The 144179-nt window shown below is 45.6% G+C and overlaps 4 protein-coding genes and 1 long non-coding RNA gene across 8 annotated transcripts in view; 4 read left to right on the top strand and 1 right to left on the bottom strand.

Annotated features, from left to right (window-relative positions):
• Positions 1-11311: 11311 nt before the first annotated feature.
• Positions 11312-68728, top strand: cicb (capicua transcriptional repressor b). Of its 2 annotated transcripts, none has more exons than XM_071396829.1 (21): positions 11312-11508; positions 20656-24607; positions 51588-51737; positions 51907-52078; positions 55941-56052; positions 56198-56380; positions 56495-56633; positions 56817-56995; positions 57158-57296; positions 57640-57737; positions 57895-58846; positions 58966-59105; positions 59319-59479; positions 59903-60093; positions 61263-61769; positions 61861-62195; positions 62380-62537; positions 62692-62843; positions 63008-63142; positions 64714-64878; positions 66421-68728. In XM_071396829.1, the coding sequence occupies exons 2-21, from the start codon at positions 20845-20847 to the stop codon at positions 66687-66689; spliced, it is 8100 nt and encodes a 2699-aa protein (XP_071252930.1). In that variant the 5' UTR covers positions 11312-11508; positions 20656-20844; the 3' UTR covers positions 66690-68728. The 2 variants fall into 2 exon arrangements, with proteins under 2 accessions (XP_071252930.1, XP_071252931.1); XM_071396830.1 differs by having other exon boundaries at positions 61864-62195.
• A 1254-nt stretch (positions 68729-69982) lies between these two features.
• On the bottom strand, positions 69983-77310 carry znf526 (zinc finger protein 526). The gene is made up of 8 exons (XM_071396743.1): positions 77174-77310; positions 74448-75032; positions 74116-74282; positions 73881-73976; positions 73001-73791; positions 72676-72811; positions 70943-72496; positions 69983-70822 (listed from the first exon to the last, which is right to left on the bottom strand). The coding sequence occupies exons 2-8, from the start codon at positions 74746-74748 to the stop codon at positions 70649-70651; spliced, it is 3219 nt and encodes a 1072-aa protein (XP_071252844.1). The 5' UTR covers positions 74749-75032; positions 77174-77310; the 3' UTR covers positions 69983-70648.
• On the top strand, positions 77184-102873 carry gsk3ab (glycogen synthase kinase 3 alpha b). The gene is made up of 11 exons (XM_071396744.1): positions 77184-77283; positions 78466-78651; positions 85528-85715; positions 91603-91686; positions 91826-91936; positions 96311-96441; positions 96678-96882; positions 99400-99495; positions 99651-99837; positions 100046-100123; positions 100336-102873. Exons 2-11 carry the CDS (start codon positions 78477-78479, stop codon positions 100398-100400), a joined length of 1320 nt encoding a protein of 439 aa, XP_071252845.1. The 5' UTR covers positions 77184-77283; positions 78466-78476; the 3' UTR covers positions 100401-102873.
• Positions 102874-105542: 2669 nt separating this feature from the next.
• On the top strand, positions 105543-132905 carry znf574 (zinc finger protein 574). 3 transcript variants are annotated; one of them, XM_071396747.1, is made up of 10 exons: positions 105543-105670; positions 107383-107540; positions 110607-112356; positions 112559-112797; positions 113046-113225; positions 113645-113742; positions 116554-116648; positions 120130-120278; positions 130206-130493; positions 131760-132905. In XM_071396747.1, exons 2-10 carry the CDS (start codon positions 107385-107387, stop codon positions 132354-132356), a joined length of 3552 nt encoding a protein of 1183 aa, XP_071252848.1. In that variant the 5' UTR covers positions 105543-105670; positions 107383-107384; the 3' UTR covers positions 132357-132905. The 3 variants fall into 3 exon arrangements, with proteins under 3 accessions (XP_071252848.1, XP_071252847.1, XP_071252846.1); XM_071396746.1 differs by having other exon boundaries at positions 105552-105670; positions 107359-107540; XM_071396745.1 differs by having other exon boundaries at positions 105576-105670; positions 107338-107540.
• Positions 132906-143417: 10512 nt separating this feature from the next.
• LOC139573377 (uncharacterized) overlaps positions 143418-144179 on the top strand; it is a 54555-nt gene continuing 53793 nt past the window's right edge. Inside the window, exon 1 of the long non-coding RNA XR_011674582.1 lies at positions 143418-143812. This is a non-coding gene — a long non-coding RNA (uncharacterized lncRNA). The remainder of the gene's footprint in view (positions 143813-144179) is intronic.

Genomic DNA, 144179 nt, shown 5'->3' on the forward strand with positions numbered 1-144179 from the left:
AAAAAATCTGAGTTTACATTGGCGTGTTACGTTCACTAGTTCCAAAAACATCCATTCAACAGAAATACTCATCATAAATGTAGATGATAATACAAGTTATACACATGGAATTATATACCTTTCCTTAATGCAACCGCTGTGTCCGATTTCAAAAAAACTTTACGGAAAAAGCAAACCATGCAATAATCTGAGAGGGCGCTCAGAACTATAGTCAAATTAGCCGCCATGTTGTAGTCAACAGAAACCAGAAATTACATGATAAATATTCCCTTACCTTTGATGATCTTCATCAGAATGCACTCCCAGGAATCCCAGGTCCACAATAAATGCTTGATTTGTTTGATAATGTCCGTTATTTATGTCCGATTAGCTACTTTGGTTAGCGCGTTTAGTAAACAATTCCAAAGTCACAAAGCGCGTTCACTAAAACGTGACGAAATGTGCAAAAGTTCCGTAACAGTCAGTAGAAACATGTCAAACGATGTATTGAATCAATCTTTAGAATGTTGTTAACATACATCTTGAATAACGTTCCAACCGGAGAATTACATTGACTTCAGATGAGTGGTGGAACGGAGGTCCTCCTCATGTGAACGCGCATGGTGAAAGCATGGTCACCTCATGGCAGTGGTGACTAATTCTCTCATCCGGCCCCCCTTCACAGTAGAGTCCTCAGACAAAGTTCTACTGACTGTTGACATCTAGTGGAAGCCGTAGGAAGTGAAAACTCATCCATATCTCGCTGGGATTTCAATGGGAGCTTGGTTGAAAATCCACCAGCCTCAGAATTTCCACTTCCTGTTTGGATTTTTTCTCAGGTTTTTGCCTACCATATTAGTTATGTTATACTCACAAACATAATTCAAACAGTTTTAGAAACTTCAGAGTGTTTTCTATCCAATACTAATAATAATATGCATATATTAGCAACTATGACTGAGGAGCAGGCCGTTTACTCTGGGCACCTCTGTGCACCTTTCATCCAAGCTACTCAATACTGCCCCGGCAGCCATAAGAAGTTAACACACAAAAATACCAGAATATTTAACATTTAGAGCTACTGACCAGGACGTAATAGCTGTGCTGTAGCCAGTCTACTGTAAGTCCTGGTTTGTGCCCTACAATTTTAACCTCAGTCTCCTGTAAGTCCTGGTGTAGTGGCTTCCTTTCCTTTTTACCATAGCCACTGCCCTAGCCTGAAGCGGGGTTGTTTCGTACGCATACAGTCCACACTCAAGGTTTCCAAACGGCCAAACATTCAATGAGATCCAGGGATATGGTGCAACAAAAATGTTTATTCTTCTTATATCTAACAAAAAATTATTCTCCAATGAACTTAAAGCAGAGATTACTTGATATGGCAAATACATAATATGACCTGTCTGTATGTATGTCTGTATTTTCAAAAAACTATACCGCTCCCACGTCTAGCAAGGACTCCTCCCCCCGAAGGCCCAACTTCCTGCCTTTATACTAACACATTTAACACAGTACAATGAATGGGCAAGAGGGGTGGGCCAAAAACTGAGTTACACTAACAACAAATGAATATATCTCAATCAGGTAAATATAAATCATAAAGGTACGTACCTAATATTTCATCATATACATTAATATTTAATATATTTACACAAATGTACATGGAGCTCAGTATGTTCAGTCTTTTATACAAATATGTCCAAATCGGCTCTAACACCTGGTTTGGGCCCTACAACTTTAACCTCAGTCTACTGTAAGTCCTGGTTTGGGCCCTACAACTTTAACCTCAGTCAGGTCAGTGTTTCAGTCACCCAGATGGGGAACCCAGGTGTGACAGGTGCATTGATTTCCTGGGTTCTAGGTGCTTAGCACACACACACACACACAGATGTTCACTTCGCGTGGAGGAGGAGAGAAGAGGGGAGACCACAGGAACCACGTCGCTCTCGCACTTGCACCACTTTGCCCGCTTGCTCATATCCAGCGCATGCTTTCGCGGAAACCTGCATGCCCCTACACACACTCCAACACACACACTCAGACACTCACATACTATGCATGCATTCATGCAACCACACACATACCATATGCAGTATGCATATACACACATTCCCAATCCTGTATGTTTACACACATACTCACACACACATACAATGTGCAGACATACAGTCGTGGCCAAAAGTTTTGAGAATGACACAAATATTAATTTTCACAAAGTCTGCTGCTTCAGTGTCTTTAGATATTTTTGTCAGATGTTACTATGGAATACTGAAGTATAATTACAAGCATTTCATAAGTGTCAAAGGCTTTTATTGACATGAAGTTAATGCAAAGAGTCAATATTTGCAGTGTTGACCCTTCTTTTTCAAGACCTCTGCAATCTGCCCTGGCATGCTGTCAATTAACTTCTGGGCCAAATCCTGACTGATGGCAGCCTATTCTTGCATAATCAATGCTTGGAGTTTTTGTTTGTCCACCCGCCTCTTGAGGATTGACCACAAGTTTCCAATGGGATTAAGGTCTGGGGAGTTTCCTGGACATGGACCCAAAATATCAATGTTTTGTTCCCCGAGCCACTTAGTTATCACTTTTGCCTTATGGCAAGGTGCTCCATCATGCTGGAAAAGGCATTGTTCGTCACCAAACTGTTCGTCACCAAACTGTTCATGGATGGATGGTTGCTCTCTGAGGATGTGTTGGTACCATTCTTTATTCATGGCTGTGTTCTTAGGCAAAATTGTGAGTGAGCCCACTCCCTTGGCTGAGAAGCAACCCCACACATGAATGTCCTCAGGATGCTTTACTGTTGGCATGACACAGGACTGATGGTATCACTCACCTTGTCTTCTCCGGACAAGCTTTTTTCCGGATGCCCCAAACAATCGGAAAGGGGATTCATCAGAGAAAATGACTTTACCCCAGTCCTCAGCAGTCCAATCCCTGTACCTTTTGCAGAATATCAGTCTGTCCCTGATGTTTTTCCTGGAGAGAAGTGGCTTCTTTGCTGCCCTTCTTGCTGCCCTTCTTGACATCAGGCCATCCTCCAAAAGTCTTCGCCTCACACCTGCCTGCTGCCATTCCTGAACAAGCTCTGTACTGGTGGTGCCCCGATCCCGCAGCTGAATCAACTTTAGGAGACTGGTGCTTGCTGGACTTTCTTGGGCGCCCTGAAGCCTTCTTCACAACAATTTAACCGCTCCCCTTGAAGTTCTTGATGATCTGATAAATGGTTGATTTAGGTGCAATCTTACTGGCAGCAATATCCTTTCCTGTGAAGCCCTTTTTTGCAAAGCAATGATGAAGGCACGTGTTTCCTTGCAGGTAACCATGATAGACAGAGGAAGAACAATGATTCCAAGCACCACCCTCCTTTTGAAGCTTCCAGTCTGTTATTCGAACTCAATCAGCATGACCGAGTGATCTCTAGCCTTGTCCTCGTCAACACTCACACCTGTGTTAACGAGGGAATCACTGACATGATGTCAGCTGGTCCTTTTGTGGCAGGGCTGAAATGCAGTGGAAATGTTTTTGGGGGATTCAGTTCATTTGCATGGCAAAGAGGGACTTTGCAATTAATTGCAATTCATCTGATCACTCTTCATAACATTCTGGAGTATATGCAAATTGTCATCATACAAACTGAGGCAGCAGACTTTGTGAACATTTATATTTGTGTCATTCTCAAAACTTTTGGCCACGACTGTACAATATACTGCCTGCACACACTCCGACATAGTGAGCAGCACAGTGTGCCTGGCTCCACCCCAGCCACATCCTCTCCTGTACAGAGAAGAGCTGCTCCACTGAACCACAACACAGACAGACACAACGGAGAAAATTACAGTTTCTCACACCTCCTCTGCTGCTAGGTAGGTTAATCTACATTCACTACAGGATCCAGTTCCAGATCATCTGGCTGTTTCAGTTCCAGTTCCAGTTGATGAACTTGACGCCAACTTGTTCATGTTTTATTTTATTGCATTACTTAATTTATGTGAATGCGTTAGTTATACTGTACAACATCTAAAACTGATGGAAGACATGAGAACTTGTACACTGTTAGAATAGGTACGTATCCGTTTTTGATGTAATCGGTGTCATTATCAGAAGCATATCCCCCTCTGCTGTATAAAATTAGTACTGCAGGCAAACACAAACTCAGTCAAACTGCCCCAAAATGTACCCATAATTATGCTAAAATGTCTTGACTAATACATTTTTGGATTCAAACTGTACTAGAGTTTTTTAGCCTACTGTACTTTGATAGCAGGTTATGGTTACAGACATACAGTACCAAGGCCCTGCCACTACTTCAATTAACCCCTTCAGTAGCAATAAGCCTATGTCATCAAATAGCAGATCAACAGATTCATTCAAAGCAGTAACCTCAGCCATCCACACATCTTCACCCATATCCCTAGCCTGGGTACCAGTCTTTTTAGCTGCCATTCCACTCCTTGCCACTCCAGTCAAAGAAATGTATTTGGCAAATGAAAGGAGTGGCAAAGAGTGGAATGTAATAGCTGAACAGAGACTGCATCCAGGCTACCATAGGCCTACTGGTTACCTCAAATTGTCCCTCACTCATAAAGTGTGGAATGTGTCGACAAGGGCCTCTTACATAGGACCAGAGTCTCAGTGTTGACTCGTATATGACATGTATCCCTGCAACAGCTGAACGGTGTCCTGTTACTGTGTCAGTAATGCAGCCGACACACAGGGCCTACTGTACTGTATGTTATGGATCGGATAGCAGTTGGCCTCTTTTACCACCTCTGTTAGCGTTTAACGATGCTATTATGTTCCGCTCGCAGTGTGCTGTCGTTTTTGTAGCCTTTCATCAATGTCATGTAGTGGTAGCAAATCACGGACAAACACTCTCCAGTCCAGTCCACCTTATAGGTTTAGTTTAGTAGGGAATAAAACATGTTAATTTTTGACTATTTCTGAGTGAATAGAAAATTGTGTTTTTTGAAATGCGGCTGCTGTTCATGAAATGGTTTCTGTCACGGGATCTCTTACCAATTAGTTACAGCACTCTGTCTGTGAGAGGCTGTCACACACACACACACACACACACACACCTGTCTTCATCATAAGGGAGGTTTCTGAGTCAAAGGTGAACAAGGTGATTAGCTCACAAAAGAACTCTAAAGCCAAAGATGTGTTTGGGCTGGACTCTACCTTTCTTAAAAACTACAAAGAGTCACTCATTGGCCCCATTACTAAGGTCACCAACACATCTATTGGTCTTGGGGTGTTTCCAAGGGTATGGAAGTCGGCCATAATAACGGTCATCTTTAAATCGGGCGACCCTGCTGACGTGAGTAACTACAGGCCCATTAGTATACTACCTGTGGTGTCAAAGGTTGTTGAAAAGTGTGTAGCAGAACAACTGATTGCCCACCTCAACAACAGCCCCTTCACATTACACTCCATGCAGTTTGGCTTCAGAGCGAAACACTCCACAGAAACGGCCAACTGCTTTCTTCTGGAAAATGTGAAGTCCAAGATGGACAAAGGGGGCATTGTTGGGGCTGTGTTTCTGGACCTAAGGAAGGCTTTTGATACTGTTAACCATGAGATTCTAATCACAAAATTGTCCAAGTTCAACTTTTCCCCCAATGCCTTGAGATGGATGAAATCATACCTTGAAGGCAGAACTCAGTGTGTCAGAGTGAGCAATGAGCTGTCGCCCACTCTTAGCTATGATGTGGGCGTGCCCCAAGGGTCAATACTGGGGCCCCTCCTGTTCAGCCTGTACATTAATGATCTGCCTTCTGTCTGTACTGGGTCTGAAGTTCAAATGTATGCAGATGATACAGTGATATATGTGCATGCAAAGAGCAAACAACAAGCTGCACAAGAACTCACTACTGTAATGGTCCAGGTTACAAAGTGGCTCAGTGACTCGTGTTTGCATCTCAATGTGAAAAAAACTGTTTGCATGTTCTTCACAAAGAGGGCAACAGATGCTACTGAGCCAGATGTCTATGTGTCAGGGGAGAAGCTCCAGGTGGTATCTGATTTTAAGTACCTTGGCATCAGACTTGATTCCAACCTCTCTTTTAAAAAGCATGTGAAAAAGGTAATTCAAATAACCAAATTCAGCATAGCTAATTTTCGATTTATACGAAATTGTTTGACTACAGAGGTAACAAAACTGTACTTCAAATCTATGATACTCCCCCACTTAACATACTGCTTGACTAGTTGGGCCCAAGCTTGCTGTACAACATTAAAACCTATTCAGTCTGTCTAAAAACAGGCTCTCAGAGTGCTTGATAGGAAGCCCAATAGCCATCATCACTGTTACATCCTCAGAAAGCATGAGCTCCTGAGTTGGGAAAATCTTGTGCAATACACCGACGCATGTCTTGTATTCAAGATCCTAAATGGCCTGGCTCCCCCTCCACTCAGTATTTTTGTTAAACAGAAAACCCAAACATATAGCAGCAGATCCACAAGGTCTGCTATGAGACGTGACTGTATAGTTCCCTTAAGGAAAAGCACCTTTAGTAAATCCGCTTTCTCTGTGAGAGCTTCCCATGTCTGGAGTACACTGCCATCAGACACACATAACTGCACCACATATCACACCTTCACAAAATGCATGAAGACATGGCTAAAGGTCAATCAGATTTGTGAACATAATCCCTAGCTGTGTATTGCCGCTTTCCATGTTGTCTGTTGTCTGTAACTTGTGAGGTGTGGAAACACTTTGTTGCTTTTATGAATTTTGTCTTGCTGCTTTTTGTTCTTTGTTGCTCTGTCTGTATGTTACGTCTTGCTTGTTCTATGTTGCTCTGTCTGTATGCTACGTCTTGCTTGTTCAATGTTGCTCTGTCTGTATGCTACGTCTTGCTTGTCCTATGTTGTCTGTCTGTATGCTATGTCTTGCTTGTCCTATGTTGCTCTGCGTGTGCTCACTGCTCAATGATTGTCTATATTGTAATTGTTTTTAATAACCTGCCCAGGGACTACGGTTGAAAATTAGCCGGCTGGCTAAAACCGGCACTTTTACTGAAACGTTGATTAATGTGCACAGTCCCTGTAAAAATAAACTCAATTCAACTCAACTCAACTCAACACACACACACACACACACACACACACACACACACACACACACACACACACACACACACACACACACACACACACACACACACACACACACACACACACACACACACACACACACACACACACACACACACACACACACACACACTCTCTTTCTCTCTAGACCATTGGATTAGTCTCTTTATCCATACATACTGTAGCCTTTCCTCATATCAACTGTAACTACAGTATCAGATTAGACAGGACAGATCAACCAACCAGGAGTGTGTTCCCTGTCTTTCTCAAACCCTTTACAGTTTAACAGGGTTTTTACAGGGTTATTGATCAGACTAATGAGCCCTAATGGCCCTGGCTGTGTGGGGAGTGTTGTGTTGGGAGGGGTATGGTTGGTTTGAGCGGAGAGAAGCTGTGGAGATTGCTGTGTCTCCAGGAACAGGCTCAGTCTCTACTGACATGCAATATACACTATGAGCCTGACAGGAATGCTGTCCCTCTGTTAGGCTAAAGGTGCAAAGTGTAGAAATAGAGCATATAGATCCAAAAGAGCACACATACAGTTAAAGATGTGGGCTGTTTAAGGTATCTGTGTGATGTAGGCTCTATGTGTTGCATTTCTGTGGTAACTGGAGCCTCTTTGGCCCTGAGAATCCTCTTGCTCTTGTGCAGGCAAGCAGCATAGAAATTGGGTGTTATAGAATGGATAAGTGAAGCGTGATTGTGTTCCAGCCAAACTGCTTATGCAATACAATGTTCTGTTTCTAAAGTAACCAGGGACCTGTAGCCCCAGGTATCCTCTCACATCAGGGAAGTTGGTTACCCAGGTGTGATTGGAGGCAGGAAATAGGTCACAGGAAACAGGTAACAGCCAAAAGCCTTCCCTCAGTCCACCCTATAGAGAATGATAGAGGCCTCTAGTGGCCAAAAGGCTGTATTAGCATTGGCAGCTCAGTTGAGGGCTTCCACCATTTGAATGTTGTCAACTGGGTGAGACTTCCAACTTCATTGGCTGATCCCTACTGATGACCCGGTTGGAATCATGTCCAACCGGGTCATTAGGAGGGTTTAGCCAATCGTGAAGAAGAAAATGGACTTTAGCCTCAGTGGCGCTGCCCATGCTGTCACAGACACTGTAATGGCACAGATACAAAGATGAGTCCACCCACACCTCAATTCCTGTGGCTCAAAAGATGTTTCCTTTCTTGGGAAATGTACCGTTAATCCTCTTCCTTGTATCTCTCCCTAGGCCTGAAAACAATGTTTTTTTTAAAGTTTTTTTTTAACCTGGAAACCTTGTTAATGGCTGTGATGGCATAGAGCCCTAAGTCATTGGTGTTGGGTCCGGGGCCAGGAATTAGAGGTTAGAGGTCAGGGGTTATGCTACTGTGAGTGTCTGCAGTATTATAAGAGCCAGAGCTGTCAGACATTCCATCGGTCTGCCCGTGTAGTGTGGGTTACTGCTAGGTGTGAGGAGGTGGTGTGTTGGTTGGGGGTAACCTTAGCTTTTAAGTGTATTACTGTATTATGTTCTAATGTTATATGAACTCTGTGGGAGCATACAAACAGTGAAATACACTAATTACATACAGAGAGATTAATTTACCAATACCGTTATCCATCACTGCATAGTCATAGTGCATTTTCATACTTTGGTCCTACTTTGTTCTTGAACTCTCCATTGGTGAGACCATTGATGATGTGTTCTGTCTGTACACAATGGAATATCTCATGTCAGCTAGCCTGTGGTAAATACCAACTTTCAGTACAAATAATGGTAGTCCTCTAGTGTAGTGAATGTATGTAGCCACCTCCACATTCATTTCAGTTTACACTGAATGGCTGAATAGGGATTTGTCCTTCTCTCTCTATGTGCTTCATACCACAGTATTATTATTATCTCTCTCACACTCCCCCCCTACCCCAGGACCCAATGCTCAGCAGGGGGGGCGAGTTTCTGACATCTGATTGACAGGTCAGTGATGGGGGTATAGAGAGGGGCCATTGCTGGGGTGAGGGGTCAAGGTCAAAGGTCAGAATCCTGCTGAGAGAGGGAGAGACTTGCTAACGAGGGAAACATTTACAGCCATGTCGTCATCCACACAGCTCAGGTCTCTCTCTCTCTCTTTCAGTCAACAAACTGCTGACACGCAGCAGGGGAAGAGCAAACTTATATTTGATTACTAACAAGAGTGAATTAATCTATTGATTGGAATTAATTTGAAAATGGTCGATGTACCATGCTAATTACCATGTAAATACACAGTGGGACCACATTTATATTCAACTTTTTTACTGAAACAGTTTGGGTCCTCAATGGTTTAAATACATTACAAACTGAAACATATCTGAAACAGTCTCAATTGCTTTTTGTAATAATATAACTCCATTCAAACTATACATTACTGCATATTTTCATATAATCTACCTGGTATTTCTAGAAACTAAGAAGAAAGCTAGAGAATGCTATGTCTGCGGTGGAGTTCGTATAGCCAAATACTGCTCCTCTGACAGCAGCACTAGAAGTTAACTCATTCTCCAGAGATGTAAAGTAACTAATCAGCAACAGACAGAGACACAGACAGACAGACGTAAACGTTTTTAGAGATTGCGGCATTATATCACATTGCAGTGTTGTCTATTTACCGCTAGGTGTCTCCCTTCCTGCTCCCTTCCACCTTCTCTCACACACTGACACACACGCGCGTGCTAACACAATCTGCCTCTTTATCTGGTGGTCTTTCAGATTTTGTGTTGTCTTTTTTAATCAACATGTATTATTTTGTATAAACAGAGATTCTACTATTTTCATTTTTTTTTTTTATCGTTTCCATATGGCATGTGAGGGAACACTAACAGGGGGACACCGACAGCGAGGACGCTGTGAGAGGCTTCTGCCCAAGCTGTCTGTCTCTGCGTGAGTCTGTTTGTCTGTCTACTACAAGAGAAATAAGGATGATGTAATGTTTACTACGTAACTGTCTTTGTTGGCTTGCACAGCCTGGAAAAAAAGAGAAGACTACTCTATATCTCTGTCACTTAATCAGAAGCAAAGGTAAAGACCTCAAACCAAATTTATCTTTCAAAGGTATTGCAGAAAAACATCCAGAACAAAAATGTTATATTTTTTCATAAAATCTGCCAGTGTGCTATTGAGAATAGGCTAGAAGTCCGTTGTAGTCGTAGTCCTACTGTGTATGACTGCCATAGTACTACAGAGGTTCGGCACGCCACTCTTCCATGCAGCCTGGCTCTCTCTCGTACTACCGTACTTGCAGTAAACACTGGTGAGCAGAGTTTACGACAGACCACACCCCCTTGGTCCAGCTGGTGGCAACATACGTGATGACATCACCACTGCGTTCGGCCATTGGCTGGGAGACATCTCCGGCCTGGCCAATCAGGCGTTGGCAAGGTGACGTCAGCAAAGATCCCCTTGTCATTTTCTATGGGAGAGGCGGGGCAGTGTAATCGTCGACGTCAGACAGAGCTGAACTCAGCGCCGTGATTGGCTGTTCGGTGCGAGGTGAGGGTCTGTTGCTGAGAGAAAAGAAAGGAGGAGTGTAATCAGCGAAAGGAGAGATACAAAGGAGTGAAAGCGGTGTAATGGCACAACATTTTACACTATAACAATTATAAAGAAAACGAAGATCTCAAGGCTCGAGAGCAGTAAAACTTTTTAGAACCCCTTCAGCCTCCCCTTCTTTCTGAATCACTCCATCCCACTTTCTCCATTCCTTCAGGTCTGCAGAGGGAGTTGACATACTTGTAGAAATCACGGAGTTAGTTTCTGTAAGTGCTCACACTATTAATGACCTATCTTTTCCTTGATGTTTCCGTGATAAGGAAAGTCCCACAGTAGACTGTCTAGCCAGGGATGGCCCTTGCTCTGTCAGTGGTGGTAAACGTGACACGTTATTTTGGAGGGGGGTGGACACCTATGCTATTCTATTGGCTAAACTCTGATTCGGTCCCTCCCTTGAGCCCACCCACACACTGTTCCTATGGTTCCCAATGCCCTTATTGGATACTGTATAGTTTCGGACTAGGCACCGGCTTGGTCTAATATCCCATAGACATTCGCCAGATACACGTGTCAATCATGTGGAAATTGACAGCTGTCCACACCCTTTTCTTTGTACGGTTAACGCTGGTAGGCTACTGTACCTGTCAGAGAACTGTGATTGGTCAGCGAGGCCAGCTGTTAGTGGTTCATTCACCATTTTGAGACTGTAGTGGAAAAGGGAACCAGATATTTTTTTATTTTTTTATCCCTGTTTGAGTTGCTCTGGGAAAAATACATGTTTTACGGAGGGAAATTAAAGTGCGAGCCCGGACCACACAGTAGCAACGGCCAGCCGAAGGATGTTAACCGCGAGCGTGCAAGCTTCCTCATCTGCAAAATAGGATCGTACATGTTTCTATTGCCAACTGAATTTTTCTGTTTGGGTGAGTTACAACTAACCGACTTGTATGTTCTTCTCCAACAAGCTAACAACAGTTACTATCAACGGTTAACGGTCGGTCGGTTGCCCTGTTTTTCGTACTGATCGCGTGTAAAGAAGAGTGACACAGCTTTCTCGCTAAGTATCAAGGAAGGGACGAGAGAAAAGAGGAGAGGGGGGTGAGGGTGCACAGTCACTAAACTTTGTCAACGGATTAACTGCATAACCTGCAAGCAAGCTACAAGTAACTTTGCACTACTATTCTCCACCTCAACGTTGCAGTAAACTTGACTTTGTGCATAGCAGTAAATAGGTAATCGACCCATCTTGCACACCCCAGTGCAGCAAATACATGACACCCCAGCATCAGCCCCAGTATGTACTATTGCTGTCCTGACTGTTCGTAAATAGTAAACGAATGGACACTACGTCCTATATTACTTAAAACAGTCCCGAGCAGTTGTAATGACGTTGTTGTTACTACTACTACTACTACTACTACTACTACTGAGCAGTAGTTGCCAGATTAGCTAGCGATTTGTGTGACCCGCTTAAAATGAATGCTGTTTGGCTCGCTGAATTAAACTTTTGCGTCATGAACCGTCCCTGAAGTAACTGCACATCAATTTGCAATATATTTTAGTGTTGGAGAAATATGTGCAAAGCTGCGTTGTGTAGAAAATGTCGTTGGGCTAAGCATTCGACACATGCTGCTGTGTTTGTTTGCTTTAGGTAAGACAGCCTCAACTCCTTTGACATTGTGCAGCGGCTCTAGTACTAGCTAGGCTACTCTTGCTCGGATCAGCGCAGAACCTAGGCCGGGGAGAAACAGCTCGTATGCTGTCTGGCACTATGTAACGGATCCTCTCAGGCCGTGCTCCCACTTTTCTGCCCAGCTAAACACCTATCATAGCACTCCAGAGGCGTCTTGGCTGCATTGAGCTGCAGTTTCCTTATAGACTTTTCTACATTTGACATGTAGAATATTTTCAGAGAGTTAAACAACATTTGCAATTGGGGTGTACAGACTTGTACCTCGGTGCTATCACAACTGACAGCATTTGCAATGTATTGCAGATTATGCATTTAGAAAACCGTTGATTTTGTATCATCATCATTGCTTTCATCACTTAATTTGTGCATGCATATGGAAATCTCTCCTAGATTGAAATGTATCCTGTAGTTTAGCAGAGCAGTTTGCCATTGATTTGGCATTGGCAGTCCTGCCATTGGGTCCCAGTCAACACTGGACACCTCTGGTCCATGCTAAAGCTGTAGATCAATAACTGACTGGAGTCCTTAACGGTTGTTTCAACCTTCAATATTTCTGTTTCATCAATAATATGGACAGTGACAGCATAATTATGCCAGCAAGCAACTGACAGTATTTTAACTACGTCACAACTGAACTGAGGTTCTCCACCGTAGCGCCCTCACACACTCACACACTCACTCACACACTCGTTCATATTCTCCCTCTCACTACACCAACAATACCCTGACAATATGTGTTCCTTTATGTCGCATTGTGCAATCACTCCACCCCCTCGTCGTACAGTGAGTACGTACACAAGAGCTACTCAAATGTGTGTGTGTGTGATGTGTGTTATTTAATTTTTTGCTGTTTCATGTGTGTTGGTTCCCTGGTGACCCAGTTTAAGGGTAGGATGGCCCTGTCACCACGGTAAACCACGGGGGAGAATACAGTACACTCCCCTTGTACTACACCTTTTAATCCTTAGTGGTGTAGTGTATCTTAGTGCTCCCCTCTCCATCCCGTTCCCTCCACTGCAGCCCTGCGCCCTCTCAGACGCCCATAAAATACATTTCAGAGAGGGATGAACTGCAGTGTGCCATACCACACGCACACAGTATGAAGAGGTGCAGCACCAAACAAGCTAGAGACAACGTGAAGTCCCACACTCAACATATGGTGTTTTGTACACACACTCTTGTGTGGCACATCTCCTGCACACGGGCAGTCGGGCACACACACACCCTCTGCCACAGTGTACTGGGGCACTGCACTATATTCCTCACGAGTGGTTCACAAAAATTGCATTGTGGCAGTAGTTTATAACCGTGGGATAGTACAGTAATAAAGTTTAGTGGGACTAGGAGCATGCTTTTATTCTGCATATGTGCCCATGTCTTTACACTCTCTGTAGAGATTAGATGTCTATATTAATTACTCCTCACTGTGTATGTGTGTGTGTGTGTGATCTTAGGCCAATGGAGAATTGAACAGTGTATCTTTTCTGTAAATTCCTGGTTCAGTGTTAGTGTGTGGGACTGCTCGCCGTATATTTGTGTGTGTGTGTAGTCAATGCTGCTCGTATTCCAGGGTGATCGTGTTTAGACTGAGTTCTGAGTACTAGGCCTTCACTGTCTGTGGGGCTAAATGTTTATCAATCAACCCCTTTAAGGCCAGTTCTGCCAGAGGCTCTCACAATACAGAATGGAATAATTTATACATTTAGATGGATCTAGTTATTGGCCTTGTATTTTAGTTGGGACACTGTAGTCTACATTAGATGGTACTTTAATCACATGATAAAATGTACATTGTACAATATTTGTATTGTACTGTAATAAACAGGCTAATCTCCTGTTATTGCCTTTTTTGTGATTGAGCCAGAATCAACTGATCTTAATCAAGGCCAGTAAATTATCATTGTCTTTTCCCAGAAGAAGACGCTTAAAATTTCTCCCAGTAATTTTTCTGGAATCCGAAACATGGTATAAAGAAAAAAAAATTATAAAGTGTTTTGGGCACATACAGACAGCTACTTTTACTTTATTACGTTTATTTTTGCACCCCGGGCGCCGATAACGTCGGTTGAATGCATTCAGTTGTGCAACTGAGTAGGTATTCCCTTTCCCTAATGTACAGTCTCGGTTTTAGCCAGCCGGCTAATTTTCGACCGCAATCCCAGGGCAGGTTATTAAAAACACTTAAAATGACAAGAATGACAATAAGCACATACAGAGCGGCATATGAGAAGTAACACTTAGCACGCAGATAGACGGCACAAAATACACAAAAAACAACCAGTTCTTTGGAATTGTGGTCTTAAATGAAAATCAACATTTAGGATTGATGAAAAAAATACACATTTTAGCCTTGGATGGTTGCTGACCTCTCTGGGCTGTAATTCAACTAAAACCATGCCCATGATCAACACACTGACCTTGGCCTGATACTTCACACTCAATCTTGTACTGATACTTCACACTCAATCTTGGCCTGATACTTCACACTCAATCTATTACTGATACTTCACACTCAATCTTGGCCTGATACTTCACACTCAATCTTGTACTGATACTTCACACTCAATCTTGTACTGATACTTCACACTCAATCTTGTACTGATACTTCACACTCAATCTTGTACTGATACTTCACACTCAATCTTAGCCTGATACTTCACACTCAATCTTGTACTGATACTTCACACTCAATCTTGTACTGATACTTCACACTCAATCTTGTACTGATACTTCACACTCAATCTTGTACCACACACTACTTCCAGGCAGTGTTTCCCCTATATTAATTTAGCAGTGGCAATCCGCCGCTGCTAAATTGCTGCCCCCACTCCAAGAAATATGATGTAATATATATACAGTACCAGTCAGAAGTTTGGACATGCCTACTCATTCCAGGGGTTTTCTTTATTTTTACTATTTTCTACATTGTAGAATAATAGTGAAGACATCAAAACTATGAAATAACACATTTGGAATCATGTAGTAACCAAAAAAGTGGTTCTGGTTGAGATAATGCCAAGAGTGTACAAAGATGTCATCAAGGCAAAGGGTGGCTACTTTGAAGAATCTAAAATCTAAAATATATTTTGATTTGGGTAACACTTCTTTGGTTACTACATGATTCCATATGTGTTATATCATAGTTTTGATATCTTTACTATTATTCTACAATGAAGAAAATAGTACAAATAAAGAAAAACCCTTGAATGAGTAGGTGTGTTTAAACTTTTTACTGGTACTGTATATACAGTGGGGAGAACAAGTATTTGATACACTGCCGATTTTGCAGGTTTTCCTACTTACAAAGCATGTAGAGGTCTGTAATTTTTTATCATAGGTACACTTCAACTGTGAGAGACGGAATCTAAAACAAAAATCCAGAAAATCACATTGTATGATTTTTAAGTAATTAATTTGCATTTTATGTGATTAATTGATTCCGTGATTCCGTCTCTCACAGTTGAAGTGTACCTATGATAAAAATTACAGACCTCTACATGCTTTGTAAGTAGAAAAACCTGCAAAATCGGCAGTGTATCAAATACTTGTTCTCCCCACTGTATTCTCCCCACTGTATATATATATATTTAAAGCTCTGATATAAAGTATGTAGAAACGATAGAGGAGCTATGTCTTATAAATAAGATAATCTTTGAGAAATAACAATCACCAATAAAAACTAGACAGTTCGAGAGAATCAAAAATTCAAAAAATGTCAAGGCATGGGGCTACCATTGATTTTGTTGTAATGTTTGAGTCACTCAGATAGCATTAGAACATGGCATAAGCTATGGCAAAAAAAAAGATTTGCAGGAAATTAGCTTTAAAACTGTCTGCAAATGTTCTCTCAGCCCCATGGCAAAATGGGTAGAATTGCAGGAAATTAGCTTTAGAACACCACACGTTAGAACACTGCATCCAGGACTAGATGAATGGTCACTAAACTTGAATTCCTAGTGTGTGGAGGAATAAAACGGAATAAAATACAAATAAAATGTAGCCTACAGTACGGCACAGTATAAACACGCTAAGGGCTCTACAGTGCAAACATTTTACTCGCATATGTGCCTAAATATTTTGCTGCGTGACCTGGAATTAAAATTTAGAACCACCGGTGCGCCTCGAAAAATAATCACCCAGATGATGATTGTTGCAAAGATAACTTCACTGTACAGCAGCCCCTGAGTGGAGAATACACTGAGCACAGATTCATGACCGTCATGCTTGCACCATTACTACAAAGAAAACGTCTTGTTACCGCAAATATTTTCTCTACATTCCTTTGTGTGCTCCAACATTTTTCACCTTAGGCACACAGGTGCTCCTTGTAGAAAAGGTCAGTTTAGAGCCCTGCCGCTTTCTTATCAGCCGAAGCCAAGAGCATTTTAAAGACCATGACCATGACCAAACACATTTTTAAAGACCATGACCACGACCATGACCAAACACATTTTTAAAGACCATGACCATGACCATGACCAAACACATTTTAACGACCATGACCAAACACATTTTTAAAGACCATGACCATGACCATGACCAAACACATTTTTAAAGACCATGACCAAACACATTTTTAAAGACCATGACCAAACACATTTTTAAAGACCATGACCATGACCAAACACATTTTTAAAGACCATGACCATGACCAAACACATTTTTAAAGACCATGACCATGACCAAACACATTTTTAAAGACCATGACCATGACCAAACACATTTTTAAAGACCATGACCATGACCAAACACATTTTTGGGGCTTGAGATCAGATCCCTGACTAGCTCCCTCCCCTGACTCCTCCAACACGTATCTCACCACATTCCTACACTCACCACCTCCCTACACTCACCACATCCCTACACTCACCACCTCCCTACACTCACCACCTCCCTACACTCACCACGTCCCTACACTCACCACGTCCCTACACTCACCACGTCCCTACACTCACCACGTCCCTACACTCACCACCTCCCTACACTCACCACCTCCCTACACTCACCACCTCCCTACACTCACCACCTCCCTACACTCACCACCTCCCTACACTCACCACCTCCCTACACTCACCACCTCCCTACACTCACCAACTCCCTACACTCACCACGTCCCTACACTCACCACGTCCCTACACTCACCACCTCCCTACACTCACCACGTCCCTACACTCATCACCTCCCTACACTCACCACCTCCCTACACTCACCACGTCCCTACACTCACCACCTCCCTACACTCACCACGTCCCTACACTCACCACCTCCCTACACTCACCACCTCCCTACACTCACCACCTCCCTACACTCACCACGTCCCTACACTCACCACCTCCCTACACTCACCCTCTCCCTACACTCACCACCTCCCTACACTCACCACCTCCCTACACTCACCACGTCCCTACACTCACCACCTCCCTACACTCACCACGTCCCTACACTCACCACCTCCCTACACTCACCACCTCCCTACACTCACCACCTCCCTACACTCACCACGTCCCTACACTCACCACCTCCCTACACTCACCACCTCCCTACACTCACCACCTCCCTACACTCACCACGTCCCTACACTCACCACCTCCCTACACTCACCACGTCCCTACACTCACCACGTCCCTACACTCACCACCTCCCTACACTCACCACCTCCCTACACTCACCACCTCCCTACACTCACCACGTCCCTACACTCACCACCTCCCTACACTCACCACCTCCCTACACTCACCACCTCCCTACACTCACCACCTCCCTACACTCACCATCTCCCTACACTCACCACGTCCCTACACTCACCACCTCCCTACACTCACCACGTCCCTACACTCACCACCTCCCTACACTCACCACGTCCCTACACTCATCACCTCCCTACACTCACCACCTCCCTACACTCACCACCTCCCTACACTTACCACCTCCCTACACTCACCACCTCCCTACACTCACCACGTCCCTACACTCACCACCTCCCTACACTCACCACCTCCCTACACTCACCACCTCCCTACACTCACCACGTCCCTACACTCACCACCTCCCTACACTCACCACGTCCCTACACTCATCACCTCCCTACACTCACCACGTCCCTACACTCACCACCTCCCTACACTCACCACCTCCCTACACTCACCACCTCCCTACACTCACCACCTCCCTACACTCACCACCTCCCTACACTCACCACCCCCCTACACTCACCACCTCCCTACACTCACCACCTCCCTACACTCACCACGTCCCTACACTCACCACAACTAGGGACAGGAGGTTTACCGCACCACGTCCCTACACTCACCACAACTAGGGGCCAGGAGGTTTTCCTCACAACGTCCCTACACTCACCACAACTAGGGACAGGAGGTTTTCCTCACAACGTCCCTACACTCACCACAACTAGGGACAGGAGGTTTACCGCACCACGTCCCTACACTCACCACAACTAGGGGACAGGAGGTTTTCCTCTCAACGTCCCTACACTCACCACAACTAGGGGCCAGGAGGTTTACCGCACCACGTCCCTACACTCACCACAACTAGGGGCCAGGAGGTTTACCGCACCACGTAACCGTAATTGCTCTACTTTCAGGCCATGTGTCATTCTAATGAATGAATCAGGCCATTCGGTTATTTTAGCCGAAGGGAGAGAAAGGGCCAAAAGCCGTAATGGGACGGCCAGGGGCCTGAGAGTGTGAGACAGGCTGAGGGAGTTTGTAACAGCCATGTTAAACTAAATACTGAAGAGGTTATGGTGTTGTGTACGTGTGTGAGTCGTTTTTAGCATGGGTAAACAAACAGTTAAAACACGGTGTCTTAAAATGACTCTGTTGAAGAATTCTCCCATTAGCCTAACCCTCACTTCGTCTCTGAGAAATGTGTGCGTGTTTACATCCATGTGTGTGTTTGCCTCTGTGTGTGTGTGTGTGTATGTGTGTGTGTGTGTATGTGTGTGTGTGTGTGTGTGTGTGACTGTTTTTGTCCATTTTGTTTTGCGCATCACTGAAGAGTGTGCCTGACCGTGTGCCAGGGTTAACATTTTCCCAATATGAGCACATTAAACCATGCCAGATTATTCAAAATGTGTAGCTTTTTCCTGTGTCTGTGTTTGCCAGTACGAAAAAGAGACAAAGAGACACAAAAGAGAGAGAGAGAAAGAGAAAGGGAAAGAGAGAGTAGGGCTGGGTGTGCTAGAACGAGGAAAATCCCTATGACTCTATATGGGAAAGGCAGACCTATTGCACAGCTGGCTTACTCTTTTTTTCTCTCTCTCTCTCTCTTGCTCTCTGTTCCTTCTCTCTCTCTCTCTCTCTCTCTCTCTCTCTCTCTCTCTCTCTCTCTCTCTCTCTCTCTCTCTCTCTCTCTCTCTCTCTCTCTCTCTCTCTCTCTCTCTCTGTCTCTCTCTGCCGTGTGTAGCCGTCTCTGTGTGTAATCAGCCCTCGGCCTCTCTGTGTGTTCGGCCTCTCTGTGTGTAATCAGCCCTCGGCCTCTATGTGTGTGAGTGACCTCACCCTGCCCACCATAGACCACCACTGTCTGATGGGAGTTAAAAAAAGACCTGTTTATGACCCATGTATTGGTGTGTGTTTTACCTGATGTGTAAATGTGAGCCCAGGCACACACACACACACACACACACACACACACACACACACACACACACACACACACACACACACACACACACACACACGCACACGCACACGCACACACACACACGCACACACGCACACACACATCGCATAGAACAGCATAACCTGGGAACGTGTGTGTGTGTGTGTGTGTGTGTGTGTGTGTGTGTGTGTGTGTGTGTGTGTGTGTGTGTGTATGTGTGTGTGTGTGTGTGTGTGTGTGGAGAAATTAGTTTGTAATACTAGAGCAGTGCTCAGATGTAAATCCATGTGTCATAGTGACCAAGCTAATGTATGAAATAATATGCATTCCATTTCTAGTTTAATCATGTAACCTGATGATGCATCTGTAAAAGCTCTGTTTAGTTAGTGGAGTGTTAGTGGAGGCTCATCCACAAATGTTAGGAACTGTGGCCTTTGAAACATCGTCATTAGCTGGAGTGGGAATCATCAACACTGTTTACTTCCTCAAATTCACTCAACATTAATGTATATGTGTGCACATACACACACTTGTGCACATACACACACTTTAGTGGATTAACATGGAGGTGAATGGTGGCGTTATGAGCCGGTTGGTGGGTTGGTGGGAAGTCATTCAGTGCAGTACACTTCCAGGTATGACATCATTTTCTAATCTCAGCCATTTTTGATGATGACGATAATAAATGACCACCTGTCTTCTCTCTCTCTCTCTCTCTCTCTCGCTCTCTCTCTCTCTCTCTCTCTGTTTTTAGTCTGATTTTCAAAAGAACAAGGAAGGAAAAAGGGCAGTGAAAAAGAGAGCAGAAGACCAGGGGGCACCGGAAAAAGAAAGAAAAGGAAGAAACAGGGTAAAAATAAGACGAGCCAAAGAAAGGATAGAGCAACCGTCAGCACTCACCCCACAGAGTATAAAGGCAGAAAGGAAAAGACAAGGTGAAGAGATGAAGCCACTAAAGAAACAGAGGGGGCGCTCTCCCCCCTCCACACGGGCCAAAGGGGGGAAGAAGAGAGGGGCGACAGAGACCCCCCCAGAGAGGGACAACAGGAACAAACTCAGGAAGGAGAACCAAGACGGACAGCCTCAAACCACGCCCCCCGCCCACTTGCCACGGAAACAATCCACAACCTCCTCTGACAGCTCTCAGCGGGAGCCAATCAGAGGCAGTGAGACCCCAAAGAAGGAGGGACCTACAGAGCAGGTGCTGCAAAGGCAACCTGAAGATAAAGAGAAGACCGAGGACAGCAGAGGGGGGGTTGGGGGGAAATCAGGGGGGCCTAACAGCACCCCCACCTCCTCCCATAACAACACCCTCACCATCCCCACCCCCACTACCAGTCCCAGCCCTACCTCCATGTCCAGTAGGAAAACAGCCACCTTCAAGGCCAGAGTCCCCAAGAAGAAGTACATCGCTGAACACTATGCTGGTAGCAACGCCCCCGGCCTCACCTTCACCCCTGCCCCCATGCACAACAGCCACAGTAACTACAGTAGTACTAGCAGTAGTACTAACAGTAATAACAGTAGTAATACCATTAGTAACAGTAGTAGGACTAACACTACTATTAATGGTAGTAACAGCCATAGTAACAGCATTAGTAACAGCCATAGTAGCAGCTCAGTCAGCCACTCGTTAGCCCCCAGTGTGTCCAATGAGGAGTGGAAGGTAGCCGCTAGCAGCCACAGACATGACCCAGGGGAACGGGGGTTGACAGGGGCCTCCATAGGGCCCAACAATGGTAGTGTGGCCCCCCAGGACAGAGAGAGAGACCCCCAGGGTGGGGAGACAGAGGCAGAGTGGGCCCCTAACTCAGTACGCTCCGTATCCACGGATACAGCCAGCGAGCACGATCTGGAGGTGAACTCCCAGCCCAGTACCAGCCCTGCTAGAGCCCCCTACCATGGCAGCCTGCCCCCTTACTCTGCTACTACCTCCCAGCCCGGCCCCAACCCTAGCCACAGAAAGGGCAGTCTGTCCGGGGCGGATGCCCTGGCCAAAGGCCTGAAGAACCAGAGAGTTCTAGCCCGCTGTCGATGGAGAGACAGACTTAACGGAGAGCAAGGTGGGAGGGAGAGAGAGAGGGATGGACCCCTGTCTCCTATGTTCAGGGCTGGGGTGGTGCGGCGGGTGAGTGGGGGCAGCGCTGATATCCAGCTGCAGGGGGAGGAGGGGATACTCTGTTACCCCTTTCAGGGGGGGACCGCACACCCGGAGGGGGAGGAGACAAGCGTGGAGTTCATCCTGGACGCCCCCCCACCCGGCACGGCGTCGGTGGCCATCGGGACACGCGTATGTGTGCCTTTCGGAGGGGGGCGAGATGGGGGTGAACAGGGGACACCTCAGCTATACAGAGAAGGGGTGCTGTCCCAGGTAGACCCCCACCCTGCCGTGTCGTTCCCATACAGGGTGCTACTGTGTGAGGATCGAGAGGCGCTGGAGAATGGAGGGAGGGAGGAGGAGGGAGGGATGGAGGAGGAGAGAAGGAGGGCGCAGGCCCAGGCTGTATGGGTGTCCAGACAGAGCCTGAGGCTGCTGACTCCCCCCTGGGAACTGCCTCACCCAGAGGGGGGGAGGGAGAGGGAGAGGGAGAGAGAGAGGGAGGAGAGGGAGAGAAGGGAGGAGATGGAGGTGGAGAGGGAGGTGTGCCAGCTGAGTATTGGGATGGCGCTGGGTGGGCCGATGGGAGGGGGAGCGAGGTTGGTGCACAGCTTCTCTCCAGCTGGGGTGGTGGGGGGGCATCACTATGGAAACATCCCCCCCCACCCCTCCTCGTTGGTAACGACCAGCGTTGTCGCCAGCACTGGAGAGGGTTACCCTGACAGAGAGATAGAACAAGAGAGGGAACAAGAGAGACAGAAACAGCCCCAAACACCAGAGGAGGACATGGAGATGTCTAGGTTCAGTATGGGTACCCAGCCTCGCCACATCCTCTCCAAGCCCCTCCTCGGGGGGCACAGCTACCCCTCCTCCCAACACCTGGTCCAGGGCCTGGGCACGCCACTGGGCTCTCACCTGTCCTCCCTCACCTTGCCTGGCCCTGAGGCCCTGGGCATGACCCCCACACCACACCTACCCCCTTCCAAGAGTGCCCTGGTCCCCCTGGACAAGACCCCCTCCCAGATCCCCACCCCTACCCCTGGAGGGGGGTCTACCTCCTCCTCAGCCTCCTCCTCGCGCTCCCGCACCCCCCTGTCGGCCGCCCTGCAGAAGTACAAGAAGGGGGACGTGGTGTGCACCCCTAACGGTATCCGCAAGAAGTTCAACGGCAAGCAGTGGAGACGCCTCTGTTCCAGAGAGGGCTGTATGAAGGAGTCCCAGAGACGAGGATACTGCTCACGCCACCTCTCCATGAGAACTAAAGAGATGGAGGGAGCGGGAGGAGGGGGAGAGAGGGACAGGGGGAGAGGAGGAGGAGGGGGGAGCAGTTCGGGGACGGTCACCCCCTCGGACCTGCGTGGGTTTGACTGGGATGAGACGTCCAGAGACAGCAGCGAGGCCAGCAGTAGAGGAGACTCTCGCCCTCGGCTGGTGCTGCCCTCCCTCCTCCCCCATGATTTCTCCAGGTTTGATTTTGACGAGTGTGAGGCAGCCACCATGCTGGTGTCTCTGGGCAGCTCTCACTCTGGGACCCCCTCCTTCTCCCCCACCTCCAACCAGTCCCCTTTCTCCCCCGCCCCCTCGCCCTCACCCTCCCCCCTCTTCGGATTCCGTCCCGCCAACTTCTCCCCCATCACCGCCTCCTCCGTCCTCCCCCCTCCTCGTAGACACAGACACCCCAGTGCCACGGGGGGCAAGCTGAGCACCCCTGGGGGGGCAGAGAGGGAGAGGCATACCTCAGGGGTCCAGCCGTCCTTCCACACTAACCTGACCTTCACTGTCCCCATGAGCCCCAGCAAACGCAAAACAGACGTTCCTCCTCCCTCCTCCCACCCCCACCACGACTACCCCCTCAAACCTGAGCTGGAGCAGGGGGACCTGAACCCTGCCTCGTTCCCTGTCCTCTCCCCCCAGACCCCAGCACACACCCACGCTTACACACCCACCTTCTCCTGTCCCCGAGGGGTGAGCACACCAACCAGCCGGCCCCCCTCCTCCTCCACCACTTCCCCCCCTCCCCTCCTGGTGTCCCCAACTCCCCCCTCCCCTCCAGACTCAGGCCCCCGCCGTTTCCACCCCACATCCCAGCAGGCCTTGCGGGACTCTCCAGTGATCGTGCGGAACCCGGAGGTTCCTCTGGCCAAGTTCACAGAGCGTCCGTTAGGCCGTGGGGGGGGGGGAGTAGGTGATCCTAAGAGTCTTAACAGCGTTACTCCCCAGCCTGTCTCCACTCTCCAAGTCCCTGTACCCATCAACGCTGCTGCTGCCGCGGCAACCAACGGCACCGTCCTCCTCCAGAGCCCCACCCCAACCTTGGTGCTGGTGTCATCCGCCCCGCCCTCCCTGACCTCCGTCACCCCCGGTTACCCCGCTTTGGCCTGCCTCTCCATCTCCACCACGCCCCCCTCTTCGGGACCCCCCCTCACCAACCCAGCTAGCCCAGGGGAAGGGCGGGGTAGGACGGAGAGGACAGGCTCGTTTGGGGGGGAGGTTCAGCAGCCAGTGGCCTGTCACCCCTCTCCTACAGCCCTGCTGCCCCTCATACTGCCTGCAGAGAACCTGCACCCCACACCATGCAAAGACATCATCATGGGACGCCCCGGGACAGGTGAGACACACTGGGAGACAGCCTGGACATGAAGGGATGAGATGGGGTAGAGGTACAGGGGGGAGGGATGAGGTGGGGTAGAGGTAAATGGAGAGGGATGAGGTGGGGTAGAGGTAAACGGGGAGGGATGAGTTGGGGTAGAGGTAAACGGGGAGGGATGAGGTGGGGTAGAGGTAAACGGGGAGGGATGAGATGGGGTAGAGGTAAACGGGGAGGGATGAGGTGGGGTAGAGGTAAACGGGGAGGGATGAGATGGGGTAGAGGTACAGGGGGAGGGATGAGATGGGGTAGAGGTACAGGGGGAGGGATGAGATGGGGTAGAGGTAAAGGGGGAGGGATGAGATGGGGTAGAGGTACACGGGGGAGGGATGAGATGGGGTAGAGGTAAACGGGGAGGGATGAGATGGGGTAGAGGAACTGGGAGGGATGAGATTTGGGTAGAGGAACTGGGAGGGGTGAGATTTGGGTAGAGGAACAGGGAGAGTGATGAGATTTGGGTAGAGGAACTGGGAGGAATGAGATTTGGATAGAGGAACTGGGAGGGATGAGATTTGGGTAGAGGAACGGGGAGGGATGAGATTTGGGTAGAGGAACGGGGAGGGCTGAGATTTGGGTAGAGGAACGGGGAGAGGGATGAGATTTGGGTAGAGGAACGGGGAGGGATGAGATTTGGGTAGAGGAACAGGGAGAGGGATGCAGGGGGGTGAGAGATGCTATGATTATAATATTATGATTATTTATTGTGACTACTATGCTTTGATTATTGTGTTTAACTCCAGGCCAGGCCTAGGTTGGCATCATGAAATGGAAGAGCTTTTGAAACGTGAATGCACAGTTTGTTGTAGCAGCAACAGCAGCATGAAAAATGGTTACCTAGTTTCATTTTCCACCAAATTCACATTTACGGAACAGGGATTGACTTCTGGGCAGGTCATTTCTCTCGTTAAACAGAATGAGTTTAGTGACATTTAGTGAAGGGAGGGTACTGGGATGTCTCGTCTGTTCAGCAGGCCTTACGGTCCGTGCTATCCTTGCTCCTTGGGACCTCCCTACCCCATTGAAGTTGGCATTTTAAAATACTTTAGGTTAGGGTAACAGTAGGGATTAAGGTTAGGTTTAGTTTAGGGACATCCCAAGGATCTTGGATAGCACTGACCCAGGGCTTACAGTAACAAGGAAGGGCTGGTCGGTGACTGTTGGGTCAGAGTAGGGAAATCAGTTCAGTTTAAATGGGTATAAAATCCAGGATATACTGTATGTAATGTAGGCCACATACGGACCGTTTCCACCATCTCTCGCTGGGTGTGTGTGTGTCATCATTGTTTGATACTGGGTTTAGATAGAGAGTGGGGAAGGCCTCTGAAAGAGAGGATGAATGACATTTGGGGTTTTGTCTTTGAGAGAATGCTACTGACATGAATCCTCTCAGTCCCATCTCTGCAGTGCCGTCTGACTGTAAGAAGGGGTACAGTCCCAGTTAGGATACGGTATGTAGGCTACCACTGCACCAGTACGGTCAATTCTACCATTCTGGTGTGTGTGTGTGTGTGTTCTGGTGTGTGTGTCAGTTTCTGTAATGAACAATAGGACATTATTGACAGGAGGTAATCCTACAGGAGAACCAGAGGTGTGTGTGTGTGTGTGTGTGTGTGTGTGTGTGTGTGTGTGTGTGTGTGTGTGTGTGTGTGTGTGTGTGTGTGTGTGTGTGTGTGTGTGTGTGTGTGTGTGTGTGTGTGTGTGTGTGTGTGTGTGTGTGTGTCTAAAGAGACGGAGGGATGGTTTGGTTAGCTGCCTTTCCCCAAAGGCTATTATCTACGCCACTTATCAATGACGCGTTGTGTGTGAGCGTTTGAGCGTGTGTCTCTGTGTCATGTTGTATAGTATGAAGGGGTAAAATAAGGTCTGTGAGTTATTTTTGAGTGAGTTGGTTTGGGCTCGTCCATTTTAGAGTTGTGTGTGTTTGCATGCTCACGTTACAGTGCCAGAGTGCATGTGGGTGTGTAAAGAATCCTCTGTGCTTCAAGCTCCTGTGTGGGCTCTCTTTCTCTCTGTGTGTCTCTGTGTGTGTCTCTCTGTGTGTGTGTCTCTTTGTGTCTCTGTCTCTCTCTCTGTGTGTGTGTGTGTGTGTGTGTGTGTGTGTGTGTGTGTGTGTGTGTGTGTGTGTGTGTGTGTGTGTGTGTGTGTGTGTGTGTGTGTGTGTGTGTGTGTGTGTGTGTGTGTGTGTGTGTGATCAATAAACAGTGAATCAACATTTCTCCATCTGCGCTGGAGCAGTGGTATGACATTTAGATGGCCTGTTGTTGTATTCAGTGTGATTGTATGTGTTGTAGGTCTAGCTATTTGTCTGTCTTTGCGAGACAAGTGTATGTGGGTGTTTTCTCTCTCTTGAGAGAAAGAGGGTGTGAGTTCTTGTTTGTGCATGTGGTTGTCAGAGAGAAACTAGGGAGGTGTGTACTTACTGCGTAGTTACGATGAGCTTTGAGTGTAAATTACACATACGAACAGGCCTCTACAATACTGCTACACACACACAACGAATAGCCTATCATATTGCAGATAAAAGTGACTTTATATACACTTAACAGAAATATAAACGCAACATGGAACAACTTCAAAGATTTTACTGAGTTACAGTTCATATAAGGAAATCAGTCAATTGAAATAAATAAATTAGGCCCTAATCTATTGATTTCACATGACTGGCCAGGGGTCCAGCCATGGGGGAGCCAGGCCCAGCCAATCAGAATGAGTTTTTCCCACAAAAGGGCTGTATTAGAGACAGAAATACTCCTCAGTATCATCAGCTGTCCGGGTGGCTGGTCTCAGACGATCCCCCAGGTAAAGAAGCTGGATGTGGAGTTCCTGGGCTGGCATGGTTATACGTGGTCTGCAGTTGTGAGGCCGGTTGGACGTTCTGCTAAATTCTCTAAAACGAGGCGGCTTATGGTAGAAAAATTGACATTAAATTCTCTGGTGGCCATTCCTGCAGTCAGCATGCCAATTGACAAAACTGCACATTTTAGAAGTGGCCTTTTATTGTCCCCAGGTCAAGGTGCAACTGTGTAATGATCAGCTTCTTGATATGCCACACCTGTCAGGTGGATGGATTATCTTGGCAAAGCAGAAATGCTCACTAACAGGGATGTAAACAAATTTGGACACCAAATTTGAGAGAAAAAAAAAAAAAATGCGCGTACGGAACATTTCTGGAATCTTTTATTTCAGCTCATGAAACATGGGACTATCACTTTACATGTTGCGTTTATATACACTGCTCAAAAAAATAAAGGGAACACTTAAACAACACATTGTAACTCCAAGTCAATCACACTTCTGTGAAATCAAACTGTCCACTTAGGAAGCAACACTGATTGACAATAAATTTCACATGCTGTTGTGCAAATGGAATAGACAACAGGTGGAAATTATAGGCAATTAGCAAGACACCCCCAATAAAGGAGTGGTTCTGCAGGTGGTGACCACAGACCACTTCTCAGTTCCTATGCTTCCTGGCTGATGTTTTGGTCACTTTTGAATGCTGGCGGTGCTTTCACTCTAGTGGTAGCATGAGATGGAGTCTACAACCCACACAAGTGGCTCAGGTAGTGCAGCTCATCCAGGATGGCACATCAATGCGAGCTGTGGCAAGAAGGTTTGCTGTGTCTGTCAGCGTAGTGTCCAGAGCATGGCGGCGCTACCAGGAGACAGGCCAGTACATCAGGAGACGTGGAGGAGGCCGTAGGAGGGCAACAACCCAGCAGCAGGACCGCTACCTCCGCCTTTGTGCAAGGAGGAGCAGGAGGAGCACTGCCAGAGCCCTGCAAAATGACCTCCAGCAGGCCACAAATGTGCATGTGTCTGCTCAAACGGTCAGAAACAGACTCCATGAGGGTGGTATGAGGGCCCGACGTCCACAGGTGGGGGTTGTGCTTACAGCCCAACACCGTGCAGGACGTTTGGCATTTGCCAGAGAACACCAAGATTGGCAAATTCGCCACTGGTGCCCTGTGCTCTTCACAGATGAAAGCAGGTTCACACTGAGCACATGTGACAGACGTGACAGAGTCTGGAGACGCCGTGGAGAACGTTCTGCTGCCTGCAACATCCTCCAGCATGACAGGTTTGGCGGTGGGTCAGTCATGGTGTGGGGTGGCATTTCTTTGGGGGGCCGCACAGCCCTCCATGTGCTCGCCAGAGGTAGCCTGACTGCCATTAGGTACCGAGATGAGATCCTCAGACCCCTTGTGAGACCATATGCTGGTGCGGTTGGCCCTGTGTTCCTCCTAATGCAAGACAATGCTAGACCTCATGTGGCTGGAGTGTGTCAGCAGTTCCTGCAAGAGGAAGGCATTGATGCTATGGACTGGCCCGCCCGTTCCCCAGACCTGAATCCAATTGAGCACATCTGGGACATCATGTCTCGCTCCATCCACCAAAGCCACGTTGCACCACAGACTGTCCAGGAGTTTGGGGGATGCTTTAGTCCAGGTCTGGGAGGAGATCCCTCAGGAGACCATCCGCCACCACATCAGGAGCATGCCCAGGCGTTGTAGGGAGGTCATACAGGCACGTGGAGGCCACACACACTACTGAGCCTCATTTTGACTTGTTTTAAGGACATTACATCAAAGTTGGATCAGCCTGTAGTGTGGTTTTCCACTTTAATTTTGAGTGTGACTCCAAATCCAGACCTCCATGGGTTGATAAATTTGATTTCCATTGATAATTTTTGTGTGATTTTGTTGTCAGCACATTCAACTATGTAAAGAAAAAAGTATTTAATAAGAATATTTCATTCATTCAGATCTAGGATGTGTTATTTTAGTGTTCCCTTTATTTTTTTGAGCATTGCGCGACTACGTGAGAAAAGGATGAGATGGAGGGAGAGAGGATGAGATGGAGGGAGAGAGGATGAGATGGAGGGAGAGAGGATGAGATGGAGGGAGAGAGGATGAAAGAGAAAAGTATATCATATGTGCATGATGCATTGTAAGTAGTGTGTGTGTGTGTGTGTGTGTGTGTGTGTGTGTGTGTGTGTGTGTGTGTGTGTGTGTGTGTGTGTGTGTGTGTGTGTGTGTGTGTGTGTGTGTGTGTGTGTGTGTGTGTGTGTGTGCGCAACCACGCATCAATCATCAAACACCGGAAATGATGTGTACGTGCCAAAATGTCTGTTGCCATGGCAACAAAGCAAACACTCCCATACATCGATGTACACGCACACACACACAACATGCAGTACAAATAGAAGCTGACGCTACGCAGTTCCCCTTCCATTTGCAGTCAGTGGAAGTGGAAAGACACAGTCCTGCCTCTTTCGGTTCGTCTCTGACATTTTTGTTAACATTTGAACATGAACGCAAGACAAGAATTCTGACAAGCTCTCTAAATTGATTTGTAGTTGACGTTGAAGTGCTCGGGGTCAAATCTTTATTTTCAAGTTTGTACCACAGAACCCAGCACGAAATACACATCGCACAAAGTCATGGTAACTGTGTTTTTCTCAGGCTTTATTACCTCCTAAGGGCAATTTGCTGTACATCATATGGAACAACATGGACGCATAAATAGTACTCTGATAAACAACTTAGGCCTCTACATTACATTCTCATTTTGACACGCCTACTCCAACATTTTGATTTCAGAATCTGACTGTTCTCTAAATAATTCAAATCAACGGTTTCACTTCTTATTCTAGTTAGGCTATGTGCTCCACCTTTAAAGTGACCACCTACAGCATTAGCCTAGTTCTGGCCAGGCCCGGTCAAACAAGGTTATGCCATTACTTTCTGGAATACAAATCTACTGTATGTAGCATGAATGAACCTTTTGTAGTGAGGTTAGGACTGTGAGTGTGGTTGGTGCATGCTTCATACAGAGTCTATTAGAACTAAATGATCCTTCTCAGCCCTGTGTTAGTTAGTAGACCCCGTTAGTTTCTCACAGAGCCAAATGGAAACAGATTTGCGATGGAAACTCCAGCTTTCTCTGTGATTATGAGGTGAAATCTGGATAGTCAGTGCTTCACGGCCAGCCTGAATGGGCTTAGCGCCTTCACACACATCTACCCAACAGCAGGCTGGCACACACAGACACCCGAATCTGGGCACACAAACACACACACACCCACCACCGGGGCCGGCCAGTTACAAACACACACAGATGCAGCATGGGGCATGCCACGCACACACACACCCAACACAGGGCACTCACTTATACACACACACCCAACATAGGGCACTCACTTATACACACACACCCAAGACAGGGCACTCACTTACACACACACACCCAACACAGGGCACTCACTTATACACACACACACACACCCAACACAGGCCACTCACTTATACACACACACCCAACACAGGGCACTAACTTATACACACACACACCCAACACAAGGTACTCACTTATACACACACACCCAACACAGGGCACTCACTTATACACACACACCCAACACAGGGCACTCACTTATACACACACACATCCAACACAGGGCACTCACTTATACACACACACCCAAGACAGGGCACTCACTTATACACACAAACCCAACACAGGGCACTCACTTATACACACACACCCAACACAGGGCACTCACTTATACACACACACCCAACACAGGGCACTCACTTATACACACACACCCAACACAGGGCACTCACTTATACACACACACCCAACACAGGGCACTCACTTATACACACAAACCCAACACAGAATACTCACTTATACACACACACCCAACACAGGGCACTCACTTATACACACACACCCAACACAGGGCACTCACTTATACACACACACCCAACACAGGGCACTCACTTATACACACACACCCAACACAGGGCACTCACTTATACACACACACCCAACACAGGGCACTCACTTATACACACACACCCAACACAGGGCACTCACTTATACACACACACCCAACACAGGGCACTCACTTATACACACACACCCAAGACAGGGCACTCACTTACACACACACACCCAACACAGGGCACTCACTTATACACACACACACACACCCAACACAGGCCACTCACTTATACACACACACCCAACACAGGGCACTAACTTATACACACACACCCAACACAAGGTACTCACTTATACACACACACCCAACACAGGGCACTCACTTATACACACACACCCAACACAGGGCACTCACTTATACACACACACATCCAACACAGGGCACTCACTTATACACACACACCCAAGACAGGGCACTCACTTATACACACAAACCCAACACAGGGCACTCACTTATACACACACACCCAACACAGGGCACTCACTTATACACACACACCCAACACAGGGCACTCACTTATACACACACACCCAACACAGGGCACTCACTTATACACACACACCCAACACAGGGCACTCACTTATACACACAAACCCAACACAGGGCACTCACTTATACACACACACCCAACACAGGGCACTCACTTATACACACACACCCAACACAGGGCACTCACTTATACACACACACCCAACACAGGGCACTCACTTATACACACACACCCAACACAGGGCACTCACTTATACACACACACCCAACACAGGGCACTCACTTATACACACACACCCAACACAGGGCACTCACTTATACACACACACCCAACACAGGGCACTCACTTATACACACACACCCAACACAGGGCACTCACTTATACACACACACCCAACACAGGGCACTCACTTATACACACACACCCAACACAGGGCACTCACTTATACACACACACACACTCAGGAAAAGCAACTGGAGACCCGTCTCTTCCCCTCTCCTTTCTCTGTCTCGCTCTGCCTTTCCCAAACCACAAAAAGCGCCCATTCTCCATGTTAACCCTTCGCTCCATCGCACTGCAGTCTCCTCCTCTCCCTCTCGCCATCCTGGTCTACCCGGATACAGATACCCGGGAATAACAACACCCCCTCCCCTTTACGTAACACTTAAAGCCTCGCACTGGCTCCCAGACCATGGCAACAGACTACCACACATCTGGATAGACTAACACTCATTCATATCGTTATATTACCATGTATATATAGTCAAATACACAAGGGCAAGCTTATGCGTCACTATTGTACTTCATAAAACATATATTTTTTGGGGGGGGTCTAAAAAGTTAATTTTTAATGTTCCTCTGAAGTACAGGTGCTCTCCGACCTAAGTCAGGCTTAGCTTTACTTTAGGAGAGGAGTTTTTATTTTAGGGAGGTCAAACATCTCTCTTCCCGCTCTCCTCCTCTCTCTCCTGCTCTAGTGTTTTCCCAGGCTGTCTGGCATGGCTCTGTCTATCTGCTGGTGCTTTATCTGCTGGCTCATACTGCCTCCAGGTGGACAAACACACACATTACATCTCAGCCACGGAACAGGGACACGGTGCACCTAGACGCTGATCTGGTGTCAGTTTGGTGTGTTCCCCCCGATAATGGTTAAGGTTAGGATTTGGCAATGTTGAGTTGATCCTAGATCAGTGGCTAGGGAGTGGGAACAGGAGAAGTACTGTGCTCTGGAACAGGGTAATGCTCAGTGGTAGTGCGCATGTGTCCTGTGTCTGAAAATAACAGACGATAAAGAGCTCGACTGTCGATGGTGGATATGTGTGTACTGAAGAACACTGAGCATCTCTTGTACCCATGTCCATGATTTGTCTGGGCAGGCTGGATCACACACTGAAACACACACAGCTCATGGTCTCAGGAAAGCTTCAGGTTGACGTGACGCACACTAGTTCTGTTTTTTACAGAAGCCGAATTCCATGATTTGATTACGCAGGAATAGATGACATCATAACGCTCTGTCTCTAGGGAAGACACAGAGGCCAGGTGGAGGGTGGTGTGTGTTGTGGTGCGTTCAGTGGGCCGTTGGTCTCCACAAGTGACATGTGGACTTGTGCCCAACATGACTGTTACCATGGTAACTGTGGAGGGTGGCAAATCGAGTTATAATTGGATAGAGCAAATGACTGGTAGGAGGAAGGAGAGAGAGGGGGAGAGATGGATTTGGGGAGTGGGAGAAAGTGGGCGGGAGAACGAGGTGAGAGAGAGAGAGACTGTGGTGTGCCCCTATATGTGATGCCAGATGAGAGTGGGAGTCAGGGTGGGTGTTGGAGGGAGAGAGAGAGAGACTGTGGTGTGCCCCTATATGTGATGCCAGGTGAGAGTGGGAGTCAGGGTGGGTGTTGGAGGGAGAAAGAGGCGAGAGAGAGAGACTGTGGTGTGCCCCTATATGTGATGCCAGGTGAGAGTGAGAGTCAGGGTGGGTGTTGGAGGGAGAAAGAGGCGAGAGAGAGAGAGACTGTGGTGTGCCCCTACATGTGATGCCAGGTGAGAGTGGGAGTCAGGGGGGTGTTGGAGGGAGAAAGAGGCGAGAGAGAGAGACTGTGGTGTGCCCCTATATGTGATGCCAGGTGAGAGTGGGAGTCAGGGTGGGTGTTGGAGGGAGAAAGAGGCGAGAGAGAGAGACTGTGGTGTGCCCCTATATGTGATGCCAGGTGAGAGTGAGAGTCAGGGTGGGTGTTGGAGGGAGAAAGAGGCGAGAGAGAGAGACTGTGGTGTGCCCCTATATGTGATGCCAGGTGAGAGTGGGAGTCAGGGTGGGTGTTGGAGGGAGAAAGAGGCGAGAGAGAGAGACTGTGGTGTGCCCCTATATGTGATGCCAGGTGAGAGTGAGAGTCAGGGTGGGTGTTGGAGGGAGAAAGAGGCGAGAGAGAGAGACTGTGGTGTGCCCCTATATGTGATGCCAGGTGAGAGTGGGAGTCAGGGTGGGTGTTGGAGGGAGAAAGAGGCGAGAGAGAGAGACTGTGGTGTGCCCCTATATGTGATGCCAGGTGAGAGTGAGAGTCAGGGTGGGTGTTGGAGGGAGAAAGAGGCGAGAGAGAGAGACTGTCGTGTGCCCCTATATGCGATGCCAGGTGAGAGTGGGAGTCAGGGGGGTGTTGGAGGGAGAAAGAGGCGAGAGAGAGAGACTGTGGTGTGCCCCTATATGTGATGCCAGGTGAGAGTGGGAGTCAGGGTGGGTGTTGGAGGGAGAAAGAGGCGAGAGAGAGAGACTGTGGTGTGCCCCTATATGTGATGCCAGGTGAGAGTGGGAGTCAGGGTGGGTGTTGGAGGGAGAAAGAGGCGAGAGAGAGAGACTGTGGTGTGCCCCTATATGTGATGCCAGGTGAGAGTGAGAGTCAGGGTGGGTGTTGGAGGGAGAAAGAGGCGAGAGAGAGAGACTGTGGTGTGCCCCTATATGTGATGCCAGGTGAGAGTGGGAGTCAGGGTGGGTGTTGGAGGGAGAAAGAGGCGAGAGAGAGAGACTGTGGTGTGCCCCTATATGTGATGCCAGGTGAGAGTGAGAGTCAGGGTGGGTGTTGGAGGGAGAAAGAGGCGAGAGAGAGAGACTGTGGTGTGCCCCTATATGTGATGCCAGGTGAGAGTGGGAGTCAGGGTGGGTGTTGGAGGGAGAAAGAGGCGAGAGAGAGAGACTGTGGTGTGCCCCTATATGTGATGCCAGGTGAGAGTGAGAGTCAGGGTGGGTGTTGGAGGGAGAAAGAGGCGAGAGAGAGAGACTGTGGTGTGCCCCTATATGCGATGCCAGGTGAGAGTGGGAGTCAGGGGGGTGTTGGAGGGAGAAAGAGGCGAGAGAGAGAGACTGTGGTGTGCCCCTATATGTGATGCCAGGTGAGAGTGAGAGTCAGGGTGGGTGTTGGAGGGAGAAAGAGGCGAGAGAGAGAGACTGTGGTGTGCCCCTATATGCGATGCCAGGTGAGAGTGGGAGTCAGGGGGGTGTTGGAGGGAGAAAGAGGCGAGAGAGAGAGACTGTGGTGTGCCCCTATATGTGATGCCAGGTGAGAGTGGGAGTCAGGGTGGGTGTTGGAGGGAGAAAGAGGCGAGAGAGAGAGACTGTGGTGTGCCCCTATATGTGATGCCAGGTGAGAGTGGGAGTCAGGGTGGGTGTTGGAGGGAGAAAGAGGCGAGAGAGAGAGACTGTGGTGTGCCCCTATATGTGATGCCAGGTGAGAGTGAGAGTCAGGGTGGGTGTTGGAGGGAGAAAGAGGCGAGAGAGAGAGACTGTGGTGTGCCCCTATATGTGATGCCAGGTGAGAGTGGGAGTCAGGGTGGGTGTTGGAGGGAGAAAGAGGCGAGAGAGAGAGACTGTGGTGTGCCCCTATATGTGATGCCAGGTGAGAGTGAGAGTCAGGGTGGGTGTTGGAGGGAGAAAGAGGCGAGAGAGAGAGACTGTGGTGTGCCCCTATATGTGATGCCAGGTGAGAGTGGGAGTCAGGGTGGGTGTTGGAGGGAGAAAGAGGCGAGAGAGAGAGACTGTGGTGTGCCCCTATATGTGATGCCAGGTGAGAGTGAGAGTCAGGGTGGGTGTTGGAGGGAGAAAGAGGCGAGAGAGAGAGACTGTGGTGTGCCCCTATATGCGATGCCAGGTGAGAGTGGGAGTCAGGGGGGTGTTGGAGGGAGAAAGAGGCGAGAGAGAGAGACTGTGGTGTGCCCCTATATGTGATGCCAGGTGAGAGTGGGAGTCAGGGTGGGTGTTGGAGGGAGAAAGAGGCGAGAGAGAGAGACTGTGGTGTGCCCCTATATGTGATGCCAGGTGAGAGTGAGAGTCAGGGGGGTGTTGGAGGGGGCGGAAAGTCAGGGACTTTACGTAGAGCCTCATGTCAGAGAACAGGAAACACCCACAGAGAAACTGGACATAAACGTACAGACACACCCGCAGCATAGATAAACACCTCATACAGTGTGAAGATATTCCTGTAGACACAGAGTATTATGCAGTCCCTCAATATGTAGGTTTTGGTTCGATGAGAACAAACTCCTACACAGATACAGGGCAGAGCTCTACCAATCAGAGACAGGAGAGGGAGATCGTTAAGCTTAGCTCCAACACCCCCCTGACTCCCACTCTCACCTGGCATCACATATAGGGGCACACCACAGTCTCTCTCTCTCGCCTCTTTCTCCCTCCAACACCCACCCTGACTCCCACTCTCACCTGGCATCACATATAGGGGCACACCACAGTCTCTCTCTCTCGCCTCTTTCTCCCTCCAACACCCACCCTGACTCCCACTCTCACCTGGCATCACATATAGGGGCACACCACAGTCTCTCTCTCTCGCCTCTTTCTCCCTCCAACACCCTCTCTCTTTCGAGATTTTCTCCCTTTAATTTCAACACTCCTCTCCATGTCTTTTCATTTGGTCCTGAGCACTAGTGGTCTGTCACTATTCAGTCAAGTCTGCATGGTGATCTATTAGGTCTCTCAGAGGGAGAGGAGTATTCAGCCCAAGTAATCTCATCATTCTAGGTTTAGTCTATCCTCAATTTAATGGCTTGAATGTCTATTGATAATCTCTTGTATTTCCTGCCTGTTGTTCTGTGATCTGTCTGCAGCCGCGTGCTGTTTCATTTGTTGCTACCCGACATTCTTTCCTAACATACATAAATGTGTGTCACATAGCCTACATAACAAAATGACTCTTGTTTAACTTGCATATGTTTATAGCCCCCATGCAGTCTTTTTATTTTTATATCATCACTGTGGGACCAATTCAGACAGGAAATGTATACCTTTCCTACGCACGCCTTTCCTATGCACTTCTCAGTAGTTGGTATTCACACTTACCTTATGCCAGGTGCATAACAGGCTTTGCCAGCTTGGTTCCCTTGCACTGCCTGCGCTGAATACATTTTATTCACCGCTGAAAACCCACCCACTTGCCGGCCAACAGATTTTCTCGTTTAGTTTTGATTCAATGTATCTAAAGCCATCCCTTTAAATGTGGCACCTTTAATTAGAATTGTCTCGACAGACTATATGGAGGGAACAGTTCAGATTATTAGGGATCAATGACAGAATGACATGAAAATATGTGTATATTCATCTCTGTTTCATCATTTTGTAGATTATTTAGGGTTAGGAAAGCATTTATAAACTCATAAAAAACAGGTTTGTAGAGCCTAAAAATAAAAATATAATACGCAATCATTTCAAAGATTTTACTGAGTTACAGTTCAGAGAAGGAAATCAGTTAATTTAATACATTCATTAGGTCCTGATCTATGGATTTCACATGACTGGGAATAAAGATATGCATCTGTTGGTCACAGATACCTTTAATTAAAAAAAGGTAGGGGCGTGGATCAGAAAACCAGTCAGTATCTGGTGACCACCATTTGCCTCATGCAGCGCGACACATCTCCTTCGCATAGAGTTGATCAGGCTGTTGATTGTGGCCTGCGTTTATATTTTTGTTCAGTGTAGTTTAATAACAGTGTACCCTCAGTGACAGGGCTGTAACCTCCCCTCTCTCCCTCTGGCGCTCTCTGTAGCGGTTTATATGTATTGACATGGTCAGAGCTCAGGGCAGTTTCAAAGCTGTATTCTCTCACTTTTTTCGTGGAGGTCGGGTCTAATGCCCATTCGTTTAACCGTTCGCTTAATGCCACAGGCTTGGGTATTCCCATGACAGAAGTGACTCCCTCAGAGACTGGAGAGAAAATCCCAGCTGAATGGACAACACAATGAATGACAGATAAGAACACTTCAAAGAATAAGGCTGTTTCGACTGCCATTTAAATGTTGATTAAGTTAATCTTTCAATTTTTCCTGAATTTTTCATTTAAGCAAAAGGGTAGGATGCTGTTGACAGTAGCTGAGAGCAGATACTGTATGTCTGTCGTCTTTCAGTAGTGGTTCTGGAACTGTCACGGCCGTTGCTGGAAGAAGACCAAGGTGCAGCCTGGTGAGCGTACATTTTCCTTTTTATTTCAAAATGTCGCCAACAAAACAACAAACGAAAAACAACCGTGAAGCTCACAGGGCATTAGTGCCACAAACAAAGTTAACTACCCACAATGAAAGGAGGGAAAATGGGCTACCTAAGTATGGTTCCCAATCAGATACAACGATAGACAGCTGTCCCTGATTGAGAACCATACCCGGCCAAAACATAGAAACACAAAATTATAGAAAACAAAACATAGAATGCCCACCCCAAATCACACCCTGACCAAACCAAATAGAGACATAAAAAGGCTCTCTAAGGTCAGGGCGTGACAGGAACGTTAATATAAGTTGTTTACTATGACAACAACATTTGCCTGATCTGAGCTAGTCGCGCTCGCTGTGACCTTATTGGCTGGCTCCCAAAGCTCCCTGTGAGATGACTGGCTAGAAGAGGGAGATTAGACCCTCCCTCTATTGTATTTGAACAGAACAGTTAAAATAAAATGTACACTGTGCTGGAGGGTATTAGACACACTATTTGTCATAGTTTAGACTGTGTGTTATGAAGTACGCTATTTGCAGCCATTAGTGAAAATTGTGTGTAGATGTACTGTGCCAACACACTCAATTTGTCATAATGTGTGTATGTTTGCACGTGTTATGAGTTTTCTATTAGCAGCAGTATTTAGTGATAAATGATATGTAGACATCTATAGGCAACCTTTTTTCAGTAATATGAGTTGCAGTCAGTGCCCTTAGTAGTTGATTTGTGTGTTTGCACTCACTGCACTCTGTGTGTGTGTGTGTGTGTGTGTGTGTGTGTGTGTGTGTGTGTGTGTGTGTGTGTGTGTGTGTGTGTGTGTGTGTGTGTGTGTGTGTGTGTGTGTGTGTGTGTGTGTGTGTGTGTGTGTGTGTGTGTGTGTGTGTGTGATCCATCTCCCCCATCTCTGGCCTCTCCACCCTTCCTCCCATAAGAGAAGTTCTGTTTCCCCTCCCTCTCTCCTCCCCTCTACACAGCATGACTGTTAGTCTATTTTTACACTGATACTACCTCCTCCCTCTCTTCTATTCCCACCCATTTTTCCCTGTTTCTAAAACCTCCACCACTCATTTTCTTTCTCAGTCCTGGTTTGTGTGTAAGTGCGACTGCGTATGTGTGTACAGGTGTGCATATGTATACAGTACACGCGTGTGTTCTTGAATCTGTCAGAAAGCGTGTGTGCTTGTTGTGTGTGTGCATGATGTGTGTGCTCAACATATACACACACACACACATTTAAAAGTCAGTCTAGGGAATGTTAAACTGCACTATGGAAACATTTTGAAAATTAATATTCTGGGATTAAATGGGCTTTTTATGGTGGAAAATGACATCATTGCTCGCCTCCCCTCTCTGTCTCTGACTAATGACACGGAAACTGAGAGAAACGCTCCACAAACAACTCGATCATTTACCACTCAGTTTACATGCCAGTGTGTGTGCCAACCACGCATAGCAGTGTGTATGTGTGTCGCGTACACGTGGTTAAATAACATGTTGTAATAGAGTGAATAATTGTCCAACCATCTGATTTTATGGTGGTGAAACTGTATTTCATCGTTCCACAACCATTAGGCTACTTCTAATACTCATGACTACCATTATGTAGAACTGCTGCTGCTGTACTGCCACTATTTAAAACACAATGGTAGTGGAGCAATTAGTTGAAGAAGTAGTAGAATAGTAGTCTAGTTGGAAAAGACACTAGCGTTGGTTCCTCTAAGCTTCTTTAATGCTGCTAATTACTCATTACCAATACTCTGTCTCTTTTTATCATTCCTGTAATTCAGTCACATGTTGTGTGTGTATGCCCTGCTGAGTCATAAAACACATGACTGAGCACTGAGCAGCAGTTATAACATCAGAGAGTAGGCTACATTAGATGATGCTAGATGACTGGTTGATGTTATTACACTGTAATAAACCTACAGACTCAGAGGATAAATGACATGATTCCTGGAATGTGGAAGGGAATTGTCTGGAAATATTATTCATGCATTTAATAACAAAAAGCCCAAAGATACAGATTGTGTGGTCTCACAGGCAAAGTCATAAACCCTGCCTATTTCTACAATTGATCTTCTTAAAATGTGATTTTAAACCTAACTCTAACCGTAGTGGAACTGACAGCATTTTAGCCACATGCCATTTTATTTAAAAAAAATCTGTTCATATACACCACCAGGAAGAATATTACACTTTAAAAAAGAATTTAATTCTAAGCGAGCACTTAGATATGGCAATTTTCATGTTTTCATAAATTAATAGAATGTTTGGGAACAACGTATAGTAAGGCATTTGTGAGAATTCTATAGCAATATAGAGTGGGAAAGCGGCCATGCGTTTGAACAATTAATAGACACTGCAGTAAATTAAACCTAATAAAAACATACAGTACCAGTTAAAAGTTTGGACACACCTACTCATTCCAGAGTTTTTGTTTATTTGTATTATTTTCTACATTGTAGAATAATAGTAAAGACATCCAAACTATGAAATAACACATATGGAATCATGTAGTAACCAAAAAAGTGTTAAACAAATCAAAATGTTTTATATTTGAGATTCTTCAAAGTATGACCTTTGCCTTGATGACAGCTTTGCACACTCTTGGCATTCTCTCAACCAGCTTCATAAGGTAGTCACCTGGAATGCATTTCAATTAACAGGTGTGCCTTGTTAAAAGTTAATTTGTGGAATTTCTGTCACACCCTGGCCTTAGTTATCTTTGTTTTCTTTATTATTTTAGTTAGGTCAGGGTGTGACATGGGGGATGTATGTGTTTTTGTATTGTCTAGGGGTTGTTGTATGTTTATGGGGCAGTGTTCAGTCTAGGTGTTTGTATGTCTATGGTTGCCTAGATTGGTTCTCAATTAGAGACAGCTGTCTATCGTTGTCTCTGATTGGGAGCCATATTTAGGCAGCCATAGTCATTAGGTAGGTTGTGGGTGATTGTGGGTCTATGTCTTTACGTTAGTTGCTTGTGTCTGCACTTTCGTTTAATTAGCTTCACGGTCGTTTGTTGTTTTTGTATAGTTTGTCAGTGTTCGTTTCATGTTCGTCTTCGTTAAATAAAGAAGATGTATTGTTATCACGCTGCGCCTTGGTCCTCCTCTCTTCCACAATACGACGATCGTGACAATTTCTTTCCTTCTTAATGCGTTTGAGCCAATCAGTTGTGTTGCGAAAAGTTAGGGTTGGTATACAGAAGATAGCCCTATTTGGTAAAATGCCAAGTCCATATTATGGCAAGAACAGTTCAAATAAGCAAAGAGAAACGACAGCCCATCGTTACTTTAAGACATGAAGGTCAGTCATTCCGGAAAATTTTAAGAACTTGGAAAGTTACTTCAAGTGCAGTCGCAAAAACCATCAAGCGCTATGATGAAACTGGCTCTCATAAGGACCGTCACAGGAAAGGAAGACCCAGAGTTACCTCTGCTGCAGAGGATAAGTTTATCAGAGTTACCAGCCTTAGAAATTGCAGCCCAAATAAATTCTTCAGAGTTCAAGTAACAGACACATCTCAACATCAACTGTTCAGTGGGGACTGCGTGAATCAGGCCTTCATGGTCGAGTTGCTGCAAAGAAACCGCTACTAAAGGACACCAATAAGAAGAAGAGACTTGCTTGGGCCAAGAAACACGAGCAATGGACATTAGACCGGGGGAAATCTGTCCTTTGGTGTGATGAGTCCAAATTTGAGATTTTTGGTTCCAACCGTTGTGTCTTTGTGAGACGCAGAGTAGGTGAATGGATGATCTTCACATGTGTGGTTCCCACTGTGAAGCATGGAGGAGGAGGTGCGATGGTGTGGATGTGCTGACACTGTCAGTGATTTATTTAGAATTCAAGGCACACTTAACCAGCATGGCTCCACAACATTCTGCAGCGATACTCCATCCCATCTTGTTTGCGCTTAGTGGGAACATCATTTGTTTTTCAACAGGACAAAGACCCAACATACCTCCAGACTGTGTAAGGGCTATTTGATCAAGAAGGAGAGTGATGGAGTGCTGCATCAGATGACCTGGCCTCTATAATCACCCGACCTCAAACCAATTGAGATGGTTTGGGATGAGTTGGACCGCAGAGTGAAGGAAAAACAGCCAACAAGGGCTCAGCATATGTGGGAACTCCTTCAAGACTGTTGGAAAATCATTCCTCATGAAGCTGGTTGAGAGAATGCCAAGAGTGTGCAAAGCTGTCATCATGGCAAAGGGTGGCTACTTTGAAGAATCTCAAATATAAAATCTATTTTCATTTGTTTAACAATTTTTTGGTTACTACATGATTCCATATGTGTTATTTCATTGTTTTGATGTATTCACTATTATTCTACAATGTAGGAAATAGTAAAAATAAAGAAAAACCCTTGAATGAGTAGGTGTGTCCAAACTTTTGACTGGTACTGTATGTCTCGTCCAGGACCGGAGTCTACGCAGGCCGGTGTGTCATAGCCAATCGAAGCTACAGTAGGCCTTTTTGCAAACATGCCATTTGCCACACGGGCCTGCCATCATTCACTTTGAACTGGACTGTGTGTTTACAGGCAGTTGCAACAACACAACTTTAGATCATTAGAACGCATTTGCCAAAAGCCACAATATAGACCTGAATGGATTTCTGCAAATACCACAGGAGTCCTCTTACATTTGGGAACTTTACAGTCCTATTTATCAAACAACCATGAAATGTAGGTTCTCTCTCCCTCAGTGATGCACATCAACAGCAACAAGATCATTAACTAATGCTCGCCAGAGCAAGATGTGCTAAAATCTAACGTTAGATGAACTCAAACTTTCAGCTAGTTGGCCGTAAAATTGCACTGATAAACGATGGGGAATTGTAGCCTTGTCACGCCCTGACCATAGTTTGAGTTGAATGTTTCTATGTTTTGTTTGGTCAGGGTGTGATATGAGTGGGCATTCTATGTTGTATGTCTAGTTTGTCTGTTTCTATGTGTTTGGCCTGATATGGTTCTCAATCAGAGGCAGGTGTTTCTCGTTGTCTCTGATTGGGAACCATATTTACGTAGCCTGTTTTGTATTGTGGGTTGTGGGTGATTGTTCCTGTTTCTGTGTCTTTGTGTATGTCATCATACGGGACTGTTGCGTCTTCGTTCATTTTGTCGGTTTATTGTTTTTGTTCGTTGCTAAAGTATTCTATTAAAATGGATAATCATCACGCTGCATTTTGGTCCTCCTCTCTTTCGCCCGACGAAGAACGTTACAGAATCACCCACCACCAAAGGCCCAAGCAGCGTGGTAACGGGCAGCAGCAGCAGCAGCGGCCGAAAGCTCGAGAGGAATGGATATGGGAGGACATTCTAGACGGCAAGGGATGTTACACATGGGAGGAGATTCTGGCTCGAAGGGATCGCCTTCCATGGGAACAGGTGGAGGCAGCCCGGAGAGCGGAGGCAGTAGGAAAAGGGAACCGGCGTTACGAGGGAACACGGCTGGCAAGGAAGCCCGAGAGGCAGCCCCAAAAATGTCTTGGGGGGGGCCACACGGGGATTGTGGCTAAGTCAGGTAGGAGACCTGAGCCAACTTCCCGTGCTTACCGTGGAGAGAGATGGTCCGGGCAGGCACCGTGTTATGCGGAGATACGCACGGTGTCTCCAGTACGTGTGCATAGCCCGGTGCGGTACATAGCAGCGCCTCGTATCGGCCGGGCTAGAGTGGGCATCGAGCCAGGTGCCATGAAGCCAGCTCTACGCATCTGGTCTCCAGTGCGTCTCCTCTGGCCGGGGTACATGGCACCAGCCCTACGCATGGTGTCCCCGGTTCACCAGCACAGCCCATGGCATGGCTACGGGGAGCATTCAGCCAGGTAGGGTTGGGCAGGCTCGGTGCTCGAGACCTGCAGTGCGCCTCCACGGTCCGGTCTATCCGGTGCCTCCTCCACATACCAGGCCTCCAGTTCCAGCACCACGCACGAGACCTACAGTGGGCCTCCAGGGTCCAGTATGCCCTGTTCCTCCTCCCCGCACTCACCCTGAGGTGCGTGTTCCCAGCCCGGTACCACCAGTTCCGGCACCACGCACCAGGCCTACAGTGCGCCTCCAGGGTCCAGTATGCCTTGTTCCTCCTCTCCGCACTCACCCTGAGGTGCGTGTTCCCAGCCCGGTACCACCAGTTCCGGCAGCACGCACCAGGCCTACAGTGCGCCTCCAGGGTCCAGTATGCCCTGTTCCTCCTCCCCGCACTCGCCCTGAGGTGCATGTCCCCATCCCAGTACCACCAGTTCCGGCACCACGCACCAGGCCTACAGTGCGCCTCGGCAGGCCTGAGCCGCCCTCCTGTCTAGCGCCGCCTGAGCCGTCCGTCTGTCCTGAGCAGCCTGAGCTGCCCGTCTGTCCTGAGCCGCCTGAGCCGCCCGTCTGTCCTGAGCCGCCCGTCTGTCCTGAGCCGCCTGAGCCGCCCGTCTGTCCTGAGCCGCCTGAGCCGCCCGTCTGTCCTGAGCCGCCCGTCTGTCCTGAGCCGCCTGAGTCGCCCTTCAGTCAGGAGCCGCCTGAGTCGCCCTTCAGTCAGGAGCCGCCTGAGTCGCCCTTCAGTCCAGAGGCGTCTGAGCCGCCATTCAGTCCAGAGGCGCTTGAGCCGCCCTTCAGTCCAGAGGCGCCTGAGCCGCCCTTCAGTCCAGAGGCGCCTGAGCCGCCTGAGCTGCCCGTCAGTCCGGAGCTGCCCTTCAGTCAGGAGCTGCCCCTCAGTCCGGAGCTGCCTTTCAGTCCGGAGCTGCCCCTCAGTCAGGAGCTGCCCCTCAGTCCAGAGCTGCCCCTCAGTCCGGAGGCGCCCCTCAGTCCAGAGGCGCTCCTCAGTCCAGTGGGGCCCTTTATTAGGGTTCCCAGTCCAAGGTCGGCGGAGAGGGTTGCCGCTCTAAAGAGGCCACTGAAGCGGGTAATGACTATGGTGGAGTGGGGTCCACGTCCCGCGCCAGAGCTGCCACCGCGGACGGATGCCCACCCAGACCCTCCCCTATAGGTTTAGGTTTTGCGGGGGGGGTGGGGGGGGGGGGGGTGGTACTGTCACGCCCTGACCATAGTTTGAGTTGTATGTTTTGTTTGGTCAGGGTGTGATATGAGTGGGCATTCTATGTTGTATGTCTAGTTTGTCTGTTTCTATGTGTTTGGCCTGATATGGTTCTCAATCAGAGGCAGGTGTTTCTCGTTGTCTCTGATTGGGAACCATATTTAGGTAGCCTGTTTTGTATTGTGGGTTGTGAGTGATTGTTCCTGTTTCTGTGTCTTTGTGTATGTCACCATACGGGACTGTTGCGTTTTCGTTCGTTTGTCCGTTTATTGTTTTGTAAGTGTTCTTCGTTAATAAAAGTAACGATGTATTCGTATCACGCTGCGCATTGGTCCTCCGATCCTTTTTACTACTCCTCCTCAGATGAGGAGGACGACGAACGTGACAAGCCTACTCTTCCTTCGGCAGCTTGTCCCAACCAAGCACCCAAGCTAACTGGCTAGTTTGCTACTTCCAGACACAAATGAGACCTCACTCTGCCTATTTTACTCACCCTAGCAGATTTAGTTAGGTTGTTTACATGTTATCTAGAGCGTTCGTGACTAACTATTACTTTTTTTTTTACCTACGTTTACTGACACCGGTCATATTCAGTAGGTGTTGTGCATTCGTAAATTCATCAGTTATTCTGCGCTCTGGCACACTCAGACAAGAGTGCTCTGAAATCAGGGGAAAGGGGGATACCTAGTCAGTTGTACAACTGAATGCATGCAACTGAAATGTGTCTTCTGCATTTAACACAACCCCTCTGAAGTAGAGAGGTGCGGGGGGCTGCCATAATCGACATCCACGTCTTCGGCGCCCGGGGGACAGTGGGTTAACTGTCTTGCTCAGTGGCAGAACGACAGATTTTTACCTTGTCAGCTCGGGGATTCGATCCAGCAAGCTTTCAGTTACTGGCCCAACACTCTAACCACTAGGCTAGCCAGATAGCCAGAGTGAATTTGCGAACGCAAGAGATATGCTTGTCACGCCCTGACCTTAGAGATCCTTATTTATTCTCTATGTTTGGTTAGGTCAGGGTGTGACTCGGGTTGGAAAATCTATGTTTTCTATTTATTTGTTGTTTTGCCGAGTGTGGTTCCCAATCAGAGGCAGCTGTCTATCGTTGTCTCTGATTGGGGATCATATATAAGTTGTCATTTTCCGTTTGGGTTTTGTGGGGTGTTGTTTTCTGTTTAGGTTGTTTCCCTGACAGAACTGTGCGCTTTCGTTTTCTCCTTTTGTCATTTTGTTTGAGTGTTTTTGTGAACATTAAATCATGAACACTTTCCACGCTGTGCTTTGGTCTCATTCCGACGACGAACGTTACAATGCTAGGTAACTGGATGACAGTTATTCAAGTTCTTGCTAGCTAACCAAATGACACCTGCATCTCTAGCTGTGAAAAGCCACCGGGGAAAAAAGTCGCTCCTCCAATGGCATTTCTCCTAGCAGCTAGCTAGCTAACTAACGTTAGGCTCTGTGTTTTTAGCTTGCTACATAAATAGATACGCTAGTCTATTAGCCATGTTATGACTTACTTGTGATCATAGCCCTTGCTAGTGTAACGGATGTGAAATGGCTAGCTAGTTAGCGGGTACGCGCTAGTAGCATTTCAATCAGTTACGTCACTTGCTCTGAGACTTTAAGTAGGGTTTCCCCTTGCTGTGCAAGGGCCGCGGCTTTTGTGGAGCGATGGGTAACGACCGTGCTTCGTGGGCAACCGTTGTTGATGTGTGCAGAGGGTCCCTGGTTCGCGCCCGTGTCGGGGCGAGGGGACGGTTTAAAGTTATACTGTTACATTGGTGCCGTGACCCGGATCACTGGTTGCTGCGGAAAAGGAGGAGGTTGAAAGGGGGGTGAGTGTAACGGATGTGAAATGGCTAGCTAGTTAGCGGGTACGCGCTAGTAGCATTTCAATCAGTTACGTCACTTGCTCTGAGACTTTAAGTAGGGTTTCCCCTTGCTGTGCAAGGGCCGCGGCTTTTGTGGAGCGATGGGTAACGACCGTGCTTCGTGGGCAACCGTTGTTGATGTGTGCAGAGGGTCCCTGGTTCGCGCCCGTGTCGGGGCGAGGGGACGGTTTAAAGTTATACTGTTACACTAGTTTGATTGTATTGACATTTCAGCCTTAGTTACATTTGTCAGTTTTGTCCAAAATATTCAGTCATTGAAACTAAAACAGTGCTTCCCGAATGGTGGCAGCAAACAATGTACCAGGCCAGCTGTGATTTACAACCTGATAGCAATATTTTTTGGACTACCAAGAAGTGTATTGATGAATTATAATCATGCATTGAACTGCATCCATCTATTCTGGCAACAATGCCTTAGTATACCTCATGGAATGTTGAGTCAAATAGAACCTATTTTTAAAACATTTTATAAAAGTTGGTTTTTGTAGCATAAACTTGGAATTAGATATTTTTAACTGATACGATTGTCTGTTTGTTTCGTATCTGCAAAGTAGTTAAAACACTTGTCATTTGCACTTTAACCCCACTGCTAACCTTGCCTAACCCTAACCTTAAATTAAGACCAAAAAGCACATTTTTGTTTTCATACATTCTTACCAAATTGCCAATTTTGACTTTGTGGCTGCTATCTAGTGGAAACTGCTTCACTGGTCCACTTCAAAGAGTTTGATTTCTAGAGCGCTCCCTATGCAGATGGTCGAAGTCGGTAAGGCATGTGTTTTTAAAAACTATTTTTGGTGAGAGGGACCTTTTTTAAACTTCTGTCAAGCGATTTGTTGTCCTCCATCCGAGTGTCTCTGTTCGATTTGCTTGCTCTGCAATCAATCTTGCATACTACCTAAAATAGACCAATGGAGATGGGACATGGGCGGGATTATGTAAATGATTTATTGCGGTATGATTCAGGTTGGGGAACTTGGGCTTTGTAGCAAATAAATTAACGCCAGATACGTCACGGTTGGATTGAATAACATAAGAGCCAATAGGAAGTCATGTTCCAATTTTATATGTATTTTTTTAGGAGCTCTATTTCATTGCAGCGATCAGTGACTGACCGAGTGAGATTTGCATATGACTGACATTCCAGTGTATATTTGAACCAATCAGCGGTCACGGCGGTGGGATGACAGGTGGCTGCCTTGACCAATGGCGGCGCTTAGATGTAGAGAAAGGGCGGGGCACGGTTGGGCGAGGTTGACACACTGAAAGAGCGTTTACAACAAGAGGGGAGGGGAAAAGAAAGAAAGGGCCAGACGAGGCCAGAGAGGAGAAATTGTTAGGAAGAGAGTTGAGCTAAAGTGAGGAGATGTTATGATACAATAACTTTTCTACTACAAATACCTGCCGAGCTGACGGACAGGAGTGGGCGCGCGCGAAGTGACCTGCTGCAGGCGGAGATCGCACCGGACCTCGAGCGGCTATTTCTATATAAAGCCCACGATTCCACGGATCTGTGTCAGAGCATCTCCGACTGGACTCTCGCTTCGGTTTCCTGCCTTTGAGCTCAATCCTGTCATTTTCTTTGGTCCAAGGGGAGCAGCAACCAACACAGAACAGTACTGTGGTCTCGCCCCACTTTCTGTCATTGGGGTCCGAGTTATCATCATCGCTGCTGCTAATGACAGCGTTGGAGTGAAATACTTCTGCTAACTATATTTTCAGTCGATTACCTTTTTGAGACGTTGATTAGATACGAGGTAGGGGTGTGTGCGGGAGCCGACTGAGGCCAAGGTGGTGTTTATTTTTTTAAATTAACGTTAGAGGGAGTAGCGCATTGGTGGCTAGCTTGCAAAAAATTTAACCAGCAACTGGAGAGCCAGTGGGATATGGGATAGGTGAATGCACCAGTTTTACGCACACCTGCATATGATCCGCCTTGTGTGGTAGAAAGTTAATTGATGGTGAATACGATTTCACGTTGCTTTACATTTGAATATGAGTTGGTGCCAAAGCAATAGAATATCAATGTTGGATGTTGACAGTAACCATACGGCTAAACAGGCAGGTAGCTAACGGTTTTGGGAGTAAACAAATGCAGGCGTATTCAGACAGGTTTTAGTAAATTTAGCTACCATCTTATAGATCGAGTACTCAGCAGTCATTGTTCCTCAAATAATTTAATTGGTTTCATGGTGTTAAGAAAAACAATAGTAACAGACATTTGTTGTGTAAAGGAAGGGTAGTGACATGAGGACAATAATTGCGTTTCTTTGACTGCTTTCTGTTTCTGTTCTGCGTGTGCAGGGCCAGGGGCGTTACGGAGGGTACGGTGTTATTTGGACTGGTGCACTTGAGGCTCGGCTCTGGTTGCCTTCTCGAGTTGAACCTGTCGGATGTATTTTGAAGTAGCACAGGTTATTTTGACTGACAATTGCAGTGCTACTTGCGTCAATGTAGACTGCAACAAACCCATCTGTGGTGGCCAGCTAACGTAAGATAAACAATTGGTGTTGTCACTTGTCCTCCAAACTTCAGCAAGAACATCCAAAGTAAAAGCATGATGTTGCTGAGCATAGCCTGCTCTGGAGTTTATGGATGGCAAAAAGCTGCTGCTAGCCTGTGTTAATTCAGCTAACTAGTAGTTGTGTGTAACGTTACACACGGTCCGATGCATACGCAATTGATTGATAGATTCAGACAGATACAAATCCCTTCAATAAACAAATCTAGCAGTATGATGAATTTGATAGCTTTGTCATTTTGAGCATTTGCGTAACAACTAGCTAGCCAGATAGCTAATGCACGTAGCTAGCCAGCTTGCTATCCACTGCTAGCAATTTATGTTAGTGTCGTCCAAGCTAGCTGTCAGACATTCTTGGTCGAATACTCCGGAGATCGTTCCTGCACTTAACAATTTACTAGCCTTTCGTACCATTTGTACACTGCTAGACTGAAGCGAGTACGTGTAGAGACAAGTTAAACATGGCCGCGAGGATAGCGTATGTCTCGGACTGATGTGCCAATTTACTCCGTGGATGAGGTTGAGGCCTAGTTAACCTATTCATGACCGCAGCACTCCAGTAATGTAAACAAACAGACGAGGGTGCATCAGGGGTTATTAGATCAAGAGGAACACAGACTTCTTCGATGATATTTAACATATTGTCTCATCTGTATCCTGTTGCAACTTGTGACTATTTGGCAATCCATTTTACATTGTGTTATTCCCCGTATTTCATGTTCTGCACTGGGGAAATGTAATTGTTATCGTCAATGCGCGTGAATAAATAGGCTGCTCACAGAGAATGCGGCATTCTGAAAAGATGAAAGCGTGAGCTGGTCTCATGTTGACGGATACGCCTGGGACTTCATTTTAATCAGAAATCAACATTTACAGATATATCTGTACGCCACCGGATAAATCATAATAGCAGTGCGTCTATTGCAGTGAACGTTGTGCGTGATGACCGCAATCTGAAGATACGCGTCAGATGCAGGCACCATCGAGCACTGTTGCTTTCTTGTTTCATCGATGGAGTTGCCATCCACTATACGATCTTGGATCACTGATGGATGTTTGAACACATGGATTTTTATCTGACATTGTAAAGGGACGTTTTCAAGGACTCTTTTTTTATTTACTCTCGTTTCTGGAAAAACACAATAAAGGACCCTTTTCAACCATGTATTCATCAGAAAGCCCTCAATACCTCCGTCAAGGACTGAGCATGTTTGGTCAGTCATGGTCATTTACTACCTCCGTGTGTTTTTCTTATTTGTCTTCAGCACCATTTTGAGTATTGTAGCATTATGAGTTTACAGTGAAAAATAAATGGTATATACAGGTCTTTCTCATGGCTGATTGATGCTCACATAGATCAGCTACCTGCTGGTGAGTTTCCAGAGGTGTCCCATATGGGGAGCAGCAACAGCCATGAGTATATACCTGAGGCTAATTGGTTAAGCCAGTGAGCCACTGGTTCTGGGAAGATGGGCCTTTGATAGTCACTTCTTGACCATACTAGAAAAGTGTTCATACTGTCATAAATAAACTATTAGCAAGTGTACGGGCTAATACAATATGTTCCCCAAATCTGGAAATAGAATCTTGTTTATATGAAAGTTGAGATTGTTTATCGGAAGTTGAGATTTTATAAAAATATGTTTGAGCTAGCTTACTATGAGGAGTGCATTGTCTGGACATATTGTGAGTCCTAAACATTTATTTTGTATTCTTTTTGCAGTCTGGACCAACGTGGAACCCCGGTCAGTTCCTGTATTTCCCTGGCATTCATTGGTCCCTTTCCTGGCACCAACCCAATCAGATGCCTCTACTCAGTCTGGTGAGGGCCAACAACTAATCAATCACCCCCAAGCTGCCAGTCTGAAAACAGGTAGGTTGTTGGTGAAATTCTACCCAAATCCCAGCAAGATTGCAATTTCTACCATGATTTCAAACACATGAAACATAATGGATTACGTAACACAAACATTGGTATTACCAGATAACTATCAAGAGATTTGAATCATTGTGAAAATACCCCCTTTTCCTGTCTTTCTCAGAGTCTCAGGGGGGTGCAGTGCTGCTACAGGAGGCCAATGAGGACCCCCCCACCCTGGAGAGAGGACCCACAACAAGGCCAACTCCCTCCACAGATGACCTGGCCCCAGAGAGGGAGAGAGAGGCCGAAAGAGAGAGGCCAGACAGTGAGACTGAGAGTGATGTGGATGACCCGTAAGTGTGTGTGTGCGTGCGTGACTGCATGTGGACACTAGGGCTGACCCCAATTAGTCGATTGTTTGGTTGTTAGGCTGTTGGTCGGCTAAGATTTTTTTTAGGTGAGCTGTAGCAAATATATACAGTACCAGTCAAAAGTTTGGACACACCTACTCATTCTGGTGTTTTTCTTTATTTTTACTATTTTCTACATTGTAAGAGAGTGTGCAAAGCTGTCATCAAGGGGAAGGGTGGCTACTTTGAAGAATTTCAAATCTAAAATATATTTAGATTTGTTTAACACTTTTTGGTTACTACGTGATTCCACATGTTATTTCATAGTTTTGATGTCTTCACTATTATTCTAAAATAGTAAAAATAAAGAAAAACCCTTGAATGATAAGGTGTGTCCAAACAGTCCAAGAGGAAGGGGAGTGTGGCTAGGATGCATAATGCACGTCTCTCTCCAGAATGTGCGGTCTCCCGCCAATTTGTACCTGATTACGCATAGAAGTAGGACTACAGGCTACCTTGCCTGTGCTCAAATGTAGGCCAATTTAAGGATCTGATAGTATTTCTTATTGGCTTAACGCACCACCACTAATGAGCTGTGGAGCTTCTCAAAGTAATGTTTTCTTCACTTCAAACAACAAGCAAACAGTCTGTTATTACATCTGTTGAGAATGACAATAGTCCTCAATGTATTTCAAATATCTTTTCAGCTCTCTCCCTTTCGATAACCACTCAGCGTGAAAGGGAAAAATATCATGCTCTAATCCAGTGGAAACGTCCTACCCGACTAGCTCAATGGAGCGGAACTGAGGGCCCAGAATATTAGAAGGGCCCAGAATATTAGAAGGGCCAGGAATATTATGTTATTTTCTACCTGCAGGCTGTTGTTTTTATTTGTTGGCTTTATGTAGGCTATTTTTACATATTTGTAGTACTCGAGACCACATATTGAGTGTTTCGGTCTTCTCTACATGAAGGATACATTTATACTCGGTCTTGACTCTGTCTTGGACAGTGCGGACTCATAATTTCTTACCAGAGTAAAAAACTCAAAATTATCAGCTTCCATTCAGTCAGCACATAGAACCGCTTCTCCAGGCCAAATATATACACTCCTTTCTTGAAACATGAATATCTTGACAGCCTTTTTATCTATTATAGACAGGTTAGTACAGTGGTGAACCTATAGGCCTTCGGTGTTTGACAGGTTAGTACGGTGGTGAACCTATAGGCCTTCGGTGTGTGACAGGTTAGTACGGTGGTGAACCTATAGGCCTTCGGTGTGTGACAGGTTCATGATTCTGAAAGGACAGCAACCCTAATACCAGCGCACTGTCGGAGAGTGCACTTTTTGTAAAACACAAAGGGCCAGTGGTGCAGGGTATACGCAGGTACAGTATAAGATGTATGTTCATTTTTTTTCCAGTGGGCTTTGCGTATACTCACTTCTTAATCCCTACTGATGCATATCAAAGTAGTGTAGTGGAGGTGTACGACAATTATGAAGTACAATAGAGAAATCATTCACAAAGTAGCCTACAGAATCGCAAAGCACGTGAAATATATTCACATGCACGTAGCTTAGTTTCAATGGAATATCATCTGCAGGCAGTAAGAGTGTGCAGCTTTCAGATGGGTTTGGCAGCTCAGAGCTCAGAGAAGAATGACATCGGTAGCTGGTAGGGTAGGAAAGACGTTTCAACGTACGATATCTTCCAGTAAATGTTAACCAAGGCACCAAAGATATGCAAACCAGGTATTTAAAAAGTTTAGTCAGAAGTGTTGTTTAGTAGGCTATTTGTAATGTGCAACTGTCATCATGCACTATTTGCATCAGGGGCGCAGACATGGATGGGCCTGGGTGGACAGAGGCTCACCCACTGGGGAGCCAGGCCCTGACAGGCCCACCCAATCAGATTGATATGGACTTACATGCTGACCAGACCGGGTGCGTGCGTCCGCATGTGCCATCGCACGCATGTTGATTTTGTCCATCCACAACAGACGTGATCAGGACACGCAGGTTGAATTATCAAAACAAACTCTGAACCAACTATATTAATTTGGTGACAGGTCGAAAAGCATTAAACATTCATGGCAATTTGGCTTGCTGTTGCTAGCTAATTTGTCCTGGGACATAAACATTTGGTTGTTATTTTACCTGAAATGCACAAGGTCCTCTACTCTGACAATTATTCCACGAATAAAAGGGTAAACAGAGTTAGTTTCTAGTAATCTGTCCTCCTTCAGGGTTCTTCTTCTTTGGAGTTTATATGGCAGTTGGCAACCAACTAAGGTGCATTACTGCCACCAACTGGACAGGAGTGTGGACCTCAGATCATCTTTCAATCACCCACGTGGGTATAGGCTCCTAAAAACCAATCAGGAGATAGGAGAGGCGGGACTTGCAGCGCATCAAGCATCACAAATATAACCAAGTTCTATTTTAGCGCCTGACTACGCAGACGCTTGTGAACAGTTTAGATGCAATGATTGAATAACATGTATGTGTACATTTCTTTTAAGTGAGTGGTGTGGTCAGTTAGACCATTTTTGGTATTCTTTCCATATAAAACATTTTGTGATTTTGAGTGAAAATCTGAAAGATCTATAGGAAAATTAAAAAAAAAACATTGAATAACATCGGATTATTCACACAGGGTGCATTCCTTCTCTGGGCGGCCTGTTTGGGAACTTTTTGGCAAAATTAGAATATACCAACTTCTCCAGGACCACTACATAGGGCCGAAGGAAAGAGCAGTCACAAACAGCATGATTTTAAAGGATAAACAGTCCATAAACTCAGACATGAATGATGGCAGGCCCGTGTGGTAAATGGGATGTTTGGCAGGAGCTGGAGGAGCATGGTCGGGTCAGGTGATTTTTTTTTTTCTGGTTATCTTGATCTGTCATATTTATTCAAACAGTGTGCTTAAAGGGAAAGGGGGATACCTAGTCAGTTGTACAACTGAATGCATTCAACTGAAATGTCTTCCACATTTAACCCAACCCCTCTGAATCAACATCCACGTCAAGTATCAGACAAGCGTAATGCATATAGTTGATTTTATATACACGTTTTAAAATTTAGACCAGTTAATTGGTCGAAAGAACAGACGACTTTCGGGCGGGCAAGATTATTTTTGGGGCAGGGACAGGCCAAGTAGAGTGAGTGGCTCCACGTCCACTGAAGTTTTAGTATACTCCTACATGTAGAGCAGCATGTTATTTGAACAACGAGGTGAGGAACAAAAGCATTCCATCTCTGTGCTTTATTACTAGCCATATGAATGCCTATATGAATATAAGCTAAAGTAATATACAGGGTGGCAGGTAGCCTAGCGGTTATAGTGTTGGGCCAGTAACCAAAAGGTTGCTGGTTTGAATACCCGAGCCAACAAGGTGAAAGATTTGTCGATGTGCCCTTGAGCAAGGCACTTAACCCTTATTAGCTCCAGGGGCGCACCGTACTACTATGGCTGACCCTGTAAAACAACACAATTTCACTGCACTTATCCTGTGTGTTTGACAATAAAACATAAAAAATAACTAAAACGAATGGCAGTGGCCAGGCTGCTGCTGTCCATTGACTGTCATGAGCTGTCTGCTGAATCCACTGAAATGTCTCTGGGGAGTGGAGCCTCTTTCCCTGCTCTGTGTGTGTGAAAGAGTGACAGTTTTATCCAAATTTCTCTCCTAAGACCTACACTCGCCAAGAGTTGTTTAAAAAATAAGATTACATATATTTTTTATTTTTTATGTTCCATTTTCGCTACAGAGGTATAATGATGGTGAGTGAGATGTATATGGTTTTGGTCAGAGATATCTGATGTTGTCATGGTTCTGTCTCCACCTGTCTGTCTCTCAGGTTCTTCCCCAGTGTTCTTCCTGAGCCGCCTTTGTCTGTGACTCCTGTGAAGAGACGCACTCAGTCCCTCAGCGCCCTGCCCAAAGATGGGGACAAGATCAGCCCTAACAAGGTAACCTCTCACCTGTCTCTCGCTCACTCTTACCTTGTCATACATTCCGTTCCACATTTAATCACATTGTTAAAAGAGGAACATCCCTGGCAAGGCGCTCTGGCTTTCTCTCACCCTCATCTAATCATTCTTTCCTCCCTCTCAGAGGGAGAAGGACCACATCAGGCGGCCGATGAACGCATTCATGATCTTCAGTAAGCGTCATCGAGCGCTGGTGCACCAGAGGCACCCCAACCAGGACAACCGCACGGTTAGCAAGATCCTGGGCGAGTGGTGGTACGCCCTGGGGCCCAAAGAGAAGCAGAAGTATCATGACCTCGCCTTCCAGGTGTTACACACACACCAATTTAGTGCAATGGTTTAGTCTGACCTGACTAAGCAGCCAAAAAATGAATGTATTTTGTTTGCTCATCCTCTATCTCTCTCTTTCCCTCTTTCTCAGGTGAAGGAGGCCCACTTTAAGGCCCATCCAGACTGGAAGTGGTGCAACAAAGACAGGAAGAAGTCTAGTTCTGATGGCCGAGGGCTCCCGGGGCCGGGGGGCAAAGACATTAGAGAAAGGAGCATGTCTGAGACCACCGGTGAGTCACACACTGTTGCTCAATACACCCAAATAAGAGATAACAGAAAGGAAGAGATGTTCATTTGATTGCCACGGTTTCCTCTGAGCTCTGTCATCACTAAAATATTATAATTGAATATCTATCTAGCTCTCTCTTTCCTCTCGCTATGCACCACTGTCTCACTCTCCCACTTTCTCTCAGAGCCCCATGGTGTGGAGCTGAAAGGGGTGGGGCCTGGCCTGCTGGGTGTGTCTGAGCGGAATCCAGGGGAGGGGCATGTAGGTCAGCTACCCCGCCCCCGAGCCTTCTCCCAGAGTGCCATGCACAGCCTGGAGAGGAGTGAGAAGGGCAACACACAGGCCCTGGCCGAACTGTCACAGGTAAGGCCATGCCGCATAATGTTGTTTTCACCACAGCCACTTTACTCAAATGATAAACAGAGGTTTCTTAGTGTGGTGTGTCAATTTTGACTCGTCCCTCTCATCCATCACCTTGTTGTTTTTATATCTGGCTCCCTCCTCCTCTTCCTCCTCCTCTCTCAGATGTGTGGGGATGGTGGTGGCCAGTTTTCGGGGCGTGCCCAGACCCTGTCCCGTTCTCAGAGGGGGGTCAGTGAGGACATGACCAGTGATGAGGAACGCATGGTCATCTGTGAAGAGGAGGGAGATGATGATGTCATTGGTGAGAAACTAAGCTGCTGTGACATCTCAACAACGCAACAATTATAAGCTTATTTTGGAGTAAGCCCCTGTAAACACATAAAACTCAGGTTATTACACTGCTGGGAAACACAATACTACTGGGAGCTCTTTTCCCATAATGACATCATCTTAATTGGACAGTTTGAGAAATTCAATTCAAAAGACCTTTATTGCCCCCTAAGGGAAATCTGGTAACAGGGAATTCCACACAAATGATTCCCAGACATGCAATATTACATGTACAATATACTGGCAGAGGAAGTTAGATATGGGTGTTTATGCACATAAACCATTAGTACCCTCATTCCCCTTTCCCCCTACAGAGGACCCGTACCCTGCCAGCTCCATAGACCTGAAGTGTAAGGAGAGAGTGACGGACAGCGACAGTGACAACGCCTCTGGGAACGAGAGTGATCGCAAGGTAAGTCTCTTCCTTTATCAAGGCTAGATTGAGTTAGTTGTCTGACTGATCATGTTGTTGATACAGTACCATTATTTAGAGAAGTGGAAAATGTTTTAGACCTTCTGCTTTTCACCCTGCTACAGACATCTAGTTGTTTCTCTTTCTGTCTCTGCAGCGTGTCTTTGCTCCAGTGATCTGCTCTTCCTCCTCCCAGCCCACCCCCCACGGACGCTCCGTCTCTCTCTCCTCCTACCCTTCCAAACGCTACGACGAGGAGAGAGGGGGGCTCTCAGACCGCAGGAGGAAGAGAGGAATAGAGGGAGGTGGTGATGGAGGAGGAGTGGCATCCCTCTCTCTTTCCCTGTCCTCCTCAGGCCACTCTGTCATCTCCAGCCCCGGAGGCCCATTTCCTTCTGCCCTTGCCCCCCTTGGCCTGTCTCCTGTCCTGGGCTTAGGGGCTGTCAGAGTGGCCTCTACAGTGGTGACCAACGTGGTTCGTCCGGTCGTGAGCACGCCAGTCCCCATCGCTAGTAAACCCCGAGACGGAGCAGCTTCATCCATTCCTCACCCACCAGACAGGAGGTCCCTCCCATTGCAGCAGGCGCAGCTTCTGATTGGCTCCGGAGCAGGAAGCGGAGGGCCTGGCTACTACTCCTCATCGTCACCCAATCCCATAGGTGCAGGGGCGGGTCCAGGGGGGCTAGTGACCAGCTTGGTGTTCCCAGGCCACAGCCAGCCCACCGTCCAGCTCATCAGTCCCTCCCCCAATCCGTCCTCCCACCACCAGCTGCCCCCCACCGCCCCCGTCTCTGTCCCCACACACAACCACACCAACGGCCCCCTGCCCCTCTCCCTGCTCCAGCCCCAGTTCCTCTCCTCGTCATCTCTGGCATCCCCCGGGGGCAAAGCCATCACACAGGTCCAATACATCCTGCCCACCCTATCAGCCAGCTCCAATCCCAAGAGCCCCTCCCCTCAGCTGCACAACCTGCCGAACAGTATCTTCAACCTGCCCACAGCTCCGCCCACCCACATGTCCATAGCCAATGGGAAGCAGGTGGGGCTGGGCTCGCTGATGGGATACGCCTCCAGCCCAGCTGTGGGAGTGGTCAGCCCGGGAGCCAGAGGTGAGGGGGGGAAGAATGAGAGAATCGTACACCAAAACTCTAATAAATGGAGAACTGTGATACTGTTTTCAAAAAAGGCTTAACCTTATCCATATTTTCTTCTCTCTTTCACCCTTTAGTGCAATCCCAGTCCCCAGTCCTACAGGGCAAGATGCTGCTTCCCATGGCAACAGTGAGGACGGCACCCGCCCCTGCCCAGCAGTTCCCCCTCGTGGCTCCACCTCTTCCTGTCCAGAATGGAGCTCAAGCAGGAAGCAAGGTAAGCAGTGTTACCATGGTGATGACAGCCAGACCAAGACATTGAGATTTCAGCAGGTTTATTGTGTATCCCATGGCTGTCAGAGCCCCAACATGACCGTTCTTACTTAGTCTTTGTAATCATAGAATAATTTATACACTTGTAGTTTCCCAGGTGAATGACTAAATACACATATCTTCTCACTCTTTCTCCATCTCTTTTTCTCTCTGATAGATCTTCCAGATCGCTCCCATGCCTGTCGTCCAATCCCTGCTCCAGCAAGGCGGGGCAGGGCATCCTGGGAGCCCTTTTCCAGTTACCATGGGAACGGCCACAGTGTTGCACCAAGGTTCTGCCCCATCTCAGACTGTGCTGCTGCCGCCCCAACCAACCAGGTAGGAGGACACAGACCAACTCAATCTAACAGTGCGCTGTTAGCGCTGCTGCCCTACCACAATACATAACACAATGGTTTTGGAAGAAGTGCAGCTCGTGTGTTAGTCATTCTGCGCTGTTGCTGCTGCTGGCCCAGGCTGCCTCTTCCTCTGCAGTGCCTGCTGCCTGCCTGCCGCCCCCTCACTGCCTCTCAGCTCCACCACACAGACACACTCATCTACTGTTCAGTCACCCACTGACCCCCACTGCACCATTCCTCTCTCCTCCTTTCATCCTTGTTCATGTTCTATTTTCCTTTTTTTTGTCTCTCTCTCCTTCACTGCCTGTTTCATCTATCATCTTCTCTCTCCCACTCATACACACTTTCTCTTTCCCTCTTCACCTTAACTTCTCTCTTTTCTCTCTCTCTCCACCACTCCCAGGATCACCTATGTCCAGTCCACGCCAGGAGTCCCCTCTGCTCAGCCTCTGGTCTCCACAACAACAGGCTCCTCCTCCCCGCAGCAGGCCCAGCTCACCCCTGGATCTGCATATGTTCCGTCGCCCCTAGCAACGCTGGGCTTTACAGCCATAGCACCCCCTGGACAGAACCTAGTCCAACCCCTCATCACAGGTCAGTAGAGCTCTGCTACCCGAGCCCGATGGGCCCTGACATTATACATCAGGTTAGGGCCGGGTAGGACCTGATTTTCATCAATAACTAGGGTACGGGCAGGGCTCTTGTATAACTAAATTGATCACAAACATTTTGAAGCTGAGCCATTTTCTCGTGCTCTGCTGCGAAGTACAGTCATATCTAAGATCATAACATGGTGTCACAAATGCTTCAACCTCGTCCAATATAAAACAGGAGAGATTATTTAACTAACTAATTTAACTATTTAAAATAAGAATGTTCCTTGAGTTTTGTGGAAGTGTAGAGTCTCATGTCTCGTCATTGAGCAGAGCAGCCCAAGCAAAGCCGTTACTATGGATACTCACAGACCCAGAGCCTCCATGAGCAGAGTGCATGCAGAGTGACCAGCGCTTACGGAGCGAGTGACCGACAGAGAGGAGCAGCTAATGGATTTACTAACGGAGTACATTATTTCAGGGCTGGGCAGGGCCGGGCTTTAAATTTGCCAGAAGCAATCAGGCCTGGGTAGAGTAGGGCATCTCAGGCATAAAATGCATGCCCGTGCAGGGCTCTACAGGTCAGTGCATCCACTTGAAGGACATCTAGAATAAGATGGCCCCATACTGGATGGCTGCCGTCTTGCAAGCTCCAACCCAATTTTGCTTGCTTGCTGTATCGTGTTTTTCTTATTTTTCTATCTGGTGTGTTTCAGTTCTACCTTGTTATTTTTAGTATTACATTGTTATTGATTACTGCAGTGTTGGGGTTAGAGCTGGCAAGAAATGCATTTCACTGTCCTTGTGCATGTGACATTCAAACTTAACTATATTGCACTTTTAAGTTCACTGTGAACTGCAACAGTAGCAACAAGAAAACTCTGACTGTACGCTCTGACTGTACGCTCTGGCCGTCACTGGCTGTGCGCTCTGGCTGTGCGCTCTGGCCGTCACTGGCTGTGCACTCTGGCCGTCACTGGCTGTGCACTCTGGCCGTCACTGGCTGTGCACTCTGGCCGTCACTGGCTGTGCACTCTGGCCGTCACTGGCTGTGCACTCTGGCCGTCACTGGCTGTGCACTCTGGCCGTCACTGGCTGTGCACTCTGGCCGTCACTGGCTGTGCACTCTAGCCTTTGAATGGTGTTAACTCTTTCTCTCGCTCTCTCCAGGTCAGCCTCCCTTTCAGGCTCCAGTCCAGTCCCCTACCTGCCCCTCCCTCCCCTCTGGTCCAGCCTCTGCTTCAGGGGGACAGATAATCACCGCCATCTACCCCCCTACCAGCGTCGCCATTGCAACTGGGGTGGTCTCCATGGCAACCGGGCCACCCAGCATGGTGTATACAGTCTCCAGCTCCTCCAGTTTGTCCACCCACATCCTGCCCAAACACACATTCGCCCCCGCCACCCCCACCACACACACTCACACACACACCCAGCTACAGACAGACAGACAAACAGACAGGCACGCGGGGGAGAGACCCACGGACAGAACGTCTCACTCTCAGTCAGAGAAAGCGGCAGACAGACAAGCGGAGACGCAGCCTGAGCTACAGGCGTACGGACAGACGCAGAGGCAAGCCCAGACCTTCAATAAGAGCAGCAGCTTAGTGGGGCCCCCAAGTGGCTCCTCATTGTCACTGCGGCCCTGCAGCCCCCCCCTGCCCTCTCACACTTCCAGTAAGTCTAAGGCGCCCGCCTTGTTTTTCGAACAAAGATCTAATGCTTAACAAATGCAAGTATATGAGAACTTATAATATACATATTTCAGCAGGCAGCGCACCAGGCACCCCCAAACTCCCCCAGCTCCCGGTGAGAACCCCTCAGAAAATCAAAGCCACAGTTGCCAACATCCCGGTGGGCAGCTACGAGGGAGGAGGCCGAGGAAAGGAGAGGGAGAAGAACAGAGAGAGGGAAAGGGAGAAAGAAAGAGAGAACACTGGGGCCAACAGTCGTTTTTCCTTTGAGCTGGAGCGTCCTGTGGAGTCGACGTCCCCCTCCCAACACACACACACTGCTGAGGAGCCCCCCTCTGACAGACCCCCTGAGGGACACGGCCCTGGGGACAACACTGACACACGCAGCACAGAGGCCAGCAACAAGGAGGTGAGAGAGATGGAGAGATTGACCTGATGGATTTTTAGTTTTTTTTCTCAATAATCAGAGAATGCAAATGAGATCACATTCATAGAAAATAACATACATTTCTGATTTTACACCCTGTGTCCCAAAACTAAACCCTCCCAGCATACTGTCTAATTAAACTTGTTCTCCTCTCTGCCCCATACAGTCTGGGTGGAAGGACTCCGTCCCCTCCTCACCCCTGCCCCCTCCCTTGGGTACAGACCCTGCCCTGCCACCTCCCCAGAGCGACAAAGACGCCCCTCCTCCCAAAAAGGTGAAGGCCCGCCCCCCGCCACTCAAAAGGACCTTTGACTCTGTGGACAAGTGAGTTACCCTGAGTATAGTCACGCCATCTATCAATTTATAAAACATGTTTGTTAGTGAGTATCCCTGAGTCATCCTGACACTTCAAAGGGTTCAGGTACCTTACTCCTGTGTTTCTCTCCTTTCTCTCCCTCCATCCCCCTCTTTCTCCCAGGGTGTTGTCGGAGGTGTATTTTGAGGAGCGTTTTGCTCAGCTACCAGAGTTCAGGCCAGAGGAAGTGCTGCCCTCCCCCACCCTGCAGAGCCTGGCCACCTCCCCCCGCGCCATACTGGGAAGCTACCGCCGCAAGAGGAAGAACTCCACAGGTAGGAGAGAGAGAGAAAGGAGGTAGAGAGGACTGAAGGAAGAGGGAGACAGACAACTGAGATTTACATTTTCTGTTGCATAACATTTTGCTACGGTGTGCGCCACTGAAGTAGAGGGATCTGCTAATCGTCTATATATCTTTCTCATCCCCTCTTCTGTCCAGACCTGGACTCGTCAACAGAGGACCCTGTGTCTCCTAAGAGGAAGAGCAGAAGGCGCTCCAGCTGCAGCTCGGAGCCAAGCACACCCAAGAGCGCCGCCAAGTGTGAAGGAGATGTCTTCACCTTCGACCGACCAGGTAGTAACACAGACACGCTCACACCCTCATTGTAAGGTTTATTCATGTACAGTGCCTTCAGAGAGTATTCAGACCCCTTGACTTTTTCCACATTTTGTTACATTACAGCTTTATTCTGAAACATTTTTTTTTCAGCACTCTACACACAATACCTCAGAATGACAAAGCGAAAACAGGTTTTCATTTGTTTATTTATATAAGTATTCAGACCCTTTGCTTTGATACTTGAAATTTAGCTCAGGTGCATCCTGTTTCCATTGATCATCCTTGAGATGTTTCAACAACTACTTTGGAGTTCACCTGTGGTAAATGTAAATTGATTGGACATGATTTGGAAAGGCACACACCTGTCTATATAAGACCCACTGTTGACAGTGCATGCCAGAGCAAAAACCAAGCCATGAGGTCGAAGGAATTGTCCTTAGAGACAGGATTGTGTTGAGGCATAGATCTGGGGAAGGGTAGCAAAAACATTCTGCAGCATTGAAGGTCACCAAGAACACAGTGGCCTCCATCATTCTGAAATGGAAGAAGTTTGGAACCACCAAGACCAAACTGAACAATTGGGGGAGAAGGGCCTTGGTCAGGGTGACCAAGAACCCGATGGTCACTCTGACAGAGCTCCAGAGTTCCTCTTTGGAGATGGCAGTTGTCCTTCTGGAAGGTTCTATCTCTGCAGCACTCCACCAATCAGGCCTTTTATGGTAGAGTGGCCAGACGGAAGCCACTCCTCAGTAAAAGGCACATGACAGCCCGCTTGGAGTTTGCCAAAAAGCAGCTAAATACTCTGACAATGACAAACAAGATTCTCTGGTCTGATGAAACCAAGATTGAACTCTTTGGCCTGAATGCCAAGTGTCACGTCTAGAGGAAACCTGGCACCATCCCTACGGTGAAGCGCAGTGGTGGCAACGTCATGCTGTGGGGATGTTTTCAGCGGAAGGGACTGGGAGACTAGTCAGGATCGAGGCAAAGAACAGAGAGATCCTTGATGAAAACCTACTCCAGAGCGCTCAGGACCTCAGCCTGGGGCGAAGGTTCACCTTACAACAACACTAAGCACACAGCCAAGATAACGCAGAAGTGGCTTCAGGACAAGTCTCTGAATGTCCTTGAGTGGCCCAGCCAGAGCCCAGACTTGAACCTGATTGAACATCTCTGGAGAGACCTGAAAATAGCTGTGCAGCAACGCTCCCCATCCAACTTGTGAGGAATAGGAAAACCTCCCCAAATACAGGTGTGACGAGCTTGTAGCGTCATACACAAGAAGACTCAACGCTCTAATCGCTGCCAAAGGTGTGTCAACGAAGTGCTGAGTAAAGTGTCTGAATACTTATGTAAATGTGCTATTTAAATTGGCAAACATTTCTAAAAACCTGTTTTTGCTTTGGCATTATAGGGTATTCTGTGTAGATTGATGATTTTAGAATAAGGCTGTAATGTAACAAAACTGGAAAAAGTCAAGTCTGAATGCGCTGTATAATAAACTGCTCTTCCAAGTCCTAAAATATATGTTCCATGTTTACACAAATGTTTTATATAAAAGACTAACCAGAGTGTGTGTCTGTCAGCCCCCCCGTCTGTGTGTCCCCCTCCAGGGACAGGTGCTGACGGAGAGGACATCCTGGGGGAGCTGGAGTTTGACAAGGTGCCCTACTCCTCTCTGAGACGCACCCTGGACCAGAGACGAGCCCTCGTCATGCAGCTCTTCCAGGAGCATGGCTTCTTCCCATCAGGTCAGTACAGACACACATACACACACACTTGCATATAGATTTTTATATACAGTACCAGTCGAAAGTTTGGACACACCTACTCATTCAAGGGTTTTTCTTTATTTTTACTATTTTCTACATTGTAGAATAATAGTGAAGACATCAAAACTATGAAATAACATATATGGAATCATGTAGTAACCAAAAAAGGGTTAAACAAATCAAAATAGATTCTTCAAAGTAGCCACCCTTTGCCTTGATGACAGCTTTGCACACTCTTGGCATTCTCTCAACCAGCTTCACCTGGAATGCTTTTCCAACAGTCTTGAAGGAGTTCCCACATATGCTGAGCACTTGTTGGCTGTTTTTCCTTCACTCTGCGGTCCAACTCATCCCAAACCATCTCAATTGGGTTGAGGTTGGGTGATTGTGGAGGCCAGGTCATCTGATGCAGCACTCCATCACTCTCCTTCTTGGTCAAATAGCTCTTACACAGCCTGGAGGTGTGTTGGGTCATTGTCCTGTTGAAAAACAAATGATAGTGCCACTAAGTGCAAACCAGAATGGATGGCGTATCGCTGCAGAATGCTGTGGTAGCCATGCTGGTTAATTGTGCCTTGAATTCTAAATAGGTCACTGACAGTGTCACCAGTAAAGCACCATCACACCTCCATGCTTCACGGTGGGAACCACGCATGCGGAGATCCTCCATTCACCTACTCTGCGTCTCACAAAGAGAGTGGTTGGAACCAAAAATCTCAAATTTGGACTCATCAGACCAAAGGACAGATTTCCACTGGTCTAATGTCCATTGCTTGTGTTTCTTGGCTCAAGCAAGTCTCTTCTTATTATTGGTGTCCTTTAGTAGTGGTTTCTCTGCAGCAACTCGACCATGAAGGCCTGATTCACGCCGTCTCGTCTGAAAAGTTGAGGTTGAGATGTGTCCGTTACTTCAACTCTGAAGCATTTATTTGGGCTTTAATTTCAGAGGCTGGTAACTCTAAGGAACTTATCCTCTGCAGCAGAGGTAACTCTGTGTCTTTCATTCCTGTGGCGGTCCTCATGAGAGCCGGTTTCATCATAGCGCTTGATGGTTTTAGCGACTGCACTTGAAGAAACTTGAAAAGTTCTTGAAATTTTCTGGATTGACTGACCTTCATGTCTTAAGGAATGATGGACTGTCATTTCTCTTTGCTTATTTGAGCTGTTCTTACTATAATATGGACTTAGCCCTATTTGGTAAAAATCCCATCTTCTGTATACCACTCCTACACATTTTTGGTTAATACATGATTCCATATGTGTTATTTCATAGTTTTGATGTCTTCACTACTCTACAATGTAGAAAATAGTCCAAATAAAGATAAACCCTGTAATGAGTAGGTGTCCAAACTTTTGACTGGTATTGTACATAGGCCTACTCTCACTCTCATTTACAGTGTACACATGTGCACACACAAAGTCCTCCCCACCCAGCAAAATTGTTTTTCTCTACATTCCTAGTCAATCAAAAATAATCATCACTTCCTCTCTGTCTTCCTCCTTCTCCTGTCTGCTCTCCAGCCCAGGCCACGGCAGCCTTCCAGGCACGCTACTCAGACATCTTCCCCACCAAGGTGTGTCTGCAGCTGAAGATCAGGGAGGTCCGACAGAAGATCATGCAGACTGCCGTCCCCTCTGAGACCAACGAGGCCTCCTCGCTCCCCGGACCGTCTGGCACCCAATCAGGGGAAGGGACAGGAGGAGGGGCGGAGCCATTGGGAGAGGAGGCGGATCGAGAGAGGGAGGGTAGTCCAGAGGAGCCGAGGGATTCGCAGGAGTCATCTAGATGAAGGATGCCGACAGGCTGGATTGACCAACCAGCGATGGACCAGTTCCCCAAATCCCGCCTCTTAATTTTGTTGAAGCTACACCCCTCTGTCTCTGTGTGTATCTGGACCTGTCTCTCTCTCTTTCTCCAGAGAGCCAGGTCAGAAAGACCAAGAGGATGTGTGTTTGCAAAATGTGTCAGAGATGGAATTGTTTAAAATGTAAAAGGGGATTTAAAAAAAAAAAGTGTAATTCCCCCTCTCCAAAAAATGACATTTTAAAATGCCAGTGACACACACACACACACACACACAGCTGATGAACCCCAAACTCCAATACTCACACTTGAATTAGCACTTTGTTAGTAATATTAATATTATCCCTGTAAGCTTCCATTGATGCCAGTGGACTATACAATAACAACTCTCTAGCTGTTACCCATTGCCTTGGAGCAGGGCCCATCTTTCAGACTGAATAGCATATCACTTAGTGGGACTGCTTGAGGTAATTTATCTCACTCTAACAGGACTGACTTTGTTGTTTTTAAAAATGGAGGGCTTGGGATGCAAGATCAGTTAATTGGCTGCTGAAGAGTGTCTGGCTCAAGTCTCCCATTGGCTCATTTGTTTCTGCTGGACATTAGGGGGCTGGGTCCCCACTGGCTTGAGATGATGCCATTGGATGGAGAGCCCGCACTACCCTGGTGAGGGATCAGAAGGATCCTTGTTTTGTTCAATTTTTCTCTACTTTAATCCATAAAAGCATAACTTCAGGACAGGTCTGCGAGGGGGACAGGAGAGAGTTTAGGACCTCGCCCTCACTTCCCATGATTGGCTACAGAAGATGCCAGTAAAGCGTGCACCAAGCGTTCCTGCTTGTTTGATTCGCTCGCCATGAGGGAAGGAGGCGGGGAGAAGGAGTCAATGGGCACATCATGGCTTTACATTTCTCACTGTCACTTCAACCATGTTTTATATATTTGTAAACTTTAGTTGGGAACCCAGAGCACGTCAGGCTGACATTCCTATTACTTTTAATGCCAAGCAGTTTTATTATCTAACTTTCTTTTTTAAAGACATCAAACTTGTCTTTTTTTATCAAACACATGTAACTTTGCAGTTCATTATGTTATTATTGTATTACTGTTACTAATATTACTCTTCTCATTGTTAGAGTGGACCTCATCCTTGCTATGGGCTGGTATCAATGCCATTATTCTCTCGCAACCTGTTTTCTTATTTGAGAGGAAATGGGATGGGACGTGTGAGAGATGGTCCTCACCTGTGTGAGAGATGGTCCTCACCTGTGTGAGAGATGGTCCTCACCTGTGCCTCTTTCCCTCTCTTTGTCTTCCCTTTCAACACCCTCACTTCGCCCCAGCAAGGACCTGGGGTGACAAATATTTTTATTCATTTCAATGAGGGATAACAAAGAGAAGAGGATTGACATTTGTATTCATTTAAGTGTAATAAGTATGTTTTTGGACAACCCTGTATACCGCTCTCTCGCACTCCTCTGCTAGTAAGTTTGATTCTATAGCCTCCCTCCTCCCTCCCTTACTGTTCTCTCCAGGCTATTTTTGGGGTGGGCAGAGATAAGCCTGGAGGAGGCAGGGCAGTATAAAGAGTGGTAGGGTATAAAATTGGTTGTCTTTGTGCAAGACCTGGTTGTTGTACATATTATTTACTGTAGTCAGGAGACTCGCTATAATATTAAGGAACAATGTGTAACTGACTTGTATTGACTTTTAAAAGATGTCATTACACAAGGTCAAACTCCAAAAATTGACAAATTAATATTAATGTTTTACTCCTTGTTTTACTGATACAGTATGCAAGATAAACTTAAATTATTCATAAATGTACATCTATCTTTCAGTATACAAATAAATGTTCAAGTTAACATATTTTTCACTAGTTTATAATGTACACACAGCTGAACCACCAGTTTTTGATTAGTTATTATTGTCCATCTACACTGAACAAAAATATAAATGCAACATGTAAAGTGTTGGTCCCATGTTTCATGAGCTGAAATAAAATATCCCAGAAATGTTCCAAAAGCCTATTTCTCTAATTTTGTGCACAAATTTGTTTTACGTCCCTGTTAGTGAGCATTTCTCCTTTGCCAAGATAATCCAGCCACCTGACAGGTGTGGCATATCAAGAAGGGGATGAAACAGCATGATCATTACACAGGTGCACCTTGTGCTGGGGACAAAAGGCCACTCTAAAATGTGCAGTTTTGTCACACAACACAATGCCACAGATGTCTCAAGTTGAGGGAGAGCGCAATTGGCATGCTGACTGCACAAATGTCCACCAGAGCAGTTTCCTGAGAATTGAATGTTCATTTCTCTACCATAACGTTGTTTTAGAGAATTTGGCAGTATGTCTAACCGGCCTCACAACCACAGACTACGTGTAACCACGCCAGCCCAGGACCTCCAGATCCGGCTTCTTCACCTGCGGGATCGTCTGAGACCAGCCACCCGGATAGCTGATGAAACAAAAGTTTTTCTGTCTGTAATAAAGCCCTTTTGTGTGGAAAAATGCATTCTGATTGGCTGGGGATGGCTCCCCAGTGGGTGGGCCTATGTCCTACCAGGCCTGCACCCCTGCCCAGTCATGTGAAATCCATAGATTAGGGCCTAATGGATTTATTTCTTCATATGAACTGCAACTCAGTAAAATTGTTACATGTTGCGTTTATATTTTTGTTCAGTATATACACTACTGCTCAAAAGTTTGTGGTCACTCAGAAAAATGGCCAGAAAAAAAAGCTTTCTTCTGAAACACGTCAGTCTATTCTTGTTCTGAGAAATGAATGCTATTCCATGCGAGAAATTGCCAAGAAACTGAAGATCGCATACATCACTGTGTACTACTCCCGTCGCAGAACAGCGCAAACTGGCCCTAACCAGAATAGAAAGAGTGGGAGGCCCCGGTGCACAACTGAGCAAGCGGACAAGTACACACTCCTAACTGACGTAAGACAGTTATTTTTACTAGGATTAAAATGTCAGGAATTGTGAAAAACTGAGCTTAAATGTATTTGGCTAAGGTGTATGTAAACTTCCGACTTCAACTGCATATATAGTTTAGTCATTTTGGAGAATGCTAGGACAAGCAAAGATATACATGTTTTATGAAGACATTTATTGAGAAGGAGAATACTGCACTTAAAACAATATAAAGTGTGTGTGCTTGCCCTTACGTAAATTTTCCCTGGGCTTGATCCGTTCTTCAAAAGGAGGGAGAATGGGGTCCAGTATCAACCCCAATCACAAGACACAGTAACACACACAGTCGCAGCATATTATCAAATATCATTTAATCATTCATTTATCTATTTACAGCAAAAGGAGGAACAGTCATTGTTTCAAAGTAAAAATCACATATTACAGACAAGCACTGAATGAACATCCATGGGCAGTCAAGAACATGACAAACACAGGAAATGGCCCTCGATTCACGTCTGTCACAACTACCTCTCCGCCACCACTGACCGGCTCTGCCCTGTCTTTCTGAACATGAGATCGTAACACATTTGGTCTGGAGGAGTGAATGAGCACCTACTGTTGTCCTGCCTGCTGCAATTGTAGACAATCGTTTTTATACTCAACAATGACAACCAGACCAGTGTTCCTACACTCCTGTAGTTCACTAGATCACAGTTTAATCTTCTACTGCTGCCCATACATTCACCCCAATAGGATAAGAGTCAGTAAAACATGCTCTCTGCCAGTCAAGTCAGTACAGTCCCACAGCCCACACAGGTAGTTCTGTCATGGTTCTCCGATAGTTGAGCCTCTCACTGGCTCTCAGTAGCTGTAGATAACTCTGTGAGGCTTGTTTGATGGTTCTATGACAGGTCTGTGATAGTTCTGAGTCGTGTCTCTTTGACCCTCAGAGTATCTAGATAGTCGTGTGAGGGTTATCTGATGGTCCTGTCATGGTTCTGAGTTGTCTCTGTCTGGCCTTTAGATGAGCTGTAGGCTGTCTACAGTGATGGAGTCCATCCCCAGACTGTTCTCCAGGGCTGTGTGGTAGATCTCTATAGCCTCAGCCAGGGGAAGGGTTTCTCCCTCACTGGTCTCTATGATGGCGATGGTCTCCCCAAACTCATTACACATGATGGTGGGAGTACCCTGGGTCTGGATAGGAAAGGAAGCATTGTATGGAGGATGTGAGAGAAAAACATATTTGAACAACATATTTTCTCAATTTTACAGACTAACACACCCTCAGAGGCCGCACACAGACCCCGCCCTCACCTGCTGTAGGGTCGACGTCTGTATGTGGATCAGCTGAGGCTGCCCATTGGCCAGTTCCACTTGGGATGCCTCCACTAGCGCCACGGCGGCGTTGGTCTCCATGGCAACCTGTGCTGCAGCCGCCTCCTCCTGCCTCTGCTGGCGTGCGTGGGTCTTCCTGTGGTTCCGCAGGTTGGAGAAGGACTTGAAGGCCTTGCCACACACCAGACAGGCGTGGGGGCGCTCCCCCGTGTGCGTACGCCGGTGCTCCGCCAGGTGCATGCTCTGGACAAAGCCCTTGTCACATATTTCGCAGCGGAACGGCCGCTCCCCCGTATGCGTGCGCAGGTGCTCTCGCAGGTGCGTGTTCTGCCGGAAGCGCTTGCCACACAGGTTGCAGGGGAAGGGGCGCTCTCCTGTGTGGATGCGCTGATGCAAGGTCACACCAGAGGAGGAGACAAACAGCTTACCGCAGGTTAGGCACTGGTGGGATTTACCCCTGGCCACTGCACCACCACAGGACCGACCAGGAACCAGGCCGTGGCTCAGCTGATGCAGACGCCAGTTGGCTGCAGAGTTGAGCTTCTTTCTACACACAGTGCAGTCCAGGCCCCCTCTCATGATGCTGGTGGTCCCTGTGTCTTCTGAGGTGGAGGGCTCTGAGTGGGGCTCCCTGTCAGGGCACACTTGGGGCTGGCTCTCTAACCCTCCCTCTCTGTCTGCCTGGGCCTCAGTGGGGTGGACCTCCTGACAGTGGCGGTCTCTCTTCCTCCTGTGCAGGAAGCCAGCCTGGCAGTGGGGGCAGGAGAATGGGGCCGGGGCCCCCGGGTGAACAGTGTAGCGGTGGGCGGCTAGCTTGGCCGGCCGTACGAAGGTGGCGGGGCAGTCCGGGCAGGGCCAGGGAGGGAGGTTGGCATGGAGTAGGCGGTGCTGCCGGAGGTTGGATGACTGGGTGAATGTCCGGTGGCAGATGTCGCAGCGGTAGGGGCGCACGCCAGAGTGGGTGAGGTTGTGGCGAGACAGGTTGGCCAGGGACGAGAAGGTCTTGCCGCAGTCTGAGCACTGGAAGGGCCGCTCGCCGGTGTGTATACGCAGGTGGTTGCGTAGGTGCATCTGCTTCTTGAAGGTCTTGGTGCACACGGAGCACTTAAAGTGTCGCTCAGAGATGTGGGCCGTATGGCGGTGTTTGACCAGGCGGAGCAGGGAGGGGAAAGCCTGAGGGCAGGAGGGGCAGGGGAACGCGCCCCGGGGGCCAGCTGGACCAGAGGGGTTAGGGTCAGTAGAGGAACCAGGATCAGCAGTATGTTCCCCCGGTTGGGATTCTCCACTGCCCCCTGGTGCCCTCTCCACATCCACCCCATTCTCCTTTCCTCCCTCTGCCCTGCTCAGAGAGCTGGAGGCAGTGTCCTCCCCCGACTCGCCTATCTCCATCTCAGCCTCGGTAAGGGGGGCCATTAGGTTCTCCTCGTCCCCCTCCGTCTCCATGGGGCTGCCCTCACCCCCGCCCCTCAGAGCCCGGGCTCTCTGAAGGATGGACAGGGCTGACAGGGACATCCTCCTGGGGGCCGCTGGGACCTGCACAGGACATCGTCAAAACACATGCTCATACATTGACCAGTATGGGACTGAATTTAACTAGAGAAACAAAACATTTGCACACATTTCTCATTGATGATTTGCACAAAACATTTCTCAAGTTAGAATTTGGAACTATAAGAACAATATTACCATTTTTAAAAAGAAAACGTGGTTACCAGGACGACGGGGGTAAGTGTAGTGGTGGCTGCTTTGGTGGTGTGTGTTCTACGGTGGTACAGGAACTTGGTCATATTGGTGAAGGTCTTGGCACAGTGCTCACACCTGTGGAGCGGCTCTGCTGTGTGAGACTTCCTACAGGACAGAGCGAGGGATGACGTGAGGGATGAGGAGACAGAGGTAGGGATGGGCGGATATAAAAAGGAAGAGAAGATTTGTCTCAGAGCCTTCAATACAAAACAGCATTCAAAAAGCAATAGACAGGAAAACATTTGGGATTGTGATGGTTTATGATGAGAACATGATGTCTGGTCAGGCACCTACCTGTGTATGATGAGGGTCATCTCGGTGTTGAAGCCGTGACCACAGTCCACACACAGATACCGAGCCTCCCCGGAGTGAGAGCGCATGTGTGTCTGCAGTGACGTCGCCTTCTTAAACACCTTGTCGCACTCCCGACACTCGTATGTGCCATGCTCGTGCACGCGCCTGTGTGCCGCCAGCCGATTAGCTGACGTGAAGGTACGCTGGCATTGGTTGCAGTGCAGGCATAGCGGTGTGTTTCTAGATCTTTTAGCCAGGGCGCGTCTCCCCGTTCCCTTCCCCCTCTCCTCTGCCACCCTCCCCCCATTCTCCTCCCCTCTCTCCTCCTCCCCCCCTCTGTCCTCCTCGTATCCCATCATCACACCGTCCTCACCGCTCTCCTTCTCCTGGGCCAGGAAGTGCTCCCCCTGATGTTGCAGGAAGTCCTCTGGGGTCTGGAAGAGGAGGGCACACTCAGAGCACTCATAGGGGTGGAAGATCACCACCTCCCCCTGCTGCTCTTTCTCCACCCGGACAGCAGACAGCGCCACCTCCAGTCTCTGGAGGCCGTTCTCTGGAACCACCAGCTTTCCTACCGAGCCCACCCCTAGAGGAGTGAGCAGAGGGGGCAGCAGCTTGGCGCGCCGTAGGCCGGGGGTACTGGAGCCATCGGCCAGGGCCTGGGCACTGCAGATCTGGAGACGCATTGTGGCCGAGCCGGGAAGGGGGGAGACGGGGGGTAGGAAGGTGGCCCGGGAGGGGGTCGAGGGCTGGGGGGCAGACTGATGCTGTTGTTGTTGTTGGGCTAGGACCTGAGGGGGGCACAGACATGATCATGTTTGAGTGAGAATAACTGGTTACTGGTTTTAAAAAGCTTTTTGCCATGAAGTGTGTACAGTACCTGTGCTAAGATCTCCCCAGCTTGTTGTTCACTCAAGACAAAGTTCTGAACACTGACCAAGGGTGTCACAGTACCATCGGGCTGCAGCACATACTCCTGGGAGAGAGAGGAGGAAGTTTGAGCCAAGAAAGGAAACACCTAATTCTGCCTGTCTGCTTTTGCGCAAAAGAACGCCAGCCTGTAAGCCCTTTGATGAAGGGTTTGCTGATGAAATGTGTTGGTATTTAATACTCACAGTCTCTGTGGCACTGTGCGTGCTGCTCTTGCTGTGGGTCTGTCTGTGGGTCAGCCACACCTCTGGAGAGTCAAACAGGGCCAGGCAGTCTAGACACTGGTACTGGACAGGCCCCGACACCTGGCCCTCTGTCCCTGCCTCGTCTGTCTCCAACACCTCACACAGTTCTAGGGAACACAACACAATGTTCAGCAGGTGATTCTCACTATCTAGCCCCTCTACATTCAAACAACCTCTGCCTTTCATCCTTGAAACAAACCACCACCTTTCACCCCCCCTCTTCAAGACATATATCCACCCTTTCCTGTCCTACACCATCCTCCCCCTCTCACCATGGTCCTCTGTCTCCAACCCTGCCTCTCTCATGTGCAGCTCCTGGTGCAGTAGCAGTTCATCTGGGTTCCTGATGAGGGCACCACACTCCAGGCACTGGTACTGGCTGTCCCCATACTCTGAGATGCCCTGGATGGCCATGGCCTCCCCAGCCTCCCCCTCTTCTCCCTCCTGCCCTGTGTGGATCTGCTGGTGCATCAGCACTTCTTCTAGGGTGTTGAAGAGCTGGTGGCACTCGCTGCACATGTACTGGTGCTGCATGTCGTACATGCCCTCTGAGTCCTCCTGCTGGTCATCCATGACTACTGCAAGGTGGTTTTTGTAGGACCGTGTGTGTTAGTCAGCACAATTCAATGAATGATAAAAAGGCTCCTGTCCTGGTCTGAGTTATAGCTCTGTGTTACGATCTTGATACAAGTATGCCTCGATGGTTGAACTGAAGACTTTGATGTCTGTTAGTGAGAAAACGGTGTGTTGTGAGTTTTAGGGCTTGAACCAGTAACAATGATTAGTAAAGTAGCTAGCCTCTTTCCTCAGGTATCTCACTATGATGATCTGTGATGTCAGGACAACAGGGAGGGAGCCTGAAAAAAAGCAAAATACAGTAGTCTCAGTCAGCTATTTGGTATCGCCTGTCCCAAACCCCAAATGGCCCACAGACATTATTTTAGTTTACAATGATGTAGGTCATTTCCATGTAAAAGGAGCCATGAGCACCAACATGTGATATTGATAGGAACATATCTCAATGTGGCCCTCATACAATCATGGCCACCTAATCATCCCCAGCTTCCAATTGGCTCACACATCGCCCCTCTTCTCCCCTGTAACAAATCCCAGGTCGTTGCTGTAAATGAGAATGTGTTCTCAGTCAACTAAGGGTTAAATAAATACAATTAAAATGAATAACAAAAAATATATGTATCAAAATGGGTGTCAAATGAAGTCATAGATAAAGGTTTCTAGTAATTGCTTGGATTTCTGGTCAAACAGATGGAAAGAGGTCTTAGAAAACATCTACCAGATAAGCCTTAAAAAAGGTATTAGAAATATATCAAAACACAATAATGTTGAAGTAATATTTAGGTAAACTATTATCAACACTTAAATCATTTATCCAAAACTAAATGTAGGTTGCCTTCTTAAAACACTGCCTTGTGCCTTGTAATTCCGTTACCAAAACCCACATATCTTTAAGATGATAATGAAAGTTCACAGAAGTAACAAGGTAGACCTACCAATTAGTTTGTGTTTTTTACAGTTTGTGAATTATTTTGTGATTATAACTCGTAATTCTGTTACCAAATTGGTTACATAATTACAGAAAAAACAGTAACGGAATTACAGCAATTGAATTGACCACAATGGGAAATCAAATCATAATGTCCTCCCTTCCACTGGCATACTGTTATGTTCAGCTCATAACTGTTTTCTGTCTCTTTCTGTTGTCTGGTGGTCAAAGCGAGAGTGTGAAAACAGTGGACAACCTCTCCCTCTTCTCTCTCTAGTTAATATCACCTCTCCCGGTTCTTACTGATGACTACCCAAGAGCCCCCTCTCTTTCCATTTACTAAAACTGTAGCCAGCATCCGCACCCACTGAGCACCGGAAGTCCATGGACGTTGAAAAGTAGTTGAAATGTCAACGTCCACATACGTCATTTTTGGGGCCAGTCAGGGCCGGCCTTGATTTGACCCAAACACAGACGCCCATGATTGGTGACTGCACCAAATTTGAACCAATCATAAACGTCTATGTTTCACAAGTTTGGATAGCACAGTGAAGAAAAGTAGAGTATAGTACAGTAGAGTTCCGTACAGTAGAGCACAGTAATGTACTGTACTATATTGTGCTCTACTGTAATGTCCAAACTTGTGAAACATAGACGTTTATGATTGGTTCAGATTTGGTCTTGTTTGTGGGCAGAGCTCATTTGAACAATAGCCAGTGTGTAGAATGATACCCATATATGCAAAGGATGATATTGCATATTTCTACCTTTGTGTACCTATTCAGGATGAATCACAATAAAGAAAATGACATTCATATCCATAAATTATGCATTTCTGTGTAGTACAGATCAGGGACCCATGATGTAATTTCGTTACCGTAATTCTGTTACTTCACTTACTGTAGTTCAATAACCAAAATAGATGTACTGTTATTCTGTTAACAAACTTCGCATCTACACTGTTGTTCCAGTAAATGTTTTTGTTTAGCATAAATTGTGAAAGTGAAAAATCTGAGTCTCAGCGTAATTCCGTTACCATGGAATTGCCCTGTAGCGATTGCATGGTTCCATAAAATCGTCATAGAAAATAGAGCTGATAGCTACAAGCTAATTAGAAGCTGCCACAAGCAGCAGAAGCTAACTGCATGTAGGCGCCAAATGGTGGTAGACGGGATGTGAAATAGTTAACAGGGATGTGTATAATTAGATGCATTTTTTCTACTCAAATATGGCATATAATTAATGACATTTAGTTTATACAAGCCACAGTGCTGCATGATAGCTTGCAACATTGCTTCCTGTGTGTTATCATTCATGTGGCGAGCTGTTGGCGGCGCTCTCTCCGATATCCGAGACCTCTTCGGAGGCACCGCTGTCTCCTGACTGTGGCTCCCCGGCTCAAGGCGGTCGTCAGGCGGCGCTATCCACTTTTCCCCGCAGGTCTCCGGTAAACACGACAGGCCCTTCCTTCCCCTCCCGTTCAAATAATCTTACCTCTCATCTACTGTCGTTGGACAATCCCTCGTGAGGTAGTCACAAAGCTCCGCAGAAGCAACAATGCACTCTCCGTTCCGTCTTTAAGTGAATAACGCACTGATTTAACGGTACGCTTTTAAAATCGTGAATCTTCTGGCAGAGAAACATTTCGGTGCACGAAAAACATCGTTTGTCCGCGGATCGTTCCTCTGTTGTCGGCACGCTCTGCTGCCTTGCGCTCTGGCCTTGTGACTTTGGAAGGAAGTGATTGGATACATTCCCTGTCAGTCATCAAGCGGTCTTTAGGGCATTTTCACAAAACGTACTGTATATTTGCGGTTGTGGGTGTTTACTGTCGCCATGTCGGTGTGGTTTGTCATTTGTATCTACTTTAGACCTGTTTTACAATCTCTTTTTATGCCAAGATGGTCAACTTAGTCTGCTATTTTCTCTATCTTTGTGTGTGTATGTCTGTCTTACTGTGTGTGTGTAATTCTGAGGGGTCAGATCTTCAAACTGCATTGCTGACTTTTCCAAAATGTTGCTTGAGATGTATTTATGCTGTTGTTGAGCCCCTGGGTTTCTCTACATCAGTGGTTACCAACCAAGGGTACTATTCAGTTGATGGGACAGTAACCAAAAAAGGTTGGGAAGCACTGCTCTACATTTTCAGCTCCTTAATGCCTAGTTAAATAAAAAATGCAATATTTAAATGCAAATGACATTTTAGACCAGTCATAATTTCTTCACTCACCATTCATTGGGGAGCATTACAATTGTCAAGACAAGCACAATAAGAAGCACTATGAATCGCTGTCTTTGGTGTGCATTTTCTATTAGAAGTTTAAATATATTATCTTTATTTGTATACTTTTACCGTTTGTAACCACTAAGCACCACAAGTGCACTTTGGGGTGTAATCATTAGTCCAAACTGTTGCAAACTGTTGCATTTTGCAACGAAGCGAGAGTTTCTGTTGGCCAAATTCAGGTAGGCCCCGCCCTGTGCCGTTCCGTTGTTTACGTTAAAGAAACGTTTTGCAACAGAATTGGCGTAATGAATTACACCCCAGTTGGATCTGCCCTCAAAACTTCGTTACCCATGAAGCAGTGCTATCAGCCAGCGCGTTGCTGTGCGTCAAGTCCAACCACTGTGCCAAGCGAAGAAGAAAGGGGGAGACGTACAAGCTAGCTACAACGATATGCTACCAATGCAGTTAAATTTGTAACGACTACTTTAGAAAAGATAGGTCAACTCTGTGCCTGCTTGGCTCTAAATCGCAACAAACTTTTCCCCTGCCCCGGCTTTAGCGCACATAGATATGAGCGGCAGCGGGCGGCCCAGGACCAGCTCGTTTGCTGAGCCTCCAGGGGCTCCCGGAGCCGCTTCAGCCGCCGCCGGATCGTCTGTTACCGGAGGGATTTCTACAGGAAAATCTGGGGCTTCACAGGCCACAGGGAGCAGCTCGACTGGCTTCGGAAATTTGAAACTAGCCCGTGAGTATAGCTAATTGAAGGGATCGGGATATATATGTGTGTACTGGTCATTTAAATGAAGTATCTAACTAAAAAAATTGATACAACTGTCGATGTTATCATTTCTCAAAGCAAACCTAGCTAGCTGGCTAGGCTATGTATGTTTTTGTAGAAGGGACAGTGGGATCAAGCCGGGCTTTGATTGTGGCAGATCTGGCTAGCGTTAACTAGCATAGCATTTGAGGCGAAACGTCTATACGATGTTAGAAACTGGGAAGAAATAGATGAAAATAGAATGGAACCAGATTAAGGTGATATTTGTCGTTGGAAGCCAGATTGGAAAACGGGCATCAGCGGTAACGGTACCTACCTAGGTGAAATCAAACGAGGTTGACCGTCGTCCTCATTTAGCCTGTAATCTTAGCTATTAGCATTGAAAGTTATGTAGCTGGATGCTTAGTTAGCTAGCTAACGTTAGACAGGTAACCTAGCTAACAGCTATATATGCTATTTAGGGAGACGAAGTTAGCGTTAATTCAGTTCACATAACGTTAAATATTGGGAATTTATACGACATGGCTTAATGTGACGCTGACCAATTAGCTTTAAATCTAGCTAACTTGTTCAAGAACAGTTTACGTGCTAGTTTGGTTTGCTTGTCCAAGGCAGGAATAGAATTAGCCAGCTGGAGTGCGCTGTGTCAATGGTCTGTCAATGTCATTTTTATAACGTTACAAGTCCAGTTTTGTTTTGCAGTTCTTTGGTCAACCGTTTTAGATTGAGCAATAATGTGGGTGGTAAGGAACCGTTTGGTATCTATCTTGTTATTGGAATAATACTATCATAACCACGTATTTCCAAATAAAATAAATAAACATATTGTATTTCACCTTTATTTAACCAGGTACGCAAGTTGAGAACAAGTTCTCATTTACAATTGCGACCTGGCCAAGATAAAGTAAAGCAGTTCGACATACAACAACACAGAGTTACACATGGAGTAAAACAAACATAGTCAATAATACCATAGAAAAAAATAAGTATATACAATGTGAGCAAATTAGGTGAGATAAGGGAGGTAAAGGCAAAAAAGGCCATGGTGGCGAAGTAAATACAATATAGCAAGTAAAACACTGGAATGGTAGATTTGCAGTGGAAGAATGTGCAAAGTAGAGAGAAAATGGGGTGCAAAGGAGCAAAATAAATAAATACAGTAGGGGGAGAGGTAGTTGTTTGGGCTAAATTATAGATGGGCTATGTACAGGTGCAGTAATCTGTGAGCTGCTCTGACAGCTGGTGCTTTAACCTAGTGAGGGAGATGAGTGTTTCCAGTTTCAGAGATTTTTGTAGTTCATTCCAGTCATTGGCAGCAGAGAACTGGAAGGAGAGGCGGCCAAAGGAAGAATTGGTTTTGGGGGTGACCAGAGAGATATACCTGCTGGAGCGCGTGCTGCTATGGTGACCAGCGAGCTGAGATAAGGGGAGACTTTACCTAGCAGGGTCTTGTAGATGACTTGGAGCCAGTGGGTTTGGCAACGAGTATGAAGCGAGGGCCAGCCAACGAGAGCGTACAGGACGCAGTGGTGGGTAGTATATGGGGCTTTGGTGACAAAACGGATGGCACTGTGATAGACTGCATCCAATTTATTGAGTAGGGTATTGGAGGCTATTCTGTAAATGACATCGCCGAAGTCGAGGATCGGTAGGATGGTCAGTTTTACAAGGGTATGTTTGGCAGCATGAGTGAAGGATGCTTTGTTGTGAAATAGGAAGCCAATTCTAGATTTCACTTTGGATTGGAGATGTTTGATGTGAGTCTGGAAGGAGAGTTTACAGTCTAACCAGACACCTAGGTATTTGTAATTGTCCACATATTCTAAGTCAGGGCCGTCCAGAGTAGTGATGTTGGACGGGCGGGCAGGTGCAGGCAGCGATCTGTTGAAGAGCTTGCATTTAGTTTTACTTGTGTTTAAGAGCAATTGGAGGCCACGGAAGGAGAGTTGTATGGCATTGAAGCTCGTCTGGAGGTTTGTTAACACAGTGTCCAAAGAAGGGCCAGAAGTATACAGAATGGTGTCGTCTGCGTATAGGTGGATCAGAGACTCACCAGCAGCAAGAGCGACATCATTGATGTATACAGAGGAGAGTCGGTCCAAGAATTGAACCCTGTGGCACCCCCATAGAGACTGCCAGAGGCCCGGACAACAGGCCCTCCGATTTGACACACTGAACTCTGTCAGAGAAGTAGTTGGTGAACCAGGTGAGGCAAACATTTGAGAAACCAAGGCTATCGAGTCTGCCGATGAGGATGTGGTGATTGACAGAGTCGAAAGCCTTGGCCAGGTCAATGAATACGGCTGCACAGTATTGTTTCTTATCGATGGCGGTTAGGATATCGTTTAGGCCCTTGAGCGTGGCTGAGGTGCACCCATGACCAGCTCTGAAACCAGATTGCATAGCTGAGAAGGTATGGTGGGATTCAAAATGGTCGGTAATCTGTGTGTTGGTCTCATCTCGTTATTATTGTTCAAGAGCTATGATTGCTTTTCCTCATATTTGCATAATTTGACACGTCCATATATTGATAGATCAAATAATCTTCATAATTAGGCAAGTCCTATTGCTTTCCATGGAGATTTCCGCACATTGAGGATTCTTCCAAAGGGTCTCATTCTCACCAATTTTCACAGCCAGTGCAATGACAGGAATTGACTGTATGCCCAATGGTAGTTTGGATATGCGGTGTTGTCAGAATATCTACAGGTAGAGAGGGAGGAGGTGTTGACATGGTCAGACTTAGGGAAAACCAAATCTGGAACATTGCACCACAATGTCCATGTCAAACAGACAGTAGCTAGTCTACTCTGCCATATGCCAGGAGGTTCTCTTCTCTCTACCTTTGTGTGTATGTCTGTCTCACTGTGTGTGTATAATTCTGAGTGGTCAGATCTTCAAACTGCATTGTTGACTTTTCCAAAATGTTGCTTGAGATGTATTTATGCTGTTGTTGAGCCCCTGGGTTTCTCTACATCAGTGGTTACCAACCAAGGGTACTATTCAGTTGATGGTACAGTAACGGAAAAAGGTTGGGAAGCACTGCTCTACATTTTCAACTCCTTAATGACTCGCTAAATAAAAAAAATTATATTTAAATGCAAATGACATTTTAGACCAGTCATAATTTCTTCACTCCATTCATTGGGGAGCATTACAATTGTCAAGACAAGCACAAGAAGAAGCACTATGAATCGCTCTCTTTGGTGTGCATTTTCTATTAGAAGTTGAAATATATGATCGTTATTTGTGTACTTTTACCGTTTGTAACCACTATGTTCCGCAAGTGCACTTTCTGGGGTGTAATCATTAGTCCAAACAGTTGCAAACTGTTGCATTTTGCAACAAAGCGATAGTTTCTATTGGCCAAATTCAGATGGGTCCCGCCCTGTGTCTTTCCGTTAAAGAAACGTGGCACCACAATGTCCATGTCAAACAGACAGTAGCTAGTCTACTCTACGCTAGCCATATGTCAGGAGGTGGTTGAAAGTGTACCCATATTTTGGTAAGACTTTAGTGGGTCCCTATTAAACCTAACACTTTTATCAATTCAGATGTATTTGCCGCTGACATTTCTTCAGTTGAAAAGCATAAACGTTGCATTCCAGTTTCCAATCTGATCACTGACTTCTATTCTGATAGCCCAGCCATGTTGAAGACCCGGCCTGGGTCAACCATGGCACTTCAGACTGCACTGTGAATATGCTCAGCTCACCAATGGAACCATATGGGCTGATGTTGAAGCTTCAGTGTGAAGGGATTTGACTGGAGAGATTGAGGCAGGCAGGGAAAGAAGACAGGGAGGGCGGGGGGGTGAAGGCAGAGTGAATCATTGGAAAGATAAACTGGAGGTGGGAGATGAAGACTGGAAACAGGTGAGCGACAGATAAATGACGAGCCATAGACGGTGCTGGTCAAATGTCTTCTCAGTCCAGCAGGGTATACATGAACACCTAGCCTATAGCCTAATCAACAGGTCATCAGTGGCCCAGTCTCTGTTCAGGTGTTTTAACAGTAATCCTCGGTTTTGAATGGGGTCTGATTTTGGTCTCTCCTGACCACAGTACTGTATTCCTAGAAGGTTGTGCCCACTGATAAGCGTTGTTCCTGGTCTGGAGGTGTCTGGACCTACCAGAAACCCCAACAAAGGTGCTGCGCTACTGTTAGGTTTCTGGAAGTAACACTGACTTGTCTAAGTAAAGTGCAAAGCCAAGATCAAGGGTTGTAAATGTCTGACAAAAAGGTGTCGACAAGTCATAGGCAATAATTGCCACTAGGATTATTTTAGTATCCTGGGGCTGCACTTAGCGTTACTGACGTTTCTCAGCTTCCTACTGCTCTATTGTTCTCAGCTCCTATCCTGGGGACCCACATGACTGCACATATTTGTTCCAGCACTAACACACCTACACCTGATTCAACTAATAAAGGGCTTGATGGTCAGTGAATTAGTTGCATCAGGTGTGTCTATATTAGTACTGGGCCCGGTTTCCCAAAAGCATCTTAAGGCTAAGTTAATTGTTAGAACCATAGGATCCTATGCTTCTAAGATCAACTTAGCCTTAATATGCTTTTGGGAAACTGGCCCAGGTATGGAACAAAACTGCAGTTGTGGGCCACCAGGGCTGGAGTTGAGGAACACTGTTTTAGAGAGTAAGTGGCAGTGCCACTAATCTGGTTAATATTCTCTACCTCTCTCTGTCCAAACTCTGTAGGATACTGCAGCTCTGGCATAAATAAATGTTCGCTTGTAATGCATGGATTTGTAATCGCTAATTGTTTTAGTGACTAATGTGTTCTTGCTTTAAATTTAGAAATAACCGATGAGTTACTTGAGACTAAAGTCTGAGTGTTCTGGAAATCACTTCTCTCCCTCTTACTCTTTCATTCAATCCTACTCATCAGACCTGTGTGTTAACTTCCTCTTTAGGAACCAAAGCACTTCCCTGACAGCTGATCTGTCTGACTGCTCATCTTTGCATTCATCATTAAAGTGACTATCATGCCACTGCTGTTTCATATTAAAACTCTCCCCTCTGACTCTACTTCTGAAGATGAGGACTACACAGACGCAAACGCTGTGAGCCACATGATTACAGATCAGATGACGTTCTCTGGTCATATGAGACGTCAGAAGGAAGAATAGTTTAATGACTCATGCAAAGATCTGGTTTGGATTATTCAATTAATCTAATGCCTACCCAGTGTGAAATCTACCACTAGCTATGATGACCCTTCATATACTAGTATGTGAAAAGCTATGTAAGACATCTCCAGTGTGTTTATTAAAACACGACATCCAGCTCTTTCAGACATCCAGAGGTGTCTAGTCTACATCATAGGAGTTGACTTTAAATCCATCAATCAACTGCGCCCACCTAATGCTTTTAGCAGTGCTGAACAAAACCTCCCGCCGTTCACCCTCCCTTCCAGTCTGATTCCTGAGACTGACATAGTCCGGCTTTACAATTAGAGGATCCAAATGAAATACATTTCTATCTTCAGCAGAGGAAGATCCAAATTTGTCTTCTCAACAAAATCTTAAGCTCGTCAACCACTTATTCAGCTTTGTTCTAGAGGCCTTGTCAGACTTTAGAGTAGAACTGGGAGATACAGAGTTATTAGAGAAAGCAAGGTCATGTTGAGGCAGGCGAATGGAGGGTGAATGGAGGAACCGGTGCACACACTCACTGGGCGTGCTACTGTACTGTCCATTCAATGTTATCACAGGCTCTGACAAGCTAGTTGGCTCCAGGCCCTACCTCTACTGTAGTGTTCCTCCTCCCTTCACAATCTGTGCTACTGGTGTGTCAGTCAGTTCACCCTCAACCGTTCACACACACACCACGCTGAACTGCACGTCTTACCCGAAGTAGAACTGTCACTCACTGTATGGACTCAGAAAGTCTTCCTTTCCACAAGGTTGCACATCAGACAGACAGTAGGGCTGTGATGATACCAGTATTGTGATATTTTCTTCCCATGTCATCAATGAAAACATGAAGCAGACCACTATTTGGTCTTTTGAAAACTTGCTATATGTAAAATATTGTGCCCTATGGTTTGGAAAATGGATGACAACATGTTAGTTAACAACAGTAGGTATTTTTTCCTAAAGAAGTTAAACCGTGTTGTTTTGTTTCCTTGCTAAGATACTGACTATCGCAGTACTAGTATTGTCCCGGACCTAACAGACAATGGCCCCGTTCAAACACTTTAAAAACCCACCCTCCATTGCTTGTAGACAGTAATTATAGATCTGACATTATGATATTCTGTCGAAGCTATGTTGGAGAGCCCTCACTTTCACCCAACCCACCGTGTTAAATCGCCCATTACCTCAAGAAACAGAGGAAAGCAAGAATGCATTTCTCACTATTGTCAGGGTCCTAGTATTTAAACCGTACTGGCCTGTGTAGTGAGGGGGTGAAGAGGTTAGCAGAGTTCAGAGCTGTGACAGCCAGGCATGCAGCCTCCCCCTGGGGAGCTGGGGAAGGTGAGGCAGGGTGGAGGTGGTTCACTGTAGCTACTACAGCTCATTACCAGCTAGTATTATGTGTCTGTGGGGAGAGGCTTCCGAGGTTACGGACATTTAGAGACGAAGGGAGTGCTGAACATTTGTTGTTTAGTGTTTCCCCTCAGGGGATTGGGGGAAAGGATTAGGTGACCGACACTACGTTTCCTGCCTCTAAACCAGAGTCATGGTCCTCTCAGTGTGTGTGTGTGTGTGTGTGTCCCTGCATCTGGATAACATCTTGTACATCTAAAATACTTGGGACCTTTAGCCCCCTTCCAAATGGTCATGTACCTTAATGTGTTTTGACCTCTGTACCTCTCCCCCAGGAGACAGTGGCAAGGTGACAACTGTGGTGGCCACACCAGGCCAGGGTCCAGACCGCCCACAGGAGGTGTCCTACACAGACATCAAGGTGATCGGGAATGGTTCCTTCGGCGTGGTGTACCAGGCCCGCCTCATTGACAGCCAGGAGATGGTGGCCATCAAGAAGGTTCTGCAGGATAAGAGGTTTAAGGTACAGAGTCTACAGACACACAGCACAACCCACTTCCACTGGCATTCTACGCCAGTGTTGTGGTACTCGAGTCCTGGATTAAAAAATAAATACATGTATACTTGTGACTCGACCATTAATGACTGGGACTCACCTTCCCGTGTATTTGTACTTGGACTGGATAGGCTACTATGATAAGCAGAACATTAGCAGCAACGTGTGTGCAGAGAAGTGAGGGTTCTGTTCTCTTGCTAGCAGTGGGAATGACGCGCCACACTGGCACACGCAGCCTACGTCGGCTGGTGCGCTGTGGCGAAAGCAAACGCTGAGTGTGGGCAGATAGGAAGGCAGGCTTCGCTCACGCACAGCCTCCGATCATAGTGCATTCAGAGAAAGTATTCACACCCCACGTTTTGTTGTGTTACAGCCTGAATTGAAAATTAAATTGAGATGTTTTTGTCACAAGCCTACACACTACCCCATAATGTCAGTGGAATTATGTTTTTCACAATTTTTACAAATGAATTAAAATGTTAAGCTGAAATGTTTTGAGTCAATAAGTATTCAACCCCTTTTGTAATGACAAGCCTAAAGTTCAGATGTAAAAATGTGCTTAAAAACTTCTTATATCGATTCCGTTACCGGGATTGCAGCCATGACAACAGCCAGTGAAAGTGCAGGGCGCCAAATTCAAACAACAGAAATCTCATAATTAAAAGTCCTCAAACATACATGTGTCTTATCATTTTAAAGGTAATCTTGTTGTTAATCCCACCAAAGTGTCAGATTTCAAATATGCTTTTCAGCGAAAGCACTATAAACTATTATGTTAGGTCACCACCAAACCACAATAAGCACAGCCATTTTTCCAGCAAAGGATAGCAGTCACAAAAAAACAGAAATAGAGATAAAATAAATCACTAACCTTTGATGATCTTCGTCAGATGACACTCATAGGACTTCATGTTACACAATACATGCTTGTTTTGTTTGATAAAGTTCATATTTATATAAAAAAATCGGGAGTTTACGTTGGCGCGTTACGTTCACTAGTTCCAAAAACATCAAGTGATTTTGCATAGCCACATCGTTTCAACAGAAATACTCATAATAAATGTAGATGATAATACAAGTTATACACATGGAATTATAGATATACCTCTCCTTAATGCAACCGCTGTGTCAGATTTTTTTTAAACTTTACGGAAAAAGCAAACCATGCAATAATCTGAGACGGCGCACAGAACAATAGCCAAATTAGCCGCCATGTTGGAGTCAACAGAAACCAGAAAATACATGATAAATGTTTCCTTACCTTTGAACTTTATCAGAATGCAGTCCTAGGAATCCCAGGTCCACAATAAATGCTTGATTTGTTCGATGTCCGATATTTATGTCCAATTAGCTACTTTGGTTAGCGCATTTGGTAAACAATTCCAAAGTCACAAAGTGCGTCCACTATAACGTGACGAAATGTCCAAAAGTTCCGTAACAGTCAGTAGAAACATGTCAAACGATGTATTGAATCAATCTTAAGAATGTTGTTAACATACATCTTGAATAACGGTCCAACTGGAAAATTACATTGACTTCAGTTGAACGATGGAACGGAGCTGCCTCCCACGTGAACGCGCGTGGTCACCTCATGGCTTTGGTTACTCATTCCTGTCTCCTTCGGCCCCCCTTCACAGCAGAGTCATCAGACAAAGTTCTATTGACTTTTGACATCTAGTGGAAGCCGAAGGAAGTGAAAACTCATCCATATCTCGCTGTAATTCCAATGAGAGCTTGGTTGAAAAACTACCAGCCTCAGAAAAATTCCAAACAGGAAGTTGCACTTCTCAGGTTTTTGCCTGCCATATGAGTTCTGTTATACTCACAGACATAATTCAAACAGTTTTAGAAACTTCAGAGTGTTTTCTATCCAATACTAATAATAATATGCATATATTAGCAACTATGACTGAGGAGCAGGCCGTTTACTCTGGGCACCTCTGTGCACCTTTCATCCAAGCTACTCAATACTGCCCCTGCAGCCATAAGAAGTTAACAGGTCACAAGTTGCATGGACTCACTTTGTGTGCAATAATAGTGTTTAACATGATTTTTGAATGACTACCTCATCTTTGTACCCCACACTTACAATTATCTGTAAGGTCCCTCAGGCGAGCAGTGAGTATCAAACACAGATTCAACCACAAAGACCAGGGAGGTTTTCCAATGCCTTGGAAAGAAGGGCACCTATTGGTAGATGGGTAATAAATATATATAAAGCGGACATTGAATATCCCTTTGAGCATTGTGAAGTTATTACTTACACTTTAGATGGTGTATCAATACACATTTTTTTTAATGTATGCTTTAAAAAAAATAATGTTTAATTAACTAAATTAATGCTAAAACCCAGTCACTACAAATATACAGACGTCCTTCCTGACTCAGTTGCCGTAGGGGAAGGAAACCACTCAGGGATTTCACCATGAGGCCAATGGTGACTTTATAACAGTTGCGGAGTTGGTTGTGATAAGATAAAACTGAGGATGGATCAACAACATTGTAGTTATAACCTAAAACACAAGGCCAAATCTACACTGGAGTTGCTTACCAAGAAGACAGTGAATGTTCCTGAGCAACCGAGTTAGTTTTGACTTAAATCTACTTGAAAATCTATGACAAGACCTGAAAATGGTTGTCTAACAATCATCAACAACCAATTTGACCGAGCTTGAATAATTTTTTTTACGATTAAGGACCAAATGTTGCACAATCCAGGTGTGGAAAGCTCTTAGTGACTTACCCAGAAAGACTCACAGCTGTAATCGTTGCCAAAGTGCTTATACAAAGTATTGACTCGGGTGTGGTTACTTATGTAAATGAGATATTTCTGTATTTCATTGTCAAAATGTGCCAAAAATATTTGTATACGTGTTTTCATTTTGTCATTATAGGATATTGTGTGTAGATGGGAGAGAAAAAGATTGTTAACCTCTAACGAGCCTCTACCCCGGGTCCGGGATCACCCCCCACCCCCCCACACACTGATTAGCATAGCTAGCATAGCTTCACAAGTAGATAGTAGCATCTAAATATCATTAAATCACAAGTCCAAGACACCAGATGAAAGATACAGATCTTGTGAATAAAGCCACCATTTCAGATTTTTAAAATGTTTTACAGGGAAGACAAAATATGTAAATCTATTAGCTAAACACGTTAGCAAAATACACCACTTTTCTAACTCCATCAGTTTCTTACTACTTCAGGTGCTATCACCAATTCGGCTAAACTAAGATATTGATAGCCACTAACCAAGAAAAAACCTCTTCAGATGACAGTCTGATAACATATTTATGGTATAGGATAGGTTTTGTTAGAAAAAAGTGCATATTTCAGGTAGAAATCACAGTTTACAATTGCACCGACCATCACAAGACGACTAGAATTACTATAGAGAGCAACGTGTATGACCAATTTACTCTTAATAAAACATTTCATAAGAATAGACAAAGCATAGCAATGGAAAGACCCAGATCTTGTGATTCCAGACAATATTTCAGATTTTCTAAGCGTTTTACAGCGAAAACACAATAAATCGATAAGTTAGCATACCACATGTGAAAACGTTACCAGAGCATCGATTCCAGCCAAAGAGCGCTATAACGTAATCACCGCCAAAATATATAAATTTTTTCACTAACCTTCTCAGAATTCTTCCGATGACACTCCTGTAACATCATTTTACAACATACATATACAGTTTGTTCGAAAATGTGCATATTTAGCCATACAAAACCGTGGTTATACAATGAAAATAGTAGCAACTCAAGCCTCAAAATGAGGGACGTCAGCTTTCAGAGTGATCTAGTTTAATCGAAAGCTAATCATATACTTGACTAAAAAATACAGGGTTGACAGGAATCGAAAGACAAATTAGTTCTTAATGCAACCGCTGATTTACATTTTTAAAATTATCCTTACTTTTCAATACAGGGTTCGCCAAGTGACGCGATAACAAACAAAATGGCGAAATATGCGTTTAAAATATTTCGACAGAACAACGATTTATCATATTAAATATTGCTTACTTTGAGCTGTTCTTCCCTCAGATTCTTGGGCAATGTATCCTTTCTATGTTCTAATCTTCTTTTGGTCGATAGATGTCCTCTGTCCTTTGAAATGTCCACTAACATCGACGGAGACCCCGAAACGTGCCCAAAGCTTGAAAGTGCACCACAAAGAAATTCCTCAGAATCGCACTAAACGGATATAAATTGCTATAAAACGGTTCAAATTAACTACATTATGATGTTTTTAACAACTATAACGAGTAAAAACATGACCAGAGAAATATTACTGGCTAAACAACGATTTGGAATGAGGCAAGTCCGATGTCCTTCATGCTTGAGGCGCGCGACGAGAAAGGGAGGTACTTCCACGTTTTCTTGTTTTATAGTGGCTGTGATTGTGCAATCGACTCCATTCAAAACGTGATGACGTACAGACACCCAGAGGAAGACGTAGGCAGTGTCGGTTTCTTCATAGCATTCACAGTCACCTTAAAAACAGACTCCAGATCAGGGGTAAAAATTTCTGAAATCTGACCCCTGTCATGAAAAGTGCTGTAGATATAGTTCTGTACCACTCAGAGACAAAATTCCAACGGCTATAGAAACTAGAAAGTGTTTTCTATCCAATAATAACAATAATATGCATATTGTACGATCAAGAATTTAGCACGAGGCAGTTTAATTTGGAGACCAAAATATGCTAATGCGGAACAGCACCCCCTATAGTTCCAAGAAGTTAATCCATTTTGAATTCAGGCTGTAACACAACAATAAATCAAGGTGTATGTATGTAGGCTGCACATCGCGTAAGTGACTCACTTCCTTGTAACCACCAGTCACCAGCCTACTATTTAGCTTTGCCTGGTTAAGAAACAAACTGCTTTATGAAATTGAAAACAATAGTATTGAGTTTAAAAGGAAAACAAGTCTATTGGCTCTCTCTCCCCTTGAGTATTAAAAAGTAGGCTGTCTTTGAATTTGTCGTCTCGCTCTACCCTCCCAACTTTCCCTAGGCTTCCTCTGGGTTTCACTCTGGAATTAAAAAAATTCACTGGGCAATTTACCAAGAGCCTGTTACAATTATTGGAAATAGTAATCTTATGGGAGCAAAGACCATTCATCCCTTCAAAACATCATTGAACATTCTATTAAAATAAAATGTGTGAGCCTGTGTATGAAAGACTTGTTTGTTTTGTGGGCTATTGCATATTGTAGGCAATTATGACCTTTCTGCAACTGGAGGAAAACCTTTGCGTTACTTCAATGCTCACATGAAAATCTTCCCACCAGACTGCCACTAGTTGTTGCTGGGCAGATTTCTTCTACCAAATCCGAGCCAAATCAAGAGGAGCCACTAGCAAAATACGAGCATCGAGCTAGCAAGCCGGCAATACAAGCGAGCAAAAACATTAGTAACCAAAATACCAAATATGTCTAAAGAACCTTTGCTTTCATGTGCACATTAACCAATATCATTAATGTGTTATTTTTTGTTGTTAAATTCCAACCCAGTGACTCAGACTTGAGCACTTGGATCAGGACTCGAGCACGGACTTCACCATTGGTGACTCGAACTCAACTCAACTTAGCCTTAGACTTGTGACTCAAGCACAAGACTCGTTTTAGTGACTCAACTGAAACACTTGTCTACAAACACACACACACACACAGTGCAACTCACTTCCACTGGCAGTCTACAGAAACACACCATTGCCCCTCATCACTCACACACTATCAGGTGTATTTCTGTATGTTCTCTCCCCATAACTCAATGTTACTACTGTTCAATTGATGAATTCTTAAGACCTAAATTACACCCCCTTGCTATTTCTATACTCCAGAACCGAGAACTACAGATCATGAGGAAATTGGACCACTGCAACATTGTCAGGCTACGTTACTTTTTCTACTCCAGTGGGGAGAAGGTATGTACAAGTCTGACTACCAGGTATTGGGAACAACATTTGACATTTTCACGTTTATGCAGCAAAAAGAAAAATCCAGACTTGTGAAAAATTGTATTCAACAACATTGCTCTTCTCTCCTATTGTTTTCCCCTTACAGAAAGATGAGGTGTATCTGAACCTAGTGCTGGACTTTGTCCCAGAGACGGTGTATAGGGTGGCCCGGCACTTCAACAAGGCCAAGACCACCATCCCCATTATATACGTCAAGGTAATGCACTCACTACTTCTATTCCCCTGTTTTTCTCTTATTACTTTCCCTCCCTTTTATCCTCTTTCTCTCTGTCATTGTTTTTTTTCGCTCTCGCTTTTTCTCACTGTCTGTCTGTCTTCTCATCTCTCTGTTGCCCTCTCACCCCTCCCATTGTTCCTCTTTAAGCTCCATACTGCTAGAGGCAGAGTTCTCTATATAAATGAAGTGGTACTAGGCTTTGGCGGTATACCGGGGTATTTGGAAATGGAAGTTTTTCAATAAATGTTCATATTTGTAGCTACTTTTTAAGTAAATACCTGCAGTCAACTTGTGCGATACATTAGGAGATGAAGCGGATTGCGTTCTTCATTTCAGCTGTCACGTTCTTTTTTACGTTATGAAGCTTACCGTAGTTCCCCAGAAAGCCAGTCACGTGTTTTTTTTTTTTTTGTAAATAGCACAACGGGAGAAAGCGGGAGCAAGTGAGTCCAGCTGTTTATTGATAGTCAAGTGTCTCCCCCCCCCCCCCCCCAATAGAGTGATCAGGGACATGCACCTATAGTTTTCCTTCCCAGAAAATACATTAGTTCAGCAGAAATTTGCTTCATTTTCATCAGATGCCACAGAAGTGCAAAGCTATTTGGCTAGCATTGTAAATGAGCTTACAATGAAAAAGCAAGGTATTTCTTGCAAAACCAATGCATGGCTGTCATATTTCTAATGTTTACCATAGAAACAATGTAGCTGGCTACATTTCCTAATGTTTTGCTTGAAGTTAATCTTGCGTTTTACCAGAGAGAAGTAGGCTGGTTACACTGAGGAAAAGTAGCTCACATCAGAGCGTTGTCTGCTGATAGAATGCCCTTAGTGAATTCTCATCCCAGTGGACAAGTGCAACTGAAGCACAACGTTTGTCTGATTCCGAGCAGAAATGACATAGAATTAGTTTACAAATTAGTTTACCCAGCAAGATTTTTTTCCCCTGATTGCGGAATTCTTCATGAACGCGACACCTAAGTTTAACATTCTATCATCTTCTCCAAGTAGAGCAGACAGGCCCGTTGCCCTAGCGACTGCACAACGTGTTCACATGCTGCTCCAGAGCCAGTACTGTTCTTCCTTCAGATAAGCATGCGTCAACTTTGTTTGTACAATGTATTTCGTTCACATTCGCTTGTAAATGTCCGAATTCACCAAAAATTACATTCGGTAGCGCCTACCTAATGTGTAACTTTATGAACCGGATTGTTGGTCTTTGTAATTACTTTATTTTCGTTTGCGCTCGTTAGCATATTTAGGTAGCAGCCTCCATGGAAATTTGCCATTACTTGTACTCATTTTGTTATCCTTCTGGTAATAGATGCCCAACAGGCTTTTTTGTGTTTTGTGGCTCCCCCTTGTGTACTAAACAGGTAATACTGTAAATCCCGCCATGAGAGAAGGACAGTATGATGTAAAAGTCTGGGTACCGCCCAACCCTAAATGGTACTGTATTTGAATAGAGGACTCTTCCCCCCCCCCCCCCCCCCCAAGGATCTGATGAGAAGAAAACACATTGATGTTATGTTCTCTCTGCTCTGCCTCTTCACTGACCTCCGGTAGTCTTTCTGTATGTCACCTCTCTTTTCCAAATCCTTCATTCTCTTCTTTTCCTACATCAGATCCCCTCTTTTCTTACATCAGATCCCTTCTTCTTTTCCTACATCAGATTTTTTGGGGACAATACTACTTCCGTGTTTTAGAATTGGAAAAATTAGAGAGAAACCAACTTTCTCTGTTTGCAGTATGCTTGGTTGTCTGTTTAAAGGGCACTTACGTTGTCTGTTAGCTTTGTGTGTGTGTACTATGCCCCGTTGCAGCAGAGAGGACTATCTGTGTCTCATGACCCATTTGCCTCAGCCCACCCTGCTGCTCTCTCCTGTGGTGTGGAGATGCATACTGATCATACACACACAATGCCCTCACTCAGCCTCTCTACACTCTCCTCTCCACCTCTCCCTGTGCTCCTCTCATCCCTCCCTACTCTTTATCCACATCTCTTCCTTCCCTTACACTCCCTCTCTCCTTGTTCCCTTCTTCCTTCACTACTCTTCAGCCCCTTTCTCTCTCCAATTAAATTCAAATGGTCTTTATTGGCATGGGGAAACATTTACATTCCCAAAGCAAGTTAAGTAAACAGAAGTGAGAAGACAAAAGGTAAGGTAACTGAGCTAAACGACTATCGCCCCATAGCACTCACTTCCGTCTTCATAAAGTGCTTTGAGAGACTAGTCAAGGATCATATCACCTCCACCCTACCTGACACCCTAGACCCACTCCAATTTGCTTACCGCCCCAATAGGTCCACAGACGACGCAATTGCAATCACACTGCCCTAACCCATCTGGACAAGAGGAATACCTATGTAAGAATGCTGTTCATCGACTACAGCTCAGCATTTAACACCATAGTAACCTCCGAACTTGTCATTAAGCTCGAGGCCCTGGGTCTTGACCCCGCCCTGTGCAACTGGGTCCTGGTCTTTCTGACGGGACGCCCCCAGGTGGTGAGGGTAGGAAACTTCTCCACCCCGCTGATCCTCAACACTGGGACTCCACAAGGGTGCGTTTTCAGCCCTCTCCTGTACTCCCTGTTCACCCATGACTGTGTGGCCATGCACACCTCCAACTCGATCCCCAAGTTTGCAGACGACACTACAGTGGTAGACTTGATTACCAACAACGACGAGGTGGCCTACAGGGAGGAGGTGAGGGCCCTCGGAGTGTGGTGTCAGGAAAATAACCTCACACTCAACGTCAACAAAACAAAGGAGATGATCGTGGACTTCAGGGAACAGCAGAGGGAGCACCCCCCTATCCACATCGACAGGACAGTAGTGGAGAAGGTAGAAAGTTTTAAGTTCCTCGGCGTACACATCACGGACAAACTGAAATGGTCCACCCACAAAGACAGCGTGTTGAAGAAGTCACAACAGCGCCTCTTCAACCTCAAGAGGCTGAAGAAATTTGACTTGTCACCAAAAACACTCAAACTTTAACAGATGCACAATCAAGAGCATCCTGTCGGGCTGCATCACCGCCTGGTACGGCAACTGCTCCGCCCACAACTGTAAGGCTCTCCAGAGGGTAGTGAGGTCTGCACAATGCATCACCGGGGGTAACCTGCCCTCCATGACACCTACAGCACTCAATGTCACAGGAAGGCCAAAAAGATCATCAAGGACAACAACCACCCGATCCACTGCCTATTCACCCCGCTATCATCCAGAAGGCGAGGTCAGTACAGGTGCATCAAAGCTGGGACCGAGAGACTGAAAAACAGCTTTTATCTCAAGGCCATCAGACTGTTAAACAGCCACCACTAACATTGAGTGGCTGCTGCCAACATACTGACTCAAATCTCTAGCCACTTAATAATAAAAAATTGGATGTAATAAATGTATCACTAGTCACTTTAAACAATGCCACTTTATATAATGTTTACATACCGTACATTACTCATCTCATATGTATATGCTGTACACTATACCATCTACTGCATCTTGCCTATGCCGTTAGCCATCACTCATCCATATATTTATATGTACATATTCTTATTCATTCTTTTACACTTGTGTGTATAAAGTAGTTGTTGTGAAATTGTTAGATTATTACTGCACTGTCAGAACTAGAAGCACAAGCATTTCGCTACACTTCCGTTAACATCTGCTAACTATGTGTATGTGACCAATAAAATTCAATTTGACAACAATATCAACAAACTATTAGAATTGAACAGTAAATATTGCATGTTTAAAGGTAAAAAAAAAAAAGGTTTCTCTAACACTTCTCGACCCCCCCCCCCACATGCTCTTTCTGTGGTGTGCAATTAAGCTCGTTTCCCTCTAAATCTGCCCCTCTGCAACAGCCGGGCAACCGCGTCCCCCTCTCAACACCAGTCCGTCTACCCCCTGCACCCTGTGTGCCCAATAACACAGCTAACGACCCAACAGAGACCCCAACACACGCACACTCAGACAGCCAGAAACCCTTACACACATACACAGTCACATTTTCTGCTATGCTAGCTCTAAGCTTTGCAATGGGAGCATTGTACTGGCATGTCTAGAGCAGAGAACCCACAAGTTGTTGCAATGTGTTTGAGTAAGTTGCATACATCCAGAATGTTTGACTGTTCTGAGTGCAGTGAAGTTGGTGACCAACAGTAGCTGTCTGGACACTTGGCATGACTGTAGTAGTAATGGAGAGGATTATCATGATCAGTGCTGTTACTGTCTGCTGTGCTGCTGTGTGTGCTTATTTCTTATAGAATTTTTTTTTAACCATACTTTCCACACCTGAAGTGTGTGTGTGTGTATATGTTAACATCATGTGTCCTGTGTTTTCCCTCCAGGTGTACATGTACCAGCTGTTCCGCAGCCTGGCCTATATCCATTCCCAGGGCGTATGTCACAGAGACATCAAACCCCAGAACCTGCTGGTGGACCCCGAGACAGCCATCCTCAAACTCTGTGACTTCGGCAGGTTAGTCTGTCTGTCAGTGAGCACCTCTGGCCATCTCTGAATGTCTCTACCTGTGTCTGTGTTTCTTAGGCTGCGTTTACACAGGCAGCCCAATTCTTCTGATCTTTTTTCCACTAATTGGTCATAAAAAGATTCAGTATTGGGCTGCCTGTGTAAATACCACCTTACTGCTCAGTCTGTCTAAATCGATCTCTGTTTCAATGTCTTGACCACCTCTTTCCCCCTCTTGTCACCAGTGCTAAGCAGCTTGTTCGCGGGGAGCCCAATGTGTCCTATATCTGCTCGCGGTACTACCGTGCCCCCGAGCTCATCTTTGGCGCCACGGACTACACGTCCAACATTGACATCTGGTCAGCGGGCTGCGTGCTGGCCGAACTGCTGCTGGGACAGCCCATCTTCCCCGGGGACAGCGGAGTGGACCAACTGGTAGAGATCATCAAGGTAGAGAAGAGGGGAGCGGGGAGGACACCAAACTGTAGGGGTGGGAGATGGAAAGAAGAGGGAGTGTAGGTCTATGTTGGCGGTAGGAGCGTAGTTCTATGTTGGCGGTAAGAGCGTAGGTCTACAGTGGCTTGCGAAAGTATTCACCCCCTTGACATTTTTCCTATTTTGTTGCCTTACAACCTGGAATTAAAATGGACTTTTGGGGAGGGGGGGTTGTATCATTTGATTTACACAACATGCCTACCACTTTGAAGATGCAAAAGATTTTTTGTGAAACAAACAAGAAATAATACCAAATAATAACTAACTTGAGGGTGCATGACTATTAACCCCCCCCCCCCCCCCCAAAGTCAATACTTTGTAGAGCCATCTTTTGCAACAATTACAGCTGCAAGTCTCTTGGGGTATGTTTCTATAAGCTTGGCACATCTAGCCACTGGGATTTCTACCCATTCTTCAAGGCAAAACTGCTCCTTCAAGTTGGATGGGTTCCGCTGCTGTCCAGCAATCCTTAAGTTATACCACAGGTTCTCAATTGGGTCTGGGCTTTAACTAGGCCATTCCAATACATTTTAAATGTTTCCCCTTAAACCACTCAAGTGTTGCTTAGCAGTATGCTTAGGGTCATTGTCCTGCTGGAAGGTGAACCTCCGTTCCAGTCTCAAATATCTGGAAGACTGAAACATGTTTTCCCCAAGAATTTCCCTGTATTTAGCGCCATCCATCATTCCTTCAATTCTGATCAGTTTCCCAGTCCCTGCCGATGGAAAAAATCCCCACAGCATGATGCTGCCACCACCATGCTTCGCTGGGGTGATGATGTTCTCGCGGTGAAGAGAGGTGTTGGGTTTGCCCCAGACATAGCGTTTTCCTTGATAGCCAAAACCTCAATTTTAGTCTCATCTGACCAGAGTATCTTCTTCCATATGTTTGGGGAGTCTCCCACATGCCTTTTGGCAAACACCAAATGTGCTTGCTTATTTTTTTCTTTAAGCAATGGCTTTTTTCTGGCTACTCTTCCGTAAAGCCCAGCTCTGTGGAGTGTACGTCTTACACGGAACCCAAACCGGCTGTGCGCATGCGCCATCGTGCATACATTTATTTTGTCCCCCTACACAACGCGATCATGACACATAGGTAAAAATATCAAAACAAACTCTGAACCAATTACATTAATTTGGGGACAGGTCGAAAAGCATTAAACATGTATGGCAATTTAGCTAGTTAGCTTGCACTTGCTAGATAATTTGTCCTATTTAGCTAGCTTGCTGTTGCTAGTCAATTTGTCCTGGGATATAAACATTGAGTTGTTATTTTACCTGAAATGCACAAGGTCCTCTACTCCGACAATTAATCCACACATAAAACGACCAACCGAATCGTTTCTAGTCATCTCTCCTTCCAGGTTTTTTCATCTTTGAACTTATATGGTGATTGGCATCTACACTTTTACCACGACAACCGGCAAAACATTTCGTCTTTTAATCACCCACGTGGGTATAACCAATGAGGAGATGGCACGTGGGTACCTGCTTCTATAAACCAATGAGGAGACGGGAGAGGCAGGACTTGTAGCGCGATCTGCGTCAGAAATAGGAGTTCTATTTTAGCCCTTGGTATCGCAGATGCTCGTTGGCGCGCGCAATAATTAAATAACATGGATTTCTAAATGTACTTTGCGCACGTGACGTGTCCGGTCTGGTCAGCATGTTAGTGGTCCTATGGACAGATACTCCAATCTCCTCTGTGGAACTTTGCAGCTCCTTCAGGGTTACCTTTGGTCTCTTTGTTGCCTCTCTGATAATGCCCTCCTTGCCTGGTCTGTGAGTTTTGGTCGGCGGCCCGCTCTTGGCAGGTTTGTTGTGGTGCCATATTCTTTGCATTTTTTAATAATGGATTTAATGGTGCTCCGTGGGATGTTGAAAGTTTCAGATTTTTTTATAACCCAACCCTGATCTGTACTTCTCCACAACTTTGTCCCTGATCATTTTGTAGAGCTCCTTGGTCTTCATGGTGCAGCTTGCTTAGTGGTGTTGTAGACTCTGGGGCCTTTCAGAACAGGTGTGTGTGTGTATATACTGAGATCATGCGACACTTAAATAAAAGTCCACCTGTGTGCAATCTAAGTAATTATGTCACTTCTGAAGGTAATTGGTTGCACCAGATCTTATTTAGGGGCTTCATAGCAAAGGGGGTGAATACATATGCACTCACCACTCTTCAGTTTAAAATATTTAGAAACAATTTATTTTTTTTTATTTTTTTTACTTCACCAATTTGGACTATTTTGTGTATGTCATTACATGAAATCCAAATAAAAATCTCTTTTAAATTACAGGTTGTAATGCAACAAAATAGGACAAATGCCAAGGTGGGGTGAATACTTTTGCAAGGCACTGTATGTTGGTGGCAGCGATAGGAGCGTAGATCTATGGTGGCGGTAGGCGCGTAGGTCTATGTTGGCGTAGGAGTGATCATTCTTGGAGAAACTTCATGCATCTTTCACTCTTCCAGGTTTTGGGGACTCCGACGAGAGAGCAGATCCGAGAGATGAACCCCAACTACACAGAGTTCAAATTCCCCCAGATCAAAGCACACCCCTGGACAAAGGTACTCTCTGCCCTCAGTTCTATTTAAATAGCCTTAACACCATTGTCTTCCATTGGGATCCATATTAGAGAGAGAACATTTTGAAATGGAACAGATACGACATCCTAAATGAGTCAAACAAGATGCCCTTTTTTTTTTTTTTTTTCTCCTGTCAGGTTTTTAAGCCGCGTACCCCCCCAGAGGCCATCTCCCTGTGTTCCCGTCTGTTAGAGTACACCCCTGTGACCAGGCTGTCCCCCCTGGAGGCCTGCGCCCACGCCTTCTTCGAAGAGCTGCGCCAGCCCACTGCCCGTCTGCCCAGCGGACGAGAACTTCCCCTTCTCTTCAACTTCAGCCCTGTCGGTGAGTCCACACCCCTCCCCCCTCCTCTGTTTGGCCCTCCCTCAGTCAGTAGCCATGCCCTCCTCTGTTTGGCCCTCCCTCGGTCAGTAGCCATGCCCTCCTCCCTTTTGCCCCAAGCTTCTCTAATCCCCTCAGTTTTCCAGAGTAAGTTTGAAGCGTGTATGTTGAGTATCCTGTGTGTGTAGTATGAACCTCCTCTCTCTCTCAGAGCTGTCTATCCAGCCCCAGTTGAACTCCACACTCATTCCTCCTCACGCTCGCGCACAGACATCACCTGCCTCACACGGTATGTACAGCACAGCCTACCCGACACATGCTTATTACATGTTCAATACATGCTTATTAGATGACTACATATTTACAAGACTAGGATAGGGGATATAGCTTCAAATAAAAAAATAAAAAATTTAACAGCCATTTTAAACCCAACATATTAAAAGCATTGACCTGATGGTGAACTGAAGTGTTTATCTGATGTCCTGTCTCTCTCTCCACCAGATGGCAGTGTGTCGGACAGTACCGCCCAGCCCAGCTCAGTACCTGGATCCATCAACAGCACCTGAACCCGTCCCCCATTTCACCCAGTGTTTCCCCTTTTCCTCTCAACCCCATCCCTCTCTTCCTACTCTTCCACCCCCTCTTAGCTCCAAACTTCAAAAGACAACTATACACACACACATACAAACAAAAATACTACAATATCATCTATTATCCCTTGAATATTCCCATTTATAGATGTAAAAAAATATCTGTTGGTGGCAGTAGTCCAGTGACTGTTGGGTTGTAGAAGATGGGTGAATCTGACGAAAGCTATTCTGTATTATAATCTCTGCTAATCAAATTTTATCCCTTAAAAAAAACGTATTTATTTGAAAGTGCATTTTGTTTTAGTGATGTATGCGTCGAAACTGAGGCCTGTTTCAGTTCAGACAGTTTAGGACAATCTTCCGTTGAGGTTAAAAACGAAACGGTCACGTGGTCAGAGGACAGATCAGTCCCTGCAGCCAATGGGAAAACTCTGGGGAATGTAGGTGTTCATCTGCCAAGACATTACTCCCAAACCAAGTCCAAAGTGTTCATTAGTTCTGAAAATTGAAGAACTGTGTTTTTATTTATTTTATTAAATTGGATACCAAACAGCAGCAAATTGAACTGGCATTTTAAATTCGATTTTTTAAGAAGCTTTTATCACACAGGTGATTCAAAAATAATCCAAAGGCGGAAACCGCTAGCTGTTTTATTAAACTGTTTCTAAGAAGAAACATCGAAGTGAAAGTCTTAATGTCTTTTATTTGAATAAGAGGGACCTTTTTAAAAGAATGGAATGTACATATTCAGTTTCTATAAGCTCTTGTCCCAGTCAGTTTAGCTGGAGACATGTGTAGGTGAGAAGTAAGCTTTGCACATCTCTAAAGGGGAGTAGAGCGGAACCGTAGGGGCCCGCTGCACCTCTTGTGCAGTGGAGATATGCAACCTGTGTATAGGGAGGGGTAGGGCTCCTCCAGTCACACCTGTACACCAATGGCCATATAGCCGTACTTGAACCAAAGCTCTGTCACATCAGCTTTGAAAGTACTTGGCACTTTCACGCCTCCCTTTCGCTCATTTTTCCTCAATTCAGTCTAGATGCACAATTACACTGCATGTAGGGGAGGTCTTAAGTGTAAGTGTGCTTGTGTGTGAATTAGTTTTTTTTGTGTTTGACCATCTTCCATCTCCAAATCAACCCACTGTAGCACTCTTGTTTTTGTAAGTCTAGATTCTAACAGCATCACAGTGATTTATCATCAGTAAAACCTTGTTTTCATCTGGCCCACCAACAGACTTGCATGTTCACCATGCGTTAGAGCAACCACACCTGTTCTCCCTCCCCACTCATCACCACACAACAACGATGGTTTGATCTAAAATACCTGCACCCAAAAAATGTAAATGCCCCAACCACTTCTGGAGCCTTCTGTTCCTCTCCTTCCTCTGCCTCTCCCGCTCTCTCTTTCCCTCTCTTTCTCTCACTGTAAATATCAAGTACCTTTTTGTTTTTTTTGTTATTATATTGTTCTTGTAATTTCATTTTATTTTCTCTAGCAGAGGGGAGCTGGTGTAGCAGCGACCAGGCTCCTCCTCAGTCTGTCTGTAAATACAACTTCATTTCAGTCCCTGGCTCGGGGGGAAAAAACAGAACAAAATGTTTCTCTCGTTTTTATTCTCTCTCCCTCCATTTCTCTCGTTGCCTTTCCCCCATAAATATTATGATCACTTTATTTATTGTATTTTTGGGTTTTTATTTTGTTTCTCTGGGGAGGGTTCGTCGTCGGCCGAAGGGTTTATTTTGTAAGAAGTCATCAATGCCTATGTCATGCAAAATATTCCAACTTCCGAGATTACTGGACTTTGATCCAAACTTGGGAGTGTTTTCCAATAAAGGTCCTGTATTTGCAAGTACACATCCTAGCGAGTAGGTGAAACTATTTTTTTCTTTCTCTTTGATGTGAAGGGATTCTCACATGACTCTGCATCTATGGTAGTCTAGCTGATGTCCCAACAGTATAAATGGCTGATCCTATGTGGGGTTATTGGTGATATTGCTGTATATGGGTGGGTTTGAATGAAGGGATGGGTGGGGAGGGTGGTGTAATATGTCCCAAGACGTGTCCCTTCTCCCGTGTCCCATGTGTAATGGGTTTAACCTGTTACTTCTGTCTGTGATTACATGAATGAGTGATTGAATTTAATGAATGGATGAACAAACTGACAAATCTTACAAAAGTGTGAGTTGGGAGACCGTGGATACAGTTTTTAAATCTTAGCTCTTCATTTTAGGAAAACATAACAATGTTATTTTTGTGTTTTATTTTCCTGGCACAAGTTGGTTTTAATTTGTTGTGATCCTGATCTTTATGGCCCTGCACAAGGGTCATACCACATCACTGGTGGGAATGGAACGGTTTTGAAGTGGATGCGAGAGAGGGGGGGACGGAGAGAGACTGTTTTTGTTTGTTGGTATAAATCAACTCATGAATAAAGTGATGAAACTGCCCTGGTCTCATGTTATAAAGAATGGAAGTGTGCAATCACATCATCAATTTATGTAGTGTCAGGTGTGAATAGCACTAAAACAATCTGCATTTATTGACCAGCATACTTGGCTGTTTTGGCTGCTAGCTGCAGACAGACATCTCATTTATGATTAACTTAATGAGGAACATTAAAACTTGGGTGTGTTTATACTACACAGGCCGTAAGTTAAATGACACACCAATAAGTAGTAATGGCATTTGTTTAATGCTAATGAAGTCTGAATGGTAGTAATAAGGCAGCTGACGGCAGAGCAGGGGCCAGAATGCCATAAGGCACTTAGGTTTTTAGTGTTTCCACAGCTGATTCATCTGTGAGGCCAATGAGCCATCCATCAGGAGGGGTGGAGCTGACTGATTCATTTCTCACTCTCTTCGCCACTGGCAATGCCAATGCAATCTGCCTGTCACTCATGACACCATGCTTTATGGTTCTGAGCTTGAGACTGTCACCATGGGGGGGCCCACCAATGTGAGTAGCTTCCTTTAAGCCCACTAATCTGAAAGGAAACTACTGAGGAAAGCACTAGGGTCAATTAAGTCCACTAGAAAGAGCATTTTAATCAAATGGAAACAAATAGTCACTTCAACAAATGTCATGTAGAGTTTGACCACAATTTTGACCCCATTGACCACAATTTGAAATGTAGTAGTATCTGACATTTACTACTCGATCAAAGCAATATTGCATGAGAGACCGCAGTATATCATGAACGTTGGCACAGCTAGGATCATGGAGGAAAATCTAATGAAAGGCCACTCAAATGGCTCAGAAGGATGAAATTAAAATAGTTATTGGAACCACACAAATGTCAGTGAAATGATACCTTGCTTCATGAAATGTTATGCCTCTTTAGTTAATGAAATGACAGCTGGGAGAGCCAAAGGGAGGGTGGTGGCCAGGTGTCATTGGCTCATGAATAGGTGGGCATCATAGGCAGATTAATAGGCAGGCAGATCATAATATTCTTAATAGTTGAATCTTCACATTTGATGGTGTTGTCATATGATGGATCCCCCTTACTGTTTCTGATTTTAAGAGCCCAGTTGATATCTGGTGAGACTTGATATGTCACAGATATAATACCCTTGAACTATTCCATTACTATTCTAGAGCTTGTAGATCAGTACACACTTCAAACCTGTCTTTCCCGTGGACCGGTCTCAGAGGGGTTCTAAGTTCTAACTTTTCCATCCAACATGATTTAACCTCAACTGCCAAGGAGGGCATGATTTCATTTTGCCACCAGGTGTTTCTGAACCTTTTGGCTGCATCTGTTTTTTCTATATTCAACAGAAAATATGGATGGGATCCTACAGAACCTTTGCCTCCCGGTGCTTTCGAGAAATCTAGTGAACATTTTAGTTTAAATCTGCCCCTCAGGTCCAGGCGGCAGCACTACTGAATTAACAGGAAGAAGCCTTGTCTGACCCGCTTAGCTCCATCAGCTCCACAGCAGTAGCTCAGTGAGACAGGAAGTGTCTCTAGAAACAGGAGAGAGAATGAGGAGGACAGACGAAGTGCAGCAGTAAACAGGGGCTCTCCAGTATATGAACCACATCCCTCAATGCAGAACATGTCTAAGTTGTTTCCACTCGTCATACAATGCGTCAACGTTGAATAATGTTATTCTGCGGCATGTCAAGCAGCTTGCACAGTTTCCGTGGAGATTGAGTGGCCCCTAGCTGGCCCTCCCGTGGCTGTGTGCCCGGCCGCCTCTTTAATACCATTTGGTGTCGGGTTAAATGCTCTGAAGGAACCGGTCGTCCTCCCGAACAGCCCGGGGGAGAGAAGAAATGCGGTGGGACAGTCCATACTTTCTACCAACTACTGGATACAATGCTTGACGGGGCAGAATAATGGTGCTTCAGCAGCATGTTGAGGAATAGATATGCATTCAGTTACTGTGGGCTTAGAGATGAAAACGTGATTGATTGAGGTCTTAGTTCAAGACCTTCAGAGGTTTTATGAATGAATAGCACAAAGCCATGAGCTGCATCATGTTCATGTTGAAATTTACATGAAAAAAATAAAAGGTTAAACTAATTGGGTAGGGTGGCAGGTAGCCTATTGGTTAGAGCACTGGGCCAGTAACTGAAAAGTCATTGGTTTGAATACTTAAGCCAACATGAGTGAAAAATATGTTGATGTGCCCTTGACTTTGTGCCCTTGCTCAAGACTTTCAGAGGTTTTATGAATGAATAGCACAAAGCCATAAACTGCATCATGATCATGTTGTGATTACAGCTCAACTTCCAAGAAGATGTTTACATAAAAAAAAAGGTCAAACTAATTGGGTAGGTCAGCAAGTAGCTTAGCAGTTAGAGCGTTGGTTCGAATACACATGGTGAAAAATCTGTCGATGTGTGCACTTGAGCAAGGCACTTAACCCTAATTTGCTCCAGGGGCGCCGTATTATACTGACTGCAAGCATTTCACTGCATATATATAGTGTATGTGACAATAAAACATTTAATTTTAAATGAAAGTTGCATGTTCTATCGTATTTGCTACAAAAACTATTGAAACCCGAGTTGATAAACAGAACAACAACAATTGAAGTGCCCTGTTTGGGACTTTAGACAGCCATCATGTTGCACCAAAGTCATACGCTAAGTGCGCTCTTTTGTGTAGTGTAGCCGAATGCTATTGGTGTACGGCGTACGAGAGAGCAGACAGCCAATCCGCTCAAGCCTTGTTAACATGTTGGAACAATAACACAACTTGTTTCCTCAAGAGATAACGGCTTCAGTTTTCGGTGAGTTATTTTGTAATTATCTGACTTTGTTTTTTTATGGATGGAATGTGACTTCAGCCAGGACAACATTTCAGGGACTGATTTATGTTTTCACGGAGTCTCAACGGGGGGAGACATCCAACGTATACATCGAATCGGCAGCCGCCATTACACCACCGAAGAAGTGAATGCCACCCTTCTTCGTCGTTTTTACAAAGCACATAAAATATCTTTAGAGCGACTGCTGGCAGATAGTGGTGAATTAGTTTAGCTAACCTGACAACTGACTTGTATTGATAAAGCTCAAACAGTTTAAGGTGATATTAATCGTGGTAATATAGCATAACGTTGCTTGCATTGTTTGTTCGCGGAAATGCTAGCTAGCAGCTAACGTTAGCTGGCTGTCAGTCAATACATAATAGGCTAATGTTATTTATCTTCCTACAAACATGCAGCTAACCAGTAACGTTAGTTGGTTAAGCTAGTTAAACCCAATCTAAACTTCCCAGTGCCACCAGCGAGTCAGCCGCCCTATAACAAGATAGCAAACAGCTAAATTGCTGACCTCCGGGATTTGTCTGGATCACCTTTGGCATTAATTTGGCGCCATTCACTAACTTGTACTGTAATGGCACAAGTTACTGTGAACGTATTGCAATGTGCAGTACTTTAATGTCAGTACACAATTCCACTAAATGGTATTAGCTGTTTGTCGTATTGTGTTGCATGTTATTCTCTAGTTCTGTTGGGGAAATTATAAGGCTGTATAGTAGCCTACAATCAGGACCTAATCACGTACCATTGTGGAATATATTATTATTGCCAGAAGATACTCTACCATTACACTTGTTTACACAGCTGCACTGGGGTCAGAACGCAATCATGGTTACATGAAGACACTGTGGAGCCAGCACAAGTTATGGGTCGGAAAACGTACCTCAATGCAGGGATGGGATATGCTACTTTACTCCAAATTTTACATTTATTCACACTGCTCCATCGAGAAGATAGGAATTATGTTAGTTTTCCAGGAAAACCGTCCCTTTCGTGCTCATGCTAGATAGCAGTAGTCACCGCAGCCATTATGGAATGGCATGTCCACTGAATGACACTGCCATTCCAAATTGGCTGCGGTGGCTACTGCTAGCTAGCATGAGGACGAAAAGGGCAGTAGTGTGGTCACGTAGTGTATTTTTTATTAACCCATCCACCCTCTTCGGGGGACAAAAATATAATTTTTTGTTTTTACTGCTTTTGTTACATATACACACATTCTCTACCTTTAGGAGCACCAACCGTGGACAAAATAACAATTACCTACTGCCATTTTGTCTGAAAGTTCAACTCTCCTGTCTGACCAAAGCCCAGGCACACATGAAGATACTAATTTTCATAAGTAGAGGGCAATGTTTACAACATGACCTCAATCAAACCTTTTTACATCGTTCCCATTTTAAATGAGGACTTCCAAGCATTTATACATTGGGTAATGCAACACATTCTCAATCGGTCTACAATTAAATATTATGATATTTGTATGCATCAGCTCTGTGTATGGTGGGGGGATAGGCTACATTTAGGTTATGTTAAAAACATATTAGTTAGGTTATATTGTAGGCTAATAATTGACTGCATGTGTTGCTTGCAGACATAAAACAGACCACCCAACCTGAATTGAATATGATCAGTAATGCACTGTTTTGGTCTAGATCTCCTCTCTCTCCCTGTGGCAGGTATGGCGATGGATAGTGCCGCTGTGTACATGTGCTTCCCCTGCTACCAAGAGTTTGACACCCTGGAGGAGGTGCTGGCCCACCAGCTGACCTGCACCACAGAGAACGTGGGGAGTGGGGCCCCCACCCCCGTCTCCATCCCCTTCCTACAGACTCAGGTAATAGTGGAAGCTTCAAACTCCATGGACATTTAAACTAAATAGGCTAGGTCTAGAACATTGATAAACAATAACTTTTTATTAAACGTCTCATCTTTTGCACATCTAGGCTAAATGGTTCTGGATAAAAGCGTCTGCTAAATGGCATATATTATTGTTATTGTTATATTACACTTTATTAATGCAGTAGTGTATACATTTCATAGTGTTGCCATTGTTGTGCTCAAGGCTTCCCATGTGAATTGGAGAGCCTTGTGAGGCTGAAGCTTAATTCAGAGTCCACACGCGCAGAGCCGTGGGGGAGGCACAACCCGACCACGCTCCTTCAAAATTCCCAACCAATGCGGCTCCAGTTTGAATGTGGTGATGGTTGAAAAATAGCTTGAGCCGCGCTGAGAATTCAAAAATGAAAGCCAACGGTCCAATACTCTAGAACACTGCTGTGCAGACGCGTACATGTTTTGGACTCTGATAAGCACTGTAGCCTACAAAACTGCACTGCATTCTACCCAGTACAAAATGAATTAGATCCTCCGTTAAGACATGCATAACTAGGAATTTTCAGTTCACTGAGACGTATTCCTTTGAGATACAGTTCATCCAAATGTTCTACTGCGTTAAGTGGCAGTTCTACAAAGAAGTCCTACAGAATATCTGCATGTTTGAAAGTTCATGAGAGTGAGAACATTCCATTCCATTTTCTTTGAGTCATAATAGGAAATTAGATGACCAGCACTGTCCTTGTTTTTTGTTTATTTTGGGGGGATAAAAATAGACAATACAATATTCAAGTTGGGCAAGAACACATATTTCAAAAACCACCGTATACAAACAAACAAATAATATACATAAAAGAAAAATATGACAGATGACATTACTTTCTACATCAAATATTGAATTATAATATTCCAATGTACAGATACTTTTTCTGTTACTATGTAATTTGAGGGAGTGACACTGTCCTTGTTCTCACTGTATCGCTACCTCGTAATGACAGCTACAGTATGCTCAGAGGTTTAAAACGGTGAGCCGTCGACCGTGAGGGACGTTTACCAGCGTCGCTCTCCGAAACGTGTCCCCAGCCTCCCATGGTGACGGTCTCCTCAAGCTCAGAACCATAAAGCGTGGTGTCATGAGTGACAGGTAGATTGCATCTTGAGTTGCCAGTGGGGAGAGAAAAGGAGCGTGAAAGATGAATCAGTCAGCTCCACCCCTCCTCCTGATGGATGGCTCATTGGCCTCCTCACAGATGAATCAGCTGTGGAAACACTAAAAACCTAAGTGCCTTATGGCATTCTGGCCCCTGCTCTGCCGTCAGCTGCCTTATTACTACCATTCAGACTTCATTAGCTAGATTATCAGAATTTCTGTGTAACATTAAAGGCGACATTGCTATAAAACGGGGTGTTTACATTTCAAATGAATGTAGGCTGCTATTATACCAAACGTTTTTTAACTTGACTTGTTCAGATCCAGAGAACTGTAATGCCATGGAAGAGGCCTAGTAGGAAGTTAGAAGCTTTGCTTTTTAGCATTACAAAGGAAGATGGAAAATGAACACCCTGGTAGAACCACTTTGTAATATGTATTTAATGACATTCCTATTACCCATCTTGCTTACCAAGAAAGAAAAAATTAAGTGTTATTAAAAATAAACTTCAGCAAAGGGGTGTGCTCCCTCAGTTACTTTAATTACATGTTGACCCATGTGTAATATTTTAGTGCACTTCCCGAGTTGAAGTCCAGTTCTGGAATCGTTAATTAAATCAATTAATTATGGTACAGGCCTCTACACACTAGCCAGGCTGACTGACCAAACAGGCCTATGGGCCCTGGTCAAAAGTAGAGAACTATAAGGAATAGGATGCTATTTGGGATGTAGACACAGTTTCCTGTCTCAAGTCCTTCTAGGAGACAGTGACTCAACCACCAGCTTCACATTGAAAATGCTCTCTCATCAAGAACATATTAATACACACATACATGACACTATTTCAAGAGCTCCGGGCGGTCCGCCGTAATTGTTTTTGCCACGTTGGATAAGAACAGTGTCAGCGGCAGTTCAAGTTACATAGTCTGGTTTTATAACTCAGCTTCCTTACTGAGCTAAAACGCTGAGTTGTGCGTACTTATTATGAAACTAAATAAATCAGACATGACTGAAATGTATTGTAATAGTGATTTAGTTTGTTTGCGGAATCAAAACAAGCAACCAAAAAATATTTACTAAGACTATGGAGATTTAAATATATCCATAATAGGAGTCTGTTTCTACATATGATACTAAATATGTTTCTGCATTCTTCAATTCTAACAATGACTCCAACAAATTGCCAAAAGCAGAAACAAGCTGGTAGTACTCAGTCTAGGCTACTAATAACAGAATGAGCCACAGTGGTGCCTCTGCTTGAATGAAGACACTCCTGAAGGAACACATCATTAACCTTGATGGTTCTTATCCTAATGGATCAACGAACAGTTCTCAAACGCCACGGACTGACCCTCTGAACTCAACTGATAGGCCTGTGATATTTATCATCGCCCTGCCCCTCAGTCCTTCCCCTCCCCTCAGAGAAACCCTCCCTCCCCGGCTCTGTTGATCTAAAGACTGCTCTGTCTGCTCTCATTGACCCCTCTGTCCTCTGAATATTCTATTACTATATTCCTCTATTGTCATCCCTCATCTGCCTGACAAAAACACTGTTCCTGTTTCAATTGACTATGGACTTTTTCAACAACAAAAATATTGTCACACACCACGTAGGTCCAGAGAAATGTGTTCTTTTACAGGGTCAGCCATAGTAGTATGGCACCCAAATTAGTCTTTTTACCTTGTCGGCTCGGGTATTCAAACCAGCGACATTTCTGTTACTGGCCCAACCCTATAACTGCTAAGATACCTGGTTGTCTGTGATGGTATTGCTATCCAGTACTGCCATGGAAACGAGTTCTTTCAATTTGACACCAAAACATATTGACGTTTTCGTTCACTCATTATTGTCCAGACTGGTCAGCTTCTGTTTTGTCTTCTTTTCTCACATTCTCTTTTTCTTTCTCTCTCTCCAGCAACAGGTGTATACCGAGCCCATTGCTCCATCGCCTGCCCCTCAGACCAAGGCCAGTTTCTCGTCTCTGCTGCTCAGCTCTGGTGCACCAGGTCTGGCCATGGCTAGCCCAAAGAAGCCCTCCTCAGGAGACACGCCTAAGATCCTGTACCAGTGTGGCGACTGTGACGCCCTGTTCCACTCTCTGATCCTTTGGCAGCAGCACCGCAAACATGGTCAGTGTCTGCAGACCAAGGCAGGACCCACCCAACCACAACCAGGACCAGAAGAGACCGGCTCTGGATATGGATCAGAACTGGCCCCAGAGGGAGGGGGGAAGCAGGGTCAGGCTGAAGTGGAGGTGGACCTGGGTCCAGATGAACTGTATGAACCAAACTCACTGGATGACCAAGAAGGAGGAGGGGGCAGAGGAAGGGGTAGAGGGAGAGGAAGGGGTAGAGGGAGAGGAAGGGGTAGAGGGAGAGGAAGGGGTAGAGGGAGAGTAAGGACTCAGGAGAGGGCACAACAAACCCAGCAACAGCAGGATGTAGTGAAGTCTGAGCTGCCAGCAGAGAAAGAGGAGGATGGGATGAGTGCAGAGGACACATCAGCCAACCTGGATCACATGTATCTGCCAAACACAACCAACAGAGGGCAGGAAGGAGGAGAGGAAGAACCAGAAACAGAGAGCGTAGGGGAATCCAATGGATCTAAAGCCTCTGAGATCCAGGCTCAGGCAGCTCATTCATCTACAGAGGCCCAGTCTGCAGCAGACAGCCAGTCCATCCCCGACCCCGCTCCCTCCCAGGACCCCCCAGACCCCGCTCCCTCCCAGGACCCCCCAGACCGCGCTCCCTCCCAGGACCCCCAAGACAGTGCTCCCTCCCAGGACCCCCCAGACCCCGCTCTCTCCCAGGACCCCCCAGACCCCGTTCCCTCCCAGGACCCCCCAGCCGATAACCCTGGGGAGGAGCAGACGTCTTACTACTACAGGATGAAGGCAGCCAAGAAGCTCAAGCCCCCGTCCAGCCTGCTGTGTGTGGACTGTGGCTCCAGCTTTGGCATGGTGTCTGAGCTGGTGACCCACCGTAAGGCCCAGCATGGCCTCAAGGAAGCCCTGCACCACTGCACCGTGTGTGGGGAGAGCTTCCTCAACACCACTCTCTTCCTCTACCACCGCAAGCAGCACAAGGAGAAAGGCAAGGAGGGGGTCACACAAACCCAGGCCCAGGGAGGACAGATGCAGGATGCAGATTTCCAGTATTACAAAATAGTAACACTGCAGCAAGAGGTGGTGGAAGAGATGGTGGAAGAGTCTAAAGAGGAGACTGTGGGGGTGGTGGATTCCCAGAACAATGGAACTGAGGAGCAGAACCAGGATGGAACCCCCTCTACTTCCACTGTCTCTACCTGTGCTCTGGTTCAGGTGCCCAAGGTGGTCCAGGGCCAGAGTTTCCTGTGTGCCCAGTGTGGAGCCAGCTTCAGTAAAGAGCCAGAGCTCAGTGCCCACCGTAGGGACAAGCACGGCCTGAACGAGCCCCTCCACCACTGTTCCCAGTGTAACCAGAGCTTCATGAACACCACCCAGTACCTTTACCACCGACGCCAGCACCGTGGGGAACCAGGGACTGGGGCAGGAGCAGCCGCGGCCCCCCAGGGAAGCCCCCGCGCCCCCAAGAGGATGCTGTCCCCCCCTGCCGCGTCCAGTGCTGCGTCAGGCTCACCGGCAAAAATACCTGCTATCAGGATACGCAGCATCAACGATCTCAAAGGTAGGTTCAACCCAATGGCAGCTGGGTTCAACCCAATGGCAGCTGGGTTCAACTCAATGGGAAGACTTAACTCTGCTGTAAGGGTGCCTGGAATCATAACTGATTCCAATCCATACTGAATATTGCTAAGTTTCACTATTGTTTAAGGTTATTTTGACAGAACGTCGCTAGTTTCTGACCATGCTCTCTCCTCATTGGGCAGAGAACAAAGACCAAGGTAAAGAGGTGAATCCAGTCATCCTTAAGGAAGAGCAGGATGAGAAGACTGTAGTGGGGGAACAACCAGACACCAACCTCCCTCCTCCAGCCAAGCTGATGCAGGACTGGTCACGCACCCCTCTCCCCCACGTCTGCCCCCACTGTGGCCAGACCTTCACACGCAGGGGGTTCCTCCGCGCTCACGTCTTCAGCCACACCGGAGAGAAGCTCTTCACCTGCAAGGTACTGCTAGACTGGACATGTGTTCTATTGAAAATGCTGTGAAATATTGATGTTAATGACTGAAACTAGTTGTGTATCAACAAGTAGCAGGAGTTAGTTAGGAGTAGCTTCCTATTATATACTTAATGTTTATTTTTCTGTTTAATCTATGTGACAATCTTAGTGCTCTTGTGCTATGTGAAATAGCTATGTTGTACTGGGCTTCTGTCAATCAAATTCATCCTCGTTCTTCTTCTTGGTTAATTCAGGTGTGTCAGAAGTCGTTTGCGTCCTCTCCCAACCTGCTGCGCCACAGCCTGACCCACATGGGCACCAAACCTTTCCCCTGCTCCGTGTGTGGCAAACGCTTCTCCCAGCCGGGCGTCTTGAAGAGGCACGGCCTCACCCACAGCCAGCCCAAATCCCGCCGCCGCAGGTCCCGATGGAAGGTCAGGCACGGGGGGAGTCACTGCACCCTATAGTACACTATTCCCTATGTGGCGCACTACTTTTGACCAGGGCCCATCGGGTCCCCATCGGGCTCTGGTCAAAAGTAGTTCAATATGTAGGGAATGCGGAGCCATTTGGGACACAGCCTTGGATTACCTGATTGTTTTTAGAATGTCTTACAATCCCCTGAGAACATCTCTGAACACACCACAGACAGTCCTGGAGAGCCACAGCGTGAACAGGGTTTTGCTCCAGCCCAATCAGTTGTGTTGATGCTGGGCTGGAACAAATATCTTTACACACTGAGGCTCTCTAGGATCGGAGAAATTCAGGAATGCTATTTGTCTCTACGTTAACATTGAGACAGGCTGTTAGTTCTCTCCCCTGATGTTGTGCTGTGTCAATGACATTCCTGCAGAAGAGGACACCAGAGGGGGAGGATGGAGAAAGCCAGCTGTTCGCCTGTCCCAACTGCACTGCTCGCTTCCAGACTGACCAACAGCTGCAGGAGCACAGGTACGGGTGTGACTGGGCTGTGACTCAATTAAATGTACAGATTGAAATCAACCCCAAAGGCCTGTTTCACAGAACTAGATTAGACCACAGGGGACGCATTTCAATGTGTAAGTTACCTTGATTGGACCCTGCTTGTTTTACAGGGAGAAACAAACACACGACGGTACTGTATTTACAGTGACAGTAGAGCATAAGACTGGACTGAGAACAGGAGATGTGCTACACATAACCCAAACACAGGCCAGACCCTGTTCCTACACAGGCCAGACCCTGTTCCTACACAGGCCGGACCCAGTTCCTACACAGGCCAGACCCTGTTCCTACACAGGCCGGACCCAGTTCCTACACAGGCCGGACCCAGTTCCTACACAGGCCGGACCCAGTTCCTACACAGGCCGGACCCTGTTCCTACACAGGCCGGACCCTGTTCCTACACACAGGACCAACAGGCCGGACCCTGTTCCTACACAGGCCGGACCCTGTTCCTACACAGGCCGGACCCTGTTCCTACACACCGGACCCTGTTCCTACACAGGCCGGACCCTGTTCCTACACACAGGACCAACAGGCCGGACCCTGTTCCTACACACAGGACCAACAGGCCGGACCCTGTTCCTACACAGGCCGGACCCTGTTCCTACACAGGCCGGACCCTGTTCCTACACAGGCCGGACCCAGTTCCTACACAGGCCGGACCCAGTTCCTACACAGGCCGGACCCTGTTCCTACACAGGCCGGACCCTGTTCCTACACACAGGACCAACAGGCCGGACCCTGTTCCTACACATGCCGGACCCTGTTCCTACACAGGCCGGACCCTGTTCCTACACACCGGACCCTGTTCCTACACACCGGACCCTGTTCCTACACAGGCCGGACCCTGTTCCTACACACAGGACCAACAGGCCGGACCCTGTTCCTACACACCGGACCCTGTTCCTACACAGGCCGGACCCTGTTCCTACACACCGGACCCTGTTCCTACACACCGGACCCTGTTCCTACACACCGGACCCTGTTCCTACACAGGCCGGACCCTGTTCCTACACAGTGAGGGGATTTAGACAGAGTTGTTAACATAGAGACAGAGATGCCTCAGTGCCCTTGAGCCCTCGCCAGCGATGATTGACAGGCGGGCGGCGGTAAATTAAGATAACAATAAAGGGTAGGACGAGAAAGCGATGGAGACAGACAGGCTGAGGAACTAGAGGTGGGGGATGCGGGGAGGGAGGAGGTGAGGCAGGAGAAATGATCCGGGGATCAATAGGAGGGCGTGATCATGGAGTGAATGGAACGTTACCCTTGAACTGCATGTCAATGTGTAGTTGGGGCGAAGCAGGAAGTCCCAGCGTCTCTGCCGGGTACAGTCCGTATCCCTACACCCCCTCTCATTAGCGAACACTGGGGGGTGTAGAGACGACCTGGACTGAAGCTTTAATTCTCAGGGTCATCTTGGCCTAAAATATTGATTCCTATTGTCAGCCCTGTGTAGAGGGATGATCGACCAGACAGTTTATATAGGGCTGTAAGTGGTCCACAGCACACACTATGTTTACCATCTAATATTAAACGATGGGGTTAAGTACTTTACAAATCCACTATCATCAGTCATGAATTATACGTAGAACACAATGTATTTTTCAGCAGTTCATAATCATTATTTCTTTATCTGGCCTGATGCCCACACAGACCATCTAGAACAGTGTGACGAACATTATCGTTGCCAAGGACATTGACTCAGCTGCTTGTAATGCATTGGCTAGTGGCGAGCACTAAAACACCTGCTAGCCAGGGATGATTAGTGGAATCTGAGGGTTTTAATGCTGGGCTAGAATAAAACCTTGACACTGCAGGACTGTAGTTAAGAGTTGAATACCTCCACTGCTGAAGCAATGTGTTTAGGTGAACTCTTCCACCACCCTGATATCCACTACTGCAGTGTTTCCCAACCCTGGTCCTCCAGTACCCCCAACAGTACACATTTTTATTGTAGCCCTGGACAAACACACCTGATTCAACTTGTCAACTAATCATCAAGCCTTCAAAGAGTTGAATAAGGTGTGTTTGTCAAGGGCTACAACGAAGCTGTGTACTGTTGGGGGTACTGGAGGACCAGGGCTTGGAAACACTGCAGTAGTGATCAAACACAACACTGATCCAGCCAGTTAAATACATCCCAGGGGTTCTCCTTCCTCTCCTTCCCCCGGGCTATATCCTGCCATTATGGAATGGATAAACATAGGCTCTCATATCTCATCACACACTGAAAATACCCATTTATCTGCAGCCATTGTATTATATGACACACCTAATGACTCCGTATTGAACCTTAAAAGGCTTAACAACACAGTTAAGCACTCAGGTCTGGAGGTAATCCTAATACTGTGACACTAAGGTGATAGCCAGCATGTGGTTGTGTGTGTTATTCCTCCTCTGTGTGGATGAGGATTACAGTGGGCCCTTGAAGCGTGGCTTACATGCATCTACAAATGACACACTACAGTGTTATTAGTACCAGTGAGCTGCTGCCCATAGTGTTGATGATGGTGGTGCTCCTTTTGTCCCTTTTCCTCACAGCTTTATTTCTTTCTCAGCTTCCAAGAAAAACATATTGCTCATTGCAGTACTGTATTATAGCCCTCGTTTTTTATTGCTTTTTGTTTTTATCCCTCTCATTTCTGCTCTGAAAAACCCCCCAAAACATTTGTATTATTTTTCTGTAGTAATTTATTCAGAAGTGTATTATTAACATTAGTTGTTGTTTACACTTCTTTCCCTTTTCTCTTCCGTTCATTGTGTTCTGTCCATCAGACTGCTCCACACCAGCCACCCGTTCCCCTGCTCTGTCTGTGGAGAGGCCTTCAAACGCAGGAAGGAGCTGGACCTGCACTCCCTCATTCACCAAGGTAGGTCCTCCCCTCTCCTCTCAGCTGCCCTGTGTGTCTGATAAGCACTGGATGAGAAAGAGAGACCAGTGCCCGTATCCATAAAGCGTCTGAGTAGGAGTGCTGATCTAGGATCAGTTTTGCCTTTTAGATCATAATGAATTAGATTATAAGGACAGTAGTGATTGTTATACCGAGGCAGAGATTGTCGAGCGTAGGTCTTTCGGAGCATGCAGTTGCATGGTTTGCTAACTATCTGTCTGATAGAACTCAGTGCACTCAATTTGATTGGCTCATGTCTGTTAAATTGTCTGTCTGTAATGGTGTACCCCAGGGCTCTGTACTTGGTCCCCACGTATTCACTATTTTATATAAATAATTTAGACAGAAATGTGCAAAATGCACAACTTCACTTTTATGCTGATGATACTGTTATTTATTGTTGTCATCTCACACAAAAGCTTTCCAGAACTTGCAAACTGCTTTTTATACTGTTCAACATACCTTGTGTCAATTGAAGATTATCCTCAATACTGACATAACTAAACTAATGGTGTTTTCTAAAGCAAGAATTATTACTACCTATTACTACCTGTCAGGGCAATGAGATTAAGACTGTAACCTCATAAATATCTTGGAATTAATTGATAACGGCCTCTCTTTTAAATTGCATATTCAACAATTTACAAGAAAATGTAAACTGAAGTTGGGATTTTATTTTAGGAATAAGGCCTGTTTTTCTTTTGAAGCCAGAAGGAGGCTACTATCAGCTACATTTATGCCTATACTAGACTATGGGGATATTTTATATATGAATGCTTCCGCTCAGTGTTTGAGATCAATTGACAACCTTTACCATGGAGCATTGAGATTTATTTTAAACTGCAAAACCCTTTGTCACCACTGCACTTTATATACCAGGGTTGGCTGGCCTTCTCTAGTCACTCGTAGGCTCAGTCACTGGTATACTTTTATTTACAAAGCCATTTTGGGTTTACTACCATTTTATTTGGCAATTTTTATTGTTCAGAAATGTGGTGAGTACTCTCCGTTCGCAGGACTTTATCCTGCTAACTGTTCCAAATGTCCAAACTGAATTTGGTAAAAGGGCTTTTATGTACTTTGCGCCATTGGGTTGGAACGCCTTACAAAATACTTTTAAACTGGAAGAACTTGTCCCGATTGGTGTTTTTAAATCATTGCTGAAGGATTTTGAGGCTGATTCCCTAACCTGTCAATGTTTTTATTTTGCTGTTTTATGATTTTTTTTTACTAGATTATCTGTAGTCTTTCATGTTGTCTGTCTGTAATTGTGTAATGACTTGGTGCTGCCTATCTTGGCCAGGACGCTCTTGAAAAAGAGATTTATAATCTCAATGAGGCCTTCATGGTTAAATAAAGGTTAAATCAAATAAATCAAATATGTAGTGTGCACTAGTGTATGTGTGGGCCGTGAATTAGTGAAGCTGCTAATGATGGAGCTGATTTCCATGTTAAGTATGCAGAAGTAATCCCTGCGCCTTAGTAGTAATTAGGGGTTTAATGGTTCACCAAACCCATGCAGTTTTGGGGTCACCATTCGGAAGGAAAATGAGATGCCATTCACAATTCACAAGATGCCATTCACAATGTTCTTTGCATTGTCTATTGTGACCAGATTGTTATGTTGGGCCTCAAGTTTCCACTCAGATGCTGCGTTTGTAACCATGTAGGAGGTGGGACTTCGCCAGATGTGAAGTCGTAAATACCAGTTGGATGCGTTCAATGTGAGTTGAACTCGTTGAGAAACGCGGATTGGCTAATGGCCAACAAGCTGTGTCAACCATAAACTAAAAGTAGAGCTATAATGCTTGTAAACAAATTATAGTAAAAAAAAAACACACACAATAGTTTGCTTTTTATAAATAATGTTTTGTTGTTGCATTTAACTGCCGAAAATGCTGTTATAGAGGTCATTTCCTATAGTAGGTGACGTCAGAGGTCACCATGGTGGGAGAAGTGGATGCTCAGGATAATAGACCAGTTTCCCACTAGTAATTACCTGTGAGTGCCGTTCAAGTGGATTATTCCCAGTTGTATGTCACTTCCCACTTGGTTATGAACACACCATGTCATTGCCTCCTTCAGTGCCAGATGTGGACTGAAATAAAGGGGTCGTGTCTGAAGCACCGTACATCTCCCACTCCGGGGTAATGTGATGGGCTGTCACTATAAGCGCAACACGGTGCATTGGCCAATTCATTGAAATCTTCGACTTTGGTTTGCCCATGTAGAGCGGGTACTACCTGTTTGCTGAAATGGGTGCAACAGCGAAGTTCGTAACGTGACTTGAGCACTTTCACAAGGTGCTAAAAAGCCCTATTCTAAACCACCGGGAATGGGCACATACCCGCTGCTCTAAACCAGACTGTAAAAAGTATAAACATAGCCTACTTATCGCTCTTGTAATTTATTTGGCTTGTTCAGAATCAGCTGCCAAGGGCTACTTGAATGCAGAGGGAAGACGATGTTGTGTAGTTTCTTTGCGTTTCCATCTTACTCTGGTATACTGGGGCCCACTGGTGGTGTTGCTGTAAATGTGTCAACATATTTGAAGTGTTGTTAGCTACATAGGCTATTCTCGTTGAGCGTGGCGACTTAGTGTTACCGTTTTATCCACAACTCTATCCATCACCCCTGTAATCCACTGGGAAGCCTAAATGTTCCCAAACTGGGGATTTAAAAGATGATGGGGGATTCTCCAATTCTGGTCTATCGAATCGACGCCACCAATTAATGGGTAAAAATATCTGCTGATCTTAATCAGGTCTGGCGTCAAGTCAACATGGCTGCCGCTGACAGCATCGGTGCAGTGGGGTCAGAGATAAGTGCACCTCAGAGAGAGAGAGAGATGTGATTGGTTGGAATTGATCCATTGATTATTAGTTAATGCTCTATTGATGGAGAGGATCCTTATTAAATGTTTCAACAGAGAGCTCCTCAGGGGAGACTGGTGAACGCTCCAGCCGAGAGGGAGGATTCCGCTGGGTTGGAGTTGCCGTGGTAACTGTAGATGCCGGCGGCTAAGATGGGGAAATATCAAAGCTCAGCATCTTCTCTCGTTTTCTCCTCTTCTTTTGCTCCTTTAGCTTCACAGAAGCAGACAGAGAGCCTGAGTGTGTTTACCAATATCCAGACTGTCAACAGTAGTGCATGTGTCTGTGTGTCTATAAATAAGTTACCTTAAGCCACATACTGTAGCCTATACTGAGTGATGACAATACAGATAGAATACCCTGTAACCCAGTGTGAACCCAGTGTGTGTTTTGGTGGGTAGTGACAGGAGGGGCCTGTGACCAGGGCCTGTGACTGTCTAAATACCCACTCAATCCATACATCCCTGTCCTTTCCATGTTTAGTGTATTTCAATTGATTTCATGTACACTCTCGAAACACTGTTTGGAATGTGATAAACACTAATTTAGTAAGTAATTAACTCATTCTGCCCACCCCATCTCCCCAGATAAGGAGCCAGTGTTGTGCCCCCACTGTTCCTCCCAGTTCTTGAACCAGTCAGTGTTGGACATCCATCTGCAGCGCTGTACCAGCTCAGTGGAGGACAAGACTGTGGGCCGCGGCCGTGGACAGGGACGGGGACGCTCCATGGGACAGGTACACTGGCCGCCTACTCTATACTAGTTATTCCTTATATAAATGGCTACTGTAATAGTAGAATACCTTATAAACTCAGCAAAAAAAGAAACGTCCCTTTTTCAGGTCCCTGTCTTTCAAAGATAATTCGTAAAAATCCAAATAACTTCACAGATCTTCATTGTAAAGGGTTTAAACACTGTTTTCCATGCTTGTTCAATGAACCATAAACAATTAATGAACATGCACCTGTGGAACGGTCATGAAGACACTAACAGCTTACAGACGGTAGGCAATTAAGGTCACAGTTATGATAACTTAGGACACTAAAGAGTCCTTTCTACTGACTCTGAAAAACACCAAAAGAAAGATGCCCAGGGTCCCTGCTCATCTGTGTGAACGTGCCTTAGGCATGCTGCAAGGAGGCATGAGGACTACAGATGTGGCCAGGGCAATAAATTGCAATGTCTGTACTGTGAGACGCCTAAGACAGCGCTACAGGGAGACAGGACAGACAGCTGATCGTCCTCGCAGTGGCAGACCACGTGTAACAACACCTGCACAGGATCGGTACATCCGAACATCACACCTGCGGGACAGGTACAGGATGGCAACCACAACTGCTCGAGTTACACCAGGAACGCACAATCCCTCCGTCAGTGCTCAGACTGTCCGCAATAGGCTGAGAGAGGCTGGACTGAGGGCTTGTAGGCAAATAGTGCTCTTTACTGACGAGTCGCGGTTTTGTCTCACCAGGGGTGATGGTCGGATTCGCGTTTATCGTCGAAGGAATGAGCGTTACACCGAGGCCTGTATTCTGGAGCGGGATCGATTTGGAGGTGGAGGGTCCGTCATGGTCTGGGGCGGTGTGTCACAGCATCATCGGACTGAGCTTGTTGTCATTGCAGGCAGTCTCAACGCTGTGCGTTACAGGGAAGAAATCCTCCTCCCTCATGTGGTACCCTTCCTGCAGGCTCATCCTGACATGGCCCTCCAGCATGACAATGCCACCAGCCATACTGCTCATTCTGTGTGTGATTTCCTGCAAGACAGGAATGTCAGTGTTCTGCCATGACCAGCGAAGAGCCCAGATCTCAATACCATTGAGCACGTCTGGGACCTGTTGGATCGGAGGGTGAGGGCTAGGGCCATTCCCCCCAGAAATGTCCGGGAACGTGCAGGTGCCTTGGTGGAAGAGTGCGGTAACACTTCACAGCAAGAACTGGCAAATCTAGTGCAGTTCACGAATAGGAGATGCAGTGCAGTACTTAATGCAGCTGGTGGCCACACCAGATACTGACTGATACTTTTGATTGAATCTGATGTTCATACAAATATTTACACATGTTAAATTTGCTGAAAATAAACGCTGTTGACAGTGAGAGGACGTTTATTTTTTTGCTGAGTTTATATATGGCTACTGTAATAGTATAATACCTTATATACAGTGAGGGGGGAAAAGTATTTGATCCCCTGCTGATTTTGTACGTTTGCCCACTGACAAAGAAATGATCAGTCTATAATTTTAATGGTAGGTTTATTTGAACAGTGAGAGACAGAATAACAACAACAAAATCCAGGAAACCGCATGTCAAAAATGTTATAAATTGATTTGCATTTTAATGAGGGAAATAAGTATTTGACCCCTCTGCAAAACATGACTTGGTACTTGGAACCTAGTAATATCATCAACTATGTGTAGTTAACTAGTGATTATGTGAAGATTGTTTTTTATAAGATAAGCTTAATGCTAGCTAGCAACTTACCGTGGCTCCTTGCTGCACTCGTGTAACAGGTGGTCAGCCTGCCACGCAGTTTCCTCGTGGAATGCAATGTAATCGGCCATAATCGGCATCCAAAAATGCCGATTACCTATTGTTATGAAAACTTGAAATCGGCCCTAATTATTCGGCCATGCCGATTGTAATCGGTCGACCTCTAATATATATGGCTACTGTAATAGTAGGATCCTACTCTACTCTAGTTGTACCTTACATGGCTACTGGAATAGTATCATAGATTTAGCCGGTGGTAACTTGTAGAATAGACTCCGGCTGGAATGTGGTTTTAACCTGTCAGCATTCAGGATAAGACCCATCCGTTGTATAATTGAAGCAATAAGGCCCGGGGGGGGTGTGGTATATGGCCATAATACCATTGCTAAGGGCTGTTAGGCACGACGGATTGCAATATATCACAAACCCCCGAGGTGCCTTATTGCTATTATAAACTGGTTACCAATGTAATTAGAGCAGTAAAAATAAATGTTTTGTCATACCCTCTGATATACCACGGCTGTCAGCCAATCAGCATTCAGGGCTTGAACCACCCAGTTTATAATACCTTTTATAAACTGGGTGGTTTGAATGCTGATTGGCTGACAGCTGTGGTATATCAGACCGTATACCACAGGTATGACAAAACATTTATTTTTACTGCTCTAATTACGTTGGTAACCAGTTTATAATAGCAATAAGGTACCACTGGGGTTTGTGGTATATGGCCAATATACCACGGCTAAGGGCTGTGTCCAGGCACTCCGCGATGCGTCCTGCATAAGAACAGTCCGTAGCCATGGTGTATTGGCCGTATACCACACCTCTTCGTGCCTTATTGCTTAAATATACATGGCTACTGTAATAGTAGGATCCTACTCTTAACTAGTTATACCTTATACTGCCTTCAGAAAGTATTCACACCCCTTGACTTTTCGCACATTTAGCTTTGTTAAAATATATTACATTTGACATTTTTTGTCACTGGCCTACACTCAATAACCATAATATCAAAGTGGAAATACTGTATGTGTTTTGACATTTTAACAAATTCATTACAAATGAAAATCTGAAATGTCTTGAGTCAATAAGTATTCAACCCCTAAATAAGTTCAGGTGTAAAAATGTGCTTAACAGGTTACATAAGTTTCAAGGACTTCTCTGTAAGGTCCCTCAGTCGAGCAGTACATTTCAACCACAAATTCAACCACAAATACCAGAGAGGTTTTCCAATGCATTGCAAAGAAGGGCACCTATTGGTAGATGGGTAAAAAATGAAAAAAAACAACACTGAATATCCCTTTGAGCATAGTGAAGTTATTAATTACACTTTGGATGGTGTATCAATTGGGGTGGCAGGTAGCCTAATGGTTAGACAGTTGGGCCAGGAACCCGAAAGGTTGTTGGATCGAATCCCCGAGCTGACAAGGTAAAAATCTGTCGTTCTGCCCTTGAACAAGGCAGTTAACCCACTGTTCCACGGTATGCCGTCATTGTGAATAAGAATTTGTTCAGGTGTCTTTCCGAACTCAGTTGCCAGAGAGGAAGGAAACTGCTCAGAGATTTCACCATGAGTTCAATTGTGACTTTAAAACAGTTACAGAGTTTAATGACTGTGATAGGAGAACTGATCAACAACATTTTATTTATTCTACAATACTAACCTAATTGACAGAGTGAAAAGAAGGACCCCTGTACAGAATAAAAAGATTCCAAAACATGCATCCGATTTGCAACAAGGAGGTAAAGTAATACTGAAAAAAATGTGGCAAAGCAATTAACTTTTTGTCCTGAAAACTACGTTTTATATTTGGGGCAAATCCAATGCAACACATTACTGAGTACCACTCTCCATATTTTAAAGCATAGTGGTGGCTGCATCATGTTATGGTTTTGCTTGTAATCGTAATGACTGGGGAGTTTTTCAGAATAAAAAAAATAAACGGAATATACTGTAGCAAAGCACAGGCAAAATCCTAGAGGAAAACCTGGTTCAGTCTAGGGATGGGCATTTCAACTTTTTTTTGACTGTTCAAGTACTCCAGTAAATGTGTGCGTTTATCAATATGCCAACAGTGAGTGTATCAATCAATGCTAGAACAGCTAGCCCCAAATAAGCATGGTCACGAAAGTCAGAAAAACAATAAAATTAATCGCTTACCTTAATAATCTTAATGTTTGCATTCACGAGACTCCCATTTACACAATAAATGTTATTTTTGTTCGATAAATATTACTTTTATAACAATTTGGCCATTTGGGTTGCGCGTTATGTAAGGCCTATTGTATCATAACCATTACAGATAACAAATCCAAATGGCTGAATTGCCTTATATATATATATATACACACAGTTGAAGTCAGAAGTTTACATACACTTAGGTTGGAGTCATTGAAACTCGTTTTTTCAACCACTCCACAAATTTCTTGTTAACAAACTATAGTTTTGGCAAGTCGGTTAGGACATCTACTTTGTGCATGACACAAGTAATTTGTCCAACAATTGTTTACAGACAGATTATTTCACTTATAATTCACTGTATTACAATTCCAGTGGGTCAGAAGTTTACATACACTAAGTTGACTGTGCCTTGAAACAGCTTGGAAAATTCCAGAAAATTATGTCATGGTTTTAGAAGCTTCTGATGGACTAATTGACATCATTTGAGTCAATTGGAGGTGTACCTTCAAGGCCTACCTTCAAACTCAGTGCCTCTTTGCTTGAAATCATAGGAAAATCAAAAGACCTCAGAAAAACATTTGTAGACCTCCACAAGTCTGGTTCATCCTTGGGAGCAATTTCAAAATGCCTGAAGGTACCACATTCATCTGTACAAACAATAGTACACAAGTATAAACACCATGGGACCATGCAGCCGTCATACCGCTCAGGAAGGAGACACGTTCTGTCTCCTAGAGATGAACGTACTTTGGTGCAAAAAGTGCAAATCAATCCCAGAACAACAGCAAAGGAAGATGCTGGAGGAAACAGGTACAAAAGTATCTATATCCACAGTAAAACGAGTCCTATATCGACATAACCTGAAAGGCCGCTCAGCAAGGAAGAAGCCACTGCTCCAAAACCGCTATAAAAAAGCCAGACTACGGTTTGCAACTACACATGGGGACAAAGATCCTGCTTTTTGGAGAAATGTTCACTGCTCTGATGAAACATTAATAGAACTGTTTGGTCATAATGACCATCGTTATGTTTGGAGGAAAAAGGGGGAGGCTTGCAAGCTGAAGAACACCATCCCAACCGTGAAGCACGGGGGTGGCAGCATCATGTTGTGGGGGTGCTTTGCTGCAGGAGGGACTGGTGCACTTCACAAAATAGATGGCATCATGAGGGGGGAAATTATGTGGATATATTGAAGCAACGTCTCAAGACATCAGTCAGGAAGTTAAAGCTTGGTCGCAAATGGGTCTTCCATATGGACAATGACCCCACACATACTTCCAAAGTTGTGGCAAAATGGCTTAAGGACAACAAAGTCAAGGTATTGGAGTGGACATCACAAAGCCCTGACCTCAACCCTATAGAAAATGTGTGGGCAGAACTGAAAAAGCGTGTGCGAGCAAGGAGGCCTACACACCTGACTCAGTTACACCAGCTCTGTCAGGAGGAATGGGGCAAAATTCACCCAACTTATTGTGGGATGCTTGTGGAAGGCTACCTGAAACGTTTGACCCAAGTTAAACAATTTAAAAGCAATGCTACCAAATACACTCAATTAGTATGTTAACTTCTGACCCACTGGGAATGTGATGAAAGAAATTAAAAATGAAATAGATCATTCTCTCAACTATTATTCTGACATTTCACATTTTTAAAATTAATTGGTGATCCTAACTGACCTTAGACAGGGAATTTTTAATACGATTAAATGTTAGGAATTGTGAAACTTATTTGAAATGTATTTGGCTAAGGTGTATGTAAACTTCCGACTTCAACTGTATGCATACTTCCGACTTCAACTGTGTATGTATGTATGCGTTTCTGTGTGTGTGTGTGTGTGTGTGTGTGTGTGTGTGTGTGTGTGTGTGTGTGTGTGTGTGTGTGTGTGTGTGTGTGTGTGTGTGTGTTTATATATATATATATATACAGTGGGGAGAACAAGTATTTGATGCACTGCCGATTTTGCAGGTTTTCCTACTTACAAAGCATGTAGAGGTCTGTAATTTTTATCATAGGTACACTTCAACTGTGAGAGACGGAATCTAAAAATCCAGAAAATCACATTGTATGATTTTTAAGTAATTATAAGTAACATAGGTGTTGTCCAGGTGGGAAAGGGCAGTGTGGAGTGTGATTGAGATTGTGTCATCTGTGGATCTGTTGGGGTGGTATGTGAATTGGAGTGGGTCTAGGGTATCCGGGAGGATGCTGTTGATCTGAGCCATGACCAGCCTATTTAAAGCACTTTATGGCTACCGACGTGAGTGCTATGGGGCGGTAATCATTTAGGCAGGTTACCTTCGCTTTCTTGGGTACAGGGACTATGGTGGTCTGCTTGAAACATGTAGGTATTACAGACTCAGTCAGGGAGTGGTTGAAAATGTCAGTGAAGACACTTGCCAGTTGGTACGCGCATGCTTTGAGTACACGCCCTGGTAATCCGTCTGGCCCTGCGGCTTTGTGAATGTTGACCTGTTTAAAGGTCTTGCACACATCTGCTACCGAGAGCATTATCACACAGTCGTCCAGAACAGCTGGTGCTCTCATGCATGCTTCAGTGTTGCTTGCATAAAAGGCATTTAGCTTGTCTGGTAGGCTCGCGTCACTGGGCAGCTCGCGGCTGGGTTTCCCTTTGTAGTCCGTAATAGTTTTCAAGCCCTGCCGATGAAAGCTCTTACAATATTCGATGATGACATTTCAACACCAAGTCAGAACATTAGGCAACGTTATGAGGGGGAAAGGGACTAAATTATTAGGGTGAGGCATATGGGATACCAACAGCTTACTACACAGCATACACTTAGTATTACTTTCTTAGCTTCAGTATACATATCTCCCAGGCATATTACATCATATATGCAGCAGCATGCAAGAGATTTTTGCAGCACTCCGTTGTGCTGTGCTCACTTGAATAGGAAGGTGGCATGGCGATCCTTCTTGTGGGCAAGTTTTGTCATGAAACTTTGTCATCAAAGTCTGGCATTCTCTGGATTAATGGTGCTTTCAAGACAACTGGGAACAAGGTTGAATCATGACGTCAGTGATCTTCAGGTCGGAGCTCTAGAAGGAAGAAGCCCAAGTTCCCGACTTGGAATTCCGATTTGGTTGACCGTTCAAAGCGTATTTTCCCAGTCGGAGCACATTTTTTCAGAGTTCCCAATTGTCTTGAACTCATGAAGTCTGAGATTTCCCAGTTCCGTTCAAAGCGGCAGAAGTCATGCTGGCTTGACAGCATGGCCAATTTTTCCAACCTTTTCTGGCTTATAGTGTTGCGTGTGAATGTTTATCCTTTTAAGCTTGGGAAAGAGACCCTTAAACTCAGACTTGGACCACACACCCTCTCCACGGAATAGCCTGCAGGGGAAGCAAAATAGGGATTGCTTTGCAACGCTTGCAGTTAGCCACTGATTCCGTCCAAACCATTCATTGTTGAATTTGTGATTTCCAACTTGTTGTGTAATGTTTACGTCCAATGGCCGATGACACCGATACGTTTTATCTATAATTTCTCTTCATATGACAATGATTGAATTAGATTTGCCATTAAATGGTTGACGTGATTGATGACGATAACTGCTTGTCTAGCTTGCTAGCTAAGATTTTGAAAGTATGATGTTGACATGATCAGTCATATAACGTGATTTGACGTAATTTTATCTGTGGCCAATGACTTTGAGCCTTGGATGGGTACTTTTTTTATTTTATTTAATTTTTTAATAAATTTTATCCCATTTTTTCCCCAATTTTCGTGGTATCCAATCGCTAGTGATTACTATCTTGTCTCATCGCTACAACTCCCGTACGGGCTCGGGAGAGACGAAGGTCGAAAGCCATGCGTCCTCCGAAGCACAACCCAACCAAGCCGCACTGCTTCTTAACACAGCGCGCCTCCAACCCGGAAGCCAGCCGCACCAATGTGTCGGAGGAAACACCGTGTACCTGGCCCCCTTGGTTAGCGCGCACTGCGCCCGGCCCGCCACAGGAGTCGCTGGAGCGCGATGAGACAAGGATATCCCTACCGGCCAAACCCTCCCTAACCCGGACGACGCTATGCCAATTGTGCGTCGCCCCACGGACCTCCCGGTCGCGGCCGGCTGCGACAGAGCCTGGGCGCGAACCCAGAGACTCTGGTGGCGCAGCTAGCACTGCGATGCAGTGCCCTAGACCACTGCGCCACCCGGGAGGCCGGATGGGTACTTTTTAATGTAAATCTAAGGCAGCACCCAAGGGGGCTTGATCTTTCAAGCCCTCCCTGTAGATTTTGCCTTGACGTGGTGTCCCCATGAGTGACAGAACACTGAGCCAATCACGGTGCAACTGGAGAAGAGTACCGACCCCTAGGCTCTGTATTTTCACGTGTTAATGCAAACATAACATGCAAAACAGGCAACAAAAAACAAACCAATTTATTTTTATAGCTCAACAGGCTCTGCCCCACCTGCCCTGAATGACGGGTCGCCACTGTGCAAATGCACATGTACACATAGAACAGTCAAAGCAAATTGACGTTGTTTCAAGACAAAAGTTTGACCAAATAGTTTTACAGTATTTGAAAAAATATTGATCTTTGGTTAAAGATGGCGTTTTGACATCAATTATTCATGCCCAGCCCTAGTTCAGTCTGCTTTCCACCAGACACTGGGAGATTCATTCATCTTTCAGCAAGACAGTAACCTTAAAACACAAGGCCAAATCTACACTGGAGTTGCTTACCAAGAAGTGAATATTCCTGAGTGGCTGAGTTAGTTTTGACTTAAATCTGCTTGAAGATCTATGGCAAAACCTGAAAATGGTTGTCTAGCAATGATCAACAACCAATTTGACAGAGCTTGAATAATTTTGAAAAGAATAATGGGCAAATGCTGCACAATCCAAGTGTGGAAAAGTCTTCGAGACTTACCCAGAAAGACTCAAAGCTGTAATCGCTGCCAAAAGTGGTTCTAACATGTATTGACTCAGGGGGTTGAATACTTATCTAATCAAGATATATTCGTTTTTCATATTTTTATTTTATTTTTATTTTTTACAAATGTTCAAATGTTTCTTCCACTTTGACAGAGTATTTAGTGTAGATCGTTGACAAAAAAAATGCAATTATATCCATTTTAATTCCACTTTGTAACACAACAAAATGTGGAAAAAGTCAAGGGGTGTGAATATGTGAAGGCACTGTATAGACATAGATACTGTAATAGTAGGATCTTACTCTACAGATACTGTACCTTATAGACATAGATACTGTAATAGTAGGATCTTACTCTACAGATACTGTACCTTATAGACATGGATACTGTAATAGTAGGATCTTACTCTACAGATACTGTACCTTATAGACATAGATACTGTAATAGTAGAATCTTACTCTACAGATACTGTACCTTATAGACATGGAGACTGTAATAGTAGAATCTTACTCTACAGATACTGTACCTTATAGACATGGATACTGTAATAGTAGAATCTTACTCTACAGATACTGTACCTTATAGACATGGATACTGTAATAGTAGAATCTTACTCTACAGATACTGTACCTTATAGACATGGAGACTGTAATAGTAGAATCTTACTCTACAGATACTGTACCTTATAGACATGGATACTGTAATAGTAGAATCTTACTCTACAGATACTGTACCTTATAGACATGAATACTGTAATAGTAGAATCTTACTCTACAGATACTGTACCTTATAGACATGGATACTGTAATAGTAGAATCTTACTCTACAGATACTGTACCTTATAGACATGGAGACTGTAATAGTAGAATCTTACTCTACAGATACTGTACCTTATAGACATAGAGACTGTAATAGTAGAATCTTACTCTACAGATACTGTACCTTATAGACATGGATACTGTAATAGTAGAATCTTACTCTACAGATACTGTACCTTATAGACATGGATACTGTAATAGTAGGATCCTTTCATCTATGCTTCACTAGTTATTCCCAATACATGTGTCCCTCCCTCTCTCCGGCCATCCAGGTGGAGTGTGATATGTGTGGTCATTGCTGTATGACCCAGGAGGGTCTGGACCTCCATCGGCTGTCCCATACAGGTCAGACCCCCCTGCGCTGCCCTCTGTCCCCCTGCAGACGGCGCTTCGCCTCCAGCTCTGCCCTGGGGGAGCACATTGTGGCCCACTGCCAGGGGACTCTGGGGAAGGGCCGCGGCTCCAAGAGGTTCCACTGCCAGATCTGTGGGAAGGACTTTGCCTACACCTCCACCTTCAACGTCCACATGAGGATCCACACCGATGAGAGGCCCTTCGAGGTAAGGGGGTGGGGAGGTGGAGATGATTGATTGTTTGTGTGTGTGTGCGTGGTGGGTTATCTACTGTGCACGACTGACGTTCGTTATGGTGTGTCTTGTTCTGAAGTGATTTAAAACACAGTCTACTACAAGGGATCAATTAGATTGTCACATTTTTTAGCAGAAGCAGAAAAGGCCGTCTGGACAAGACTTTGGTCGTGGTTCTGCCTGTGGTTACTTTTATTATTGTTTCATTCACTTCTCACTTCCCCCCTGCTGCTCCCCCAATGGACATTCACCCTGCCCCACCCCCAATGGAAATGTATCATTGTTCCAGTTGTAAATATGTATACTAATACTAATAAACTCATCTAATCATCTCATCTATAAAAAAAAATACAAGCTGTGGTTGTGGTCACCCCAGTGTATTATGCCCGCTGGTGTCCTCCCTCCCTCTACACTTCCTATGATTAATGAGTGGGGCTGAGTTAGAACCTGCCATCTCCCCTCTGTGTTACTATTCTGGGACCCAGCACCACTGGGCACTGCACGGAAAGGCAGGAAGGCCCTAAACACAGGAGCAACCGGCCTCTCTGCTCACTGTGGCACAATTTGTGGCAGAACAGCCCCAGGCTTCTATAGTTCAATAACAATGTAATCAAAGCTGTAAAGGTATTGGTGAGAATGTCCCTGCCGATTCCCTCTGGTTCTACTAATGGTAGGTGTTGTCTCTGTGGTCATTCAGTCTGGCAGACAGGCAGGTAACACTGCTGTGTGGAAAAGATGAATGTCCTTCAGTAGTAGTGCAGCTCTGTTCTGTCAGCTTCTTTTTGTTCTGTTCTGTCCCCTGTGTCCCTCTTTCTGTTCTTTATCTCTACCTACCATTGTCCTCTGCCCTCCCTAGATCTCTCTCGCTCTCTCTCTTCTCACACATTGTTTTTCTACCCCTCCTATTCTCCTGCCTCTTCAGCCAGAAGTGCTGTGTCTACAAATTTGGAGAAGTGTTTCAGAAAATATTTTTTCACAAGTTTTCAAGATATGAAATCTATGAATTTTAATATCCGCTCTTCTCCTCTTGTCCTTGTTCTCTCGTTATGTTTTCCGATCCTACCCATCCTTCTCCCCTCCACTCTTCTTCCTCCTCTTCAACTTCTCCTCCCTCTTTCTTTCCGTTCACTCTCTGCCTCTCTTCACTCTCTCCTCTTCCCCTTTCTGCACTCTTTCCCCTCCTCCCACTCTCTGCCCTGTCTCTCCCCCACATGTCCCCTCCTCCTCCTCCTCTCTCAGTGTTCTACGTGTGGGAAGCGTTTCCGCCAGCTGCCCCACCTCAAGGACCATGAGCGTATCCACAGCGGCCTGCGGCCCTTCTGCTGCTGGGTGTGTGGTAAAGCCTTCAGTGTGGCCGGCCGTCTTACTGAGCACGCCCGCATCCACAGCGGAGAGACGCCCTACACCTGCCACCACTGCCCCTCAGCCTTCCGCTCACGCTCCAACCTCGACAAACACATCCGTCTCCACGACGACGGAACGGGTGGAACCACGGCCAACGACGCAGAGGTGGAAGGGGCGAGGGTGCTCTTGTCTACAGGGACGGGGTCAGGTGGCGAGGGGGAGTCGGCGGTGCAGACCATTCTGCTGGTCCAGGCGGATGGAACCACAGAGGGGGTGATGGTGCCGGCTGTGCCCGTCTCAGAGCACTCCTCTGGGGCTATGTTCTCTGGGCAGGCTGGGTCCTCCCAGGTGGTGTTCTTGGGTGGTCAGGCCATCTCTGTCCCCTCCCTGTCAGCCATCATGGAGGGACATGAGATCCCCTCGGTGACTGTGGTAGAGGGACAGGATGTACCACACACCATAGAGTTCATCCTAGAGGAGACCATCTCATAGAGGAGACTGTAGAGGAGGAAGAGGGTAGAAAGGAGAGGGTTTGTGATAGAATGTATTAGAGACTGAGACAGAGTTATACTGAAAGATGGTAGGATTTTCAGTTAGTAAAGGTGAAATAAAAAATAAATAAATAGTGTTGAGTTAAATCAAGATGTATAGTTTTTGCTGTTTCTTCAGTGCCGGGGCTATTCTTGTTAAATGGTCCGAAATATTGTTTCATTTACTTGAATGATCTACATATATGAATTGATTTTGACAGAGTTTAGTGAAGGACCGGATGTGTGGCCCTTAAGCTTTGAGAGGTGCTTCTTAGTTTGGAAGAGCAGAATTGATTTTAAATGTTGAAATCGTACAGCGAAGCCAGTGAAGCAGTTGTATGGTAAAGCATTTATCCTGTTTACAATGAGAAGTTGAATGAAAAGCTGATTGTAAAAGTGTTCCCAGAGTGTGTACCGTCAATATTATTTAGATTGAGTTTTAGCAGGGTTGGACTTGAATCGCCCATAAAATTTCCTCTGTTTTCTTTTTAATAAAAGGCTTCAGCTTTCACCATTTCTCCAACGCTTCTATAATTTTATAAGGAGGATGACTTGTGGTCCTCGCCCTGAAATATCTCACACATCAGATAGGATGGGCTTTATGGGCCCACTGTAAATCCACAACGCTCTCGCTTGACATCATCAATATGGACTTTCTGACACAGGTACCTACCAAGTCACAGAAGCAGAGCTCAGGAGAGCAGCAATATGAGATATCTCCATACAAGTCATGTAATTACCCAGGATATTTGTTTCAATGTTTGTCACTGTGTGTAGACGTATATAGATTTAACACTAATGTTAATATAATGTCTATGACATAAATATGAATAGATCACGTTAATATTGTAATTCGTATGATAAAGAAGGAGAGGATTTATGATGATCTCAGCTGAATGAGGAAGTACACATCATATTGCTGTATCAGTATGCAATAGTGGATAGCTAGATATCAAAAACGATGATCTAATTTGTGTTTAAATGGAAAAGGGCTTGATGTGCTAGAACTTTTCCAGTGCTGCAGCAGCTCATAATCGTAATCTAAAGCGCCGTTTATAACTGTTGCACACCCAGCGAATGCTGACTGGAGCGTTTTCACACACAAACACTCTGTCTTGATTTGTTTTCATGACATGAAATGAGAAATGCTGGTGATTGTGTTGCAGACAGAGAGAGAAATTGCCTCCATTTTAGCATAGGAGCCTAGCATGAAAACCTTTTTTTCAGACTTTCATGGGAAGAGAACGTCTTCATAAAATGTAACAGACCCTCACTAAGGTGAGATAAGAACCAGTAGTCTTTTCAGAGAGCAGTGAGTTCCACAAGTATTTGGACAGTGACACATTTTGGTTGTTTTAACTCTGTAATCCAGCACATAGGATTTGAAAGCGTTTGCTAAAAGACTAAAATATTAACAAGCTAACCTCCCCTGTTATTGGTGAGAGGTTAGCATGTCTTGGGGATATGATCTTTGTGCATCTGTAACTTTATCACTAATCATTATTCCTTTTTCATTCAGGCTTATCCGTAATCATGGTAGCATCCACATGAATGAAAAAGTGTTTAGAAACATATTGTATTCTTAAATTGACTCAAATCACAGCACATTATTTACCATTAATTTCTATTGGGCACAAAATAATCTGAAATACAATCAAAACGAACTGCAAATGCATACAACAAGGTTGTAGAGTCACAAGCTGCACAATTTGTCCAAATCCTTTTCCTTCCTTAAATTGGGGGGACTATGTACAAAAAGTGCTGTTCTTTCTAAACGGTTCAACCGATATGGATGAATACCCTCAAATTAAAGCTGACAGTCTGCACTTTAACATCATAGGCATTGTATCATGTCAAATCCAAAGTGCTGGGGTACAGAGCCAAAACATGTCGCTGTCCCAATACTTTTGGAGCTCACTGTATGTGGCTCAACTGGATGATTGCTAAAAACATTGTTGCATTACCATAAACAGGTGGGCTAAATTTCGTTAGAATTTGTTGTCACACATCTTTCACTGACTAAAGAGATGGGACTCACCAGTGCACTTTAACCTCCTAGTCATTGTATAATTTCAACAACAACAAAAACGTATCACTGTCCAAATACTTTTGGACCTCACTGTATTTCCCACCAACCTCCACTATTGATGAATGCACGTACATGTACATTGCCATTCATCAATGCATCTCCAGCAGACTAAGTAGCCTTGTATCAGCATGGTCATCTCTACTGTGTCTGTAGTCATTTATTAGATGGTAGATGTTCTTGGCATATGTTCTATACTGTATGTTGAAGGTATAATGATGAGAGTACTGCGCTCTGAGAGAAGGTCTACTAAATCATACTGGCCTGTGGACTTATGGGGACCGAGGCCATTAGTTATGTGCCTATAGGGACAGTCCTCTTTCCTCTACTGTACCATACTTCTATAGCTTTTCCTTTTTTGCTCCCTCCCCCAATTATTTCTTTCTGGGATGGAGGTTATAGTAGTGAGGGGTGGTTCTTAGTTTGCTGTTTGTTTTGTTACTACAGTTTACTAATGTAAATGTTACTTCATGGTTTATAGTTCGATTATAACCAGACCGTCAAATCAAATGTCACCTAAATATCACAGTAGAAGAGATGGAGACCCGCACACTGTCGGAAAAAAAAGAATACATCCAAAACTGAGGCTTGAATGCTAAATAAATATGTTTATTAAAACATCATGGTGGCCAAAAAAATCAGAGTGCAAGAAATTGCATAACTGAAAAGTGAATCACAACATTTTGTCCTCAGGGCATCACAAACAATGGACGGACTGCATTTGGTTTGGGGAGATTATTAGCATCCTTAACCTTCTACTGCAGTGGGCTAAATCAGGGTCACACAGAGTGTTTCTTGGTAGTGTTAAACAAATCTACTTTGAAATAATAGTATACACCTCACACACATGGTTATTGGCTTAAAAAAGAACACCTGTTCCATGTCAGATATAGAGTTGAAATGTTTTCCATTTTGAGTTTGCATGCTAATATGACACTTTATATACATCACAATATACTGAAATATAACAACAGTTTGATATAGAAACACCAGATTTACGTTGATTTAAAAAAACAAATCTTTATAAATTATGAAATTATGAAAAATATTAAGATAATTCCACCCATGAGGACAAACAGGGTGCTTTTGGTCATTGATTGCAGGAAAGGGATATTGTTGTCCTTGTGAGGAGTGAATGTGACAGCACCTATTGAGTATCTGTCCCTGGACATCCCTGGAATTCTCAGCTATGTTTCATCCATAAACACTAGAAATACCTGACGCTCAGAGATAATGTGCCTGTTCAGCGCTGGGCCTGAACCTGCTGACATTACAGGTGGAGGGCGAGGGGAGCGGCCCCTGGGTTTGGGGTTTAGCACTGGGGACAGATATAGTAAGATAGTATTCACCCTGGGTAAATAGAGAAGAGGTAGCCTCTACTTAGGTGACGTGATGTTATCTTTGTTAAGGACGTAAGTGCATCATTGTCGCCATCTTTGCTGTCATTGCATTGAAGACATTGACATGATTATGTATTATCCCATATGCCGTACTGTAGAGCCAGTGTATCACATCTAGAATATTGCTGTAGTGATTTTACAACCGAGAATGTTTAAAAACCTTTTTTATTTTATTATCTTGGGTTTCCTCATGAATTCCTGACTGTGAATGGTGTTAATGAGTGTCATGATGATAAATGAATGTCACTAAGATAAATTAAGTTTACCCACGACATTAGAATGATATCATTAATCAATCAATCACAGAGTGAAATAGAACACATTATTAGATCAGAATTTGAATTAGAACAGGATTCTGCCAATGAGTTGAATAGTCTATAATTAGAATTACATTCAGTCAAGTATAGACTGATGAATAAAGTATGAGTTCTTGGTCTGTTGGTGATGAGTTCATATGCTGTAATAATAACTACAGTATAGTCTGGGTAGGAACTCATATTTCTGTCAACATGCTGCCTGCAGTCCTTAGTATTTTTGGGTGACTACACACACCACACAGTGTTTTCTGATTCATCTGATTTCTCTGGTCCTTTATTATGAAATATCTTATTATAATTGACCTATTTAACTAATGTTATACACATTTATCATCTGACATGCTTCCTTTTTTGCATTTACCTCAGTTTTCTTTCTCTCTCATGCTCTCCTTCCTTTTTTCCTGCTCTTTCTCTCTCCCCCTCTTTCTTTCTCTTTCTCTCCCCCTCTTTCTTTTCTCTCTCTCTCTCGCTCCCTCTTTCTTTCTTTCTCTCTCCCCCTCTTTCTTTCTCTTTCTCTCCCCCTCTTTCTTTTTTTTCTCTCTCTCTCTCTCTCTCTCTCTCTCTCTCTCTCTCTCTCTCTCTCTCTCTCTCTCTCTCTCCCCCCCTCTTTCTTTATTTCTCTTTCTCTCTCCCCCTCTTTCTTTTATTTTTCTCTCTTTCTCTCCCCCTCTTTCTCTCTCTCTCCCCCCTCTTTCTCTCTCTCTTTCTCTCCCCCTCTTTCTCTCTCTCTCCCTCCTCTTTCTCTCTTTTTCTTTCTCTGTCTCTCTCCCCCTCTTTCTTTCTTTCTCTCTTTTTCTCTCCCCCTCTTTCTCTCTCTCTCCCCCTTCTTTCTTTCTTTTTCTCTCTTTCTCTCCCCCTCTTTCTTTCTCTCTCTCCCCCTCTTTCTTTCTCCTCCTCTCTTTCTCTCTCTCCTCTTGTCTTTCTCTTTCTCTATTCTCCCTGTCTCTCTCTGCTGAGGTGGCGGTACCTGCTGTGACTTTGACAAAGTAGTCTCCTTGTGTGTGTGTGTGTGTTCATATTCACCCTCTGTCTGACTAGGATGCTTGTGTGAGTAAAAAAAATACAGTGTTTAAGGTGTCTTTCTCGGACTTGAGTGTATGTCTATGCGCTGTATGTGTGTGTGTATTTGTGCTGCAGTGTGTGTGTGTATTTGTATGCGTGACTGCACTGTGTGTATGTGTTCTGCAGTGTACGAGCATCTGCCTCTCCAGCTCGTGCCACCATGCTTCTCTTTTTTGTCCTCCATCTCCTCTTCTCTTTCCCCTTTTATCCCTCCCCCTTTTGTTCACCTTGTTTCTCACTGTGTCTGTTTCTTCCCCCTCCCTCTGTATCTCACCCTCTGCCCTCCCCCTCTCTCCTCTCTCTCCTCCCTCTCTCTCTCTCTCTCATTGATAGCGGTGGATATGTGACTAGAATACTGAGCAGCTAATTATTATTCCACGAGTGATGCGCAGTGCTCCGTCTGAATGTCAATTCTCTCCCTCTCTCTGTTCCTCCTCTCTTTCTCACCCTTTCTCCATCCATTCGTTCTCCCTCCCCTGTTGCATGCTGTCCAGGCAATGGTTAACATGGGAACCATATAGTGCAGTGAGAAAAGAGGGGAGGAAAGGAACGTGGCAGGGGAACACCCGGATACCACTCAAAGGATCGAATGCTGCTAACGCTGGCCACTCCTCACCTGCTGCAGCAGTGTGTAGAACTATGTGTGTGTTTAATTGTATGGTGTGTTTGTCTGTGTATGACTGTGCATCTGTGCTCTAACCCTCGAGGAATGTACGAGTGTACATGTGTGTTGTACGTATTTGTTTGGTAAAAACAGTGTGTATAAATGTGTGAACGAGGGGGTGGGGTTTAGGCTAGAGATCAGAGAGAGAGCAGCTGTTGAATGCATATTGGTGTACGAGGGAGAGATATAGGGATGGAGGGAAAGAGGGAGGGAGAGCTAGAGAGGACAGCTCAGAGTAGACATCAGAGAAAGGCAGGGGAGAAAGAGAGCATGAAATATTTTGGTCAGGTGTATATGCAAAAAATACTCTTAACTACAGCAAACAGTATGTACTGTTCAGGGCTGGACTTATCAGACACTGATGCACACACACACACACACACACACACACACACACACACACACACACACACACACACACACACACACACACACACACACACACACACACACAGACACAGTGAGGCACCCCAAGCACCTCTTCTAAGCAGCACAGGGGCCAGGGCAGTGGGGGCGGTATAGTTATGGATGTGATTGAATGGGAGAGACAGAGGACTGAGAAGACTTCTTTCTGTAGGCCGTAGCTATGGCTCACCAACATGGAACATCGTGGCTCTGGGAATAGACACACACTGACAACTCCAAACATGAGTAATATGTGATACTGTGCTGTTTGCCCACTAACCTTTTCAAAGGTCAATCAACACTTGGTTAATATTTTACTAAATGCAAAGTGAAAATAAAAAGCAGAGATAAAAATCAAAGCAAACATTTCAGTGCTGTTCTCCAGTATGAGCGACAGAGGGCAGGACACCTACACTATGAGAAACGGGTTAGCACAACATGATGGAATAATGAGATAGACCATATGATTGGTCAACATGGAATGAAGATGACACCAAATGTAAGAGAGGGGTAGGACATCTTGACATGACAATGAGAAAGCAGGACAGGACAACCTAATGAATGTACAGTTGAAGTCGGAAGTTTACATACACTTAGGTTGGAGTCATTAAAACTGGTTTATCAACCACTCCACAAATTTCTTGTTAACAAACTATAGTTTTGGCAAGTCAGTTAGGACATCTACTTTGTGCATGACACAAGTAATTTGTCCAACAATTGTTTACAGACAGATTATTTCACTTATAATTAACTGTATCTCAATTCCAGTGGGTCAGAAGTTTACATACACTAAGTTGACTGTGCCTTTAAATGGCTGGGAAAATTCCAGAAAATGATGTCATGGCTTAGAAGCTTCTGATTGGCTAATTGACATCATTTGAGTCAATTGGAAGTGTACTTGTGGGTGTATTTCAAGGCCTACCTTCAAACTCAGTGCCTATTTGCTTGACATCATGGGAAAATCAAAATATATCAGCCAGAAAAATAATTGTAGACCTCCACAAGTCTGGTTCATCCTTGGGAGAAAATTCCAAACGCCTGAAGGTACCACGTTCATCTGTACAAACAATAGTGCGCAAGTATAAACACCATGGGACCACACAGCTGTCATACCGCTCAGGAAGGAGAAGCGTTCTGTCACCTAGAGATGAATGTACTTTGGTGCGAAAAGTGCAAATCAATCCCAGAAAAACAGCAAAGGACCTTGTGAAGATGCTGGAGGAAACAGGTACAAAAGTATCTATATCCACAGTAACCATATATCGACATAACCTGAAAGGCCGCTAAGCAAGGAAGAAGCCACTGCTCCAAAACCGCCATAAAAAAGCCAGACTGTGGCAGCATCATGTTGTGGGGGTGCTTTGCTGCAGGAGGGACTGGTGCACTTCACAAAATAGATGGCATCATGAGGCAGGACAATTATGTGGATATTTTGAAGCAACGTCTCAAGACATCAGTCAGGAAGTTAAAGCTTGGTTGCAAATGGGTCTTCCAAATGGACAATGACCCCAAGCATACTTCCAAAGTTGTGGAAAATGGCTTAAGGACAACAAAGTCAAGGTATTGGAGTGGCCATCACAAATCCTTGACCTCAATCCTATAGAAAATGTGTGGGCAGAACTGAAAAAGCGTGTGTGAACAAGGAGGCCTACAAACCTGACTCAGTTACACCAGCTCTGTCAGGAGGAATGGGCCAAAATTCACCCAACTTATTGTGGGAAGCTTGTGGAAGGCTACCTGAAACTTTTGACCCAAGTTAAACAATTTAAAGGCAATGCTACCAAATACTAATTGAGTGTATGTAAACTTCTGACCCATTGGGAATGTGATGAAAGAAATAAAAGCTGAAATAAATAATTCTCTCTACTATTATTCTGAAATGGAATTGTTACTCTGATTAAATGTTAGGAATTGTGAAAAACTGAGTTTAATTGTATTTTGCTAAGGTGTATGTAAACTTCCGACTTCAGCTGTATGTGGATAATTGATAGCAAACATGGGAAAGGGGTTTGGAAAAATGTGACACACATGCAGTGCCAGAGACATGGGGACGAGGCAGGACATATCATTATGGGAGAGGGGAGTGGACAACTGAACAAATAAGATGAGAGAGACATTCAGTCACTCTGGCAGGGCAGCAGAAGTCATACTGAAATAGGGTCAATGGAGAAAATGACTGGGACGGTGTGACAATTTGAATACTAATGAGTTAAAAGAGAGGAGAGAGGACAACATGACAACCGCTATGTGAAAGAGTTGTGATGTCACACATAGTGGATGACTACGTGGTGGATCCGGAATATGTGAGAGGAGCAGAGGAATATGAGTTTCTGTTGGGATTGTCTGGTGAGATGGTGGCCGTCATGTTGTGGAGTGTTCCCCGTGACTGTCTGTCTGGTGGGATGGTGGCCGTCATGTTGTGGAGTGTTCCCCGTGACTGTCTGTCTGGTGGGATGGTGGCCGTCATGTTGTGGAGTGTTCCCCGTGACTGTCTGTCTGGTGGGATGGTGGCCGTCATGTTGTGGAGTGTTCCCCGTGACTGTCTGTCTGGTGGGATGGTGGCCGTCATGTTGTGGAGTGTTCCCCGTGACTGTCTGTCTGGTGGGATGGTGGCCGTCATGTTGTGGAGTGTTCCCCGTGACTGTCTGTCTGGTGGGATGGTGGCCGTCAAGTTCGTAAATTGAAATTTAGTTTTTATTTTCGTAATAAGGCTTGCTTCCCGCTTAAGGCTAGAAAGAAGCTTGTTGAGGCCACTTTTCTCTCTGTAATTGATTATGGTGACTTGTTGTATATGCACGCAACCTCCTCCATCTTACAGAGACTGGACTCTGTTTATCATGCAACCTCCTCCGTCTTACAGAGACTGGACTCTGTTTATCATGCTGCCTCCTCCGTCTTACATAGACTGGACTCTGTTTATCATGCATCCTTACGCTTTATTACAAATACCCACCCACCATTGCACATTGTACCAAATGGTAGGTTGGACCTCACTTTATATGCGCAGAAAGCTACATTTGTATGTGTTCATCTACAAAGCCCTTTTGGGTAAACTCCCTCTTTACCTCTGTACTCTGGTCTCCTTCACCACCAGCAGGTAAACTCCCTCTTTACCTCTGTACTCTGGTCTCCTTCACCACCAGCAGGTAAACTCCCTCTTTACCTCTGTAGTCTGGTCTCCTTCACCACCAGCAGGTAAACTCCCTCTTTACCTCTGTACTCTGGTCTCCTTCACCACCAGCAGTTACCATACCCGGTCTGCTAGGTGGTTGCTACTTTTAAAGTCCCCAGGACATTCACAGTATTAGGCAAGACTGCCTTCTCTTCTTGTGCACCAGATGCATGGAATAATCTACAATCCATGATTCATCTAGATATGTTAGTGCCACTGAATGAATTTAAAATATTGATGGGAGACTGTTATGGAGGAGTGTACATACTTTTTTTTAGGCTTGCCTAACTGACTTGCTTACTTAAATAAAGGTTAAATAAAATAAATAAAACATTTTTATTGTTTGTTGCTGCCTTCTTGGCCAGGCCTCCCTTGAAAAAGAGACTCTGGGTCTCAATGGGCTTTTCCTGGTTAAATAAAGGTTAAATAAATAAAAAATTATGTTGTGGAGTGTTCCTCATGTGACTGTCTGTCTTGTGGGAGTGTGGCTGTCATGTTGTGGAGTGTTCCTCATGTGACTGTCTGTCTGGTGGGAGTGTGGCTGTCATGTTGTGGAGTATTCCTCATGTGACTGTCTGTCTGGTGGGAGTGTGGCTGTCATGTTGTGGAGTGTTCCTTATGTGACTGTTTGTCTGGTGGGAGTGTGGCTGTCATGTTGTGGAGTGTTCATTATGTGACTGTCTGTCTGGTGGGAGTGTGGCTGTCATGTTGTGGAGTGTTCCTCATGTGACTGTCTGTCTGGTGGGAGTGTGGCTGTCATGTTGTGGAGTGTTCCTCATGTGACTGTCTGTCTGGTGGGAGTGTGGCTGTCATGTTGTGGAGTGTTCCTCATGTGACTGTCTGTCTGGTGGGAGTGTGGCTGTCATGTTGTGGAGTGTTCTTCATCTGACTGTCTGTCTGGTGGGAGTGTGGCTGTCATGTTGTGGAGTGTTCCTCATGTGACTGTCTGTCTGGTGGGAGTGTGGCTGTCATGTTGTGGAGTATTCCTCGTGACTGTCTGTCTGGTGGGAGTGTGGCTGTCATGTTGTGGAGTATTCCTCATGTGACTGTCTGTCTGGTGGGAGTGTGGCTGTCATGTTGTGGAGTGTTCCTCATGTGACTGTCTGTCTGGTGGGAGTGTGGCTGTCATGTTGTGGAGTGTTCCTCATGTGACTGTCTGTCTGGTGGGAGTGTGGTTGTCATGTTGTGGAGTGTTCCTCATGTGACTGTCTGTCTGGTGGGAGTGTCTGTCTGGAAGTTATACATAAATAGTGATGAGGAGTTCCCTCTTCCCCTCTGAAGTGTCAGGATGCTGCCACAGGCGAGCTGCTCTGTTCTGTGTGTCGGGTGGGGGATAAATGTATGTGTTTGTTCAACCGTGTGTGTGTATCTTCATCTGTGTTTGTTGAGATGTAAGCTATCTGTGCCTGTGTGTTTACTCAGAGTTTTACTCTGAGGTCCTGTGATTGTGTTTGTCTCCTTGAGCATGTAGCAGAGTGTGTGTGTGTGTGTGTGTGTGTGTGTGTGTGTGTGTGTGTGTGTGTGTGTGTGTGTGTGTGTGTGTGTGTGTGTGTGTGTGTGTGTGTGTGTGTGTGTGTGTGTGTGTGTGCGTGCGTGTGTGCGTGCGTGCGTGCGTGCGTGCGTGCGTGCGTGCGTGCGTGCGTGCGTGCGTGCGTGCGTGCGTGCGTGCGTGCGTGCGTGCGTGCGTGTATGTTCACATGTTGATTTTCTCTTTCCATTTAAAAAAAAATGCTTATCTCCAAGACTGATAGAGACGGGGGCAGTTGATATTTGTATTTTAGAAAACCCGAGAGAGAAACAGAGAGAGAGGGAGTGGGTGATAAGAAGGAGGGGGAGGCAACAGAGTAGGAGGGAGCAGAGTGAGGGACAGAGGGAGGGACAGAGGGAGGGAGGCAGTGCTGATTGGATTGGAGAGCGAGCTGAGAAGGTACGGGGATACAATCGAGCAAGGAAAGGGCAAGAGAGAGAGAGGGTGAGTTAGTAAATGCAGTTTTCAGTCGAGTGTCATGGAATCACAGCAAAGTACACTGGTAGCAGGGATAAAGATAACCTTGAACTAACCAATGAATTAAGGAGAATAAGAGAATGGACACTACGGAGAGAAAAGAGAAGTGAGTCTGGTCTTTCATCCTCTTATCTGGGCATCAGACGGAGGAGAGGAGAAGAATCCAGAAAGAGGGGGAACGGATGATAACAGGGTGCTTATTCCTGTTTAACACCATTCTACCCGGAACAGACTGCACTGCAACATACGGCCGGCATCGTCATTGGGACTGCTGCGTTACATTGGGATTGTGTAAATGGTATACACGGTGAGTGTACATATGTGTGTGTGTGTGTGTGTGTGTGTGTGTGTGTGTGTGTCGCAGTATATTTTGATGTTTTTTTCAGGCTTGTCTAATGCTGTAATTATTTTCATAGAGAGAGAGAGAGGCAGAGAAAGAGAGCAAGAGAAGGGGGGTCATGGAGAGAGACAAAGAAAAATAAAGCCAGAAATTAGATAAGGTTTGTGAGAGTTGATATTAAAGTGTCGACCTCAGACCTGACTCTGTGTGTGTGTGTGTGTGTGTGTGTGTGTGTGTGTGTGTGTGTGTGTGTGTGTGTGTGTGTGTGTGTGTGTGTGTGTGTGTGTGTGTGTGTGTGTGTGTGTGTGTGTGTGTGTGTGTGTGTGTGTGTGTG

The sequence above is a fragment of the Salvelinus alpinus genome, chromosome 4, assembly GCF_045679555.1.
Source record: "Salvelinus alpinus chromosome 4, SLU_Salpinus.1, whole genome shotgun sequence".
Lineage (NCBI taxonomy): Eukaryota > Metazoa > Chordata > Actinopteri > Salmoniformes > Salmonidae > Salvelinus > Salvelinus alpinus.

Excerpts from the sequence above, each read along its gene's own strand:
- znf526 (XM_071396743.1), bottom strand. The coding sequence starts at position 74,748 with ATGGATGACCAGCAGGAGGACTCAGAGGGCATGTACGACATGCAGCAC. Across the intron at positions 72,497-72,675 it reads CACTTACCCCCGTCGTCCTG|GTCCCAGCGGCCCCCAGGAG; the intron begins GTAACCACGTTT and ends TGTCCTGTGCAG. Across the intron at positions 70,823-70,942 it reads AGACGTCGACCCTACAGCAG|ACCCAGGGTACTCCCACCAT; the intron begins GTGAGGGCGGGG and ends TTTCCTATCCAG.
- gsk3ab (XM_071396744.1), top strand. The coding sequence starts at position 78,477 with ATGAGCGGCAGCGGGCGGCCCAGGACCAGCTCGTTTGCTGAGCCTCCA. Across the intron at positions 78,652-85,527 it reads CGGAAATTTGAAACTAGCCC|GAGACAGTGGCAAGGTGACA; the intron begins GTGAGTATAGCT and ends CCTCTCCCCCAG. Across the intron at positions 96,883-99,399 it reads AACTGGTAGAGATCATCAAG|GTTTTGGGGACTCCGACGAG; the intron begins GTAGAGAAGAGG and ends TCACTCTTCCAG.
- cicb (XM_071396829.1), top strand. The coding sequence starts at position 20,845 with ATGAAGCCACTAAAGAAACAGAGGGGGCGCTCTCCCCCCTCCACACGG. Across the intron at positions 56,381-56,494 it reads ATCATGACCTCGCCTTCCAG|GTGAAGGAGGCCCACTTTAA; the intron begins GTGTTACACACA and ends CCTCTTTCTCAG. Across the intron at positions 62,196-62,379 it reads CAGAGGCCAGCAACAAGGAG|TCTGGGTGGAAGGACTCCGT; the intron begins GTGAGAGAGATG and ends TGCCCCATACAG.
- znf574 (XM_071396745.1), top strand. The coding sequence starts at position 107,340 with ATGCACTGTTTTGGTCTAGATCTCCTCTCTCTCCCTGTGGCAGGTATG. Across the intron at positions 107,541-110,606 it reads TCCCCTTCCTACAGACTCAG|CAACAGGTGTATACCGAGCC; the intron begins GTAATAGTGGAA and ends CTCTCTCTCCAG. Across the intron at positions 113,743-116,553 it reads CAACAGCTGCAGGAGCACAG|ACTGCTCCACACCAGCCACC; the intron begins GTACGGGTGTGA and ends TCTGTCCATCAG.